Source organism: Lissotriton helveticus, chromosome 11 (assembly GCF_964261635.1).
Source record: "Lissotriton helveticus chromosome 11, aLisHel1.1, whole genome shotgun sequence".
Classification (NCBI taxonomy): domain Eukaryota; kingdom Metazoa; phylum Chordata; class Amphibia; order Caudata; family Salamandridae; genus Lissotriton; species Lissotriton helveticus.
Genome location: NC_136072.1, coordinates 726,390,223 through 726,534,401, shown reverse-complemented (window position 1 = coordinate 726,534,401; position 144,179 = coordinate 726,390,223).

The following is a 144,179-nucleotide window of genomic DNA, read 5'->3' as shown; positions in this document are numbered from 1 at the left end:
TAGGAGACCTCTTTCCTAAAAACTAGGGACCCAAGTCAAATAAGATTCCAAGTAAGACATCGGTTTCTTTAATTCCTCTCGTTCTCAACAGGAGACTTTGGATTCCATAATTAACACCTTTAACTTTGCGACTGTCTGCTTTAACAAGGGAGAATGGAGAGAAAAACAGATCACTCAAGTCCAGGGTTCTGGCTGTGGTTTGCACAAACTTTAACCAAGGTATATTTATTCCCTTTTCACAACTCAAACAATCTAAAACAATCTCCCTGTTAAGAAATGTATGACTATAAATCCACATGCTTGATGCCTTCGGGCATTTGTTTGCACTATATAAGTTGGTCATTCATTCATTCATTCAAACAGACACCATGCTTGCTGATTGCTAGAAATTCTGAGCACACTCTCATTTAGAGAGCTCTGTGGCCCTGTGTAACTACCAACCCCACGGAATTTCACCCGACAGAGTTCAACTTACGCAAGTATCTCACCGTCTGACATGTACCCTGTTTGACAACAGGCAGATATATCAGTGACTATTCCTGCTAGTCAGCAGGCAACCTACTGATCTATGTTATTTTTTGCCACTCACCGTATTGGTCAACCTCACTGGACTCACATAAAACTGTTAGGTTCCAAACAACTATCAGAGAACAACTGGACTATGACAGACACAAAAGCCTTCTTTGCTAAGTGCATAGAATAATGGTGACCTGGCCACAGCTTTTGGATTTGAATAAGACTCCCCTCTACAACATTTTCATTGCATTTATGTAGTGCGTTGCTGACACTCTTGCTTTCCACCTGTAAAATCCTCATATTTTCTTTTTGCTGAAATATTACTCCCTACTGAAAAAGAAGGTGAAAATGTCATCGATAGGATTTAAGAGACAGAGGGATGGTAATTATTTAAATAGGACAGCAGAGATTTTTGGAATCAGTCCTGTATTAGTAGGCAGGCATGTGCAAGGGACCAGTACAGCTGAGGCATGGGGTAACTTCTGCCTATAGATCACCCAGCTGGAGATCATTGATATGTGTATTTCAGGAACATGAGAAGGGCATGTGGTTGAAGGCGCTGACCAAAACTGGCAACTGCCATACGAGGGTCAGAAAATGAAATCTACTTTAAAATAGTGCATATGTCCTCTTCATGTTTCAGCCTGGGCAGTGAACACCACTCCGTTCACAGTTGTTTACAGAGTTTTCCGTACTCTGTGCTCTGCGGAGCATGCAAAGTTCTGAAAAATTCCGCTCTGCATATTGAAGTGGGGTCTTTTCCTTGCTCAAGCTCGTCAACGTCAAGTTGGCGAGCAAGGAAAATCCACCTCTCAGCGAGATTTCTCAACGCGTGCGATCGGATTTCTCAATGCGGGCGGTTGCATATGGTCATGATTGCTTGCGTTGAGAAACCTTCCATTTGCATTGAGAAAGCTGCCGCTCGAGTATAAAATCTACTTGAAAATCTACCCGAGCGGTAGAAAAGAAGCAGCGCCCTCTTGCGTTTGCTCTGATCTTACAGTGTGGGACAAACACCCAGTGCTGAAAATCAACACAAATGGCGTGACCAAACTCACTCACCACTTGTGGAACTCCACGTAGTGCAGCTAGGTTTTTGGTCAGAGTTTCGCGAAGTGGAACTCTGGAAACTCCGCCCCGGCCTACTCATGTTACCATTCTAAATTCTGTTTCAAGCACAGGTGTTGAATTGCAAGTGTTTCCACTTGGCCTCTGCGCACTGTAGCCTACCCTTCCAATGGTGGTATCACATGTTTTAAAATATACATTCAATAAACATTAGAAACAAATTACATTTCTGCTAAATTATATTAATTTCAACCAAAAACAACGTTATCTTTTGATTGTACATGCATCAAAAAAATATATTGTTATGATACATCAATTATATATATTTCATAATTCAAAAATCATTTGTAGACCTGCCCAATACATTTCGGGCCATCTGCCCTTCTTCCGGGGCTTGATCTGTAAACAGAATCAATAAAACATATATTCAATTCGATAGAACCCATGTTGTAGAGAAGCAGTCATTGTTTCTATGTAAATGACATCATTGAATACAATCAACAAAGTTGTTCCACGTAATAATACAAAGTAATCCAGACTAGATCCATATAGAATTAGTACAAAGTGAGAAAACAATATAAAAAAAGAAAAGAAAAAAGAAAGAAGAAAAACCACGTGACAAGGGTGCCACTCTGAAAGCTCGACACTTGAGCAAATCACCTCAAATCACCACTCCATACTCGGTGCTACAACTTGTGACCAATGTTTATGTGAAGAAATGGTGCTCAATAGACCCTCCCAATAATTTACTAATCTGCTGCCAAAGAATTAAACAGCAGCGACTATATCTGCAAACACAAGGTAACACTTAGTTGTCTGTCATACTGTGCAAAAAACGTTACACTCGTGTTTACTGTCAGATACCAACTGACCTGAATGTGTACCGATTTCGCGTATACCCAAAGGTTACGGTGGATCCAAACTGTTCTTTCCCACCTCGCAAGTATGCAAGAAAAACGAATGCGCGTGCCATGTAGTCATTCTACCAAACATTGACTCCCCACTAACCTTCCAAAAATCACAAATAGCCGATGTATTTCCAACTCCTGTTAAACTTCACAGAGTCTCTGATGCCGGTGAACGCCACGCATGTGCACCGGTCCTATATTCCCCAATGAGGTACTATTAATGACGGACTACACACGTGCTGCCCTCAGAGCCTATAATCCACATAGAAAGACAACAGACTGCATGAAAAATCCTTAAAAACGGCGCCATCTTAAAATGCCTAAATACAGAGTTTAGTGCAAAAAACTCCATATGCATGGAACATGTCACTACTGTACTAGAGCTAAACGATCTTTTTAGTTAATAGCATTGCCATTGACCATATCACTGTTGTCTTCACGAGGTGTCTGGACACGTGCAACTTGAACTGCAACGATAATGTATACAATGCTGAGAAGAAAACCAAAATAACCGGAAGTGACTCTAATGTAAAATCAGGAAGATAAAAAAATAAATAAAGACATTTTTTCACACATACAATGATGTTAGTACAAAAAAACAACCAAAGAACAGATAACAAATCATAATGTGTCTTAGTAATCATTATACTGTGAACACTCTACAAATGTGTTGACTACAATTAAAAAACACAGCCTGTCCTGCGTATTTATTCAGTGCAGTTTATAAGAAACACCCTAAATCTATTCTGTCATTGATCCCTTTTGGATCTTGAGTGTTCAATCGCCTAATCCAATACATTTCTTTCTGAAGAAGGGTTTTTGTGAGATCTCTCCCAGGAGCGGGCTTCACTATCTCAAGCACCTGAAATTTTAACTGTGCTATCGTGTGGCGATTCTTTGTCCAATGGACTGCTAAACTGCTATGAATATTGCAATTTCGAATAGTGCTTTTGTGCTCTGATATACGAGTCTTAATTTTGTGTTCAGTCTTGCCTATATACAATAAGCCGCAAGGACACTTGATTGCATAAATCAGATTTGACGAATTGCAGTCAGCATTGTGTTTAGTTGTAATCGTTTCTCCTGTTTGGGGATGTTGAATACTGCTACTGCAGATCACATTGTTGAGGTGGACGCAATTCTGACACCTCCGTGTGCCTCTGCAATTCTCCAAAGGTTCACTTTGTTTTGGTTTTAAGATTACCTTAAGATTCTGAGATCTCTTGTGAGCAAATATGGGTTTGTTTTTAAACAAATCGAGATAATCACTTTCATTTGCTAAAATTTCCCATTGTTGGTTAATACTCTTTTTCACTTGCCTTGAGCTGGTAGAAAATGTACAAACTTGTCGATTGACTTCTTGTTGAATCTTTGTTTCTAGTAAACTGCTTCTTGTACGATTATGCACCTTTTCAATAGTCTGGTCTAAAAGCGTATCAGGATACCCTTTAGTTAAATACCTTCGTTTGATGATGTCCAGATTTCTTTGTAATGATATCTCGTCAGAACATATTCTCTTGGCTCGCAGCATTTGCGAATAAGGGAGGTTGTTGATCAGATTTTGTGAGTGAAAGCTGGAATGCAATAAAACAGTATTTTTGTGTGTGGATTTATGATAAACCTCTGTCTGGATATGACAACTCTCAATCCTGACTAAGACATCCAAAAAAGGTATTGATTTATTGTTGGTTGTCTTTGTTTATTGAATGTTTTCATCATTCAAATTCAACTGATCAATTTTGGTCTCCAATAATTCCAAGCTGTTGTTCCACATCAGAAAGATGTATCTGCAATAAAGCAGTGTGTTATCCGGCCATTCTTTATCGCTGAACAAAAAAGACTCCTCAAATCTAGCCATGTACGTATTAGCATACGCCGGAGCCCCGGCAAAGCCCATTGAGGTGCCTTTTAGTTGTAAATAAAAATTGTTTTCCCACTCAAAATAGCTGTGGTGAAGACAGAAGTGTAAAATCTCTAAAATGAAAACCTTATCTGCTCTTACGGCTTCTTGTTTCAATAAAGCCCATTCTACAGCTTCCATACCTCCCTGATGGGGGATGGAGGTGTATAGCGTTTTTACATCCAAAGTGGACAGGATGGTGTTTGCCTTTAGTTGTATTGAATTCAATTTCTGTAAAAAATGGGTAGTGTCCTTGACGTAAGATGTCCAGGCCTGGACGAAAGGTTGTCAAAAATAATTAATGTAACGTCCGATGGGCTCAAAGATAGTTCCGCATCCTGTCACAATTGGTCGGAAGGGGGGAAGGGGTCAATTAAATCCTTGTGGATTGTTGGTAGCATGTACAGTCCTGGTCTTTTTGGATTATTGACTGTGAGGTATTGTCTCGTGTTGAGTGTAATCCATTCCATATCCATAGCTTTAGTCAAAATGTTATCAAAGGTAAGTGCCAACTCCTTTGTGGGATTTTGATCCAATTTTAAGTAAGTGCCAATGTCTGAAATGTGTTCTGTAACTTTCTGCATGTAGAATTCTTGATCCATGACAACTATGGCACCAACCTTGTCTGCTTTTTGTATGATAATCCAGGTGTCTGATGCTAGTGATTTTAAAATGTGTTTTTCATATTTTGTTAGATTTGATGTCTTATATATTTTTGTATTGATTTTGCTTAAATCATTTTTGACCAAATTCTCAAAAGCATCCAAAATTTTGTGCGATGTAGGAGCTTGGAATGTGGATTTACATTTGAATTCAATAAATTCAGGTTCCGAACGTTCAGTGTTCCAGTATCGATGGTCAAGAAAAAATACCGCAGTCTTAACACTCTCATGAATTTAAACAGAGCGGTCTCGTTTTCCAAGGGGTTGGTGTGGTACGTTGACACAAATCCTAATCCTTTGTTTAATACATGAATTTGTTGTGAGGTTAATTCAACTGATGAAATATTCACTACTGCATTTGTTTCTGACTCCTCAGATTTTGCCTTTATTTTTCTTTGACTTCTCCTGGTTTTCCTGAACTTTTGCCTGGTGGTTGACTGGTGTTTGTGTCCTGGGCTAAAAAAGACTTCGAGGTGGAATCAGGCTCTGTCCTTGTTTCAATGGTAACTTCACTGGTTTTATCACTCCCTTTATCTACCCTGGGTGGAGCTATGTTAACAGTTGTATCACCTTCAATAGCCACACTTTCTTCCGAAGAAGTATTGGTACTTTTTTAAAATAAGCTCTTCTTTGGGAGTATACCTCTGCCCACGTGTAAACTTCATTTAACTTGTAAAAAAGTTTCCCTTCTTGCAGTTCTTTAGAATATACCGCTAATCTCGTATTCACGTCTTCCAACACTTTCGTCCATTTGTCTGTGTGCATACGTGTTTCTAAGTCTGTTTGAATAATGGAAATTTCTTCAGTGATGTCTTTAATGACAACTGCCAATTCTTCAATCAATAATAAAATCAAGACCAACGAACATTTATTCAGTACTACGTACCAACGATCCATAAAGTCTTTTTTTAAATGGAACCTAAAAAGCATAGGCTTAATGGACATTCTTAATCCTCTAGGAATTATTTTGGCATGGTGGTACTGCACTAGTGTTGAGGTGTGCAGGCGTTGGTTGAGTTGTCTCCTAGTGAGAAATTATAATTGTTTTAATTGCTGATGTAGACTGCTTCCTTGAACATTGAAAGTTCTGACATCTTGGATAAGAGAATAGATCTCAGATGCTTGCTCATTAGTGTATGCGAGCATACTCGCTCGATTCTCTTTTAAATTGGTGATAGCATCAAACTACACGTTTGGGTTCTTCCTCTTGTGAGGACAATATGAAAGACTACAAATAATAATATTAGAGGAGCACTCCCTTCAACTTTCTAATATACTTCTATACTTTAACCTGGCTTGTTGCTGAGGCATGCACACTGTCTCTGTGTGCTATGAACTAGACAAATTGAATATTAAGTGTTTCCACTTAGCCTCTGCGCACAGTAGCCTACCCTCCCAATGGTGGTATCACATGTTTTAAAATATACAGTCAATAAACATTAGAAAAAAATTACATTTCAGCTAAATTATATTCATTTCAACCAAAAAAACGTTATCTTTTGATTGTACATGCATCAAAAAAATACATTGTTATGATACATCAATTATATATATTTCATAATTCCAAAATCATTTGTAGAACTGCCCAATGCATTTTGGGCCATCGGCCCTTCTTCCGGGGCTTTATCTGTAAAGAGAATCAATAAAACATATATTCAATTCCATAGAACCCATGTTGTAGAGAAGCAGTCATTGTTTCTATGTAAATGACATCATTGAATACAATCAAAAAAGTTGTTCCACGTAATAATATAAAGTAATCATTGTTATCCTCTGAGGCGATAAGACGGAGGTGTTTTTGCCCGCATTTTTAAAAATTGTACATTTGTGTAAAATTGATTTTAAAACGAGTGGGTACTCACCCTGATTACTTGCTTATACTTCGCCTGTCACTGACCCTGATCCAGCGGATCTTAGCGCTGAGACAGGGTAGGATTGCTCGGCCACCATCGCGGCTCTAACGATAGGACACGCCCACTTTGGAGGCCACACCCACCTCGGCCTATTAAAGCGCTGACTGCGAGCGCGCCATAACTATCATTGTTATCCTCTGAGGCGGAAAGCCGGAGGTGTTTTTGCCCGCATTTTTAAAAATTGTATATTTGTGTAAAATTGATTTTAAAACGAGTGGGTACTCACCCTGATTACTTGCTTATACTTCGCCTGTCATTGACCCTGATCCAGCGGATCTTAGCGCTGAGACAGGGTAGGAGTGCTCGGCCGCCATCGCGGCTCTAACGATAGGACACGCCCACTTTGGAGGCCACGCCCACCTCGGCCTATTAAAGCGCTGACTGCGAGCGCGCCATAACTATCATTGTTATCCTCTGAGGCGGAAAGCCGGAGGTGTTTTTGCCCGCATTTTTAAAAATTTTATATTTGTGTAAAATTGATTTTAAAACGAGTGGGTACTCACCCTGATTACTTGCTTATACTTCGCCTGTCATTGACCCTGATCCAGCGGATCTTAGCGCTGAGACAGGGTAGGAGTGCTCGGCCGCCATCGCGGCTCTAACGATAGGACACGCCCACTTGGAGGCCACGCCCACCTTGGCCTATTAAAGCGCTGACTGCGAGCGCGCCATAACTATCATTGTTATCCTCTGAGGCGGAAAGCCGGAGGTGTTTTTGCCCGCATTTTTAAAAATTGTACATTTGTGTAAAATTGATTTTAAAACGAGTGGGCACTCACCCTGATTACTTGCTTATACTTCGCCTGTCACTGACCCTGATCCAGCGGATCTTAGCGCTGAGACAGGGTAGGATTGCTCGGCCGCCATCGCGGCTCTAACGATAGGACACGCCCACTTTGGAGGCCACGCCCACCTCAGCCTATTAAAGCGCTGACTGCGAGCGCGCCATAACTATCATTGTTATCCTCTGAGGCGGAAAGCCGGAGGTGTTTTTGCCCGCATTTTTAAAAATTGTATATTTGTGTAAAATTGATTTTAAAACGAGTGGGTACTCACCCTGATTACTTGCTTATACTTCGCCTGTCATTGACCCTGATCCAGCGGATCTTAGCGCTGAGACAGGGTAGGAGTGCTTGGCCGCCATCGCGGCTCTAACGATAGGACACGCCCACTTTGGAGGCCACGCCCACTTTCCCCACTTCAAATGTGTCTTTCACGCAAGCGCAGCGGACGAGCGCAGCGGGAGCGCCTAAGGCAAGCCCGTCTGCGCCCGTCCGCACACGGCCGGGCCTAGGGTCAGAACCCCTGCTGGTTAAAGCTGCCTCTAAGGCAAGCTACTCACGTCGGGACCTCCTAAGTCTCAGACCCCCCATAGCCTCCTCCTGTGAGTTTGTTCATGACCTGAATGGACCATTCATCAGCTGTACTTACTGCCATCCAGTCCAGCTCAAACTCCCTACTCGACCCCACAAGCCCTCAGCCCTTAACCTCGCTTCGCTGAATTGTCGCTCTCTCCCCAAACATGCGATGCTGATTAACCACCTCATAGAAGACCATGACATAGACGTCCTCTTCCTGACGGAAACGTGGCTCTCCCCAAACTCGGAGTCAGATATGGTACTAGCAACCCCACCGGGCTTCCTCATTCAGTCCCTACCTCGTCCCTCAGGTAGGGGTGGTGGTGTCGCCATTATCCACCGGGATCATCTCCTCTGCAAATCCAATGATGCGCAGATTCCCGACTCTGAAAGCCTGCAGTTCACAATTAAGGTAGACCCTACTAACTCCCTCACAGGGATCCTAGTGTACCGCCCCCCCGGTCATCCAGGTCCTTTTGCTAGTTCTCTCTTGGACACAGTAGCTACACAAGCCCACTCCATCACTAATTTCATGATACTAGGAGACCTGAATATTCATTTCGATGACCCTTTAGATTCTGGGGCAGTCGACCTTATCACTGATCTGGCGGCTCTCGACATCCGCCTCCTAAACACTGGAGCTACTCACAACAAAGGTCATTTGCTGGACCCTGTGTTCACGAGCACCCCCACTATGCAAGCCAGTGAGTCCCTTCCCCTCCCCTGGACGGACCACTTTTTAGTCTCCTTCCAACTACCAGGAACTTTTAGGAAACCTCAAAAACCGCCCACTTACACCAGGGACAGGGCCTGGTCCAAGCTTCCCACCAAAGAATGGACCAGGACCCTAAAGTCAACTACCCCTGCCTACGCAGAAGACCCGGCTATCACCGATAGTAAATTTAGAGAGTGGATTACTACCTCCCTGGACTCCGTACTCCCATTTAGAACTCGGGAGGACAAAAATGGGAAACCAGGTTCCGCCCCGTGGTACACCCCGGAACTTCGACTATTGCGCAAAAAGTGTAAGAGAGCCGAACGACTTTGGAGGAAAGACTGGCAGCATGCCAGCAAGGAAGCCTACCAAAACTCGGTTAGATTATACAAAACTGCTATTAGGCACTCTAAAGCTTCCCATTACGATACTCGGATAAAAGAATCCACTAACTCAGCCAGGGAATCTTTCCTAATCGTAAAGGAACTTCTGAAAGTACCTACCACTCCTTCTTCCAACATCCCCCCTGTGGACCGAAGCAACGAACTAGCCACCTATTTCAATGACGAAATTGCTCGCATCCTAGCATCCCTTCCCCCTTCTTGTCCCTCTAGCCACATGGACAATGATTTACCCCCCAGTCAGACTGGAAGCAGCATACGCCCCCAACTTGCGACATTTAGGCCAGTAACCTGCAACGAGGTAGAAGTCATCATGACCAAAATGAAAAGCGGATCACCCTTGGACCCTGCACCCTTCAGATTCCTTAAAACCGTAGCCCCCGTCATCACTCCCACGATCACGGAGCTTATTAACAGCTCACTTGTCCAGGGATCTGTCCCCGCTAGCTGGAAGAGTGCAGTGGTGAAGGCACTCCTTAAAAAACCCCAGCTAGACCCAGCAGAAATGGCAAACTACCGGCCAATCTCACTCCTCCCTGGCATTAGCAAGGTAGCCGAGAAATTGGTCAACCGTCAATTGTCTCAGTTTCTCGAGGCAAATAACATCTTGCGCCAATCCCAAACTGGGTTCCGCCCGGGCCATGGCACAGATACTGCCCTTCTTGCCGTCATCGAGGAGGCAAGGCGCATTTTAGATTCAGGAGGGTCAGTGGCAGTGATCGACACAGTTAACCATCGTGTCCTTCTCCATCGGCTGGCGGCAGCAGGGCTCACCGGGACGGCACTCAGATGGATAGAGTCCTTCCTTGCCGGGCGTACGTTCCAGGTTTGGGACGGCAATTATCGCTCGTCCACCCTCCCCCTCACGAGCGGGGTTCCTCAGGGTTCGTCCCTGAGCCCGACGCTTTTTAATGCCTACATGGCCTCCCTTGAAGACGTGGTGACACCATTCGGTATAAAAATAGTGAGCTACGCCGATGACACACAGCTGGTCGTCTCCCTGTCCCAACTAGACGACCACCCAGACAACCTGGCAAACTGCCTTACGGAAATCCACGGTTGGATGTGTGATTCATCTCTAAAACTAAACGGGTCAAAGACCGAAGTGATGCTCATGGGAAAGCAATGGGTGACCATCCCCCCAGCGGTCTGGCCAGACGTGCTCGGGGAAATTCCCACCCCGAAACATGAAATAAAGACCCTAGGAGTATGGCTAGAACCCGAGCTTTCAATGAAAACGCAAGCGGCCAAAACTGCAGGAACCTGTTTTGGGCTTATGCGCACCACCCGCAAGATTCTCCCCCTACTCCCCCCTGCATCCAGGAAACTACTAGTCCAAGGGCTCATACTGTCACGATTGGACTACAGTAACATGGTCTACCTGGGAGCCCCTGAGGCCACACTGACGAAACTTCAACGAACACAGAATGCAGCAGCCCGTCTTCTCATGAACCTTCCGTCCAGAGTGTCAGCGAAACCTGCCATCAGGGCCCTGCACTGGCTCCCTGTGCGCCAAAGGGTGGAATTCAAAGCCATGTGCACGGCATACAAACTGATCAATGGAGTTGGCCCTTCGATCCTCAGCCACCTGGTTACTCCTTATAAAGCACCCAGATCCCTGCGGTCCGAGAATGAGCACCTAGCCAACATTCCCAAATTTAAAAAGACACGTACTGGATGCCGACGCTTCTCCGTGAAAGCCTCCACTGGATGGAACTCCCTCCCACGTACCCTTAGATTGGAATCCAATTATTTGGTTTTCAGAAAAAAATTGAAAACACTTCTATTCCCTAAATTACGTCATCTCCCTCATTTCCTCCCTTTCATCTGGATAACAATCTTCATAGCGCGGGGATGCCCTCGGGTCACCAGGCGCTTTATAAGTCGTTAAAATAAAATAAATAAATAAATCCAGACCAGATCCATATAGAATTATTACAAAGTTAGAAAACAATATTAAAAAAAGAAAAGAAAAAGAAAGGAGAAAAAACACTTGACAAGGGCGCCACTCTGAAAGCTCGACACCTGAGCAAAACACCTCAAATCACCACTCCATACTCGGTGCTACAACTTGTGAAAAGTGTTTATGTGAAGAAATGGTGCTCAATAGACCCTCACAATAACTTACTAATCTGTTGCTCCATGTCAAAGAATTAAACAGCAGCGACTATAACTGCATACACAAGGTAACGAATCTATGACATAATATCGACAGACAGAATATCTACATACAAAAATATCGACACAAAAATATCGAAATCAAAAATATCGGAGTCATATCTTCATAAAGGTAAGTACAAAAATATCGAAAAAATTATATCGTAGTACAAAAATATCGAAATTAAAAATATCGTTTTTTTAAATGTATTAATAATAATGTAAAAATAATTTTAAAATACATATAATTTTACAAATATTAAATAAAACATTAAAACATAATTAAAACATTTAAACTAATACATATACATTTAAAATAAATTAAAAACTCTACATATAAATTAACGCAAAAACTATTAAAACGCATGTATTTACAACGCATGTTTTTACAACGCAGGTACCTTTACAACGCATACCATTACAACGTAAGTATTGGAAAGTATATATTACTTTTTTAATTTAAAAAAATTGAAAATAATATAATTTAATTTAATATAATTTAATGTAATTTAATTTTTTTTAATTTCATTTAATTCATTTAATTTAAATTTAATTTAATTTTATTTTTACCCTGTACCGCTGTACCCCAAAAACCCAAAACTGACCTTGAACCCTAAAAATTCCCCGGTACCCCAAAAACCCAAAAGTGACCCTGAACCCTAAAAATACCCCTTTACCCAAAAACCCAAAACTGACCCTGAACCCTAAAAATACCCCTTTTCCCAAAAACTGAAAACTGACCCTGAACCCTGAAAATACCAAAAACCCAAAACTGACACTAAACCCTAAAAATACCCCTTTACCCAAAAACTGAAAACTGACCCTGAACCCTAAAAATACCCCTTTACCCAAAAAATGAAAACTGACCCTGAACCCTAAAAATACCCCTTTACCCAAAAACTGAAAACTGACCCTGAACCCTAAAAATACCCCTTTACCCAAAAACTGAAAACCGACCCTGAACCCTAAAAATACCCCTTCACCCAAAAACTGAAAACTGACCCTGAACCCTAAAAATACCCCTTTACCCAAAAACTGAAAACTGACCATGAACCCTAAAAATACCCCTTTAAAAAACTAAAACCTATCAAATTTAAAATATAACTACATACTTACCTATACTTACGTTATAATGGTATGCGTTGTAAAGGTACCTGCGTTGTAAAAACATGCGTTGTAAACACATGCGTTGTAATGGTTTTTGCGTTGTAAAAATGTCGTTGTAATGGTAGTGCATTGTAAAAGTTGCATTGTAAAGGTTGTTTCCCCGTTGGATAGCGTAGGGGTAAAAATTACTATTCCCACTCCAGAGGGTGCAACAGTAGGGAAAGCGTTGTATAGCGTAAGGGTTTAAATTACTATTCCCACTCCAGAGGGTGCAACACTAGGGAAAGCGTTGGATAGCATGGGGGTAAAAATTAATTCCCACACTACTCCCCCTTTAACACACAACACACTACACATATAAAAAATACAATTAATATAAATTTCAATTAATCAATTAATAACAATTAATATTACTAAATTGATGTAATTATAAATGAACTAAATAACACATATTATTTACTAATTAATTAACAATAAATACCAAAAAAATACAATCTCTTTAATTAATTACATTTAATTATATCACACCCTATCCCCCTATAAACACACAACCCACTACACATAAATAAATCATATCATTTAATCACTTAATAATTATTAATTACCAATTAATTATTATTTAACAATAACAAAAAATTTAATATATTAGCACATTAACTCTAAATAATTTAATTACATAGTTATTATTATTTAATCACCAATTAATTATTAATTAACAATAACAACACATTAAATATATTAGCACATTAACTCTAAATAATTTAATTACATAATTAATATTATTTAATTGCCAATTAATTATTAATTAACAATAACAACACATTAAATATATTAGCACATTAACTCTAAATAATTTAATTACATAATTAATATTATTTAATTGCCAATTAATTATTAATTAAAAATATGTACACAATTATATTAATGAATTAACTAATTAATATTAATTAATTACCAATTAATTATTAATTAAAAATATTTACAAACATATATTAATTAATTAATTATTATTAAATTACTTCCCACCCTATTCCCCTATAAACCAACAACCCGCTCTGATACTAAAACGCAAAATGTAAACAAATTTACAAATTTTCAAACATACATTACAAAACATGTTTAACAAACATATAAACAACATAATAAAATACATAACACTAAACAAAATTTCGATACCCCTTTTCCCAAAAACTGAAAACTGACCCTGAACCCTGAAAATACCAAAAACCCAAAACTGACCCTAAACCCTAAAAATACCCCTTTACCCAAAAACTGAAAACTGACCCTGAACCCTAAAAATACCCCTTTACCCAAAAACTGAAAACTGACCCTGAACCCTAAAAATACCCCTTTACCCAAAAACTGAAAACTGACCCTGAACCCTAAAAATACCCTTTTACCCAAAAACTGAAAACTGAACCTGAACCCTAAAAATACCCCTTTACCCAAAAACTGAAAACTGACCCTGAACCCTAAAAATACCCCTTTACCCAAAAACTGAAAACTGACCCTGAACCCTAAAAATACCCCTTTACCCAAAAACTGAAAACTGACCCTGAACCCTAAAAATACCCCTTTACCCAAAAACTGAAAACTGACCCTGAACACTAAAAATACCCCTTTACCCAAAAACTGAAAACTGACCCTGACCCTTAAAAATACCCCTTTACCCAAAAACTGAAAACTGACCCTGAACCCTAAAAATACCCCTTTACCCAAAAACTGAAAACTGACCCTGAACACTAAAAATACCCTTTTACCCAAAAACTGAAAACTGACCCTGAACCCTAAAAATACCCCTTTACCCAAAAACTGAAAACTGACCCTGAACACTAAAAATACCCTTTTACCCAAAAACTGAAAACTGACCCTGAACCCTAAAAATACCCCTTTAAAAAACTAAAACATATAAAATTTAAAATATAACTATATACTTACCTATACTTACGTTATAATGGTATGCGTTGTAAAGGTACCTGCGTTGTAAAAACATGCGTTGTAAACACATGCGTTGTAATGGTTTTTGCGTTGTAAAAATGTCGTTGTAATGGTAGTGCATTGTAAAAGTTGCATTGTAAAGGTTGTTTCCCCGTTGGATAGCGTAGGGGTAAAAATTACTATTCCCACTCCAGAGGGTGCAACAGTAGGGAAAGCGTTGGCTAGCGTAAGGGTTTAAATTACTATTCCCACTCCAGAGAGTGCAACAGTAGGGAAAGCGTTGGATAGCGTAAGGGTTTAAATTACTATTCCCACTCCAGAGGGTGCAACAGTAGGGAAAGCGTTGGATAGCATGGGGGTAAAAATTAATTCCCACACTACTCCCCCTTTAACACACAACACACTACACATATAAAAAAGACAATTAATATAAATTTCAATTAATCAATTAATAACAATTAATATTACTAAATTGATGTAATTATAAATGAACTAAATAACACATATTATTTACTAATTAATTAACAATAAATACCAAAAAAATACAATCTCTTTAATTAATTACATTTAATTATATTACACCCTATCCCCCTATAAACACACAACCCACTACACATAAATAAATCATATCATTTAATCACTTAATAATTATTAATTACCAATTAATTATTATTTAACAATAACAAAAAAATAAATATATTAGCACATTAACTCTAAATAATTTAATTACATAATTAATATTATTTAATTACCAATTAATTATTAATTAACAATAACAACACATTAAATATATTAGCACATTAACTCTAAATAATTTAATTACATAATTAATATTATTTAATTGCCAATTAATTATTAATTAACAATAACAACACATTAAATATATTAGCACATTAACTCTAAATAATTTAATTACATAATTAATATTATTTAATTGCCAATTAATTATTAATTAAAAATATGTACAAAATTATATTAATGAATTAACTAATTAATATTAATTAATTACCAATTAATTATTAATTAAAAATATTTACAAACATATATTAATTATTATTAAATTACTTCCCACCCTATTCCCCTATAAACCCACAACCCGCTCTGATACTAAAACGCAAAATGTAAACAAATTTACAAATTTTCAAACATACATTACAAAACATGTTTAACAAACATATAAACAACATAATAAAATACATAACACTAAACAAAATTTCGATATTAGTAACATTCGATATTAGTAACATACATACCTTAAAAAAACGATATTCTGTCTGTCGATATTTTGGACATCGATATTCTATACTATCGAAATTAAAACATCGATATTATTGTATGTCGATATTTTAAGTTCGATATTTTGTCTCACTACCAAGGTAACACTTAGTTGTCATGCACAGGCGTAACATACTCCCTTGAAGCCCCTGTGATGCATGGTCTGTGGGGATGCACACTCAGTTTTCCTGTCCACAGAGGACCAAAAAGTGGCAGAGGCCTAAAACCCCATGCTCATTAAACAGGAGGCGGCAATACTTTACTACCACTAACTCTTGTATTTTTTTGTTGGTCAGCAGTATGCTGATGGTTATACATTTTGTCTATGGAGTCAGGAAGCTATGTGCCCCTCAACACATTTTTGCTTTAGGTTCAACAATTCTTTATTATACCACTGGTTCAAATGGCCATTTTGCTCTTGTCAAGTTTATTTTAAGCATTCTGTTGCCTTTGTAGCTAAGTTCATAAAATATAAACATTTAATACATAAATAGATATGAAATGTACTGTATATAAAAGTTGTAAGCAGCAATGAAACAATGTTCAAAGTCTACAACATACACAGAGCACATCGCTTGCTGTTGCTGTTCCTTGTTCCTCAACCCTGATTGCCATTGGCTTCTATTTGCAATGCTTATATAGCCAGATGTAGCAGTGCAATGGTAGCAAAAAGTGGTCACAATTTATGACTAGTTTGTTTATGACCAGTACTTAATTTTGCAAACTGACCTATGTACTAAAAGGTTGGCCTGAATTGGAGTGGGTAACAGTTTGATTTACCTCGTTCATTTTCATATGGTAGATCGCAAATTGTGACTCACTCCGATTGGTGCCAATCACAGGGATGGTGGACGGAAATTGTCAGCAGACTACTAAATAAAGTCTTAGACCTTCATGGACTGTGAAACTATAACAATATAATATTCTACTGAGGGCTAAATTGGCTATTATATAGCCTCTTCCTGACTTATAGGCCTGAGCCAGATGCAATGCCTACAAAACCTGAGAGGGCAGTATTGGCAGTCAAGGAATATCCAGACTATACTGCCCTCTTGTGACTAACATACCAGACCCCTTGCAGGACGTGTGAGCCACTTGGCAGGAAGACCTAAAGTAACGTGTATTTGTAAAGTGCACGTTCACACAAGGGTATCTTGGTACTGAATAAGAGATGATTATTGTTACCCAACTCAATGGTACTCATTGTATCGACCTCAGAAGGATGAAAGTCTGAGTGGACCCGCCAGGATTTGAACCTGTGGCCATGAGGTCAAACATAGGACCTTACAGTGGAAGGATTAGTCCACTAAGCTCCCAGACCTAAAGTCTTTATATGATTAAGAGTACCAAAAAGCCAAAACAGCCCTATAGGAAGCTGCCTCTGTATATACTATACCAAAGTAAGGTAATATTGTCTCATTGATAGGAGGGCAACCCATTTTCCTCATTCACATTGAACTTTCCAATTCAAATCATTTGTATCGGTAATCACTCTCCTCTTTTTAGTTAATTTACATATCACGTTTTTCAATGAAATGCCAGACGTTGGTATCCTTTTCATGTAAAGTTCTTTTTATTCAGTATGAAATTCTCAGTAACACCTTAACCCCTTGCATGCTGTCGCGATTCTGCGCCTGTGCGGCAGAATCGTGAGTGGGCGGGGTTCTGACGGCCCCCAGCCGTCATCAGCACACGAGCGCCGTAGTGCATGACGGATGGGGCCGTCATCAGCATGCAAGTGGTTAAACAGACCCAGCCAACGCTTTTCATCCATTATAGGAACTTCATCAGGGTCTAAACAACATTTTAAAAAACACATAATAAATACTTTTACTTATTAAAATCATCAATTCTGGTTCATATTTTTTCATTACATTTTCTTTACATTTTTCTAAATGTTATGATTATTTTAATATAACATAAAACCACTTCTATTTCTAGGAGTGTATTTGTCAAAAGGGATGGCAGGCATAAGGGTCAGGGGATCCACAGAGGCTTTACAGAGGCTAAAGTAGATAATACTAATGCTCTCTTTTGTGGTAGTGTGGGCGAGCAGTTAGGCTTATCAGAGGACAGTGCTAAGCATGTGTTGTACGTGAGCAAGCAAGAAATAATTACTCACACTCAATGACTAAATCCAAGACCAATGGTTTGTAAAAATATTACTTTTAGTATATTTATTTTATAGAATCAAAGATACTTTGTTGCGGTGAAATACGTTTTGCAATATCACTGTTTTTCAATGTAAAAAGTGGACAGTGCATTTTTCAATCATTACAGTGTTATCCTATGGGAGCAGTGGCAGCTCCCCCATTGGGGCATGGGGGCGTTGCCTCACTGCTTTCTCGCAGTGCGAGAAGGCAGAATCATAAATGGTAATAACTACCGTTTATGTTTAGCAGAAGTGCCTGGTTGGGGGTGGCCGGTCCTGCTCGAGAACAGGGGGGGGAGTGCCGTGCCCACTGTTGTGCATACTGACTATTTGATCGGCCCCAGGCCGACCAAAGAGCCGACCAAACAGTCAGTATGCACAACAGTGGGCAAGCCACTCCCCCCTGCCCTCGAGCAGGACGGCACACTCTCCCTTTTTCCCTATGTAGGCTGCTGTGCAGCAGCCTACATAAAGAAAATGGCCCAGGTGGGGCGCGCTCCAATGCGCCTCACCAATCACAACGCTGTCATTGCAGCGTTGTGATTGGCAGACGGGAGGGAGGCTGCCTTTCCTGGCTGATGAAGATGCAGGAATTCAATTCGGAAAAAAAAGGAAGGCGGGAGTCGGGAGTTGGACAGTGGACCCACCCAGAAGCTGAGGTGGCAGCGGCGCAGGTCGGTAAGTTAGGTTTTAAATCATTTTATAAAATTTTTTAATTAAACAAACCCCTTCACCCTTAAGACAACCCCATTTCCACCCCTTCTCCCCCCACCTACCTGTCTGTCCGGCTGCGACTGTTAATAAGGCTAAACAATACCTTGAATTATTTCTATTAATAATTTAATTAATAATTCTTTTTCTCTAGACATCTGCTGGTGCGTCTGGACTAGTGGAGGGTGGGAGTGAACCAGTTGGCCTTCTTAGAGTGTTTTTTGCCTGTTTTTTCTTTAGGGGTGCCAGGGTGTTGGTACAGTTAGAGATCCTTCGGTGGAGGTTGCACGCTGTGGTGTGTGTAAGGGTTGGCGGAGTGGTGGTGCTGAGGGCATTAACGAGAAGTTCTTCTGTGGCCTTTTCCAGCTGTGACGGGGAGGGCGCAATGATGGCAGTGGAGTACAGTGGGCGTGGCGAAGGTGCGATGTATACAATGACGGTTGGTCCAGTAGAGTTTTGTGGTGTGGCTGTAGTTGAATGTTCCCGCTGGTGGAAAAGAGGAGGTCGAGTGTATGTCTGGCTATGTGGGTTAGTGAGGTGACTAGCTGCTTGAGTCCGATGTTTGCTAGGTTCCCCAGGAGGGTGGTGGTATTCTGGTCACTGAGGTTGTCCAAGTGGAAGTTGTGGTCTCTGAGTGTGCTTTTGTAGACAACGGCAATGCCTCCTCCTGGGCGGTCGGGGTAGTCCTTGCGGGTCATGTTGTAGCTGTCGGAGATGGTGATGTGCGGTCTGGAGCAGAGTTTGGTCCAGGTTTACGTGAAGAAGGTGATTCCTAGAGAGTTGGCATTGAGTAGGTCCCAGATTTCTGTGGCGTGTTTGTGAAGGGACCACACATTGAGGAGGATGCAGTTGAGACGGTCAGTGCACTGTTGGTCCGCTAGGAGGGGAGACGTGCTGGTGTATTGATGTGGCAGAAGGTGTGTTTTCAGTTTTAGCAGGCAAGGGTATTCTTTGGTGATGCGAGGTGGCAGCCGGAGTGGCATCCAGGGTTGTGGGTGAGAAGGGTGCTGGAGTCATAGTGGTGGAGTGTCCAGGAGGCCGGGTCCCTTGCACTGGATGTAGTGCATCCATGGACAGCGCAGACAGGCTTACCTTTTGCACACATTTGGCGCACAAGAGGCACACTCGCTGCGCATGGCAGCACAGCGGCCGCCATTAAGTAGTGCTGTGGGGGGGCTGGACAGCCGGTAGGTGGGAAACGTGGCAAAGGACACCGGAGGGGGCAGGGCTGCGGGGAATCGCAGCATCAACGAGGGAGAGGACATCGAAAAAGGAACTGTACAAAAGCACAAGAAAGAAAAAACCAAACAGAGAAAAGAAAACAATACAAAGTCAAAGGTAGAAAGCAATGGAGAAGAGCAGAAAGAGGGACAGGAGGGCAGTCAAGCAGCAGAGCAGTGACGCTCTACTGCTGGTCCACCAACGATGAAGCGCAGGCTGGAGCCTGCAGAGGGAGGAGGGCCTCGAACGCCTGACCTCCGGGTCAGAGTAACCAGCAGCAGCAGATGGGGACATCAGCAGCAGCTACCAGATAGGCTGTGCTGTGGGAAGAGCAAGTCCACTAAGGGATAGTCCCTGGTACACCCAAGAGCTCACTACCAGGGGGGGCGAGGAAAGGCAGCACCACCCGTTTGCCTCCTCCGATCTAACAGTGGTGACCAGGTTCTGTATTCCCCAGTTTCCTAGCGGGTAACGGTGGATCAAGCTGCATACCCAAGGGCCTGAGTCCCAACCGGTCCCCGTCTGGCTGCCATCCACTGCCAAAAATGGCCGATCTAAGCAACTTGAGCCAGTTAGTGGAGTCCCCCACCAGTCTTGTGCGGTGTCATCGGCAATGTGCATCCTCTGCAGTGCAGGGATTGCTCAGGGCACAGTGTGTGCCACCCACCAGTGCTAGGCCAGGCCCCGACACTACCACCAGGCCTCCTTGGCTCCCTGTCCCACCATCTCCTCACCAGGACATCCACACTGGTGCTCAAGCTGCCGCGCTCTCTCTGAATCTGTGAATCAGGCAGCAGGAGCCTAAGCCAGGTGGGATTTCACAAGCCTGGGTACAGCAGTCCCCGCCAAGTCTGCTGCGGAACCCCAGATGCAAGTGATGCAACAGAGTCCCCTTAGGCGTGAAGTTGCAGCGCTCCTGCCACACAAGTTTGGCACAGCTCAGGGGCCTCACCCTCCACAGCATCCGGGCAATATCACATACTTCGACCTGTGGTGCAGAGAGGCGTGGCCCACCTTTGGCAATTCTCTCTGTGCACCCCAGTGTAGTGGTGGTGCACGTTATGCAATGCAGACCTCCCTACGTTGGTGCATAGGAGTGCCTCTACCGATCACAGCTCCAATGGGTGCCAGGCAGTCTCCCCACACATGTCAGCAAAGTGTCTCCATGCGACATGCTAGACTTCACCACCAGGTAGGGCAATCTCACTTGGCTCTGGCAGCTCCTTTCTGCATTCCATTGGTTTTATTTTCTATTCATCATTGGTAGTGGACGTATAAGCTATTTTTGCCTCTAGAGGCAGAAAAGTGATGTTGGGCTGACTAACGTGAGTTTTTTGCCTCTAATTGGCCTTTCGTCACTTTTCTCTCACTAGCGGCAACATTTTCATCGCCTTAATGCTAGTGTTAGCACCAACATTCACTTCCGCGAGCAGATCCTATCGCCATGTAGCAAAGTATTGTAAATACGTTGGTACCATGGTGATGGTTTTCGGTGATATATGGCAGTAAGAAAATTGCCGCTAACTAACACTGAAGCTAGTTAGCTGCAATTCTTGTAAATATATCCATTAATGCACTGCTTATTAGACAGAGCTTGCAAGTAAGAAAGTCCCCTACAAGCTGTGTCCCAGACAGCCTAGCATTTTCTTTTTCATTTTGTCCCTCAAGGTTTATCATATGATTTTTGCTTTTGGTGACAGTTCCAGAGTCACCTTGTCGCTGAGGACCCTTGAAACTTAAGTTGGATGTGTTTCTAGTCACACCTTGGATGAGACCATAGAGAGAAGCCCAAATTGTCCTCCCAACCCCCCAATCTAAAATGGTAGCCACTAATGAGTAACGTGTGGGTTATCAGGTAAACTAAGGACAGATGTATAGTGACTTCTGCTGACAAATTTAAGTACTGAGGCTCACAAATGGGAACACTTTTGTAAGTCAATATATTCTTTTATAAATATAATGATAGTATTCACCCTTCACAAACACGGTGTGTTCAAGGTAAGCTAAGTGTTAGAACTGGCTATTTCTGGTAGGCTAAGGATGACGCCAGAGCCAGGCAGAAACCACCATCCTAGTCAGGGCAAGGGAGTCACACGCCAAGATAACCCCTGCTCACCCCCTTGGTAGCTTGGCACGAGCAGACAGGCTTATCCCGGAGGCAATGTGTAAAGCATTTGCGCCAGCACACAACAGCAACAACATCCTAGGAACACCACAAAAGGAACTCCACACAAGCTTATATAAAAATAACGTTTGTATTGTCAGAACACATCAGATAGAAATCACACATGTACATTGTGCCAACTGGCACGGGCAATATTTACAAGGGATTATGTACAAGGCAGGGCCACATGCGCCACTGTCAGAATCAGCACTTTGTAGAACTTAGAATAAGTGTAGCACAAAAGAACAATTATAGGTCACAACCAGTAACTACTGGTAAAGGTAGGTACACACTACACAATACTAATAACCATAGGCCTAGATCACGCATGGACACAAAACCTCTCTAGTATAAACTCTACTAGGCAAAACACAACCACCTAAGAATAAAATACATTTAGGGGTATAAGCAAGAACACATTACACATGATGCATCAAAACACATTCAGAGGTGCAGGGAAGGAAAACACATGTTGCCTAAAACATTCAGAGGTGCAAGAACAAGGAAAAACGTATGATGCATAAAACATTCAGAGGTGTAAGGACAAGGAAGACACATGATGCATAAAAACATTCAGAGGTGCCAGAACACAACTCAATAGCGCAAAACACATGATGCCTAAAAACATTTAGAGGTGCAATAAAACCACACAATTGCGCAAAAACTTACATAAGCCACCACCTGTGGCAGTCCCTAGGCCAACTGGCCTTGTTGGGGCTAGGACACCCTGTGTCCAAAAGTTAGGGGCCTAAACGCGGCAGCTGCCCACAAATTGCTGGGCAGCTGTGAAAGGCCTGGCACCACTGTGCCATCTCTGTCCGACACAGGGTCTCACTCACATTGCGCCTAAACGGTGCAGCTGCCCACTAATTGCTGGGCAGCTGAGAATCAATAACTCTGCAACAGGGCTCTCACTAGCCCCTAGGACAAAACTGCGCCCAATCGTTGGAGCCACACAGGCTCTAGAATCAACTATGCCCATGGGAGCACTCTGGCCCCTAAAAGAATCACAAGATGCCCCAAGTCACGTGGGAGCCTCGATGGGTTTGTAGAAAAGAATGTGGCCCTCAAGAGCCTCTCTGGACCCTGAACAACCATGTGGGCGGGGAGCCTATCTGGGCTCTAAAACAACAACGTGCCCCCTAGAGCCTCCGTGGCTCTAAACACAAAATGGCACGCCGTTGGAGCCTTGCAGGGCTCAAAACAAACAATGCCCCGGAGCCTCTCTGGCTCTTAAACAATAATGCTCCATCATTGGAGCGGCCCACTAAGCACACGGGGCCGCTCTGACTCTGCGCTTGCCCTGGCACAGCCACCACTTGGCTTCACGGAGCCCCCCCAGCCCTTTCTACTCACCGATCTGTTCTTCGGGCGGGGCTCCTCTGCAGAGGCAGCAGGCGGGGCTCCTTTCTCCTCACAGGAGCCTCACGGGTACGTCGCTGCGCTCGCTCTCCCCCCGGGCTCCCTCATGGGACCCGGGGCCTCACTGCACCGGCAGGGCTCTCTCCTCACATGGGAGCCCTGCTACCGCCACCATCTCCGCTGCTCCCTTCCTTCCGCGTCAGGTCCCGGGCCGGCAGCCAATCACAGCGCGGCCCGGGAATGACGTCAGGCGGGTGTCCCGGGCCGGCCGGCGGTGATTTCTTGGGGCAGTACCGAGGGGTGGGCACCCTCGAAATCCAAATAAAAGGCAGAAGCGAGGTAGGCACTCGCTAGGGCGCCATACACAGGGTAGCAACCGAAATATAAAAAAATAGGCAAAAAAGGCACCGGGTGGGCACCGGCACTCGGGGCACACAGAGGGCAGGAGCGCTTCCCTAAGGGGAAAAACGACAGCGCTCTGCCCAGCAACTCACAATAAAGCACCCTCAAGGCGCTGGGGCCACGGGCAGCACCAGGCTAAACGAGAATGGTCCCCCTTCAGAAGCCAGGGACCCAGCAACAAGGCAATTCTAAAATAAAGTGCTTCCCATGCGCTAGGGGGGCAGAGTCCATCATCCATCAAGCCCCCAAGGGAGGACTTTCAGCAATGCAGTCCAGCAGGTATCCAGGGGCTGGGCAGGGTCCAGGGAGGCAAGCCATCCCCTGAGCCCAAAATTATTTACAACAAGGGGTGGTGAGGGACAGAGTCTCTGAATTAAGCAGAATACTCTCACCCAGTCAAGAGATCAGGGCTAGATCCAACACCGTTTTTTAGCTCACTGCACCATCCCAGTTTCAGAACCTGGCTGTATGCAAATTAGTCTGTTCCTGTCCCAGTGCATGATGGGAACAGGGCAAACCAAACTACAAAAGCCAATTCTTACACTGGGAAGGAAACAAGCTTCCGGGGACCGGTTTCTGGCATTACAGCCGTCTTCGGCCCGGCTTGCTTGAATCCTGATGGTGCAATGAGCAAGGGACTCATGTCTGAGTATACCCTTCCACGCTTAGGGTGGACAAAATTATTTACAACAAGGGGTGGTGAGGGACAGAGTCTCTGAATTAAGCAGAATACTCTCACCCAGTCAAGAGATCAGGGCTAGATCCAACACCGTTTTTTAGCTCACTGCACCATCCCAGTTTCAGAACCTGGCTGTATGCAAATTAGTCTGTTCCTGTCCCAGTGCATGATGGGAACAGGGCAAACCAAACTACAAAAGCCAATTCTTACACTGGGAAGGAAACAAGCTTCCGGGGACCGGTTTCTGGCATTACAGCCGTCTTCGGCCCGGCTTGCTTGAATCCCCTGAGCCCAAGCAGCAGCACGCCCCTGGCAGGATTCAAGTCAGAAACAAGAACATTTTAGAAGAGGTCATAGCCTCTTTTTATACATGAAATTCCTTTGTCTAGCAGGGTCCAGGCAGTGTGAGAACCAGCTACAACTGGTTATAGGGAACTCCTTTCAGTGTGAGGGGCAGAGGCGACAGCCGCCCAGCAGGAGGTGGAGCCAGCATTGTGGCAGGCAGGCACAGCACTATTCACTCCCAGGTGCTATCTCCTCCCACCACTCTAGTTGCAGATGCAGTCATTCAACCAAGGGCTGACTCAGACAACCTCCTGGGGGCTCCCCAGCCCCTGTCATCCTCAAACCAGACAGTCAATCCACAAGCAGGCCCAGGCACTCCTGGGGCCAGGCTTCAGCCAATCACGTGCCAGCAGACTCACTACACATGCACACACATGTCTAGAAGTGGTACTTCCGCACTAGACACCTTCATTCCACATACATCATTACGCAGCATTCAATCTCACGAGTTCGCACATACCAAACTCGACCCTGCACTCCCCACACATCAGGAACTACCATGGTCACACAGATTCCCCATGCATTCCTATGGGAGGGCAGGTCACTCACCACACATACACAGAGAGCTCACGCACTTTACACTGTACCACAGTGAAAAAGTACACAGAGACCTAAAATCACCAACACCAGGTTACAGAAACAGGCTAGGCAAAAGCTAAAAGTTTCGGGGTGAACCTGCCAAAAAGGGCCAGGTCCAACATTAAGGAATGACAATCCTCACCTGTGTGCCTAAGGTAAGTGCTGTAGATATTTGTAACAAAAAAGACTGGGGTTTGCAAGGTGGAGAATGACTTGGCAAGAGAAAACAAACCTACCCCTCACACTTATTTTGTAGGTAGTCTAGAGGTTTGACAGGTATCTATATAGCTTCCAACCAGGACAGCCACCCAGAGCGCCCCTGCATAGGAGCTATCCCAAACGACTTTCTACAGCAAATTGGTGGAAGATTTTAAATTGTAAGAGTGCATTTGATGTGTATGGGCCATGTGTTTTTTAACCAACTGCCCACTTTTGCAAATGTAGACAAAGTCAAGGCCGCACAAACTCTGCTCGCCTGCACTGGTGCTGCCGTTTCCAAGTGTGGGAGCTCCTGTGGCATCTACAGAGAGCCTTAAGGGGACACGCGCCCGTTCATGATAAGATGGAGGCTGGGTGACGCGAGCTCCGCCTCATCAGACATTGACGTTCCTGTACTTAGCGCCCTAAAATTACACAAGCAATAGCTATATGATGTCCAAAAGATCAACCATCTTACACCACCTGTTCATTATAGTTGTTATTATTATGGATATAACTTTTCTTAATTTGCACTCTTTTATCTGCCATGTGTAGCAGTATAGTAACCAGTTGGCTCACCGGCTTGCCTGATCCAGCGGTCCTTCAGATCCATTCATAGTACTACGTGCTCCTGCTCCCTTATAGCAGCGTGCCCTTTGACCGCCCTAAGGGGCTGATTACGATGGCGGGCGGACAAAGTCCGCCCGCCATCGCTGCTGGAAAAGGGACTGCTTGCCATAGGTGCGGCGGTCCCGAAAAATGAATTAGGATGTGCCCGCCACACTGGCCCTGTTTTTTAAGAACTACATTGTCGTTCAACCATTCTGTTTGTCCAGAGACTCTCTTGAGACATCGATTCTCACAGTGAAGGCACAGACTCATTGTATCCGTACTTTGCAACAAACATATTGGAGTTAGCATGTTGTTGTGTACAATGTACTTTGTTTTCCATTGACTTACTCCTGTTGATGGTGTAAACATATATCTCATATTTGCATTATTAATAAAAGTATGTGTGCACACAATGCTTGGTTGATATCTATACCTCATTGATACTTTGTTGGTGGTGTTGCATTGAATCACTATACCTCTCTCTTGTGTTTAGTAGGGAACTGCTACGTCTGCCGAGAGTGTCAGGGGAGCATATCTGGTGCATACTTTCTCTTGTGGACTGTGTACCTTGAGTGCGGATTACTAGAAATCCTGAGCTCCCTCTCAATCAATCAATCAATATCTTTATTCGATCACTAAAAAATGATCATAAAAGACAAGACAAATTGCACATAAGTTGAAATCAGGGAATAACATGAAAACACAGTCCATATCAACATTGCATTGTAAAAAATCACAAAACGGATTAAGCCATGAAAGGAATCATACAGAGTGCTTTGTTTCCGGAAGGTGGTTTTAAAAAAACATCCTACAGAAAAGCAAACAATAGGGCTAACCAACATGCGTAAAAAGTACAAGGCAGGTCTGTAGCGGTTCAAACCATAACATTTATAAACAGGTTTTAAACATTTTTTCGTTTTCGCCCAGGTTTGAGCAGAAGACGCATCACAGGGGCACATAAGAATAGTTTCTTTATCATACTGCCCTAGAGGGAAACAAAGTAATGATCTAATGGTTCTTAGCCGAAAATTGCCTAGGAGACCTCTTTCCTAAAAACTAGGGACCCAAGTCAAATAAGATTCCAAGTAAGACATCGGTTTCTTTAATTCCTCTCGTTCTCAACAGGAGACTTTGGATTCCATAATTAACACCTTTAACTTTGCGACTGTCTGCTTTAACAAGGGAGAATGGAGAGAAAAACAGATCACTCAAGTCCAGGGTTCTGGCTGTGGTTTGCACAAACTTTAACCAAGGTATATTTATTCCCTTTTCACAACTCAAACAATCTAAAATAATCTCCCTGTTAAGAAATGTATGACTATAAATCCACACGCCTTGACGCCTTCGGGCATTTGTTTGCACTATATAAGTTGGTCATTCATTCATTCATTCAAACAGACACCATGCTTGCTGATTGCTAGAAATTCTGAGCACACTCTCATTTAGAGAGCTCTGTGGCCCTGTGTAACTACCAACCCCACGGAATTTCACCCGACAGAGTTCAATTTACGCAAGTATCTCACCGTTTGACATGTACCCTGTTTGACAACAGGCAGATATATCAGTGACTATTCCTGCTAGTCAGCAGGCAACCTACTGATCTATGTTATTTTTTGCCACTCACTGTATTGGTCAATCTCACTGGACTCACATAAAACTGTTAGGTTCCAAACAACTATCAGAGAACAACTGGACTATGACAGACACAAAAGCCTCCTTCTGCTAAGTGTATAGAATAATGGTGACCTGGCCACAGCACTTGGATTTGAATAAGACTCCCCTCTACAACATTTTCATTGCATTTATGTAGTGCGTTGCTGACACTCTTGCTTTCCACCTGTAAAATCCTCATATTTTCTATTTGCTGAAATATTACTCCCTACTGAAAATGAAGGTGAAAATGTCATCGATAGGATTGAAGAGACAGAGGGATGGTAATTATTTAAATAGGACAGCAGAGATTTCTGGGATCAGTCCTGTATTAGTAGGCAGGCATGTGCAAGGGACCAGTACAGCTGAGGCATGGGTAACTTCTGCCTATAGATCACCCAGCTGGAGATCATTGATATGTGTATTTCAGGAACATGAAATCTACTTTAAAATAGTGCATTTGTCCTCTTCATGTTTCAGACTGGGCAGTGAACACCACTCCGTTCACAGTTGTTTACAGTTTGTTTACATGCAAAATTCTGAAAAATTCCCCTCTGCGTATTGAAGCGGAGTCTTTTCCTTGCTCGTGCTCGTCAACGTCAAGTTGGCGAGCGAGGAAAATCCACCTCTCAGCGAGATTTCTCAACGCGTGCGATCGGATTTCTCAACGCGGGCGGTTGCAGATGGTCATGATCACTTGCGTTCAGAAACCTTCCATTTGCATTGAGAAAGCTGCCGCTCGAGTAGAAAATCTACTCGAAAATCTACTCGAGCGGTAGAAAAGAAGCAGCGCCCTCTTGCGTTCGCTCTGATCTTACAGTGTGGGACAAACACCCGGTGCTGAAAATCAACACAAATGGCGTAACCGAACGCACTCACCACTTGTGGAACTCCACGTAGTGCAGCTAGGTTTTTGGTCAGAGTTTCGCGTAGTGGAACTCTGGAAACTCTGCCCCGGCCTACTCATGTTACCATCCTAAATTCTGTTTCAAGCACAGGTGTTGAATTTCAGGTGGGCGATGATCAACTCGACAGAGACCACTAGTAAGATCATTAAAAAAAACCTTCCTCTAATCCACCACTGCTTGGAGACGTCATCCTCCCCCCAGTTGATTCTTTCCAGCTTTGCTAAGATACTAGAAGTTATCAGACAAGAGCTTACCCGCCCACATAGGTCCCACGTCAACGATAAGGACTCCAGAGGGTGGTTTGACTTCCGTTGCCGTAAAGCGCAGCGTGCACTGAAAAGTGCTCTTCACAATCAGACTAGGGACCAGCCCCTAATCGCCTCCCTTAGGAAAAACTATAAGATGGCACAGCAATCCCGTAAACGCAATAAAATTTTCCCTATTGACCTCCACTTCGATCTAGTGGAGGTAATCACAGCACTGACTGCCTCAAAGACCGGTAAGGCGCCCGGCCCAGACGGGGTACCCTTAGATATATTTGTGAGCAATATAGATCTTTGGTCTCCAATTGTCACACAGGTCATGTCTGCAGTTACCCAGATTGGCCTTATTGACTCTTGGTCTACCTCTGTGCTCCTGCCCATTTTCAAAAAGGGAGATCGGGATAACCCAGCCTGCTACAGGCCCATCTCCCTTTTGGATTCCCTAGGCAAGGTTGCCGGCAGACTTATCCTGGAGCGATTAAGGGACTGGGCCACAGAGAATAAGATCCTAACTGATTTACAGTTTGGGTTTCAAGAGGGCCTGGGCACAGTGGAGCAGGCCTTAAACCTGACTTTACTTATAGGCAAATACGCTGGGGCCAAAGGCGGTAAACTCCATCTAGTTTACGTGGACCTGAGTTCCGCATTTGATTGCGTAACTCATCTCAAGTTATGGGCGATCCTGAAAAACCTGGGTATAGATCCTGCACTGCTGAATTTTCTCCGAGAGCTATACTCGGACGCAAAAGCTTGTGTGAGATACGGCACCAAAGGGGAGCTTACTGAATCCTTTAACATCGAAAAAGGCGTAAGGCAGGGATGCGTCCTTGCTCCATTCCTATTTAACGTCTATACCAATGGACTGGAGCAAGCGATGCTAGTTGACAGTAAAGATCTCCCCTGCATAAGCACCCGCCCTATCCCTGCATTACTGTATGCAGACGATTCAGTCATCCTAGCTAGGACACCCAATCAACTTCAGATCCAACTAGAAAAATACTGTGACTTCATGTCTTCTCTTGGTCTCAAAGTCAATAAGTCCAAGACTTTTGTTATGAACATTGGGAAGAGAGCCCAAAAATGTAAATCTCTCTTTATTCAGAAGACCAGATTAGAAACTGCTAATACCTACCCCTATTTAGGTATTCTTATTGATAATCATTTGTCCTGGAAACCTGCCATATCCAGCAAAAAACTGCAGTTTCAACGCACAACATCAGCACTGACTTCGTTCTCTAGGAAACTGGGTAAGCCCGCTCCTACTGTGCTTCTGAAGATCTACCAAGCTAAATGCATGAGCGTGGCTACATACGGGGCTGGAGTCTGGGGCTATGTGTCTGCAGACGAGCTACAAACCATAGAAAACTACTTTTTGAAATACATATTAGCCCTCCCCCGTAGTGCTCCTACTTACGGTGCCCATGTGGAACTCGGTTGGGAGTATCTGACTGACATCATCAGATACCAGCCGATTCTACTATGGCACCGCATATGGACCCAGGAGCAATGTCATCTAACTAGGTCATTAATATCTGACTGTCTCACTTTGTCCCACTGGAAAAAGATTCCTTGGTTGTTGTATGTATCAAAATTTTTGACAGATTTGAACCATCCTGCATATTTCACCGACCCTGAATCTCTATTGGGCATATCTAGAAAATCATTGAAAAAGCTATGTGCTGATCACTTAAGCGATCTTCGCCTGTGTTCTGAACTAGTCAAAAAGTCAAATGTTCATCTAACGATGGTCCAAAGTTCTTATGGCATTCAACCTTATTTGTCTTTTTTTCTGTCAAACCATGAGAGATATGTTTTAACCAGATTTCGGTTTGATGTATTCTATCGCCTTGTCTCACTGCCGGTGCCCTTAGACTGGTCACGAGAATTAGCAAACTGCCCCTGTGACGGTCTTACTCGCCAGTCAACACTGCATGTAACCTTTTTCTGCGCTTTTTATAAATCCCCGCGGAAACGTTGGCTGGTTCCATTGCTCCGGCACTTAGGTTTGAGAAGATGTAGACCGGCTCTTTTGGCACTTCAATACTTAGACACCCCGTACGTTGCCAAAACTGTTGCCTGCTTCCTCAAAGCCTGTTTGAAAACTCATTCCCAGCTATTGGCAACTGTCTCCTAGGATTTTACTGACTACTGTGCTACTATTCTTGTATAAAGAGTGTTAGTGATTATTTGTAAAATACCTGCCTTTCTTAGCAGCAAATGAGCAAATTGAAATTTTATTGATTATTGTGCTATTATCCTTGTATATAGAGTGTTAGTGTTTACCTGTAAAATGCCTTCCTTAGAAGCCAATGTGCACAATGAATTTTTATAATGTTGTAAGTTTTTAAAACGTACTTTTTATGATTGTAAATTCAATCGAAATAAAGTTATCTTTTGACTTTGACTTTGAATTTCAGGTGTTTCCACTTGGCCTCTGCGCACTGTAGCCTACCCTCCCAATGGTGGTATCCCGGGAAGCGCCCACAGCATCGGAGTCAAAACCTCGCGGTGCCATCGCAGCGCGATTTTTACATCGCATCTTCGTTCACATCGCATGCAACGACGGCGCGATGTCATTAACATCGCATGCAACTACAACGCATGCGATGTCGGAATACATGGTGGAAAACAAGACACATTGCCAACTGTGTCAGAAAATGATGCGATGCAAATGTGGAAATTCATAAATCACAGGGCGATGCAAAACAGGACACATTGCCGATGCGAATGGTGAAAAACATGACAAATTGGCAAATGTGTCAGAAAATGTTTCACAAATCACAGCGCGATGCAAAACATGACACATTGCCAAAGGTGGCACAAAATGTGTAATCAATGACAGTGCGATGACACATTGTCGATGCGAATGGTGAAAAACATGACAAATTGGCAAATGTGTCAGAAAATGTTTCACAAATCACAGCGCGATGCAAAACATGACACATTGCCAAACTGTGTCACAAAATGTGTAATAAATGACAGTGCGATGCAAATGTTGAAAAACATGACAAATTGGCAAATGTGTCACAAAACGTTTAATAAATCACAGCGCGATGCGAACGGTGAAAAACATGACATGCTAGGGGATGGGTGGATGGGTGGGTTTATGAGTGGCTGGATGCGTGCATGAAGGATGGATGGATGGAAGGATATTGGTGGATGAATGAATGGATGGATGAATGGAAGGATATTGGTGGATGGATGGGTGGCATTAACATGGGCGGAGCTACAAAGAACATTATTAGGGGTGGTTGCTAGGGGATGGGTGGATGTGTTGCATACTGCATGGATGGATGAGTGAATGGATGGGTGATGGTGGATGTTTCAGAATGGATGGGTGATGGTGGCTGAATGTATGGCTGGGTGTGGCTGGATGCGTGCATGAAGGATGGATGGATGGGTGGAAGGATATTGGTGGATGAATGGATGGATGAATGGAAGGATATTGGTGGATGAATGGATGGATGAATGGAAGGATATTGGTGGATGAATGGATGGCTGAATGGAAGGATATTGGTGGATGAATGGGTGGCATTAATATGGGCGGAGCTACAAGGAACATTATTAGGGTGGTTGCTAGGGGATGGGTGGATGTGTTGCATACTGCATGGATGGATGAGTGAATGGATGGGTGATGGTGGGTGTTGCAGAATGGATGGGTGATGGTGGCTGAATGTATGGCTGGGTGGTTGCTAGCCGATGGCTGGATGGGTGGGTTTATGAGTGGCTGGATGCGTGCATGAAGGATGGATGGATGATGGGTGGACGCACGCTATAACATCGCATGGACCATTACGTCAAATAAGTAAGTCGCCTGACCCACTAAAATAAAAGAAACTAAAGAAACTTACAAGTGCTTCTTTTTTATGTTGCTGATTTATGATTTATGTTTGTTTATGCATTTTAATCAGAAACATAAAAAAAGCACTTGTAAATTTCTTGTGGATTAGGCGAGCCTCGAACCTTAGTTCCCAGCACCAAAGTCGGCAGCGCTATCTGTGTGGCCAAATCCTCTCCCTTAGTGCAGAGCCTGCAATTTGCATGTATTACACTTATTCCCCTGCTGTACACCCCACCATGATCCAAACCAGCCTACAGATGTACTTTTATTTATGACACGACATTAGAGCTTTACGTCCTATGTGAAGAACATTAGAGCTACTGCGTTATGTCAGATTAACATTACGTTTTTTTGTTTCTCGTGAGGTACAGCAACAGATAGCCTCTTTTGCAATAGACGGGCTGAGACAACTTAAAAAAATTATGCCATTACAATGTCACGTACATGCCCCACTTTATAAAAATGCAGAACAGAAACGGTCTGAGATGCTGGCTACAATCTTGTTGGGCGACACAATCGCAACAGAAACGTTGTTATTATCAAGCGTATTCACAGCCTACATATGTTATAATGGCGCAGATGCAAATAAAAAAAACCAGTCGCTATCACAACTGGGTGGGTGGATGCATGAATTAAGGATGGGTGGAAGGATGGCTGATGGCATTTTTATACTGGGCATTTGTTTAAGTCCTGTGTGAAGAACATTAGAGCTACTGCGCTATGTCAGGTTAGCATTACGTTTTTATTTCTCGTGAGGTCCAGTAGTCTCGAGAGCACGATGTGCGCAGGGAAACATATAGCCTCTTTTTTTGCATGCTATTCTCTATCGCTCCTCTTCACAGGAGACGTAAAGATACGATGGAGACAGTTCCCTGTAGGTAGCCGTATTGTTTTCAGATACAAGTCCAGTTTGGAGCAAAACCTCAATGGTGGCGGGTGAAAGGTGAACACTCCTCTGGGATTTTTTTTTCATGAGTCACATGTAGAAGAATAACATCTGCCAAACGTAGATGCTAAAAACGAACATCAACTAAATGTGCATGTGTGAGGGAGAAAAGGGAAATAAGAGGAAGAACCATGTCTTGATCTCGGTTTTCCATTCAAAACATTTGACATCCCGCATATTTCAATCAGGTATTTATTTCCTCGTGTGTGTGCTTAATGGTTTGTTAAACTCGGTGTTATTCAAAGGCCCGGGATATAGATTTCCCAGCGGTGCACAGTGTATGTCGTAGAACGGCATTGCTAGAACTAAGATTTCGGATAGAAAAGCACATTCGTGAATTCGGCTCAGGATGAAGGCTGTGGATTGCAAGAGAGGGTCAGGCACTCACTTCTCCCTCAAGTACACATTGACAGTGCAGTCTGTAGAATCATAGCCATTGTCCAGTCTGAAACGTGTGGGCTCAAACATTGCGTTGTCATGTCGGGCGATGTAAAGTCGCCGATGTGACACGCTAACTAATTACATGCCCGCATTTGCGTCGCAACAACGTGCGATGAGAAAATTGCCGATGTGACTGCCGGTGCGATGTTATGACCGCGATGAAAACTGCCGCGCGGTCTTTGTTTCCGATGGATCGTCATACAACCGTGGTATCCCATGTTTTAAAATATACATTCAATGAACATTAGAAACAAATTAAATTTCTGCTAAATTATATGCATTTCAACCAAAAACAACGTTATCTTTTGATTCTACATGCATCAAAAAAATACATTGTTATGATACATCAATTATATATATTTCATAATTCTAAAATCATTTGTAGAACTGCCCAATGCATTTCGGGCCATCGGCCCTTCTTCAGGGGCTTGATCTGTAAACAGAATCAATAAAACACATATTCAATTCCATAGAACCCATGTTGTAAAGAAGCAGTCATTGTTTCTATGTAAATAACATCATTGAATACAATCAACAAAGTTGTTCCACGTAATAATACAAAGTAATCCAGGCCAGATCCATATAGAATTAGTAAAAAGTGAGAAAACAATATTAAAAAAAGAAAAGAAAAAAGAAAGAAGAAAAACCACGTGACAAGGGCGCCACTCTGAAAGCTCGACACTTGAGCAAAACACCTCAAATAACCACTCCATACTCGCTGCTACAACTTGTGACCAATGTTTACGTGAAGAAATGGTGCTCAATAGACCCTCCCAATAACTTACTAATCTGTTGCTCCATGTCAAAGAATTAAACAGCAGCGACTATATCTGCAAACACAAGGTACCACTTAGTTGTCAAGCACAGGTGTAACATACTCCCTTGAAGCCCCTGTGATGCATGGTCTGTGCGGAGGCACACTCAGTTTTCCTGTCCACAGAGGACCAAAAAGTGGCAGAGGCCTAAAACCCCATGCTCATTAAAACTGGAGGCGGCAATACTTTACTACCACTAACTCTTGTTTTTTTTGTTGGTCAGCAGTATGCTGATGGTTATACATTTTCTCTATGGAGTCAGGAAGCTATGTGCCCCTCAACACATTTTTGCTTAGGTTCAACAATTCTTTATTATACCACTGGTTCAAATGGCCATTCTGCTCTTGTCTAGTTTATTTTAAGCATTCTGTGGCATTTGTAGCTAAGTTCATAAAATATAAACATTTAATACATAAATAAATATGAAATGTACTGTATATAAAAGTTGTAAGCAGCAATGAAACAATGTTCAAAGTCTACAACATACACAGAGCACATCGCTTTCTGTTGCTGTTCCTTGTTCCTCAACCCTGACTGCCATTGGCTTCTCTTTGCAATGCGTAACTAGCCAGATGGAGCAGTGCAATGGTAGCAAAAAGTGGTCACAATGTATGACTAGTTTGTTTATGACCAGTACTTAATTTTGCAAACTGACCTATGTACTAAAAGGTTGGCCAAAAAATTCCGAATTGGAGTGGGTAACAGTTTGATTTACCTCGTTTATTTTAATATGGTAGATCGCAAATTGTGACTCACTCCGATTGGTGCCAATCAAAGGGATGGTGGACGGAAATTGTCAGCAGACTACTTAATAAAGTCTTAGAACTCCATGGACTGTGAAACTATAACAATATAATATTCTACTGAGGGCTAAATTGGCTAATATATGGCCTCTTCCTGACTTATAAGCCTGAGCCAAATGCAATGCCTACAAAACTTGAGAGGGCAGTATTGGCAGTCATGGAATATCCAGACTATACTGCCCTCTTGTGACTAACTTGCAGGACGTGTGAGCCACTTGGCAGTAAGACCTAACATAACGTGTATTTGTAAAGTGCACGTTCACACAAGGGTAACTTGGTACTGAATAAGAGATGTTTATTATTACCCAACTCAATGGTACTCATTGTATCGACCTCAGAAGGATGAAAGGCTGAGTGGACCTGCCAGGATTTGAACCTGTGACCATGAGATCAAACATAGGCCCTTACAGGGGAAGGATTAGTCCACTAAGCCACCAGACCTAAAGTCTTTATATGATGAAGAGTACCAAAATGCCAAAACAGCCCTGTAGGAAGCTGCCTCTGTATATACTATACCAAAGTAAGGTATGGCATTTAATATTGTCTCATTGATAGGAGGGCAACCCAATTTCCTCATTTACACTGAACTTTTCAATTCAAATCATTTGTATCGGTAATCACTCTTTTTAGTTAATTTACATATCACGTTTTTCAATGAAATCCCAGACGTTGGTGTCTTTATAATATAAATTTCTGTTTATTCAGTATCCAGTTCTCAAGAACACCTTAAACAGACCCAGCCAAAGCATTTCATCCATTATAGGAACTTCATCAGTGTCTAAAAAACATTTTAAAATACACATAATAAATACTTTACTTATTAAAATCATTAATTCTGGTTCACATTTTTTCATTACATTTTCTTTACATTTTTCTAAATGTTATGATTATTTTAATATAACATAAAACCACTTCTATTTCTAGGAGTGTATTTGTCAAAAGGTATGGCAGGCATAAGGGTCAGGGGATCTACAGAGGCTTAACAGAGGCTAAAGTAGATAATACTAATGCTCTCTTTTGTGGTAGTGTGGGCGAGCAGTTAGGCTTATCAGAGGACAGTGCTAAGCATGTGTTGTATGCGCACAAGAAAGAAATACTTACTCACACTCAATGACTAAATCCAAGACCAATGGTTTGTAAAAATATTACTTTTAGTATATTTATTTTATAGAATCAAAGATACTTTGTTGCGGTAAAATAAGTTTTGCAATATCACTGTTTTTCAATGTAAAAAGTGGACAGCGCATTTTTCAATCATTACAGTGTTATCCTATGGGAGCAGTGACGGCTCCCCCATTGGGGTGTGGGGGCGTTGCCTCACTGCTTTCCCGCAGTGCGAGAAGGCAGAAACATAAATGGTAATAACTACCGTTTATGTTTAGCAGAAGTGCCTAGTTGGGGGTGGACGGTCCTGCTCGAGAACAGGAGGGAGTGGCTTGCCCACTATTGTGCATACTGACTGTTTGGTCGGCCCTTTGGTCGGCCTGGGGCCGACAAAAGGGCCAACCAAACAGTCAGTATGCACAACAGTGGGCAAGCCACTCCCCCTGCCCTCGAGCAGGACAGCTCACTCTCCCTTTTTCCCTATGTAGGCTGCTGTGCAGCAGCCTACATAAAGAAAATGGCCCAGGTGGGGCGCACTCCAATGCGCCTCATCAATCGCAACGCTGCCATTGCAGCGTTGTGATTGGCAGACGGGAGGGAGGGAGGCTGCCTTTCCTGGCTGATGAAGATGCAGGAATTCAATTCGGAAAAGACAGGAAGGCGGGAGTCGGGAGTTGGACAGTGGACCAATCCAGAAGCTGAGGTGGCAGCGGCGCAGGACGGTAAGTTAGGTTTTAAATTATTTTATACATTTTTTTAATTAAACAAACCCCTCCCCCTATCCCCCTTAAGACAACCCCATTTCCACCCCTTCTCCCCCCACCCGCCCGTCTGGCCGGCTGCGACTGTTAATAAGGCTAAACAATACCTTGAAATATTTCTATTAATAGAAAGGGTGCAAGGATTTTCCAACACTAAAGATCAGATAACATTTTATTTTGTCTTTTGAGAACCCTCTGCGCCCCGCATTAACATTTTAGGAACTCTAATTGTAGTTTGGCGCCGCCTATAGTGGTGCCCTAGGGCTTCTCCAGCGTGGGTCACTGCCCAAAATTAGCTGCATTGCTTGTTTTGCAAGGGTCAGCACCCAACGACACCACCACTGTAAGTGAGTGAAGGAGTGAATGGGTGAGATTAGATCGCGAGAAGGAACGACAGTGAATAGGAGGGAATGAGCTATTTAAGTGAGTTATTGTTGCATGTGAATATAGAGTTTTTATAAGGCGCTAAGTACAACATTTAAGCACCTTCGAGGCACCTGCACGGAGAACACTCTTCAAGAAGTAGCGATTGAATGATAGCAACATCTGGAATTAAGTGAGAGTCTTGGCCAATTAAAGCCTACCTACAGAACATTTTAGGCGTTTGCCGAATATAAAATGTCCCTTTTTCATTCTGAAAAGCAAATAGAGTGTATTTAATCCATAGCACAAGACGCAGCATTGAAAAGCTGAGACATAATGTATTGCGTAGTTTTGAAATGAACGATTGGGCTTCAGATTTACTAGAGGCTTGCACGGGCACTCTCATAACACAAAACTACACAAATGCGCACATGCAGCAGCAGCATCAACTTTCACATACAATCCTACTTTGCATCAAAAGTTGACCTTGGCGCAGTGCCAAGCCCGCTTTTCAACAAACAACTGATCTTTTTTGCAAATGAGCTGTGTTTGGGGTAGAACAAACAAAAAGATGTATGGCAGGTAAAAAAACAGATTTACTAAAATAAAGTGGTCTGGTTTTGTGCACATCCTAACACCAAGTGAAACCTGGTGCAAGCAATAAATCGGCCGATCTAATATGCGTAACAACTACGCTTTACAGTAACGAACATATTACACATCTTACCCCTGCAAAGTTGACTACATGTAGAACTGTGCACTGGAGCATGTACCTCTAGTACGCCAGACACTTCTAGCTCGCCATTGTGCCACAGAGTTAAGCTGACCATCTTGTAGAACGGCCATTTTTAGGAGCACTATCGATGTTTTTCATTGGCGGCCTGTGGCACATGGGGAGACGGTGGTTGATGCGATCTAGGATTCTCAGGTGCCTGGTGTGGGTAGCCCGAAGGATGTATAGTTAATTGGAAAATATATGTGGCTGTGGGGGATATGAGTGAGACATTAGAAAATGAGCGAGTTATGTGGCCTAATGATGTATACATGGTGGCTGGAGGGGCACATGGCATTTGGTTGACATACATTGGAGTGTAAAAGACACATAGGGGCCGATTCCAATTCGGTAAAATCCCTTACAAATAGCCGTACCGAGCATATTTCCCGTACGAATCGTACCCTTAACTGTCCCTGTATGTACGATGAAGTACGATTCGGACCCAAAGCAGATCTCCGTACGAATCGTACAAAAGACCATACGACTTAAAAATCCATATGAATCGCATTCAGAACACGCAGTACGCGACGTCCGTACGGATCAGAGCAGCATTTTCTGACCCAGCAAGTACGATTCATCTCGTCAACACTCCGTACAGCTCTTTTTCCACAGGAGCTCAAAACGTCCAGAAAAGCAGATTTTGACTCGTTTGAAATGGATCCCCCCGGGTACGGTGCATACACCCCATGATTGCAGGCGTACGGTGCGCAGGGGTACGGTGCGTACACCCCATGATTGCAGGGGTACGGTGCGTACACCCCATGATTGCAGAGGTACGGTGCATAAGGGTACGGTGCGTACACCCCATTATTGCAGGGGTACGGTGCATACACCCCATGATTGCAGGGGTACGGTACGTAGGGGTACGGTGTGTACACCCCATGATTGCAGGGTTTCAGTGCGTACACCTCATGACTGCAGGGGTACGGTGCGTAGGGTTACGGTGCGTACACCCCATGATTGCAGTGATACGGTGCGTAGGGGTATGGTGCGTACACCCCATGATGGCAGGGGGACGTGAGTAGGGGTACGGTGCGATTACCCCATGATTGCAGGGGTACGGTGCGTATGTGATTGTGTGTCTCTCCGTACGAATCGCTCATACGCGACGTTTTCTGTACGAATCACGTTCTCATTCCCCAGTCCGGATCGTACTTGTCGGGTCGTACAGCATGTTTACGATTCGTACTGTTCACTGTGAGGGTCTGGATCGTACAGATTTTCCTGTGCTTTTCGTATGGTTCGCAACGATTCGGTCGTATATTTTTCAAACGAATCGTACTACGCGGTTCGGATGGAATTGTATGAGTCGTACGGAAAGGGCTACAGATTCGATTCGGTCGTACGATTGGTTTACCGAATCGGAATTAGCCCCATAATGTATGTAAGGTTCATCTCGAGGCAGTGGGTAATATGTGAAGACTTATGAGGTATGTGAGTGGCACACACGTTATACGACGGAGAGCTGAGCGACCTATTGTACTTATTTGGGGGAAATCATCGAAACGTGTGTGGTGTGCTCTTGACATGGGGTGCATTTCAGAGAGACCTGGATTGTGTGAAAGATATAGAATGCGTGGAAGTAGGTAAGGACTGTGTGAAAGGTCCATGGTCCAAGGGTCAGTCTGTATGGGTCCGTGAAACATGGCCTGCCTCTTGCGAAAATGAGACGTGCCATGGTTGGCATATTGGGAAAGTGTGTATGTGTTATATGGGTAATAGCTGGGTGTTTACTATGAGGCTGTGTATACATGCGCTGGATTTGGACACATGTGTGCGCCCACTTGGGGGGCTTTCCACTCAGTGGAAGTTGTTCATGCTCGCTACGCTCGTTCGCCATAGTGCAGTACGGCAATAGTTTTACGCCTTACCCCTATCAAATGTCACCAGCCACCACTGTATGGGAGGAAACACAATCAGCAATATTCAGGTAAGTAAACTACTTACGATATTGAACTTTTGGGTGAAGAATCAGTAGCAGACAATGTTGAGGAAAGTGACCTCACTGCACCACCAGTTTGGGGGTGTCCTTTAGCGTCGGAAGTCAGCTTACCTGTGCAGTTTGTGGTTGGGGGGTGAGGTGCGTCGTGCAGAGGCTTCAAGCATCGATGTGGAGTGTGGCAGGGGTTAACCCAAGGGGGATTCTTGCTCTAAATTGATGAGGAACCTTTGCTGGACTGGTGGGCCACTGGAACTTGGGCAATGGGTGTCAGGTGCAGAGGAAGTCAGTTTTGCGGGTCCGCAGGCAGAGCACTTTATCTTTAAGGATATTTTTCTTATGGAGAGGTCTGCTGTCTACAGGAAATTAGGAGTCTGTTTAGAAGACAAGCAGTACTCACAGGGTTCTGGAGGTTGCTGGACTTCGGGATGAGTCGCTCTTCTATAGCCGGGCCTTTGAGGGCTGAGAGACAGGCCAGTAGAGCTTGTGATAAGTCAGTTGGTGTCTTCAGTCTTCGCTGCTGCATGGCTCTTCTTGGTCCTCTTCTTTGTAGATCATCGGTAATCTTGAGGTTTAAGGTTCAGGAGGGCCCGAAAATACTCAATTTAGGGGTGTTACAGAGGTTACAAGAGAGTAGCCAATGGGCTACTTACCTTTAGGGTGCCTACACCCTTTGTATTTCCACTTCCTCTGGGGAGGGGGCATACCGCTAACCTTATTGGCTAGAATCCGCCAAAACAATATGAAGGATTTTCAAACGAGGGAGTCACTTCAGCTCAGGTCACCTTACAGGTTGTCCTGGCAGAGAGGGGACACACAACTCTTGTTTGTTAATTTTCCCACTAACCATGCTGCCAAAAGTAGGGCTTGGTCAGGGGGGCAGGCATCTCCACTGACTGGGGAGGTCCTGGTCAGCATACCGAAGGACGGAAGCTTTTGAGGCTCACCTCCTTTTAATGCTGTTCCTGCTTGGGGCCAGGTGTGAAGCACCTCCACCAGAGCAGGCTTTGTTTCTGACCCACAAGAGCAAAAGGGTCCCACCTCATGAGGACAGAAATATGTTTAGAGGTGGCAGGCTGGTGCAGACCAGTCAGGCACACACTTGTGGGTTGTTAGGTTTTCAGGTAGCACCTCTGAGCTGTGCTCTGAATACATGTATTAACGAATCCAACTCTAGCTTCAGTGTGGCCTCATTAATCTGAGATGTTTTGTACCAAACATCTTGGAATTCAGTGAAGCCATCATGGAGCTGTGGAACTCATAGTGACAAGCTCCCATCCCATGTACTCAGTATGGCTTCAATGTGCACTTATAATGTCTAAGAATGGACTTAGACACCATAGGGGCATATCGGCTCATGCAGTTATGCCCTCACATGAGGTATAGTGCACCCTGGCTTAGGGCTGTAAGGCCTGCTGTAGGGATGACTTACCTATGCCTCTTTTAGTACTGGTATGCCTGCCACACAGGGATGTGTGTCAGGTCGACTCTTCACTTTTAGCTGCACCAAAACAGGGAGGCCCCAGTGGCAGTGTGCATATGTTTTGTGAGGGTCCTTTTAGCATGGCACAATACATGCTGCAGCCCTTAGATACCCTCTCTGGTCACAATGCACTTGGTACCACTGGTACATTTTACAAGGGACTTATATGTGGGCCAGCGATGCACCAATTGTGGAAACAAAGGTACAGTTTTGGTAATCAGCACTGGAACTGGGAACCTGGTTAGCGGGAACCCAGTTCACATTTAGTCAAAGATGCATCAGACTCAGGCAAAAAGAGGGGTAACCATGCCAAAAGGGTACTTTCCTACAGGCCCCTCGTAAATAGCTTGCCTTCAACTCATCCAATTCAATTATTTATGTAAGTCATATTTTACTCCTGTAAAACTATGGAAAATGAACAAGGCCATTAGCCTACAATGTACACGCTGCTCCACTGAAATAGGTACTTTACTCCCCGTGACATGGTCCTGCTCTGTCCTCACACCATTTGATTGCATGTATACAAATAATGGTAATAGGTAGACCTGTCTCCATTATATTGAAATTCGCCATTCTGGGTCTCCCAGAAGGGTGGGAGGACTAGAACTAACCCCACCCTTTTGGGTGCGGCTCGCATGATTGCAAAGATAGACATTACCTGCTCTAGTTTGTGGTGGAGGGGGTCTTTTTACCCTATCAAATCAAGGGTCTAATCGTCTCTCAAATGGACCTTTGGGCTCTCAACATCCTGTGATGAGGGCTAAAGAGACCCAATAGATACACTCCATTCCCTAACACGAGGTGCCGTTTAATCTATCCTTCTGTGATCTGTTCCCACATTGGTTATGTGTACTAACCGCTGTGATAAGGTCTCAGATAGTCGAGATAGAGCAATGTAACTGTTGATATACAAATATGTTTTGTTTCTTGCTGCTGTCAAAACTAATACAAATTCAATGAAAAGAGAGAGGACATTTTCCAGCCAGTTTTGCCCAAGAGAAAGGAACAATGCTATCAGAAGTTTAAAAGAGAATGTGCGAAATGAAACAGGGAGGAATAGACATTCAAACACTGGAAATTTACAACAAAATGTCTATCAGTTTTTAACTTTGTTTAGCAGCTAGCCAACAAAAGGAAAGAGCATTAACATAAGATTGTTCTATTCAGACACCAAAGCGTAAATATACTTTAATATTTCAGCCTGCTGCCAAGTGAAATAATAGTTTTAAAAAGCTTTTACCCAAAGTTAGCGGCCCGATCATCAGGGCTTATAACGAGGAATAGGGCTTTTAACAAACAAATGATATGGCAGGAGACAGAAGAGATATCATGGCATTAGAACATTCCACCCACTGAAGGCAGCGTTTTCTAAGTTAAGCAGGGAGAAACAGAAAGGCAAACAGTGGAAAACTGGGACAGAAGGTTTATATCAGCAATTATTGGCCCTCTGACACTCTATTGCCTTCAGAGGATTACTTTTAAATATCGAGTCTTTATTAAAACACCACAACATGTATACTCAGATGACGTGTTTAAGTCTAGCATTTGAGGCAGAAACCGGTTTCAGTTTTGGACACTGGGCAGGAGCTGAAATGTCCGTCAAGGAGTGGGGTTGAGTCGTCTCACTCTTAATGTAGTCATCCTTGCCTTGCCAGCTGGAGATCTGCTAGGTTGTGAGATCCACAGGGACTTGCCCACAGCTGATCTCCGTCTGTCCGTCTGCAGCTCGCTGCCGACGTTCTTGGCGCGTGCCCTGGTTCCATATGCGCCACCGGGGTCCCCAGCTTTGGTCTCCCCTATGAAGCAAGTCGTTAGAATGAAAACGCGTCGCTGATAGGTGGACATGCTGGCGCGCTCAGCTGGTATCTTGGCACGAGACACTGGGCTGTGCTGCCAGCAGCTCCTGTGTTTGCCATCATGAATGCAGGATCTGCAAACAAAGCTCGTCGCAGGCGTCAGGAGAGTGGCGAGGCGTCTTGTGCTGCTGGAAGGAGGGGCAGGGGGCAACGTTGCTCAGTTTTTGGCACGGAGAGTTGGCACTATCGCTTACACATCCGTGCCGCTAGCAAGTGATAATGCTCCAGAGGCGCAGCCCTGACTCTCTTCGACGTGCCCAGCTCGTAAACGGGTAGGAATACCAAGTGAGGACACTCCAGCAAGGGCATTCTGGAAGTGGCGGCAGGGCGAGAGACAGAGGGCGGGCAGCAGGCATGGCTCTGATACAACCCCTCGCACAGTGAAGGAAAGGGAGGGAATTCCGACAATCATTTCCAAAGGGCTCTGCCACCTGATAATGAAGAGGAAGGTCATTCAGACAGACATGGCATGGCCTATACAACTCAACGAGTTCAAATTGGGCATTCAGACATAGCTGTGCTACACTACCATGGACAGAGAGTGCATTAGACAGTAAGGGGTCTCTGATACACAACAATGAACAGAAACGCTATTTAGGCAGGGTGCACACATTCTCTTTAAACATACGGGACAGATATTCATACAGAAATGGGCCTTTGAGGAAGCAAATGACAGGCTGGTCATTCATACCGGAATGGGGTTCAGACACGACAGCAGAAAGGGAGGGTTCTTGGCCCACAACAAAACACTGGGTGGACATTCACTTAAGAATGGGCCTCTGATCATATCCACAGATAAGGTGTACATTTATAGAGGGCTGACCTTTGACCGTGACAGCAGGCAAGGCAGGCATTCAGCCCATGACAGCAGTTTGATTTCTTCCAAAGCACAAAGGTTCTTGCACAATTCACCGGCAACCTCAAGACGCTTACTCTTACCAGTGATAACAACCTACCATAATGCAAAGACGCATAAAATGATAACAGCAAGCTGTACTCAGGATGCAGCAAAATGCCTTAGGAGGCTACACCATCTAATGCTCCAACTCATGATATGTACATGAAACTCCATCTGAGGCTACAATATCTTAACTTCCAGACATACAGAAAACTCAATTTGAAGGTGTAATAGTCAGTCCTCATTTTGAGGCTCAGACTTCATGTGGGCCTGCAACACCTGTGGGAAATCCACCTCAGGACTATCCCTCTTCAATGATGACTGCAGTGTTGTTGTTAAACAGGATCCCCTTTGCACTGAGACTATACTAATTAGCACTACATTAAGAATATACCTCGTTATCACGCAGTCTTTTTCTCCCCCGCAGGGAATTTCAACGGGGTCGTTGCAACGACCACTTTGTAATTCCGCATGCAATTGTTGGAATAGTAAAATTTACTATTCCAACTCCAGGCTGTGCGGACATTAGGGAAGGTGTTGGATTAGTATAGGGAAATATTAGTAGTTAATTTGAGTGGTGGACATGTGAGTCTGTTTGGTTTGATTAAATATGATAGATGAGGGATAGAAGAGGGAAGAGTCTAGAAAGGGTTATTAGGAAGATCATAGTCGAAAATGAGGTTTCGGATAGGTCAAAGGAAGGATACATGAGGGAAGAGTCTAGGAGTGTTGTTTTGGAGGCCATAGTAGTAAAATGAGGTATGGAGTGGGCCAACAAGGAATAGAGAAGGGAAGAGTGTAGAAAGGGTTATATGGGAGATCATATTAGAAGACTAAGGTTTGGGGTGAGTAAAGAAGGGCTAGATGAGGGAAGGGTCAAGAAAGGATCTTTGGGAGATCATGGTAGTAGAATGAGATTTGGGATGAGTCAGGGAGTGGAGGTAGAGGATATATTGAGAGAGGTATAGGATGAGACATAGAGTAGTGCATTGAAGGGAGTTAAAGTTTTTCCCCCTTTCTTTCTTTCTTTCTATAGTAGATGTGAAGTAAGTCTCCAGATTTCTTTGATATGGTGTTTATATTTGACTTGACATTTTGAATGCTGCACTCAGCTTGGCTGGAGACTAATTTCAATACATTCTTTACATATTACAAGGACCAGTGCTTCATTGACTCGCTGAGTCTCATTTTGAGAGGAGAAACCATCGATTCTAATTATTATTACTGGCTAATTGATATTATGCGGTATGTTTTGATCTAAACTAAAGAGTCATCATTTTATTCAACAGTGAACATTTCCTTCTCCTGCAACAATCATATACCGATTTTAGAGTCTGTGCTGTCAGAACACTGAAATCCATGTGATACAGCCTGGACATGATATAAAGACATTTTAAAGAGCAAGAGAGGGGGGATATGATATTAATTAGAGCAAAATCAGTCTTCTCCAATCAGAAAGGACTTTTCAATAGTATATGCAGACTCTTGCCTGGCCACAAATCCACCCCATATGGTGATACTTACTACAAATGCCAACCAAGTTAGTTAGCCCAGTTTCCTTCTTGTATAAGTTCCATGTCTGCTGACTACGGCAAACCAAGATCATATGCCCAGTGCAACACTATATAAGCTGTCAACATTGACAACTGTCAATATACTAGATCAGGTCACTGTCACTTCACTCAATGGCGACTGTGCAACGCAAAGTCTGTTGTAGATCATACTTTCAAATTCACAGACTAGCAATGAACTGCCTATAGGTTCATAGGTCCTATCAGGACATAGTTTATGTACTTTCATTGATCTTAGTGTTCACATGCTAAGATTCTTGCATCGGATTGAGGCAATACAACCCTCTGGGTTCCAGCAGGGAAGAAACACAATTGGGATGCCTCACACTTAGATCAGAGGGACAAACCACACTCCACCTCGCTACAGGAGGCACTGTACCTTTGACATTTGGGGAACCTCCTCAAAAGTACTACCTCAGTGTTCCTGCTCTACTTACTGTATATAACATAATAATTAAAAGGCAAGGATCCATTCTCTGTGACATCTCCAATCAAACAAGTAGAACCTTTTTAGGCAAGAGGGATTTTGTGTTGCACACCTTTGCTGTTTCATAAACTAAACTCTCAATAAAACAATGAGCACCGAATGCTGGGCCTGTCAGGCATCAAGCTCCATAATGCACATGCTCTGTACATGATAATCTAACGAGACAGGACAACCAAATACCAGGGGAGTTCAACAGGAATGTGTCCTTTGCCATTCTTTATTCTATTTGTTAATAAGGTGCTTGCTCATCTGCCACAGAATATCAATGATGACCCTGTGGAGAAATGATGACTACCCTAATCTTTCCTATTGGCACAAAACTCGTTTCCAGGATATCAATTGGCTTACAGAGTCTGATACATGGGCTTGTTGAGTTTCAACAGGTAATGGATTGATCATTAATATATCTAAGGCCAAAGAATCCCCATAGCTATGAGGTAATCTACTTCTAGCTGGTTCTTTTTTCAAGATTATGATTATTGAAGCCATGCTCTGTTCTCCTCTAGATGCACTTTTGCAGACCCAGCACAAGCAGTCGCCATGTACGGCACAAAATGCGGGAATATATGCAATGTGGGAACTTGCCCATCGCCAAAGACCATTTTTTAAAGATTCTGATGATTTTTTCATTAATGTCCTTAGCCTTACTTTTTCACTGGAACTGGGTCATAAGAATATTGAGTCTGTGGTTTGCCTTAGTGATTTTATTAATTGGATTTGAGCCTGGATCATTGAAACACTCTTAGAGATGAAAGAGGCAAACAACCTATGTGCTTTCTTGTTTGTCTTCATTACGTCATCACTGTTATAGTCTGGCTCATTATCCAGCCTTGCGTAGTATCATTGCAGCAGTTAAATAAGCTTATGGGTTTGGGTATAGCAGCAATTCAGTTCCTGAGCTAGTTCTCTTACCAAGATAATTTTGCTCATCTCATGTACTATAAACTTGAAGCCTGCCTCAAGTGGATAGGGCCATTGTGTAAATAATGCTATTCAGCCTGTCAAAATAAACCCATTTCACAGGTCAAAACCTCCCTTTTAAATATTAATAAGTTGCTCATATGTAGTCTTTGTGGCCCACAAGACAGGCGGTATGGTATTTAAAAGTAGGTCATGTAGAAATGTAAAGTTAATCTGTGCTTACAGTGACTAGCCCCCAAAAGCTATTTTTCACTGTGTGCAGACATTGCTGTCCTATGTAGAAAACCACCGTATAGGTTGCAATTCTGAAATTGTATCTTGAGGATGGGACTATCCATAAAAATAATTATACAAATTCAATTCAATGGTGAAGATGGATTTTTAATAAATATTAAGGGAAAGAAACTTTTAAAAAGTTACCTTTTCCCTGCCTGAAGTTCCTGTAGGCCAAATTTGCATAGGCCCAGCTGTCCATTGTAGAAAACCACAGTACAAGTTGCAGTTCTAATACTGCATCTCGGCAATGGAACAAGCCAAAAAATAATCAAACATCTAATTGTAATGGTCATTAGAAATCTAATTCAATTGTGAAGAGGGATTTGTATAAATATTAAGGAAAAGTAACTTTTAGAAAGTTACCTTTCTCCTGTCTGAAGTTTCTGTTGGCTAAATTTGCACATGCTATCCAACGTCTCTGTCCAACTTCCCAACCAGGAATTAGCATTTGAATAGGTGAGAAAAATGTGTAAAATACCCCACAGGAGCAAAGAAGCGGGATGTTCTGAATAGGAAGAGATTCCTCCTCCGAATAGCATAATATGACTGAATAGCAAAATCTAACAGAGTATGCAGGGTGGGGCAGTGGGTATCCTCTTTAACACTGCAGTGTCAAATCCTGCTGAAGTGTCAAATCCTGCTTGACAGGTCTGCTGGGTTTATAAAAATTACTGGAGGCTCACTTGAACGGTAGATAACAGAATGCCCAGACAATTCCAGTCTAAGCACTGTCTGGTTGCTGGAAAACAATGCTTTTGTTCTACCAGACTTCTGTCTCATGGTTTATTCAGGGTACAGTTGCTGCTTCAAACAAGAAGTTTGGTGTTAGATATGGGAATACACTAGAATTACCATAGTATGCACCCAATGCACACCCCTAGCCTGCAGAGCCCAAGTTTAGTGTGGCGGTAGATTTCTGTGTCTTTAACATGGCCGAAGTGGGTAGGGTTGGCCCCGGGAACTTTTACCCCATTGACTAGGGCATCTCTAGGAGTCATCCCACCCTCTAGCTCGTGCCAGGCATAAATGTGGCAGATAAGGGCACCCACTTCAGAACCCTATTGGACCTTAGGAAGAACAGAAGAGGACTGAGCCCGCTGTCTGTGACCTGAGAGGAGTCCTGAAGGACTGGGTCTTCTCTCTCTATGACCCAGGACCAAGAAGTAGACTCTAAGGGTCATAAGTATGACCTCCTGTTGGAGCTACAGGAATATTACAAGTTACAAGAGGCCTTTCCTGAAACTGACTAGTGGTTACTGCATGTGAACTGGATCCTGGTGTTGACCTCTGGCTGACACGCGGTACGTTTCTAAGTGCCTCCCTCGTGGTCCTGAGGGCGTTTAAAAATGTACCCTTCTGGTGGTTTGGAATTTAAAAGACTAAGGGCCTCATTTATAGTTCGCCCGATGATGCATGTGCCAACAGCATGATGGAGTACTTTACTACCGCCATGCCAAATCTAGATATGTCCGCCAGCCTAGTGAACATGTAGGAAACACCATCACAGCGGTTCCTGTCAATCCACTGAAAGTTTGACAGAAAGCTTCATCAACATGACAAAGTTGTACCTTAAACCATCAATATTTTTTTATTTTCAAAAATCAAAATTGTAACGCACAATTTAAAATAGAAAAAATACCCCCTTGCAATGGGAGATTTCTACCATGGAATGGGGTCATTTACAGATTTTCCCTCGCCCTTACCACCAGGCTTTACCTGGCATTATCAGACAGTGAAACTTACCATTTGGCTGCCAACTCTAATTTGAGTAGGTGGTCAAATGGCCAAACCTCTGACAGCCATTAATCTGTTAAGCTGTCACAGATGTATGTGAGAATGGAGACAGAGTAGTTTCCCTCACTGACATACTGAAGGTCCGCCTGACTCTTAATGAGGCAGGCAGAACTTCAATTTGGTGCAGAGGGAATGTATTCCTTTTACCCTCTCCTACAAACTCTGAATCAGGCCCTAAATCAGAGGGTAAAGTCGTTCACCAGGACAAACATGGTTGGTATATTTGAATTGTGCTCCATTTTGGTCAGCCTCAAATTACACCTAGCTCCCAGTTTACAGTGACAATTGACTATTGTTGGCACTTTGTGGTGCTATTTCAACTTACATTTTTAAAGATTCATATCTCAGGCCCATTATTAGATTTGTGTGTCATTGTATTTATTACATTTTAATCTATTTTTCAAATTTAGTGTACGATTTTTATTATTTTGCATTTTGACTTCATTACAATCTTGTTACTGCATTAATACTTTACTCATTGCCCTAATTTAAATCTGCTCTGTGCCATAGTTATGAAGGAGTTGAGCTCAGGTTAATTTAGAGACCTTGAGGGTTCACTCTGTTAAGGGTGGGGATTATTCCTTGAGGTGGGTAGTCACCAACACAAATTAATAATCCAATTTCTTACACTGGTGTTCTGCATTGGGATCCAGGACTTGTGTTTTGCAGTACCACAAAGTGATTTAAGTTGAAATTAAAAATTCCTTTTTAATGACTTTGTTTGATTTTTAATTGTCTTTGGATTTGATTGGGTAATTTCAATTTGTTCCTAAATTCATTCTTGCCCTCAATTATTGCACATTAAATTATTGAGAAAGTTGAGGTGGATCTGGCTAATGTGTAGAACCTTGGCATGGCAGAGCTGAGGAACATGTGCAAGCAAAGGAGACTGAAAATGAACAAGCTCTACAAGAAGGAGGATTATCACATTATCCTCAGTGCCTAAGAGGAAGTCTATCAGCTACACTGCACCTCAGTGGAGAATGAGGATAAAGTGGAAGAAGAGGATGACACTGAAGAAGCCTCAGTGTCAGAGGATGGTGTGCCCCAAGGAGCAGTATCACCTGCATTGTCCAGAGCAGGGAACAGTGTGTCAGCCCACAGTTTGTCCCCATCAGAAGTAGAGGACAGTCAAACGGAGAGAACACTGAAGCTACAAATGGCAACCATTGCTCTTGAGGAAAGGAGGCTAACTACAGAAGAAAAGGAGGTCCTTACAGCTTAGGAGAAAGGGGTTTGAATGAGAGGAGCAAGATGATTTTCTAACTGCTTTCACATGGCTGAAATGAAAGGAAACAGTCAGGATTATTGCCAAAGAAATTCATGGCGGCGCGCCCGCGAGCTCTAACAACATTTCACGAGTCTCAAGATCCTGAACCGTTTATAAATCATTATCAAGAGCTTCCACACACCCATAAAATGTAAGCCTCGATTAATACTATGAATTGAAGAACAGATAATGGACATTTGTCTGCAGCACAATTGAGAGCCAAAACAAAACTAAGTCTGAGTCCTAAAGAAAAACCCAGAATTGTTGGGGATTCGGAATGCGTTGGCTGTTGAGTGTGGGGGAAGGTAGAACAAAGTGTGCCACGAGGGGACTGAATAGAAATGATTTCCCCCTTTTTCTAGGTTGTCAACACCCTTAAGTAGGATATGCATCCCCATCCTCCCACAGGCAGGACAGTAGACATGTGTCTTTGAATGAGCAATTGTCCGCCTTGTGTTTTCAGTGCAAATGCAGGACTGTTTAATTTCAGGCTGGCACACATAATTTATTGATGTTTGTCTTGTGATAATTGGTTTGCTGTATATATTTTTGCCACAAATAACGTTTGGTATTATATATGTGTTGTATATATTGTCTCACAGAAGAAATGGTTCTAAATCATGCATACAACTGTGTTGCAATTGTGTGATTTATTAATGTGGTGTTTCCTTTTAAAAGACAGGCCCTATTGATTTATGAATGTCTTTTTGAATTATCAAAACTAAGCAGAATAAATGCTCAAAAATCTCAGAATTAGTAGTCTCAGGTTTAGCGCGAATATTTAAAATATACCTCCCTTGATACCTTTCTGTGATTTCAATATTTGGGTGGCCCAGTCTGGGGAGTACAGGACCCAAGCCTTCCTTGTTTTTATGAGGAGAAAAGGGCAGCAGCAGAGATGACAAGGCAGGTTTTTTAAATTAACCCTGCCCTGGATGAGAGCCAACAGAACTTTTGTGTCCAGTGAAGATGGTGACAGCAATAGTGAAGTGCATAGGAACTGTAAAAGAGACCCCTTTCCTAAAGTCCTGGTACCTAACTGTGTGGTGTGAGGATGACATAGATAAGTGGTTTTCAGCATAAGAGGTCACCCTGAGTATGCATAGAGTTCCAGAGAGGGACTGGTGGGCAGTCTCTGGAAGCACATGCCCACTGTGAAGAGAGATACCTCATTGGCCCTAGAAGTAGCTCATCAGATGACTTTTACCGCTATGAAGGAAGCCCTTATCACTAAGTTTTGTCTGACCCCAGAGAAATATTGTCTGAGGTGACCTTGTGGTACCTGCCACACCGTGCATGGATGTTTGGGAGAGCACCACATGTGCCCATCTGGCCCCGTAGCAGAGACCCACAGGGGACAGGTGCCCTGCTAGGTGCCCCAAGGTCCCTTTCCATCTGCCTTTACATGGCGGTCAGACCGCCATGTAAGGGATAAGGGGCATCGTAATCCCTAAGGCAGTGCCTCCGAAAGCACCGCCCCATTGCCGGGCTTACGGTCTGACCGACGCCCCGAAAGGCTCCTTTAGCCTGTCGTAGATATCGGTCGGTCACTCCAACTCCTGTGCCCTGGGTGACCTCATTATTATGCAGTGATCAGACAGCAGACTTAGAATTAATTTACTTTTACATTTTTAATAATTATGTGGTATGTGCACTAATGATTCATATTTGCATTTATAATATAATTTGTAGCCACATTTATACACACATACTCAAGATTTCATCTGTATACAACAAGTAACATGAATCTAATGTACTGATGTATACTAAATATTCACCATTGATTTAATACGCTAAATTGTCTGGACTAGGCCAGTATTTTCTTTCTACATGAAATGCTGTTTTCCAAATTTTGCTTGCATGCCTTTTCCCTGCAGGTGCAATTCACATGGTTTGCTAGTTTTAGAATAGATACAACACTGTACTAGTAATAGAGAGAGAGCCTGGTAAGACAGCCTTGACAAGGACAATGGATCACCAGAGTGTCAACTGAAAGTGTCCATTCAGCACTGTTGTAAAGAATCACAGGTAACAAAGGAGAATACCATTCCATGTCTGGCCTGGGACAAATCGTTACTGTTTCAGCTCACAAAGTGAGAATGAAAAGGCCAATGGAACCCCTTATGATGTGAACAGAGTGGTGTTACTTTGGAGACTCTTGTGGCACTAGCTAGTGTTCACACGGTCTGGTGTCAGAGCACTTTCCTTTATAATTTGAGAGGTGTAGACATCTATGTGTATCCCCTTTGACTCTGCTGAGTGTGGCTTAGGCTAACACTTGTACCCCTAGCCCAAGAAGACTCTTGACTGAGCTTCTGAGTTGCTGACACCTTCCCACACTTCCCCGCATTTTCCAATTTTTCTGCATTTCCCTGATTTTGTAGATCTTTTTACGGTTTTAAACCATCCTTCTTAGTTTAGGACTTTAATTTAGATGATTTTAGATTACACTCATGTATAGAAGAGAGTATCAGAAACTCTTCTGTGAGCATCAAATGATGTTATTGATCCTTTGTATTGCTGTGACTGGATATCTTGTCTGCCTTTTACTGGTATACCTGAGCTCCTTTAGGAGGTTTGGTTACCCTGTTGTTATTCTGCATATTTACAGCATACTATTGAGATTTGTTTACCTTAACCTGACTGCTAACTTGTAATAAACCTTTTTAACTATAGTCACTGATTCTTGGTCTTTACTGTGCAGCCAAATGGGTTACACTGTTAATTAAATTGATTGATGTAATGCTACCTCCCTTTACCTCTCAGTTAGTGAAAAAAATGTCCACCTGATAATGATAAGAGGATCGGCCCAGTGCTGCATCACAACATTTCATCATGTTTTTGCACTCATACATTAATGCAACTTAGTCAGTTACTTATCTAAGTTTAAACCGGAAGGGTATCTTGTGCTGAAACCTAAAAGGTATTTAGATTTCATGTGTCGCAGCCGTTTCTTGCAATCTCCTTTTCTTGAAAATCTCTTAATCCTGTCAACAGCAAAGAAATGTAGTTGCTCAGTCCTTTCACCATGAATTTCTGTCAAAGTGCCTGGGAACTTTGTAATAAGTGTCCACTCTTTTAATAGATCTCAAATTCTCCAACATTCTCTTCCAAACTGGAAAAATCGTTCTCCCAACATACATGAGGGAGAGATTAATACCAAAGCTCTGCTTGCTCCGAAGCAAGTATAAGTGGAACTGAACACTTGGGTTTACAACATGTGACTTGACCACTAGGCATGCTCACATTGTGTTGAGAGGGGATGAAGGTAGTGCTTAATTTGTAAAAATAAAAGTACGTGCCTGGACCAATATTTTGCTCAGAAACCTGCAGGCAGTGCTATCAAATGTCAGGGGCCGAATACCAAGGCTGCATAATCTTGAGTCCACCTCATGCCTCCTTCAGTCACCACCAGACTGCCCCTTTATCTCACTCCTTCAGGTTCTTTTTCATCCCACCATTCTTTCTTTGTCATAGTTTTTCCATATTTTTCTTCCTCTTTGTTTCCTTGGTTTGTGTTTTTCTCCCTCTTCATCTGGGTCTAACTCTGAGGAGGAAAAATAAGTGTCAGTTCCCAAAAATGTGTGCCGTGGTTCGTTCATGCAACCACCAGCTCAAATTAAGCAACAAAGGAGGGGATCGTCTTGTAACATGGGGAGATTAGTCGCAGGCCCTCTCTACTGCCTGGATTCCATTTCTTGTATTTAAATTCCATGTTCTCCGTTGGCAGATGACATCGACTGGATCCAATTTTGTCATATTTACCGACATCGATTTATATACTGGTTTACAGATGAACAAAAGCATAAAACGCAGGTTAATACAAATTAGGATCTGAAAACAAAAGATTCCTCTACCAACAAATGCAAACATATCAATAAAGCAAAAACGAAGTTTGAAACAGAAGACAGTTGTGTTCTTAATATCACCCAGAAACGCCATATTGCCTGTTACGTGCGTGTAGGCGCCATATTGTAATCTATTTATTACCAGGCTCTGAAAATCCAAGCAGGTAAGTGGAAGGGACCTCACTACAGAGGCGGCCATTTCCTCAACGTTTTTTGGAGCAAAAGGTGCCGTTGCCTACAACGACCTGGGAAAAAGAAACTCACAAGCACACAGGGCTGAGGGAAATAGACAGATTCCCCAGAAGTGCTCCCCCAGACAAAAAAAAAAAAAAACAAGATCCCTCCATAAATTAAGGAGGAAAATGCTGTCACTGCCACATGCAAGCAGAGAAATCTCTCAACTGCTGGAAAGGAGTTGGGAACACGTCCCGGCAGTAAATTACCTCTCCCACCTACCCCCCACACACTCGAGGCTGTAATTTTTGCATCCACCCAGCCCCCTCGCCCTCCATATCCTGCCCTCCTCGTGACATGCACATCATTAACTTATAACACGGTAGCAACGATTGATGTGCCATTCAGCCACCTAAGAACCTTTGCCCTATTTGACTGCAAACTAGGACAGGCCCAGTGGTGCAGCTTCCCTAATCCTGGGAATGGAAAAACCAAGAAAGGCGTAAAAACAAAATACTGCTGCAAAAAACGGTGCATGTGTTATGCACGTGTGAAATAATACACAGACACATATGCTCAAGCTAGAATGATACAATTGTGCCCGCAACGTAGTTTTTCACTGGTAAACCGAATGCTTTCCTTTAGTGAAACATTGCAATTAGAGTAAACAAGTGATCTAGGATATTTATCCTATAATTCTTTAACGACAAAATAGTGGTCTACACCAAACGTGTGCCCTTTCATGTGTAAGTCTCATCCAGTCCTTTTTTCTATTTTGTTTTTTCAGTACTTGTAATTTTGCTCTGTCATTTTAGGGTATAGAAAGGTCAAGACTTTATAGAAAAAATAGCATAGCCAAAGCCTATCATGATGGCAATTGTTTAGTGACAAGGAACAGATTAGCTACTATCCATGCTAGCTTTCTAATTCGAACACAGAACTGGTACAGTACAGCCAACTGATGAACTGTACCATCATATATATTGCTTAGGTAAGAATTATGCTAGATTCCCTTATGCAGCCACCTTTTGAAGCAGAACTGAAAAGTTCCTTCACGTATGCAGTGTAGGCGACAGGAGTGGAAATTTCCAGTTGAACCAGATTGCACCTGTGAGGATTGTGGTGTATTATATGGTATGGTTGGGTGACCCTACCATGTAATACACTCGCAAAACTGTCTTGGGTCCAGTCAGGCTCATTTGTAAAACCTTTAGCTCAAACCTGGGTAGATGTGGCTTCGAGCAGCAAGGCTTAAAGGAACTAGTGTAAAGCATTTAGAAGCGCCAAACAATGAAATAAGAAAGTCACACAACATTAAGGATATCCAACACCAATTTATAATAATATATTATATTTTTAGACACCAAGATCGGCAAAATTTACCAGACAGTTCCAAAGATAAATATTTTTAAATGAAACTTAATTCTCAGCTTTTTAGTCCAAAGCAGAAACAAGCATTTTTAACCATAACGTTTAGAAACTTTTTTAAAGTTTGAAAGATTAATGATTGCCTCATCCAACACAGGTGGGTGTTGAGTAAATACCAACAAATTGAAGGTGAGGAATTAAGTTTATTCCAAGAAATGAAGCACTCCCTGCATACAGCTCCAGCAGCAGACCAAGCATAGCCAGTAACTCACAATACAGTTAGGAGATGCAGTGTAACAGTAAGCAACTGAAGATGGTCTCGAGTGATGCACAATTAAACAATAATATCACTCGAGGCCAAATTGAATGAAAACAATGGCACGAGTCGGCGCGAGTCCATGTGATGAACAACCGAGGAAAACCTCGCATCAACATGCCCTCGCGCCGACTCGCGCACAATACAACACACCTTTCCCCCTTAAAGAGGGAGAAAAAAAAAAAAACAAAAAAAAACATAGAACTACATTTTTCTGGTAATAAAAGCAACAAAATCTGACAACCACTTAGGTTGCTTAGTGATTCTTTTAGGTAAGGAGATATTCTGGCCAGTAACATCTTGGTTGATGACATTTATATCAGAACAGGCAGCTACATTTGAAGCATTATCTTGATTGGAAAGGTTACTATTAGAACAACAAGGTGAAACGTCTGCAGTGTGAGAATCCTCATCCAAAAAAGACAAATCAGGATGATGTTCAGAAATGACCTCCTTGCGGTAAACATCCTTGTCTGCCTTGAGGATGGCAATTCTGCTCAGATTCCAAACTTTATTATTGGATAATCTGACAGAATTTTTTAAAACTTCTGAGACTTCAAAAGGCCCCATAAATGAACTTTCACCTTTCTTAACCTTCCATGGCTTCTTGACCTTTACCATCATGCCCACTTCTACCTTGGGATCTTTTCTTGACCCGCATTTCTCATCAAAATATACTTTGTTCGAACAATGGGTGCGAACGAGGTTTTCTTTGACCACACCGAAATCTACATTCGAAGGAGTGGACTTCACCAACCACGAGGGGTTCACCTTTGTCCTGGGTATTCTTCCTCTCATGATCTCAAAAGGAGAATATCCAGTCATTGAGTTGGTGGTTGTTCTGTACATCCACACCTTCTTAAAAATTTCTACCTCCCATGTTTTATCCTCATTACTAGTGATTTGTATGGCCCCTTTCAGAACCCTATTGAATCTCTCCATAACCCCATTCCCACTGGGATTGTATAAGGAAGTAGTAGAGTGAACAATGCCAAGTCTTGAAAAATAATCATTGGCTTTCTTGGAGATAAATTGTACACCATTGTCTGATATTATTTTTACGGGAAGCCCTTCCTCAATAAAAACTTTATCTAGAAAACACAGGACAGAATCCGTATCTATTTTCTGGACAATTTTGATGATGGGCCATTTAGAAAAAATGTCAATAGCAGCTATGACATACTTGGATTCACAGCCAATGGGACCCATAATGTCTATGGCAATGGTTTCCCATGGATTATTAGGAATACTGTGTGTACTCATATTGGGTTTCAAAGTAACCAAAGACTTATCAGAATTGGCACATATTACACAATTTCTGACCAATCTTTCAATAAACATGTCCATTCCTGGCCACCAGAATAAATGTTTAACTTGTTGCTTGGTTCTAACCATGCCACTATGGCCTTCATGACCCTGTAATGCTATAATTTTCCTTACACCCACTGGTGGTATGATGCGCTCACCCCTTTTTATGATGTCCCCACAACATGAAAGTTCCGACCTTACTTCCCAAAAGCTCCTCAATTCTGGACTCAAACACTTCTTTTCAGGCCATCTATCAACTATATACCTGGCAACATTTTTCAAAATGTCATCACTCTCAAAATTCTCTTTCCACAAGGTCTGATCAATTGAAATAGGGCCCTCATCATGTATCATGGCAATCTGGAAATTGTCCCAATCATTATGCAAATCCTCCTGAATAGGTAAAGGCATCCTGGACAAGAAGTCCGCAGAAACATTCTCTTTTCCTGGTAAATATTGTATGTTATAAATAAAATCCTGCAAACGCATGGACATACGTGCAATACGTGCTGAAGCCCTTAACATACCTTCTGTAGTGAGTAACCTTACTAACGGTTTGTGATCACTCCTAAGAGTACATTCCTTACCCCAGACAAACACCCTAAAATGTTCTAACGCCCAGATGCACGCTAGAGTCTCTCTCTCTATTGTGGAATACTTTTCCTCAGCAGGAGTAAGTGCCCTTGAAGCATGTGCAATAATAACTTCTTTTCCCTCTTTATTCTTTTGCGAAAACACAGCTCCTAGACCCTTCGCGCTAGCATCCGTAGTAATAATGTTATCTAAACAAGGATCAAAACAAGATAACGCACTTGCAGAACATATTGCATTCTTTACATCACTGAACTCTTTCTCACATTCATTGGTCCATTCAAAAACAACCCTATTTTTAATTAACTGTCTGATATTATATGTTCTGCACGAGAAATCAGGTACATACCTAGCGTAGAACTCAACTAACCCTAAGAAAGATCTGACGTCATCTTTAGATAACGGATGAGGAGCCGATTTAATAGCTTCCAAAAGTGATGGTTTAGGTTTGATGCCCTCTGCACACAATTCATGGCCTAGGTAATTCACGGAATGAACACCAAACTTGCATTTCTCATGCTTAATAGTAAGGCCATGTACATTAAGTGCGCTCAAAACTTCTTCTAAAGCTGTAATATGTTTATCTTTATCATCATTGAACACCAAAATGTCATCTTGAAAGCAGATGGCACTTTTGCACTCTTTCAAAATATCTTGCATGACCCTCTGGAAAATTGCTGCAGCGGATGCTAATCCAAAAGGCATCCTATTGAATCTGAAGCACCCAAATGGTGTAATGAATGCTGTCAAATCCTTACTCTTCTCACTCAACTCAATCTGATGATATGCAGCAGATAGGTCAATTGTTGAAAAATTATTAGATCCCCCAACTACAGATAACATTTCAGAAATGCGAGGAAGGGGAAATTGGTCTACAAGAATATTATTATTAAGATGGCGAAGGTCAATGCATAATCTCACTTTGCCATTGGCCTGCCTGGCAACCACTATGGGCGAAACCCACTCAGAGGACTCTATTCTCTCTATTATTCCTCCTTCTACTAGAGCATTCAATTCATTCTTAACTTCCTCTCTGACAGCAAAGGGAATATTACGAGCCTTATGTATTTTAGGACAGGCGTTGTCCTTTAAACGGATCTCATGTTTAAAGTTGGTTAATCTTCCAATGTCTTTAGAAAAAACATTTGGGAATTTACTTAACATCAAAGAAGCAATACCATTTTGTTCATCAATCAGCATCACTGGAGTAGGGCTATTTGGATTCAAAACAATATCAAGTTTTCCAAAATCAAACCAGCTAAGAACTGAAGGACCTCTCTTTGATACATATAATTTTGCAATGCATTTTCTGTTTTTAAATCTGAAAACTAAGGTTCTGAAACCTAAAATGTCTATCCTTCCCCCAGAATATCCTTCAGGATTGATATCACTCTCTTCTAAATGACTACCAAGTCTAGGTACAAATAACTTGTTCCATACAGATTCGCACACTATGGAATATGGTGATCCAGAATCTGCATACATGTTAATCTTTACACCACCAATAACCATGTCGCACAATGGTTTTTTCTTTATGGAACGGTCATTTACATTCAAAACTGCGGTATCTTTTATGTTCAAAACAAACAAACAGTCGTTGGGTTCATCTGTAAAATCATCCTCATCACTATTCTCATTCAACTCAATACACTTGACTTTTTGATTTACGTTTCCTCTTCTGCAAGCAGAAGTGAAATGTCCTTTTAACCCACATTTTGAACATTTTTGTCTCAAACCAGGACAAGTCTTATCATTTGCCAAATGTGATTTGCTGTTACATCTAAAACACTTCAGATTACTTTTTGAAATTTCAGCATTAGATTTGGAAGAGAATGTTTGTTTCTTTCTGTAAATATCCCTATTATTACTGTCATACTTTTGATTGATTTTGGCAACCATATTCTTACTCACGGAAGTTTCCTTCCCTTTAACCTGTAGTGCACTTCTACAGGAAAGTTCAGCTTTTCTGACAATAGACAATACAAAGTCTAAATTCTCATCACCATTAATCCAAAGTCTCTCCTGTATAGTTTCATTTTTAGAGTGCATGACTACTTGGTCCCTAATAAAATCTTCTTGTAGATTACCAAATTTACAATCTAAAGCTAAAGTTTTTAGAGAAGAAACAAAGTTATCCACAGTCTCTTCACTCAATTGTTTTCTCTGAAAAAACTTGAACCTTGAAATTCCTATACACACTTTGGGAGAACAATACTTATCAAAATCATATACTGCCTTGTCAAATACATTCATGTCACCACTTGCTTGTGATATAGGAAGTTGATTGAAGGCTCTTAATCCTTCTGGTCCTAAACTGTGTAAAAAAATACCTTTTTTTTCAGGAGCTTTCATTTTTCCACTTGCATCTAAAGTCTCAATATAGTTTAAGAAATAGGCTTTCCATTCAATCCATGGCATACAAGGAGAACTACCAGCTGACCAATAACTTTGTGGGGGTGCAAGTGTATAACCTTGAGCACACATTGTAACAGAGATAATAATTTGTTAATGGCAAAATAATAATAGAATAGTCCCCTTTTTTTTTTAAATCCAAAAAGAGTTGCAGAGAAGAAAAAAAACAGTCACATAGGATAACAGAAAAATTATTTAAGAAAATTTTCTTGTGTTCATATATCACCATCTAACTGCTTCTCTGCCCTTTAAGTAATTTCACCATTCGTTTGTTGCTGTGTCCTTGACGTTTTTATGCTCAGTTAATCGAATAGATGTCTTCGTTTTAAATAAAGCGGTGAAAACGAAGTCACCTTGTCAGTTGTGCCAAGGATGGTAACCCAATAGCAAGCGGCGTCTTTAATTTCTACAGGAAATGCAGAAATGACCTCCGTTTTAGCCAATCAGCCTCAGCGTAGTTTCCTTTAGTGAGCAGCCAATACGCGTGTAGGAAGGATTATCCAGCGCGATTAAAGAAATGAGGCGTGCACCTTCACACGCAAGCGAAACAAAGTCGGCTTTTACGATGGAAACTCTGTTCCTCAAGTCGCTCGTCAAATCTGCTCTTCGGAAGACTGTGAACTGCATCCAAAGTAAGTTGAAGCATGAAAGAATGCTTTAGAATGCTTTTCTTTATTTTTTTTCCAGAAGTCGGAAAAATGAAAAAATCGTAAATAAGTATAAAAATGTACAGGAAATGCCTCCTTAAAGAACAGGTTCAGTGCTCCTCGCTCGTCGCCAAGTTTGTTGAGTAAATACCAACAAATTGAAGGTGAGGAATTAAGTTTATTCCAAGAAATGAAGCACTCCCTGCATACAGCTCCAGCAGCAGACCAAGCATAGCCAGTAACTCACAATACAGTTAGGAGATGCAGTGTAACAGTAAGCAACTGAAGATGGTCTCGAGTGATGCACAATTAAACAATAATATCACTCGAGGCCAAATTGAATGAAAACAATGGCACGAGTCGGCGCGAGTCCATGTGATGAACAACCGAGGAAAACCTCGCATCAACATGCCCTCGCGCCGACTCGCGCACAATACAACAGTGGGGTGACCAAATCAGGCAGGGTCAAGGTTAGAGGAGTATTTGGACAGTTACCTAGTCACCAAAGCAGTTTCTAGTTCAATTCCACACTTTACATCAAGACCGCGATAAACTTCAATAGAGTGGTCCTGATGCAGGGGATGCAGAATACTATGGTTGCCGAAAGAAGCTCTGGGTGCTGTGTGGTGATGGGGGAGTCCTTGCAGTTATTCCTCGGTCCACAAGTAAAGTGGGGCGACTTTGGCCCCAGGGGTCTGTGTCCTTCGAAGTTCTCTTTTCGCCAGGTGAATGCCATCTGCAGCTGGACTACCCTTCTCTGTACACATCGGGTCCAGTGGTATCCTTTGGAGAAGGCTGGTGTCTGTCTTTGGCAACCAATCTGGACTCCAATGTCACTTATGGGTCTACCAGATGCAGGTACAACCGTTGACTGCAGAGGATTTGTCTCTTAGGTAGCGCCCAAAGGCATTCAGTGGTGAATTAAAGAATGTGGCTACTGACTTGCCAGAATGGGCTGCTTCAGCCTGGATGGCCCAGCTGCTGGTTCAAAGGGGTCAGCCAACTGACTCTCAAAAGTCGCTTCATTGACCTAAGGCTCAACAATGGAATTTCCACGCTTTTCCAAACACAGTCCTCTCTTTGCAAGTCCAAGGTGCAGCAGGTGTGGTCCAGAAGATGGTGCAGGCTCTCTTGCCAGGTCGAGGGGTCAAAAGGGCAGTCCATCTTTGGTCCTTTCTTCAGTTCTTGTCATGATCTGAGGTACAGAGTGCCAGGGGCCCCATATTGTTGCCCAGAAAGTGCCTGGAAGGATGATGCGGTCACTAGCCAATGGCCTGCCCAGCGACAACTTCCGGCTATATGTGGGATCAAACAATCCCAGATTGCACTACTCTGCCCACTCTCATGATGTCTGGATGCTTCCTTGGATGTTAGGAGCTTGGTAGCCCACCCTAGAGGTGGGGCTACCTGTGAGCTACACGCTCATGGGAAAAACAGTTTGGATACTGGTCTCTCCTCTCTGTTCCCACAGCCAGCCTGTCTAACGGAACAAAGGGCGAGTCCTTCAGGAGTGTGATTGCCATTTGCCCACCAAAGATGGCATTGCCTTTGTAGCTCACCTGGTGGGCCAACACCCTGAGTGGCTTCATGCAGGCTACAATTGTTCCTGAGCATGGGGGTCATACACACAACTCCACAGGAGGGCAGAAGGCTGTTTGATGGCCAGCAATCATGTGAGGCCACTGGTCAAACTGGGCTAAAGAGTGGAAACTTTTTAAGCATTGCCTTTCCTTACAAGTGACATTAAATTCAACGTTGGCACCAAGTTGGGTTTAATGCCACAATTCATTTGCTACCTTGTAGGACCCATTTTAGTAGTTCCATTCAGAAGTTAGCCAGACTGAGGGGTTGGTCAGTAACACTGTGTTAGCCAATGGGGTACAAATCTTTCCACAGAAAAATGACAATTTGGAAGCTTTGCTGTTAGCATATGTTAAAAGTACATGTCCTAATTAATAATGGCAGTTCTCGGCCTTATGGCTCCATAGGCCTTCCTTAAGGAGACTTACATTTATTGTTAAGAGAAGTGGGGCTTTGCCATTTGTTTAAAAGGAAAAATCAAACTAGCAGTTTTAAAAGTGCTCTTTCAGGCTGCAGTGATGGTCTGGGAGCTATTATGTACTTTGGCACACACAGGGTGGCACAACCAGTGCTTCAGCTCTGGGGGGACACTCTGTCTTACCTTCCGGGGGTGCCCTTGGGACACATAAGTAAGTGAGCTTAGGCCAAATTGGGGGTAACCAATTTAACATACATTTTATAATGGGTTAGATCACTGGCGCTGAGGTCTGGTTAGCAGGCCTCAGTGCACTCTCAGAGTTGAAAAAGCAGCAGCATCAGCCCAAAACTGTGGGGGTAATCTTGTAAAAAGAGGCATTGCCTTACTAAATCCAATAGAGTAGCATGCTTAGAATAAACGCACTAAGTCAGGATATAAAGAAACTTAGTATAGGTATTGCTATGGCAGATGTATTTACTAACAGATGTAATTACTACTAATTTTGACAGTACTAAATTTATCAATCTCAGAAGAAACAAAGGTTGATCTGGCCATGCCAGGATTAAAACTCATCTTTTACCGGTCACAAAGATACCAATACTTAGCATTTATCTCACTCAGCCATATTATTACCTTACTGGTACCATTAGTTAAACACCAAACATTTGGTACGGCGTACAGAGCCATTTGCAGTCATAAACCCTCCATTTTTAAAAAACAGAGAGGTTGTGAGTGCAAAAGAACTTAATACAATGTTCAAAAACCCTTTTATGAGTTGGAAAAGTCAGTAAAGAGCTCTTGCAAACACTTTTCAAATTGTAAATAGGAGGCGGCTTGAAAGAGACCCCCCCACACTATTGTTTACAAGTTGCTACGGAATATATCATTGGTTTGTGACAAACATTGAGGTAGCAAGAAATTGATCAATTACTACCCAGAGTTTCTGTAGTAACTGATTTGCAAAGAAGATGTCTCTGCAAGAGAGCTCCCCTTTAGAAATCCTGTCGCGAGGCCTCGGGCGGTGGGATTAGGCAGTGGTCCAGATGACTGCTGCATGCCTACCGATGGCTTCCAAAGCGAGAATCATTTTCATAAAAGCAGCACCTATTCAAGTAAGAAGTAACAAATGTATAGGTTAGTTATATACAGTCTGTAAATTCAAAAACCCTAATTGGGTAATCTTGAAAACATAAATACAAAAGTCGATTGATTCTTCTTATATTGAATTATAGAGTCTATTATTTCTTAAACTCTTGGTGATCTTCAAACATCACTGACTTGATATAGGAGTTAGTGAGCTGAAACTAGCCGATGCAAGTTTCTCCGAGTGGCTGTGTATATATTTATTTATCAGAACACCAAAGCTGAACACATTATTATAATCATATTATGATGTGCGGATAAATAAAAACAAAAATTGAAATTGAATAATTTCAGCTAATTTGTCATACCCATATTATTAACCAACTATTAAGCTAAGAAAAATAATGAGAATTTAAGAAAAAATGATTACTAAGCAATTAGTGACATTACAAAAAAGACAGACAGAAAAACAAAGTGAAATTCTCTGTAAATATATTTACAGTAAACATATAGGGGCCGATTCCGATTCGGTAAAATCCCCTACGAATAGCCAAACGGAGCATATTTCCCGTACGAATCGTACACCCTAATTGTCCCCGTACGTACGATGAAGTACTATCCGAATCCAAAGCAGATCACCGTCCGAATCGTGCAAAAGACCATACGACTCAAAAATCCGTACAAATCGCATTCGGAACACGCAGTACGAGTTGTCCGTAAGGATTGAAGCACTTTTTACGACCCAGCAAGTACGAATCGTCACGTCAACACTCCGTACGACTCTTTTTATACGTAAGCCCAAAACATCCGTAAAAGCAGATTTCGAGTCGAACCGTGTACAAAACGGACCCCCCCTGGTATGCGAGTACACCCCATGATTGCAGGGGTACGGTGCGTAGGGGTACAGTGCGTAGGGGTATGGTGCTTAGGGGTACGGTGCGTACCCTCATGACTGCAGGAGTACGGTGCATAGGTGTACGGTGCGTAGGGATACGGTGCTTAGGGGTACGGTGCGTAAAGGTATGGTGCTTAGGGGTATGGTGCTTAGGGGTACAGTGCGTACCCCCATGATTGCAAGGGTTCTCCGTACGAATTGCTCATATAACGTTTTCCGTACGAATAGCGTTCTCGTTCCCCGGTCCGGATCGTACTTGTCGGGTCGTACAGCAAGTTTACGATTCATACGGTTCACCGTGAGGGTCCGTATCATACGGATTTTCACTTGCTTTTCGTACGGTTCGCAAAGATTCAGACTTATTTTTTTCCCACGGATCGTACTACGCGATTCATACGGATTTGTACGATTCGTACGGAAAGGGCTACGAATACGAATCGTCGTACGGATTAGTTTCCCGAATCGGAATCGACCCCATAATGTTTGTCTAATTAATAACTGCCGCAATTATTTTGCATAGTGCAAACATTCAAATTGTATTAAAGCATGTTATAAACGTGGAACACTGCACACAAGTGATCAGTCCATGGAAATTCTACACATGTGGGAGGTAATGCAGTGCTAGTGTAATGGTGTAAATGCATGAAGAGCCAGGGCAAACACGCATGGAGAACCTTATTAAGGTAGACAGAAAGCTATACAGTGCAAGATGCTATTACGTTCAAACGTATAGTTTTTAGAGGCCAATGTTATGTTATGTTATGTTATGTTATGTTATGTTATTTTTATTTATACAGCGCACAGCTGCCCCAGCAAAGGGGCATCCTGGCGCTATGAGAAAGCAAACACAACACAACATCAGAAAGAGAAGGGTACAGATAAAAACCTAGCGTTTAAGCAAACAGAACCGTTTTGATGGCGCGTCTGAACTGGAGAAGGTCGTCCATAGCCCGGATCTCACAGGGAAGAAGATTCCACCACTTTGCGGCTAACACTCGGAAGGAGCGGCCGCCAATTCTGCTCAGCCTGAAGCGGGGAACCACTGCTAGATTCTGGCCTAAAGATCTCAACGCTCGCAAAGGGACATAAGGAGTTAAAAGATTCACCAGAATTTGGGGAGACATGCCTTTAAGAATTTTAAATGCCAGGCAGAGCACCTTAAATCTAATCCTCTGCTTAACAGGGAGCCAATGAAGCGAGTGCAGCGTTTTTGCTACCGAGCACCGCCTAGGCAGACCTACCACTTCTCTGGCTGCAGCGTTTTGCACTCGCTGCAGCCGGGTACGTTCCGACTGATTTAGCCCGTCCAGGAGCGAGCTGGCATTATCCAGCCGGGACAGTACTGATGTCTGAACCACCAGCTGTCTGGTGGGGGCATCGAAAAATTTCAGTATGGGCCTAAGACCTCTAATGATGCCATAACAAGAGGCCGCCACCCTCTTGGTGTGGCAGGTAAAGCTAAGTGTTGGATCCAGCCAAACCCCAAGATTTTTTATCTCCGAAGCCGGAGAGGGGGTCACACCCAGTTCAGAAGGCCACCAGTCATCACCCCACAGTCCCACTTGTTTGCCGACCACCATGACCTCTGTCTTCTTGGTGTTCAGCAGAAGACAGTTAGAGTTCATCCAATAGGCCACTGCCCGCAGACCATCCCTGAACCTAAGGGCCTCCACATCAGAGTCTCCACTCAACGTGACCGCCAGCTGCGTGTCATCAGCATATGAGACCATAGTTAGGCCCCACTGCTTGATGACCGCAGCCAGCGGTCTCACGTACAGATTAAAAAGAGTGGGACTCAACGAAGACCCCTGTGGGACCCCCAGGGACAGCTGGTAGGGTTTGGACTTGCCAGGTGGAATCGCAACCTGGAACGATCTATCTGTAAGAAAAGATCAGAACCAGCATAGGGCCAAGCCCTTGACTCCTACTTCCTCCAGTCGGTGAAGTAAGATCCTGTGCGATACAGTATCGAACGCGGCACTAAGATCTAATAGTAGTAGTGCCGCTGTCCGACCTGCATCAAGCACAGAACGCAGGTGTTCGACCATGGAAAGTAGGGCCGTCTCCGTGCTGTGGCCCGCACGAAACCCATTCTGGGTTGGGTCTAAGATGTTAGCTCTGGTCAGATGGTCAGCCAGGGCACTGTTCACATGGGCCTCAGCAACTTTTGTGGCCCAGGGAAGCAGGGAGATCGGGCGGTAGTTCTCCGGCTTGAGAGGATCGAGGTTAGCCTTCTTCAGTATGGGTGTGACTACGGCCTGCTTCCACCTGATAGGTACTACCCCTAAAGATAGTGACAAATTAATCAGGGACAACACCGGATTACTGCAGAGCAGCAGCATTGTCCTACGCTGAGCTGGTTTAAGCGGATCTGCAGGAGAGCCCGATTTAATTTTATGGCTCAAGTGATCAAAAGCCTCCCTTGTCATAGAAGGCAAGGTGACGAGACACTCACTGTCTCCCACAATACAGCTGTCTCGCTCTAGATTAGACGAGGCCGTCGGGAAGGAGCGATATATAGCTAGCACCTTCTCGAGGAAGAAAGAGGCCAGACCCTCGCAGTGGGAGTCTGAGAGTATTTCGGCCGCAGTAGTCCTCTTAGCCACAAGGTCTTTTAAAACCTTAAAGATGAGTTTCGCGGGGTTAGGGCTATTCCCAAACTCTTGAGCGTAGTAGGCAGCACGAGTTCTGCATACCGCTCTGTGGTAGACCTTCGTTTTAGCAAAGTAGCAGGCCTTAAGCTCAGGATCAAATGATTTCCTCCAGAGCCTTTCAGCCTGCCTGCAAGCTCTTTTAAGGGATGCTAAAGTGTCGTCATACCAAGGGCTGTGCTCCTTAGTGCCCTGTTTAGACCATACCAGAGGCACCAGAGAATCAAGAGCGTGAGAAATCCACACACAAAAGGAATCATAACCATCATCAACGTTAAATACCGGGCCCAGGGGTACTTTCTATAAAAGATCATAGAAGTCCTCCAGTTTTAATTTATTCCAGTGACGTTTAAGAATTGTTCTGTCCTTGGAAACATAAGGGGGATCGGACATAGGAACAACTATTTTCACCAGCATGTGATCGGTCCAGATCATCCGTATGGGACAAAGTACTTTAATGTCTTCTAAGTTGGTGAAAAACGGGTCAAGTAAATGCCCATCACGGTGAGTAGGAGAGGTCACCAACTGGGAAAGCTGCAAGGCCTCTAAGTCGGCCACAAAACTCCGGGTAGCGGAGGAAGATAGACAGTCCAGATGAAGGTTGAGGTCACCAAGGACATTAAAATTCGCACAGCCTAGTGCTTCTGTGCTTATTAGATCCGGGAGAGCAGCTCTAAAGGCAGCATCGCAGCCCGGAGGGCGGTATATTAAAAGACCAGAGAGGGTGAAGTGATGATTGAATGAGATTTTAAACAAAGCGCATTCACATCCTGGAAGTAGAAGGGCCTTCCATTCACAAGGGTAGCACAGCTTGACAGCCATCGCGATACCACCGCCTCTCGAACCCCGGTTAGGCGTAAAAATAGCATAGTCCGGGGGAAAGGCAAGATTCAGTATAGAGGAGTCCGAGTCCTGCAACCAAGTTTCGGTCAAGAACAGAACGTCGGGGGACTCAGATTTAAGAAGGTCATAAATCTCCTGATGATGTTTTAACAGTGACCTGACATTCAGGTTCCAAATGTCAAGTTCCCGCTTCCGCGGCATGCAATTCTGCCGAAGAGGAAGGCTTAATGATCTAATGCGCGACAAGGTGTCCAAAGCCCACTCGCCACAATTGCAGCGATAAGGGCCACATGTGGGGGCCACAGGAGGTAGATCACAGGTGGTGACCAGTCCCCGAATGGCCAGCAACTCCTTTAGTTGATACCTGATCGTGAGTGATGTCATGATGGAAAGGAGGGAATATAGAGTCCTGCCACCACCCGCGCTTCCTTAGCCCTGACGGGCGCAGACGGGCAGGACTCTGGCACGACTCAGGCACAGCGAAGGCACGCCCGCTGCGCGAGTCCGCTGCGCGGGAGAGGGAGCTATAAATAGATATCCCTCTGGACGTCAGGAGCGCTAGACCGCTCACTGCTGGTGTTCCTCAGAGTCCACACCACTCCAAGATGGCGCCCGTAATTACCCCACCACCCGGAACCGGACCCGCGAAAAATGCGGTGAATTCCGATTAGAATGCAGGTAAGGGGGCCCTAAATACTACCCAGCTAAAAGCAAGGGATAAACAACACAAAAGAAATAAAATATGTAAAAAGGAGCTTTAAAAGAACAGCGCGATAGTAAAGCACCAAGCGTTGTGCAGCGTTCAGTGTCTCATCAAGGGCTTACCCCCAAATGCTCGCCTTAAATAGATATCCGTCTGGACGTCAGGAGCGCTAGACCGCTCACTGCTGGTGTTCCTCAGAGTCCACACCACTCCAAGATGGCACCCGTAATTACCCCACCACCCGGAACCGGACCCGCGAAAAATGCGGTGAATTCCGATTAGAATGCAGGTAAGGGGGCCCTAAATACTACCCAGCTAAAAGCAAGGGATAAACAACACAAAAGAAATAAAATATGTAAAAAGGAGCTTTAAAAGATCAGCGCGATGGTAAAGCGCCAAGCGTTGTGCAGCGTTCAGTGTCTCATCAAGGGCTTACCCCCAAATGCTCGCCTTAAATAGATATCCCTCTGGGCGTCAGGAGCACTAGACCGCTCACTGCTGGTGTTCCTCAGAGTCCACACCACTCCAAGATGGCGCCCGTAATTACCCCACCACCCGGAACCGGACCCGCGAAAAATGCGGTGAATTCCGATTAGAATGCAGGTAAGGGGGCCCTAAATACTACCCAGCTAAAAGCAAGGGATAAACAACACAAAAGAAATAAAATATGTAAAAAGGAGCTTTAAAAGAACAGCGCGATAGTAAAGCGCCAAGCGTTGTGCAGCGTTCAGTGTCTCAAGGACCAATGGACCATTAATAGGTGAGTGAGACTTAAGGCTAGAGATGATTGTGTCATCAGTGCACAGAACTAGTCCACATGCCGGAGGCTGCCTATCGAGAACAGACGGTTTTGGTAACATAAATTATATTGTGACAAAAGACTGTTGTTTAGTTGTACGCTGTATTGGAAAGAAAATCACAGTGTGTTCAAAGCAAGAAGGTTGACGACAATAAAAGTTTATGGGAAGATTGGAGAGGTATTAATTTAAATTGAAACAAGGGCGAATGCCAAGGAATTTAATTGGAGCGTACGGAGAAGATCAAGGTGCTTACCATTGAACGTCGAGAGTATGTTGGTCTAAAATCGCTGCAATCTTTTTTGGGCAAAGCGGTACGCCCCATAGTTGTTCATGCTGTTGTCTACTCTAAATGGTGGCCCATGAGAGTCGAGATTTAAAGCTACTAGTTTTGGTAATAATACCAGTGCAAAGGTCATGCACTAGTGGGGTTCTGACAGCAGGCATCCATAAATTAGGGAAAAAAGGGCATCCATCTTGTACTAGGTGGATTCCTATATGGAAAGTATTTAAAGTATAGTTAATTGGTCATATATGAAATACATTGAAATCAAATGAAAAACAGAAAGGAATTTCTAAGAGTGAACGACTGGTCTATTGATCCAAAAACCTTAGGACATGGTTCACGGAGAGAGGTGGTCAACTGGTACTGTCTATTGGAAAGTAGAATAACTTTCATTACTGTCCTAACTAACATTACTCAATTATCTTTTTCTTCTTTCCAGAGGAAGTGATGAAGGATTTTGTACCATAAACGTGCATCTTTATATAATGTTTTAGTGCTATTATATTTAGGAATACAGGACCTGAGTATTGTAGAAATGCAATGAGAAATAGATTGAAACACCATTCAGTCTCTGAAGGAATTAATTATATGATCTTGTGACACATGTCCTAATATTACTTGGTGCAATAAAGAAAAAAGGTTTTTTTGTGGACTTTTTCATCAGAAATATTCCATCAAAGGAGAGCAATATGGATTGCCTTTATTGACCATGTCAACCTATTATTCAATTCTTAACATGTTTTCTGAGTAGTTAATTTCATCAAACATAATTTATTGTTATTGGTCCCTGGAAATGAGCCTCTTCTATAGATGTCAGGATTCAACTGTCTCATGTTTGAACATACTGTAATCAGGGATATTTAATGAGTAAGTGACCAAGTCTGTCCTCTGCTTATCATAGTAAGGGGGTATTGCTTGTAATTTCTATAGGCAATAGGGCTTCTCTGCATCTCAGTTCAGTCGTCCAATTTTAGTGGTACCCAACCAGAGAATGAGTTCACTTTCTCTTCTCCTCATGACACATTTTCTGTTACCACCTTAGACAATGTGTTGATGTGCTCTACACCAAAGAAAGTGAAGGTTTTCAGATTCAGATGGTACTGATTGTAGTATTCAGTGAGTGGTGGACCGGTTTCAGGTTTGTTAATATTCTGGCAGCGTTCCAGTATTCTGATTTGTAAGGGTCCGATGGTATTACCCACATATAGTTGGTTGCATGGAAATTCTATTATATAAATAATGTATTTCTAATTTGATTAATACTATGGGAATGACAAATGCGATAAAATGATGCAATTTCCATATTTTATTTTATTTATCCATACGTCAAAATACTATTATAACAGCATGTTCACCTTTAGTGTTTTGATAAATTAATATCTGATAAATGGAAAATATATACACAGCCTTGAAACTGACCCAGGACTGCATGCTGCCTGGGGCCAAACACGTCAGCTGCTTACAGTTCACTAACTCTAATACTTTATTACTATTGTATTGTGAGTTTTCAGGGGATTAACCCACCTATTGGTTAGGCTTTTGAGATACAACAATTAACCCTGTCTAGGTGAATTAGCCCCCCTAATTAACTACCCCTTTTTCGATCGAAATCCTATCCCAGTAAGGAACATGGGCTACTTTTTTTTAAAAACTTTCCGATTTGGAGAATTCAAAAGCAGGGATGAAGGTCTGTTACCTCTTGTGGGCCACCATCCCTATGTTCATAGTCAATCTTAGGGGACTGTAAATAGCAGCCTGCTAATTAATATTCATTAGACGGGTCATGCTGTGACCCCCTTGTAAATGGGCATTAATATATATGTCCTAATAGTAAATGAGTTGTGTTGCAAAATAACAGGCAGGTCGCAAAGTCTATGCACAAATTGTTATTGTTATTTGAGACCTGCCTCTCTGTACTTCAGGCCCTATATGCCACAAAAGCACAGAACAAGCAATGACTATAGAAATGTATCCCATTATTCAAAATGCCTTTTAAATGACCAGCACTCTGAGTATGTCAAGGGACAGTCAGCGAAAGCATCAAAGTTGAATGTCTTTGAGTACAAGAAATATGAATTCAGAACAAATATGCCAGTTTGTTATAGAGGCGTCCCTTCATAATTCACATTCATCAACACTGTGGTTATTAGACCGAGGGCCTTATTAAACGTTGACCACCATACTCGTATCCAACCACCCCACGCTGCAGGCCCACCCGCAGTATTGCAAGTGTGGTGGTCAGGCACCAACAGGACTGCTGCATTGCGCAGTGGTCAGGAGCAACAATATGCCTTTTGTGCTGCTGTGGTACCGCAGAGCATGTTATTAGTTAGCTTTCCACCACCTCTTTGATGGCGGTGAGCCTGCTATGAAAAGGGTGGTGGAAAGACAACTATGCGGACCCAAACAGGGCCGCCCGCCACTCCTGGGTCTGAGGTGCATGCAAGGAGGCCCATGTTGTGCCCTCCTGGCTTTGCACCACAAGTTCCTGCACAGTGTGGCATGCATACCACACCATGCAGGAACATGCAGTCGGCACTTTCACAGCCGCGGTCTGCATGTAAGGCTCTCCCATGAGCCTAAAAGACCACTGCCATCAGACCACCGCTGCACCGCCTACCCACCCATCATGGATTATAATCGTAATCCGACAGGCAGGTACACCAGGGCTTTGGGGGTACTCCATTGGATCGCACAGTGGTGCTAGAGGACCACCAAAATCGTAATAAGGCCCTTGATTTTTACCAACTAGAAAATTCAAAATAAATCTGGATACTGGGTTCTGCATATTTTTTTATTTTTTTATCCTTTTAGGCTTTTGTAGGTAATTTCTGCCAGTTGGGGACTACTAGTTTTATCAGATTATGTCTTGTGGTAACTGTGAAACTCCATGTGTGCCTTAGCTGCAAAAACTGCACTAGCAACGTTCATCACATGACTTATGAAATTATATTGAAGGTTCATTGAAAAGTGATCTTATGTCACTCTTGTACAAAAAAAACCCTGTGCCATTTTTCTCACAATATGTGTAATTTTCATGGAAATGACGCATATTTTGCATGAAAAAAATCACAATTCTTTCCACTCCTGCCAGTAAAGCATTGATGCAAGTGGCATTTATACACAATTTGTATTTGTATACACAATCACTTTGCCATTTAAGAGGTATGCAATTATCTAATGATTGAGGAGATACACTGCTGGGAACCAAACCTGGTGCCTGCTGGTCATGAGGATATCTTAAGCAAGTTCACAAATCTCTGACCTAAAGGAGGTCAGGACAAGCAAACACTACTAAACCTTCTTCAAAATTAGACCACATTATCACACAATAATATCTAGTTGCAAAAGAGTTTTATAAGGCACCCTTTACAATTCCATGATAACCATCCTTTTTCAGAGACAGCATTGGGGCAGAGACGACGGGTCAGATCAGACAGAGGATTGAGTGAGGGAAGACGGGCCAGACAGGGGCAGAAATTGAAGGGGGCAAAGGGTTCATGGAAAAGGCCAATTAAAAAGAAGGCCAATGTGCAGAACTAAAGGCAACCCTGTCCATGCCATCTGGGGCCAGGATCCCTGTCCAGCTCCAGAATATTCTTTTTTGTTTCTTCGAGGATTTATTGTTGCGGCGAATGAGGGGCTGTATTTCACAAAGTGCTCTGTGGCGCAACAGGTGTGTTCTCCCATTCTGTACAGTCTCAGAGCAATTTGGTATTACAGAAGGGACCGTAGGTCCTATGTGCGGTCCCTTCTGTAATACTGATAGTGCTGACACATATGTGTGCCAGTGCTATTGTGAAAAGGAGTTCCCTTATTTGAATGGTGGTGTGGTCCCATGCAAATGAGGGAATCTCTTTGCCTCTGCACCCGCACCATATTATGGACGCTGACCCAAAGGCAAAGAAGCGCCTGCACGCCTCCTGAGGGCAGGCCTCAGGAAGGGGGAAAATAGGTTGCATGGACCCCTGCCACCCCACAGCGGGCAGGTGCAGTCACTCCTTGTACCCACCTGCAAGAGAATTTCTCCACCTTCTTGTAAATGCAGGTGGGTTGCCACTTGCACAGTGAAATAAGGAGCAGCTTGTAAACAACAACCCCATATTTCACTTGAATGTGCTGCTTCCCTGGCGGCTTGAGTTCGCGGATGCCCTGAGGGCAGTGCATTCACTATAATAGGGTGCGCTTTTCCTGTTTGCTTACTGCGCATCTTTTGAATGTGCACCATGGCACAAAGAGGGAAAATGCGCCCTGTGCGTAATACGGTCCAAGTGTCCACTAGCCTGTTCTCACAATATTAATCCTTTGGGTGGGGAAAATAACTTGTAAGTACTGCAATTTTTCTCTTAACCCTAGCCTCACAACTGAGAACTGACTCGCTTTCTCCCATAAGGACAATAGCTGTTTTTTCAGCATTAATTGCTGCTCGAAAGCTAAACATAAATTAGATATTTAGGCTTTATTGGAGACCATTGACCCGATGCAATGTTCTTAATGGAGCCTGAAGAACCGGGTTATTTAAGACCCAGCGGTGCCAGGGGCATGCCCAAAGTCTTTGGGTTCCACCTGTCTTAGAATACAGAGACACGGAAACTTCTTGGTGGCGTCAAAGATCAAATTTAATGGTTGCAACCAGAAATAGAGGTCCACGAAGTACAACGGCGTATATTCGTAGGAGACTGCTCAACTTTACAAAGCAAGTCATCCCTTTTTATGCCAAACATTATGCTTCAGGCAAACATTCCTTATTTGCAGTTTCAACCAATCACATGTTTCCACAACTAAAGTATTGCATGACAACAAAACCCACTTTTCAGTTGCCCGGCCCACCATTAATTATACCGGAAAGCCCAACATTCTTTCTTACAATAAGTCAAACGACACCCATAATAAAAGGACCACAACCCATGCCATAAAAGAGGCCATAAAGGAAGAACAGAAACAGATATAGAGCAGGATAAGGCAGGTGTGTGTGCATATCAAACTTTACAATGTCCTGTGCTCTGATCCTTAATCTTGATCAGCTCTAAGGCAAGGAACTAGTTCAACCAAGTCAGCTTCAGGCAACAAGGTCAGTTCGCTCGGTTCATCCAAAAGTCAGCGTGACCTCGAGCCAACATGTACGTGTACCAAGGACTCGCTCGGCCATAGTCATCGGCCTATGTGAGGGCAACCACAAAATGGCTGCCACATACAAAATGGAATCCAAGGGTTCAAAACGAAATCTCCACATACATGATGATTCTGTAGGTCTAGCATGACGAGATCACTCGTACTCGCCGAACTCACTAGTTACGGTTCGCTACTATCAAATTCGTAACGGAACCATGCAATTTATAAAACGGGTTCAGAATTTATGGAACCACAGATCCTCCTTTTGCCCTTACATAGGCAATCACTCAATCTGTGTCTGAATCGATGTCAATATTCATCAGATCATCAAGATGTTGCTGGAGCATCATCCTATTACTCAGGACTTCTCTCGAGACCGATCCTCTCACACACGTAGTAGCACAAAGGCCACATATGGCAGGGCCACACTGTACACAAAGACAGCATAAGAAGAAAATCGCTAAAATCATCCCGATGATCATCAAAATCTTCCATCCCCAGGTCGAGAACAGTTCCCAAAACCATCCAATCAACGACCAATCTCCTTTATCCACATGTATAGACTCAGAGATCATATGTAACTTGGAAATGGCCTGGTATACTGTAGGAGCATTATCAGGTATGAAAACGCAGCAACTCGATTGGATCACTTTACATACCCCACGCCGATCTGCAAGTATGATGTCTAAAACCATTTGATTCTGTAACGTCATAAGGCGATCCGCTTGAGCTCTCGGATTCTTGCCTTTGCCTTGCAGTCAAAAATGACCACGATGGGGTACAATCCAAATAGGAGGTGACCGTTTTCGTCTCTGCTTTTCATTCAGACTAATACTATATCCAGTCACGTTCCATCCAATATAAGCTAATGCCTCATCTTTGGGAATGGTCTCATATGTATTGATATCTCTGATCATATCTGTTATTCCCTTCACTAGGGCACTATTACTCGAGTTGTCTCTCATGGAACGCAGGGGATAGACTTCGTTGGCATAAATAAACATAGTCTGATATGCCCATACGGACCCATTGTAACTGAACAGCAAAACCAGGTAAGGAATACCTCTATCCATAGTATGTGGCATAAGACCACACACCCAACAATTAGTGGTGTTCACTACTAACTGGTGTTGATGGAGGAGTTGCACAAACAAATTATTAACGAACGCTGACCTTCTAATCAATTCACGTTCAGGTAAAGGGTGAAACGAATGTAAAGAAATAGTAGTAGGAGAAGACATAGGTTGGGAAGTAGGTGCAAACGCCTGTTGTGTGGCATAGGAAACCAAACCCACACAAGCTAACACAACATTCAAAAGCATTAGAAAACACATTATTAAAAAACATTTGCTACGGTCCAATATACATATTCGAACTTTAGAGTCCATTTTCCTAACATTCTGGGCAGCGTCAAAAAACTCCATCCTCTAACCGTGCTGTTCGCGGCAGTTGGTTCTCTTCCGCTAAGGAATGCACCTGTCAGTCTAGGGAACTCCCTTGGACCAACCAGAACCGTCGACCTTGTGTCTACACGACTTGCAATCCCAAGTCTTTATACCGCGACCCTACAGCTGAACCCGGATGGTGGTTCGAAAAAGAAAAAAAGACAAAAAAGTTTCTTGACCTGCCAAAATGTAAATTCACTATATAAAAAAAAGGAATATTTATTTGTCCATATGTACAGTCTTTCTTGGTCTCAAATCATAGCGTTCTTTGTCAGGCACAGTCTGATCCTTGAATAGAAGATCCGGATTGGTGGTGTCAATCTTCAGATGAGGAGGCACAGCAGCTTGCAGAACATCATCATCCTCGCGTTCAGACCGTGTCCATGTCAAATGAGCATCACTAAATGGAACGAATCTAGGGACTTTCTCACAATCAGAATCGACTATACCATCCCTTACCCACTGATCATATGGCAAAGGCAAAGGAACTTTTTTACAGTGGGTGGCATGCACCCAGTTCTTTTTGCCTGCTACTCTAACAGCGGTTCTAGTAACCAACAAAATCAGATAGGGGCCGGTCCATCTAGGTTGTAAGTTCTTAGTGCGCTGAAAGTTCTTCACAAGAACGTACTGTCCAGGTTCAAGTACGTGGCCTGGATCTGTTGTAGCTGTCGGCAAAGTATCATAGACCTGTTGGTGGAGAACACGTAATTTAGCAGTCAAGTCATGTAAGTAATCCACCAACATAGGGTATTCAATACTGCTGTATTCTTTCGGACGAGGCACTCCCCAAACATTCGCTGGAAGACCTAACACAATCTCATACGGACTAAGTCCCACTCGAGAATGCACAGTCGTCCTAGTTGACAAAAGAGCCAACGGCAAGGCATCTGGCCATCTAAGACCAGTACTCGCTTGTACCTTACCCAATTTCAGCTTAAGCGTACCGTTGTAACATTCAACAAGTCCAGCAGACTGGGGGTGATTCGCTGCATGAAACTTCTGATTAATACCTAATCCCACACACACTTTATTCATAATCTGACCCACAAATTCACTCCCATTGTCTGACCACACAATTCTCAGCAATCCGTACCTAGGGAAATACTCTCTCTACAAAACCTTGGCTGTAGACAAGGCAGCATTATCTTTTAGGGGGTAAGCCTCTATCCATCTAGAGAAGGCGCAAACAACCACAAGAACATATTTTAGGGTGCTGCATCTCTCCATGTGAATGTAATCTAACTGTATCACCTCAAACGGATACGTCGGAGGAGCAAAATAACCAGCAGGAGTTGGAATTCCCTTACCAGGATTATATTGCAGACAAATCATGCAATGTTTCACCACGTTCTCTGCACATTTCGGGATTCCAGCATTCTGCCAAACTGGAGCCAACAACTTGCATATTCCTTTCGAACTTATGTGAGCCAATCCATGAGCCATTGTAATCACTGGGAGCACATACGCATCTGGCAACAACCATCGCCGATGTTCCGACAACTCAATCCAACAACCTGTAGAATCCAACATACCCGTACTCTCTCTCCACACATTCATTTCCTTTTCTGTAGCTTCAGCCTGAATCATCTTCACACTTTCTATCGTGTCTTCACACATACCACCAGCCATAACCCATCTCGCTGGGCCTGCAACATACATACGGCTCATCATGTCCTTCGCTGTTTCCTTCGCAACTTCATCCGCAAACGCATACCCTCGACCAACATCGTCCACAACTTTCTTATGCGCACTACATTTCACAATTGCAATCTGCTTTGGGAGAGTGAGGGATTCCAAAAGTTCATTCACTAACTGCCCATGCTGAATTTTAGTTCCATGGGAAGTAAGGAACCCACGCTCTCTCCACAAACGCCCAAAACTGTAAGCAACACCAAACGCATACTGACTTTCAGTATAAACATTCACTCGCTTTCCTTCTGACAACACACACTCTCTAGTCAGTGCAATCAACTCTACGTGCTGTCTCAACAACTGTATTTAAAGTTGTGATAGCATACGCTGCAGTCGTCTCACCATTCGGAAGCTTAAAACACGAACCATCAACCCACAGCGTACCATCCACATTCTCAAAAGGAGTGTCGTTTTGATCCACTCTAGCTTTTGTTTCTTCCTCCTTAGGAAGAAAACAATCATGCTGTTCTTGAGCATCCCTCTCTGTAGAGATCGGCAATAACGTAGCTGGATTCAACACATTACGGGCCAGATGTAGGTCGCCAATTACCGGTCGGTAACGGCCGATTTCGGCCGTTACCGACCGGTAATTGGTTTTCGAGATGTAGGGGCAAATATTTTACAGATTCGGTAAATTTACCGAAACGGTAAATTTACCGAATCTGTAAAATACCGAATCGGTAATTTTACCGATTCGGTAAAACCCAGATGTAGGTAGCACTGTTGACAGTGCTACAGGCCTTCAGAATTCGGTATTTTACCACCCAATCCAATTGGGTGGTAAAATACCGAATCCAGGTGTGCATGCACATCTGTGCATGCACACCTGTGCCATGTGCCACACAGACACGCCCATAGGGCATGTCTGTGTGCCACATGGCACACATGCCTGTATTTGGGGTGCTAGAGGGTGTCAAAGTGACACCCCCTGCACCCTTGCTGAAATCGGTATTTACCGAATCTGTAAATACCGATTCGGTAATGCCCATTGATTCCTATGGGCTTCAATGCCCATAGGAATCAATGGGCATTACCGAATCGGTATTTACAGAATCGGTAAATACCGAATCTTAACGATTCGGTATTTACCGATTCAGAAATACCTACATCTCCCCCCCTCTATTTTACCACTTCTTAAATACCGATTCGGTATGAATCGGTATTTAAGAGGTGGTAAATTAAAATTACCTACATCTGGCCCTAAATCTTTTAATGTGAACAAGGCTAGCCAACAGTGTCAACTTGTAACCTGAAAGACGTGCACTAGTAAGGGGCTGTGTCTTAGTCCTATTTAATAAGGTATCCACTACATGCTGAACCATCACAATCAGCGTATTATCCAATACCAAACCAGCAGACTGTCGAATAGAAACATCAGCTGCGGCTGTAGCTCTCAAACAACTCGACAATGCTTTAGCAACTGGGTCTAACGTTGCTGAGAAGTACGCACATGGACGCTGCTTGTCCCCAAAAGATTGCGTCAACACTGACAACGCACATCCTTCTCTCTCGTGGACATACAACGTAAAAGGCTTACTATAGTCTGGAGTACCCAACACAGGAGCCGAACACAATGCATCACGTAATTCAGAAAAACTTTTCTGGCATTCATCAGACCAAGGAAGAGGATACGGAGTATCTTTCAGAGTCAATGCTAACAGAGGCTTCGCTAACAATGAGAAATTAGGGATCCATTGTCTACAATACGACGTAATACCCCAAAAAGCACAAACTTCTCTCTGTGTCGATGGCACACTCATTTGCGCAATTGCTTGAATTCTTTCTGGGGTCAGTTTCCTTACCTCCTTCGACAAGAGATGACCTAAGTTGGTTACCTCTTGGCGGCAATATTGCAACTTCGAAGGCGACACTTTATGATGAAGGTCAGACAAATATCGCAACAACGAAAAAGTATGAATGATTACGTATTTGTACCGCGCATGGCTACCCGAAGGCATCCCAGCGCTGAGACAACGCTCACTCAACAGGATCAAACAAACAGGAGGGTTTTCAGTGACTTCCTGAAACTAAGATGGTTACTTTCCATTCTAAGATAGAGTGGAAGATTGTTCCAGAGTCTGGAAGCCTGAAGGGAGAAGCATCTGCCCCCCATACGCACTTTCCTAGTTTTTGGAATAGCGAGGAGATTCTTATTAGAGGATCTTAGTTCCCGCTTCGGGAGATAGGGACAGAATAGTGACTGTATGAGTGAAGGGGCTTTTTTGTGGATTACTTTATGGACCGTAACCAAGGTTTTAAATTCAATTCTCTGCTGCACTGGAAGCCAGTGCAGTTGACGGAGTGCAGGTTTGGCTGATGTCCTTCGCGGTATGTTCAGAAGCGTGCGTGCTGCACAATTCTGAACAGTCTGCAGTATCTTGATTGTACCTTGGGGGGAGCCTAGATACACCACATTGGAGTAATCCAGGCGTGATAAAATCAACGCCTGTACTAATATCCTTCTGGCTTCAAAGGGAAGAAGACTGATAATCTTTCTCAGAAGCCTAATAAGTGCGTAGCATGTAGCAGCTACCTTACGGGCGTGGACTGAGAAATTAAGAGCAGGGTCCATCCATACCCCAAGGCTCTTAATTTGGGTCTTCGGCTTGGGAGGTTGACCCAGCTTGTCTGGCCACCAGCCCTCCACTGTAGTTGGAGCCTTATAACCCAACATCATCACCTCCGTTTTTGACCCGTTTAGTTTCAGGAAGGATTCATCCATCCATTCCCGAACTTTATTGAGACAGCTGAACAGTCTCTCAAAAGGAGCCTCCTGGGTAGATAGTGAGATGATTAGTTGCGTGTCATCTGCGTATGTAACAAGTTGTACTCCCCAGGGAAGCACCACCTCAGCCAAAGGCCTCATATAGATATTAAATAAGGTAGGGCTGAGGGATGAGCCCTGGGGTACACCGCAGTTAAGACACATTTGGGAAGAGGATGCATCGTTTTCAAAGACTACAAAGGTCCTGTTAGACAGAAAGGAGTGCAGCCACTGTAGAGCGTGGCCTGAGACACCAACTTCCTCCAGCCTATGAAGTAGAATGGAGTGGTTCACGGTGTCAAAGGCCGCGCTGAGATCTAATAATAATATGGCCGCATGATTCCCACTGTCAACGATCTTCCTTGCTTCCTCAGTCACTGTGATCAATGCAGTTTCAGTGCCTTGATTTCTCCTAAACCCTGTCTGCGTAGTATGGAAAAGATTATTATCCTCCAAGAAGGTAGCCAATAAAGAATTGACATACTTCTCAGTCAGTTTACTGACAGTGGGCAGAAGAGAGATAGGGCGATAGTTGGCCCAATCCTCAGGGTTAAGATTGCTTTTTTTATCAGGGCCTTGACTTTAGCCTGCTTCCAGGTTAATGGTACCTGGCCTGAAGTCAGAGAGGCGTTGATCACCTCTTGGATGACTGGGGCCACCGCAACAACGAAAAAGTAGCCTCCTTACAAATCTTTTCGTCATCAGCAGTAATCAACAAATCGTCGACATACTGAATAAGAGTCGAACCAACTGGTAACACAAACCCGTCAAGCTGAGTCTTCAATGTTTGACTATAGATTGAAGGACTTTCACAATAGCCTTGGGGAGCTCTCTTAAACCGGAAGCTTCGTCCTCCTAATGAGAAGCCAAAAAATCCCTACTCTCCTCAGCAATAGGAATACTGAAGAAAGCATTCTTCAAGTCGATGACAGAAAACCAAGCTGCCGAAGCTGGAATCAAAGTTAACAATGCAGTGATATCAGGTACCACAGGAAACTGTGGCACGACAATCTTGTTGACCTCTCGAAGGTCGATCACAAACCTGTACACAGGTGGTTGAGAAACATCTGTACGCTTAAGAACAGGCAAAACCGGACTATTACACACGTTACCTCTCGTTTCCTCAACCACACCCTTCTCAACTAGATCATATACAATCGCTAAAAGAGCTCTCTCACCATCGCTCGAGATTTTGTATTGTGGTATACGAGGCAACTTAGCATTCGATTTTAGCGTAACAACATACGGTGGAATCTGCAAAAGACCAACATCATTTGGACCTGTAGCCCAAAGTGCTTCAGGAAGCGAACTCAATTCCGGTGGCAAACAATCTGTAGACAAATACATTGGAGAAATCACTTTCTTACCAAGAGTAAGTTGTACTCCCGAGGGAGAACAATGCAATGTCGCATACAATCTTTTCAGCAAGTCCAAACCCAACAGATTCTCACCACAACCAGTCGTTAGAATAAGTGGAGCTTCCAATTCACAAGGGCCAATAGAAAGGGACAAAGGACTAGACACTGGATTACAAACTGGGGTGCCTGAAAATCCAACGGAAACATTGGTCAAGCCAGACAAACGTGCGCCAGGGAGTTTAGAATGCATAATAGAACTCTTTGTCGCACCAGTATCCAAAAGAAAAGGTTCTACTACACCTGATGTAACCACTTCAACATACGGTCCACTCTGATCTACTGGAACTGACACTACTCGATAACTTTGTCCATGGCTGTCCTAGTTATCATTATAACCAACACTCTCACCTTCAACATAGTAATCCTCAACGTAGTACTGAGGAGACTGACCACTCGGAACATTCTGTCTGTCAAAATAATTCACAGAATTCTGTAGGGAAGAGGAACGCTCATTCTGGGGGATCACACCACGTCCCCTTCCTCTAGGCGTTTGCTGAAAACCACCACGACCTCTCTGACCAGATACACCATTCGCACGCTGTAACAGAGTCGAACAATTATTCTTGAAATGACCTTCCTCTCTACAATAAGCACACTGATTAGGGCCTGGAAAGAATCGCTGAACATAAGGCTCAGGCTTCTGTAACAATCTCTGAAATTGCGGAGGTTGCTGAAACTGAGGCTGATTCTGACGAGGCGGATAAGCTTGCTGCAAAAGAACTTTTGTCTTTAAATCCTTCATGTTCTTCTCTACTTTATCCTTCTCATCTTTATCCCTATTCTCGTAATATTGGGCAGTAGCCAATATCTGAACCGACGAAGAAACAGCCCATGAACTTTCAGAATCCTTCAACTTATTAGAAAGTTCGGGAAGCAAATTAAAGACACATTTATCCACAAACAACTTTTGACCACCTTCCGTACTCATGTCCTGACCACTGTGATCGATAAACATCTCTTCAAACCTAGTGAAGAAGTCAGACACACTCTCGTATTTCTTCTGCTTGCATGCTGATAACTTATCCCAATTTACTCGTAAAGCAGGCATCATCGTCTTCATCAGAGTGATAATTCTACCAGGTAATTCTGAAACTAAAGGTTCAGGTTTAGCACCACCTACTTGTCGACCATCTGCAGCAACAATATTCGCCCAAGTATCTCCTAACTCTGCTGCATGATTCTCATGACGAATCTTCGCCCACAAAGGTTGCGGAACTACATTACCCATCAACATGTCAATGTCGGCTAAATTCATTATACACGCATCTACTGTCTGAGACAACTCTTTGTAGTAACCAGCAGGATTCTTACAAGGATCAGGTAAGGTCTGCTTAAGAGCCAAGACCTCTGCTCTCTTCCAAGGAACATGTACCCATATTCGCTGAAAATGTGGCAAAACAGGCGGATTAGCATTTGCGTTTCCTTCTTTCCAAAGGGGAGGAACCTCTCTCATTGGATACTGTCTCACTTTCCTCCTAACAGAGGAATCAGGTTCGTACAACGTCCGAGACGGAAGTCTAGATTTAAAAGCCAGTATCGTCTCTACGGCATCCGTAACATCAGTGTCCACTATCATCCCTTTAGCAAAATCTGACTGAACATCAAGCACATCCTGCGGAATCGGACCCAACTCATTATCTTCCCATTCCTGACGCAGGAAAGCACACATCACATCAAAAACATACCTTTGTTTAGGCGGTTCCCACTGAAAGAAAACATCCATAACTACTGGCAAATTATACCTAGAAGCATTCGAAATCCATCTACGAGCCAACAAATCCAACGCAGTCCGCTCCTCGGAACTAGGAAGCTGACTACGACTCTGTTTACGTTCTGAAACAGGGGTCATATTCAGTGACCCAAACAATGGAGACAACAGATTAACAACAGTCTCGGTCATTCGTTTTCGAACAGAAGGAGAAGAAGTAGACATAAGAACAGGAGAACAAGTATTCTGAGACAAAGAAGGTGTAGGCATAAGAACAGTCGAAGTCAGAGAAACAGAAGTAGAAGGCAAAGAAGTTTGAGGCAAAGCTGGTAGCAAAGATGGCGACCCTAGAGCGGGTTGCGCAGGAGGAGGCAAAACCATCTGTGGAGCACCGGGTGGCTGAACAACAGCAGGAGGTTGAACAACAAAGGGTGGAACAACCGGTGGTAATGGAGGCGCAGTAGCACCCTGTACATAAGGAGGTGGCAATCTCAATAAATGAGAGATCAAAGAATCTTTTTCAAGATCCTCAGTCACTTTCGGAGGAGAAGACGGCAAGGCCGGATAACATTTATCTATGGCCATGCAACGCTGTCTATCCAAAACTTCATTAGCTCGCTCCTCTCCATCTTCCTTATACTGTCTAGCAGCTTGTAATACAGACATATTCTTCTCTTTTCTATCTCTTTTCGCTTGTTTAATTTCTCTCTGTTTGGCTTCCTTTCGCCAAAGGCGGAAAGAGTCAAACATTGCCGGCCGGGCTTTCTTCTTAAATAGCGCTACTTCCAAATTATCTAGAATATTAGATTCGAAACTACCATATTGGGGCCATCGTAAGACACCGTGTTTCCTAGTGTAGCGGATCCAAACTTCGTTATAAGTAATAGGACCAACACCATGTTTTGCATAGAGCTCATAAGTCGGAGTTCCAACCGGAGGTATCGGACACGAGTCCTCCAATCGGGAATCCTTGCTGCAACTACAACTAAACCATTTCCTAATTTTGCTAAGACCAGGCATCTTATAGCTCACTAATCTAGCTTCCAACTTCAAGGGGTTATCGACTAAAGATATACTCGCAAATATACGAGCCCCTCGGCTTCGATTGCTGCAGCAGCCGAATTAAACAAAGACCAAGGACCAATCAAAGAACCAAACCCAGTACCAAAACCAAGAACCAAAACCAAGGACCAAACAAATTCGTGTGAGCGACCCACTTATACTTAACCAAATATCTGTCACGTCACCAGAAGACCGTCTATCGTCTCGCTCTACAAATCATCTATCGAGGGTCCAAGACAGGGCGACAGTCAGGGCAGCAGTCCTTCGTAGCCGTTGGGAAGCGGGAAGCCTCGCAGAAAACACCTTTGGTCCATGTCGACATACAGGGGTCGATGAAGAGGCGGCCTTCCTCCAGAATTTCCTCACGTGGCTCCTCACGAACCTCAGGCTTGGACCGGTACCACTGAAGTCGCCCCACGTTGGGCGCCAACTGAAGAACCGGGTTATTTAAGACCCAGCTGCGCCAGGGGCACGCCCAAAGTCTTCGGGTTCCACCTGTCTTAGAATACAGAGACACGGAAACTTCTTGGTGGCGTCAAAGATCGAATTTAATGGTTGCAACCAGAAATAGAGGTCCACGAAGAACAATGGTGTATATTCGTAGGAGACTGCTCAACTTTGCAAAGCAAGTCATCCCTTTTTATGCCAAACATTATGCTTCAGGCAAACATTCCTTATTTGCAGTTTCAACCAATCACATGTTTCCACAACTAAAGTATTGCATGACGACAAAACCCACTTTTCAGTTGCCCGGCCCACCATTAATTATACAGGAAAGCCCAACATTCTTTCTTACAATAAGTCAAATGACACCCATAATAAAAGGACCACAACCCATGCCATAAAAGAGGCCATAAAGGAAGAGCAGAAACAGATATAGAGCAGGATAAGGCAGGTGTGTGTGCATATCAAACTTTACAATGTCCTGTGCTCTGATCCTTAATCTTGATCAGCTCTAAGGCAAGGAACTAGGTCAACCAGGTCAGCTTCAGGCAACGAGGGCAGTTCGCTCGGTTCATCCAAAAGTCAGCGTGACCTCGAGCCAACTTGTACGTGTACCAAGGACTCGCTCGGCCATAGTCATCGGCCTATGTGAGGGCAACCACAAAATGGCTGCCACATACAAACTGGAACCCAAGGGTTCAGAACGAAATCTCCACATACATGATGATTCTGTAGGTCTAGCATGACGAGATCACTCGTACTCGCCGAACTCACTAGTTATGGTTCGCTACTATCAAATTCGTAACGGAACCATGCAATTTATAAAACGGGTTAAGAATTTACGGAACCACAAGCCCTAGCTTAATGACAGCTCTATGCCTGATGTTTTTCAGGTCATGCTAGAGAACAATTGTATCATCAAGAGTGAATTCAATGACTAAAGAGGTGGCGGCATTGCCATTGTCTTTAAATCAGTTTTAAAGCTACATATCTTATCTTGTGGTTCCTAAATGTGAAGGCATCACCTTCTCTCTTAAAATCTCTCACAATTTCTCTTTCTCAGGAGCCCTCAAATTTTCCAATTTTGCTATTGTAGGGGATTTAAATCTCCATTTCAACACTAAGGGGTTCACTTGGAAGGTCGCTTGGAAGGTCGCTTGCAAGGTCTCCGAACGCGATCCGGCCGTAAAAAGTACAAGCCGTATGGGTGTTCTCCGCCTGACTCGTACAGCTGTACGAGCGAGCAAGTACGATGCGAGAAATGCAAAATCGCCGACCGAATCGTTTCCGGGTCCGAACTGCTCCGTACGTTTCGTCCATTAGCAAACCGCGCCGTGCAATGGAGGTGAATTCCGGCCGAGTCAGTACGATGCACGCGTCGGACAGACAGATCGAGCCGAATTTTCTGGCTGGCAAAATGTCCGGGAAGCTACCTTTAGGTGTCCGCGTCGGACGGACCTCTGTCACCCGCAGCCTTACGACTCGGACACAGGGATGTACGATGCGGATGTCACCGACGCATACCCACAGTAGGGGCCACCCTTGTGTGAGACATACCCATTAAGTCAATGGGAGCCCATGTACATGTTGTACTACCGGCTCCTATTGACTTCTATGGAAGTCCGACTGAACCGAGTCCGGCAGCATGTGGCTGCATCGTACTCACTCGGTCGGGCTGCAGGAGTCCAGCTCGGTCGGAAAACACTCCAGATCCGGCTCGGTCGGAGAGCTTTCTGATCCAGATTGGAATTGGCCCCTAAATGTTGTACCTCTATGTCCAATATGATCAAGAATTTGGAAGCCGTTTAGCTGATACAACAGGTTAAGGTTTCCACCCATCTTGCTCGTCATATTTTAGATCCAGTATTCACTAATTGTGCTTCTTATGGAGTTTAACGTCCCTTCACATTTGTCTAAACTGATCATTAGGCGAGCTCTATGTTCATTTAATCGACCATGCAGTCCCCCCTACCCTGCTGATCTCAAAGAAACCCTGGTCAAAACCCACGTCCTCCAGTTTCTGTGATCTTCTAAATAGATCCAAATTGAATCTCATTGTTAATGTAGAGGAAGTGTATAATGCTGAGAAATCATGGATCATGTTTACTTTAGGCAAGCTATTCCACAGATTGCTCTGTCTAACACCAATAATAAATGCAAAGCTTTCTGCTTCAACAATCAACTTTGGCTCTTATAAAAGACTGTAAAGTATTAGAACTGTCTTGGCAAAAAATAAATATGATCCTATCTGCCAAGGGAAATATACAGAGGTATTCAAATTATATAACAGAGTTATCAGGAAAACCAATTCTACAGTCTTTGCATCGAAAATTGAGGGAACTGCTAACACATCCAAAGACATTTTCTTTTTTGTTAAATCTATGCTTGATCAGACCTCTAAGACTCCCGCCGTGTTCCTTTTCACTTACAGATGCAATGAATTTGAAGGATTATTCTTGCAAAAAATGTCTGATATCTACACCACCTTTCCTGCTGAGACAAAGAATATGGGAGCTCCTGCAACCTTTCAGCCTCCTAATTGCACTGGATCTTGTTTGTCTACCATCAATCCCATTCAGCTAAACGATTTTCACTGCCTCTATTTTCACCGCCTTGTTAACACTATAAAATCAGGTTCTTGACTTGACCCCACTCCACCTCATACCTTCAATGAGAGTGCACCAATTATCTACCTGACTCGTGATGAATCACTCAATCTTGCAATCTCCCCTGCACAGGTCTCTCAATCGCGGAAATTTGAAGTGATGATTCCACTACTGAAAAAACCCTCCCATAATTCTGCTGAACTTGAAAAGGGATCACTGACATGATATCAATGCATACAATATCGAAACACAAAAATATCGGAAGTTAAATATGGATCACAAAAAAATCGACTTCTAATACTTAATTAGTAAAGGCACAAATAGCGATAATAAGCATATTGTTGTTAAAAATATCGCTTTTTAACTATATTGAAAACACAAATATTGGATACAAAATATCGTTAAGTTTAAGTAAAAATATATGTCAAAATATTGAAACACGCAATATTGATAACAAGAATATCGTTAAAATAACAGAATGACGAGTAATAAATATATTTTAAAAGTTTTAACATAAAAGAACTTAAAATAAAACAAACATGTTTTCTACACATACTTTAGAATAAACAAAATATATTACATTTACTTTTCATCACTAAAACATATATTACAAAAATTATATTACAACCTCCCAAAAATATAAGCATAAACTAGAAGCATTTAAACTACAACCCAAATATATATGTTCATATAAAAAATATATATATGTGTGTATATATATGTGTGTGTGTATAAATATACCTATGAGGTGCGAAGTCCGTATTGACAGCCCCTACCCCTGCCTGTTGTACTGTGAGGCTGGTTGTTGCGGTATTAAGGGGACCAAGGAAGCCGGCCGTGGCTCTTCATCTGGATGAAGTATCACACAACCTACCTGTACCAGCGCGGATCTACCGTTTGCCTCACTCCTCCATACCACCTACTCAGTCTGGACGTTACAGTGCCTTCTGGGAACTGCAGTTTATCCATGGACACTTAACTGCGACTGGTTTGACGACTTCATTAGGGGGAGGAGCAGCGAGTGCTGGGAAGTATTTTACTCAGGTGGAAGCTAATGGGTGTGTTCAGTGTTGGGCGCTGAAGAAGGCTGACTATGCCGAAATGCATTCGCCGCCACTGCCTAAAGATGAATTAAAACGAGCTGGCTTTTCAGAAAACCCCTTTGGCCTCTGAGTCCTTCTTGCCGAGAGAGACTGTGTTCACGATTAATTACTGCGCCTGCCAGGGACGCAGAACAGAGGGCCCTGCAACACAAAAGGCCGAGGAAAGAAATACTGGCATCAGTCTGTTCGCAGCTGTGAGGCGTCGAGGTATCGACATTTCCTTTGGCCGCCAGCTATCACGGAGCAATATGGGGAAATTGAGGTATTTTACCTATGAGGTGCGAAGTCCATATTGACAGCCCCTACCCCTGCCTGTTGTACTGTGAGGCTGGTTGTTGCGGTATTAAGGGGACCAAGGAAGCCGGCCGTGGCTCTTCATCTGGATGAAGTATCACACAACCTACCTGTACCAGCGCGGATCTACCGTTTGCCTCACTCCTCCATACCACCTACTCAGTCTGGACGTTACAATGCCTTCTGGGAACTGCAGTTTATCCATGGACACTGAACTGCGACTGGTGTGACAACTTCATTAGGGGGAGGAGCAGCGAGTGCTGGGAAGTATTTTACTCAGGTGGAAGCTAATGGGTGTGTTCAGTGTTGGGCGCTGAAGAAGGCTGACTATGCCGAAATGCATTCGCCGCCACTGCCTAAAGATGAATTAAAACGAGCTGGCTTTTCAGAAAACCCCTTTGGCCTCTGAGTCCTTCTTGCCGAGAGAGACTGTGTTCACGATATATATATATATATATATATTACCTACTGGCGGTCGCCAGTAGGTAGTTATAGTTAGGATCTACTTTCCATAGGAAATCCGTAACATTCTATTGGGAATAACTTTGGCGCCGGTGGACGAATCTTCGCAAATTTCTCAAAGAAGATGGCCCGCTCCGCTCTGCTCCTTTCCTGAAAGTTTGGGGGGGATTCGTCAAGCAGGGGTTGAGATAAAAGGGGGGTCCCAAAAAAATAGGGAAAGACAAGAGACCTCCCGGCTTCCGCCTCAGGAGGGGGAAAGGTGCATGTAATGACAGAATTACCGGCTACCTCTTCCTGGCGCCTTTTATAGCGCTGTCAATGGCCTCAGATTACCTAGCCCGACCCAAGATGGCCGCCAAAACCGGCGCCCAGCGCTCTCGGCGTCAATACTCGGCCGAGAGCGGGACCGGAGCTGTAGGGAGGGGGCAGAGACAATTTCTAGGCGCTGCTGAGCGCTGAGGGGTCCCAAACACCTATTAGGATCAGGTGTGCTAAATTTGCAGATTGCGAGCCACAAAGGTTAAAATACACAATAAAAATAGGGAAAGACAAGAGACCTCCCGGCTTCCGCCTCAGGAGGGGGAAAGGTGCATGTAATGACAGAATTACCGGCTACCTCTTCCTGGCGCCTTTTATAGCGCTGTCAATGGCCTCAGATTACCTAGCCCGACCCAAGATGGCCGCCAAAACCGGCGCCCAGCGCTCTCGGCGTCAATACTCGGCCGAGAGCGGGACCGGAGCTGTAGGGAGGGGGCAGAGACAATTTCTAGGCGCTGCTGAGCGCTGAGGGGTCCCAAACACCTATTAGGATCAGGTGTGCTAAATTTGCAGATTGCGAGCCACAAAGGTTAAAATACACAATAAAAATAGGGAAAGACAAGAGACCTCCCGGCTTCCGCCTCAGGAGGGGGAAAGGTGCATGTAATGACAGAATTACCGGCTACCTCTTCCTGGCGCCTTTTATAGCGCTGTCAATGGCCTCAGATTACCTAGCCCGACCCAAGATGGCCGCCAAAACCGGCGCCCAGCGCTCTCGGCGTCAATACTCGGCCGAGAGTGGGACCGGAGCTGTAGGGAGGGGGCAGAGACAATTTCTAGGCGCTGCTGAGCGCTGAGGGGTCCCAAACACCTATTAGGATCAGGTGTGCTAAATTTGCAGATTGCGAGCCACAAAGGTTAAAATACACAATAAAAATAGGGAAAGACAAGAGACCTCCCGGCTTCCGCCTCAGGAGGGGGAAAGGTGCATGTAATGACAGAATTCCTGACAGACTGGCACTGACAGATGCTCCTGGACAGACTGGCTAGATGTGGGATAGGAGAGCAAGCCCTTAAATGGCTAACAGCTTTTCTGACAGGAAGGACGCAGAGGATTCAGTTGGCAGACCAGGTCTCAGATGTGGGCATGCTGGCCTGTGGAGTCCCGCAGGGATCGGCACTCTCTCCGCTTTTATCTAACATGTACCTACAACCATTGATTGAGTCCCTGGCAAACATGAATTGCAAAGTCTTCAATTACGCTGACGACACTCAGCTGTTGCTGAGTATCGACAATACTCCATCGGCTCAGTCCCTGGCCCAAGACATTCTACGATTTACAGTGAATTGGATGTCGTCCAATTTGCCGAAAATCAATCCAGACAAGACGGAAGTGCTTGTAGTTTCCACCTCTACTTCCCCCTGGAATGATTTGTTTTGGCCACCAGAGTTAGGACCTACCCCAAAGCCCTGCTCCAGTGTTAAGAGCCTTGGCATGAAAATTGACCAGGAACTCTCGATGGTCAACCAAGTATCCACCGTAGTTGGCTCCTGTACCAACCTGATCAGACAACTACGTAAACTCGCCCCCTTGCTCTCGAGAAATATGCTGCGAACCATTGTATCAGCCACCATAGTGTCTAGAATAGACTATGGCAATGCTTTGTACCTCGGCCTCCCAAAGAGCTCCATCAACCGTCTTCAGGTTATCCTGAATGATGCAGCACGCTTGATCTTCGGATTGCCGAGGAGGTCTCACGCCTCCCCTCTGCTCTATAGGCTACACTGGCTGCCTATAGCGCAGAGAGTTGAATTTAAGAGTATGTGTATCTGTCACAAAGCTGTCCACGGACACGCGCCAGCCTATGTAAAAGAAAGGCTCAAGTTATACGAACCAAAGCGCGCCCTGCGATCGTCCGGATCTTTTCTGTTATCTTGTCCACGCTTCAAGTTAACAACTAAAGGAGGCAGATCCTTTTCAGTTCAGGCACCAACCATCTGGAATAAGTTACCGGAGGCGCTTCGCAGAGAACCCAACCTCCTTCACTTTAGGAAATCCCTGAAAACTTTACTCTTCAGGGATGTTTCTCCATCCCAATAATCGGCTATCAGATCAGACACCCCCTTACTTTTATTCCATCTTGTTGCTGTACTTGGTCAGTAGCGCTTTGAGACCTGTCGGTGAGTTGGCGCGATACAAAACACAGTTACAATTACAATTACAATTACGTGTTTTCCCCATGTTAATTTCCATAGGGCGGTTGGACTCACTTTTAGCCCGAACCGCTGAATGGATTTCCACCAAACTTGGCAAAATTGTAGGGACTGGTAGCCCGATGTGCCTTTGCTATGTCTCAAGGTATGCGCTCCAGTGGATTTTGAGTAATTTAGGTTAAAAAAAATATATATATCTATAAGCGCGCCCCGGTACGCGCACCGGGGCGCTTACCAGCCCGCTACGCGAGTTCATGCGCGGAAAGCTGATTGGCTCTCGGGTGTCTGTAAACATTCCAAACAGTCCGGAGCGGCCGCCATCTTGTGTCTCGGTAGGATCGAGACACAAGGGTGGCAAAAACAAAGGGGGAAATGACCATAAGGGGGCAGAGTAGACTCCCCCTGACCCGCTAGGTTTGATGTGGGGGCCATAAAAGGGCCCCGCGGGACAAAAATTTGTAAAAAACTTTTTCAATTTTCACGGGGGGAGCGCCCTGTACGCGCACCGGGGAGCGTACCGGGGAGCGTAGCCTGGAGAAAAAAGATAGACAGAGATTCTTTAAAAATATAGGTTTATTTTTATAAATTAAAGGTAGTTCTAAAAAGAACTGTTTTTTTATTCTTTTTGTTGTTTTATATTTTTTTTATTGTTTTTTTGAACATTTTTTACATTTTTTGGCTTTTCTGAACAGTTTTATATTTTTTTGTATTTTTTATGGGGAGAAACAAAAAACAGGGAATTGTAAATGGCTCAACTGGAGCAAAAAAAAATCAGGAAAAAATTAGGGTTTTTTCGGGCACTTGTGGTTATCACCAGCACAGAGGATAAGTTTTATACTTTGCTCACCATAGCAAAGTGTCTTTCCACAAAATTTGCAAACGATTTTAAAATCAGCAAACTTGGGTTGAATGGTAGACATTGTCTCTCTTGCCTCTGGACCCGATGGAGTGGGTTGGTTTCTTTGGGAGGTGCTCGGTGAAGATTGAGAAGGGTTCCTGGCCATTTCTCGGACCTCTGCCCTAGCATAGTTGTTGGGATGCTTGCGCTCCATATGCCGAATCATGGTGTAATTACCAAATGAATATTTCCTATTAGGGTTCTCCCTTGAAAGTTCCATGCCACAGATTAGGCAAGTCACCTTTGGTGCATTCACTTTCTTCTTGCACTCTGGGATAGAAAAAAACTCCCATACAATGTGCTCCTTTGGCCTATATGGGGTATTGTCTTCTGGGAGGAATGTCCTTCTCCCCTCCTCGTCCTCGTCCTCCTCTTCTTCTTCTTGACCACCAACGTGATGTTGTGGTGGTCCTCTTGGTGGTGGTGGTGGTGGTGATGGTGCAGATGCTCCAGCTGCTGCTGCTACTGTAGCCATTTTAAAGTAGAAAAGATTAGAGACAGATCTCCAAACAGGTCTTCCTCAGTCAAAGGACAAAGTCAGAATAAGGAGAAAAGGTGGGGGCTTTCATCATTTGGAAAACAAAAGTGTTCTGGACCAATGAAAAGTGTTATTTTCAAGTCACATGATCCGGGCTTTCATCATTTGGAAACCAAAACTGATCTGCACCAATGAAAAGTGTTATTTTCAGATCACATGACCCGACACGCTTACGCTATGCGCCCTGGGGCGCGTAGCGTAAGCGCGTCAGGACGTTGCGCGATCGTATGCGCTCGTGTGCTTCCGGGTGCGCTTACGCAGTGTGTCATATGACGCATCACGCGGCTACGCGATATGTCACGATGTTGTTTTCATTCGCGGCAATAGCGCTAACGGAACGCTCACCGGTACGTGCCCCGGGGCGCGCCGTAACACTGCGCTTACCGGTGAGCGCATCGGTACGCGCTCCGGGAGCGCTCCGGGGGAAAAAAAAAAAAAACGTTACATAATTATACAATATAAAATTCGTTATAAAAAATATTACTTTTCATACCTATAGAGATTTGCTATTAAAAGACCATTGAAATTCACTGAAAAAACCATAGGTTTCACACCAGTTATAGTTAGGAATTAGCATTTAAAAAACCTATTAAATTCACTGAAAAAACCATAGGTTTCACACCAGTTATAGTTAGCTGGCAATTTTACTCGCATAAAACCATTGAAATTCCCACGTTATAGTTAGTTGGACTCACTATAACTTGCGCGTGCAATGCACTGCCGATGAGGTCACATATTACATCACTCATTGCATGGTCAGTGACATCACTCATACAAATACTTACTCTCTTAAACAATCACTTATAGAAACACATACTAATTTAAACAGGAACTCTTACAATCCCTCACTCTCATATATACTCACTTATATACATCAATATTCACATATACTAGATTAAAACATATGTAGTTACTGATAAAGACACTAGTGAGACAGTCATTCACTCACTAACACACACATAAACACACTCATCCACCCATACAGTCCTGCACATATGCTGTCTTCAAAACACATACAAAGAGAGATACAGTCATTCATGCATCTATGTGCTAAGTAATACCCCCACCAAACCATACAAACACTCATACTGATACTAAGAAAAACATCTAATAACCCATATACATACACATGTAGCTACTCACCAACCCATGCAGCCACTTATACACAAAGTGAAACACTAATACATATATTTAAATATTTAAACATTACTCTCTAATATATGTATTCACTAAGATACACTTAATAAACCAGTTAACCAATCAATTTTTTTTTTTAAAACATCCATGTAAACACTTATTTAAACATTTATTCTTCCATCAACTTTTACATATACATATATAACACATATTTATTTTTTAAAAAGACACACATTCACTGGATGGTGTCATCAGTGATGTCATGAGTGATGTCACTGACCATGTCATGAGTGATGTAATATGTGACGTCATCAGCAGTGCATTGCACGCACAAGTTATAGTGAGTCCAACTAACTATAACGTGGGAATTTCAATGGTTTTATGCGAGTATAATTTCCAGCTAACTATAACTGGTGTGAAACCTATGGTTTTTTCAGTGAATTTAATAGGTTTTTTAAATGCTAATTCCTAACTATAACTGGTGTGAAACCTATGGTTTTTTCAGTGAATATATATATATATATATATATCTATATATATATATATTCACTGAAAAAACCATAGGTTATAGACCATATATAGTTAGGAATTAGCATTTAAAAAACCTTATTTTACTCACACAAAACCATTGAAATTCCATATATAGTTAGTTGCACTAACTATATATCGCGCACCCGCAATCCACTGCTGATCATGTCACATATTACATCATTCATGACATGGTCAGTGACATCACTGATGACATCACTGATGACATCTCAAATGACATCACTGATGACATCACTGATGACAACATCCAGTGACTGTATGTTTCTGTAAAGTTAAAATATGTCTTACATATTGAAGAATGAGTGGATGTATAAGTGTCTGGATGAAGGATTTAGTAGGTGCGTGACTGACTGTATGAGTGAGTGATTAAATGTGTCTCACTGAATGCATGGGTTAGTGACTAAACTGTCTTAATTTGTGCATCATTATGTCTGTTGTTCTGTAAACTGCTGCATGTGTTGATCATTAGCTATACGAGAGGCTATATGTGTTATTAATTGGTTGCCCAAGTATTTCTATGGGAGATTGAGTTTGTGTGGGGGTGGCTGGAAGGTGTGTGACTCTATGCATAGATGTGTGAGCAGTTTATTCACTAGGTGTATGAGTTCAAGAGTGCATGTGGAAACAGCTACATGGGCAGTTGACTGTGTGCATGAGTGTATTGATGAGTGAATGGATATCTCAATGCTACATGTCATAGTAAGTACATATGTAAAACACAGTACATGTGAGAGTTGGCATATATAAATAACTGTGCATGAGAGCCACTGAATGAGTGAGTGGTTGTATCGATCATTGTGAACTTGTATCAGGGATTGTATAAGAGAGTAAATATGTGTTAGTATATGTTTCAATAAGTAAGGTGTGTTTAACTGTATAGTTGAAGAAATGGAGGTGAGATTGTTTCTTTGCATGACTGACTGGGTGTGTGAGTAACTCCATGGATGAGTGGCAGTGTGTGAGTGTCTGTATACACTGAGTGTATCTAAGGTTATATTAGAGTCTGAAGAGGTTTATCGTATTAGCACAAGAATGATGTCAAATGAGATGTCATCAGTGATGTCATCAGTGATGTCATTTGAGATGTCATCAGTGATGTCATCAGTGATGTCACTGACCATGTCATGAATGATGTAATATGTGACATGATCAGCAGTGGATTGCGGGTGCGCGATATATAGTTAGTGCAACTAACTATATATGGAATTTCAATGGTTTTGTGTGAGTAAAATAAGGTTTTTTAAATGCTAATTCCTAACTATATATGGTCTATAACCTATGTTTTTTTCAGTGAATTTTCAAGGTTTTGTAAATGCTAATTCCTAACTATATATGGTCTATAACCTATGGTTTTTTCAGTGAATTTCAATGGTTTTTTAATAGCAAATATCATAAGCTGTCGAATGTCAAGTACGTGGTAAGTGAAAACATTTTCGTGTTTATGCACACTGATCTGCTTTGAATGGTGCCCCCCCCCCTCATTTCTATTAGGAGTACTCTCTCTTTGCAGATAGTGAAAGGTAGTTAACGCAGGCCTTTGCCCCCGTTGTAATCCGTCGTGCCTGCTTCTCTCTCCATTTGATTGATTGTTATCCAAGTATTTAAAGAGAAGTGTGGCTCACTGGTTAGAGCAGGCAGACCCTGAAGCAGAGGTCAGACCCGGGACCAGGGTTCAATTCCCGACGCGGCAGGGTCTCGAGCTCAAATGTCCACGGACCCGATAATTCTCCCTTCGGTGCCTGACCTAATCATGGGTTCACACTCTGCAACTCTGGGCATTAAGCTTGCTTAATCTCCACAACGGCCCCCCGCGGCGGGATGCCTGGCTTTCACCTTGGGGGTGCCCTGTAGGGGCTATCTCACAGGGAAAAACCAGGACGGGTTCCCAAGGCAAAGCGCTTAGAGACCCCTGGGTTATAAGCGCTATATAAATCCAAACATACATACATACATACATATTTACTGTTTTAGAATTAGTTCTCTTTGGTTCATTCTCTATTTACAAACAAACACAGAGTCGCAATACTCTGTTTAGTCTTTGCAGATAACGAAAAATCGTGTAAAAAAAAAGAAAAGGAATCGAGCAAAATCAGTAGGCCACTAATGGGATCTCTTTTTGACCTCGCTAAAATAGAAACATTAGGAACAACCCCTCATGACAAATACAAAACTAGTGAGATGAACTGAACTCCACACAATGATGGCTGCAAAACAGCTCGGCTCCGCAACCCACCCCGCCCAAAATAACGATAAAGAACGGCTGCCATGATTGGTTGCGGAATGACCACGACGGAGCTACGAAATGGTGCTGCTCTCATGCTAACCCCAGCTTCAGTCTGAAACATCCAGAAACACTGTAGACTACCAATTCGATCAGTTCCGGAAGCGCCCCAATGTAACCCGGTAGAGAAGAACTAGCCCTCCCCTCTTTGACTGATGGTTCTTGTTGCCTGTCCCTTCTGTTGTCATTTAACAGAACTATTTAGCCTGCTGAAAGGGGTTGTGTTCCGACCGCTGGTTGGTGGAGACATTTTGACTATATTCTGTACCTGCGTTGTCGCGTAATGCGTCATATGACGCGCCGCGTTAGCGCATACGGAAGTCATCCGGGGCGCGCAGCGCGTAACGTAAGCATAACAAGTCATGTGACTTGTTAATAAAACTTTTCATTGGTTCATTTTACTTTTCTTATTGTAATGATGAAAGGCTTGGTCATATGACCTAAAAATTACGCTTTTCATTACTTCCGAACATTATTTTTTCTTAAATATATGTTATAATGTTCCAGGCTAATGTACTTTCCCGGAAATTTTACAACTGTCCTGCAAGTAAAATATATTCTTTTTTCGAGAAAAAGAGCGTTTCTTCGTCCCATGACGGAGCCGTTGAGCAAAAGAGGGTCGACCTGCTGTCTTAGTCGCCGATACGCCTGAATATGAGATTCTTATCGATCACTTTATGTTGCAGGAATAGAAAACACAACAGCCCTTGACCATTTATCTTTACTGCGTTCCTTCGTATTATACCTTTTACCCTTCATGTAATTGGTCTGCTTTATTTCACTTGCCTTTTAATGATTCTAAAACAGTCACTATTATTAAAAACTTTACCAATGTATATACTACTACCATGTTTTCTTTTAAAAACCTTTATTGTGAAAATTTCATTATACAAATACGAGCCTATAACCACGTGGGCCTGCCACAGAGCAAACTGTAATCGTATATGATGAATAGACATTTACACTGTAGAGGAACGTAACGGGCGGGCCATTAGGTTGCAAGAACTAAGGTGTCTAACAGTTACGGAATCGGTGGACGTACATTTTATAATTAAAATACGACAGGGCCAGTTACAATAAAATTATCTAGATATACATTTGCGGGCAAGTACCATGGGTGACGTTAATTCGAACTTTCAACAGTACAGTAATCAATAACACATCAGAACTTAATATCAATAGGGATGTCGAAATATTCAATCAATTCTCGTCCCCGCCCGCCATGTGCTTCAAAACTGCATACGTATCTCGTGATTTCAAGGTTCTGCAACCAGTACACAACAAGGAGTTACGAGTCCCATTTATTCCGGCGCCATTTTGGGCGAGGACGGGCAGGTCCAGGATATAGTCAAAATGTCTCTACCAACCATCGACTATGATGATGTTCATATGCTGTATTTATTAGAGTAACACTCATCTGTCCACATGAAATTAATTTGCCACAATCTAAACATGTCATTTTAATCTTTCCAAAGTTCTTCTAAAATATTTGGGACCGTTTCCCTTGCCTCTGAAGCTCTCAGTGCCACTTCTTTGATGAATGTACTAGCAGGTCAGGGGTTCTCCTCCAAATCTCTCTTTTATGCAGCACTATAATTAATTGGTGCCACCTCTCCATATGACGATGCATGGTATAGTTACCACAACTATATTTTTTTTCGGTTCCTCTGGAGAGTTCATCGTGGCAGATGAAGCGTGTAACGTACCGGGCATTTACCTTTTTTTGCATGTACAGGAAAGGAAAAAAAAATCGAGCGTCCGAGTTCTAAGGTGTCCCAGGGCCATTTTAGTGGACCAGGCCCAAATCCAAAGAACAGGCCGCCATTTTGAGAGTCCTCTTGCAGCCGCCTGTCGCTGTAGCATTAAGAGCAGCCGAAACTCAGCTGAATGGCAACTGAAACGGTAAAGGGGCGCCCCACTACAGCAGACGAGCCTCCACCTAGGAAGGCCCATTCACGCCGGCTCCCCCCCCCTTCGGGCACCCCACGCCGTTATTCGGAGCAGTATTGTAGGATGGCCACACCAGTGCGGCAACTTGCTAGACATCACCTCGGTGGTAACCGAATCTCCCATGCCTTGTGGTGTCTTCTATTCAAAAAACATTGTTATGCTGCCTTCGACCTATTCGCCGCAAGTGCGCACACAACTCAACTGCATAGCTTGCTAGACACCACCTCGGTGCCATCCGGATCTTGGAATGTCAGCACCTTTTGGTGTCTTCTCTTCAGAAAATATTGTTGCGCTGCCTTTGGCCCCATTCGCACATCAGTCCGCTACTGACGCCATCTCACAGGCTAATGGGGCGCCCCACGCCGACTTTCAGCATTGTAGAATGACCACACCAGTACAGCAACTTGCTAGACATCACCTCGGTGCCATCCGGATCTCGGCGCCCCACTGCAGATGAAGTGCCTCTCAACTATGAAACCACCACGGTGACATCCGGATCTTGGCGCGTTGTGCTGCCTTCGGCCTATTCGCACATCGGTCCGCTACTGACGCCATCTCACAGGCTAATGGGGCGACACACGCCGAGTTTCAGCATTGTAGGATGACCACACCAGTACAGCAACTTGCTAGACATCACCTCGGTGCATCCGAATCTTGGCATCTCAATGCCTAGTGGTATCTTCCATACAAAAAATATTGTTACGCTGCCTTTGGCCCCATTCGCACATCAGTCCGCAACTTAGACATCACCTCGGTGCCATCCGGATCTTGGCATCTCAGCGCCTTGTGGTGTCAGTCAGAAAATATTGTTGCGCTGCCTTTGGCCCCATTCGCACATCGGTCCGCTACTGACGCCATCTCACAGGCCAACGGGGCGCCCCACGCCGACTTTCAACATTGTAGGATGGCCACAGAAGTGCGACAACTTACTAGACACCACCTCGGTGCCATCCGGATCTTGGCGCGTTGTGCTGCCTTCGGCCTATTCGCACATCGGTCCGCTACTGACGCAAACTCACAGGCCAACGGGGCGCCCCACGCCGACTTTCAGCATTGTAGGATGGCCACACCAGTGCTGCAACTTGCTGGACACCACCTCGGTGCCATCCGGATCTTGGCGCGTTGTATTGCCTTCGGCCTATTCGCACATCGGTCCGCTACTGACGCGGCCTCACGTGCCAACGTATTTTCTCCGCATTTTATACCCTATGCCGCATAACAGGGCATGTGACTTGTTTATAAAACTTTTCATTGGTTCATTTTACTTTTGGTTTCCTAATGATGGAAGGCTTGATCATATGACCTAAAAACAACACTTTTCATTGGATGAAAACTTTTTTTTTTCCCAAACGATGAAAGCCCCACCTTGTTTCTGGATGTTTCAGACTAAACTGGCGTCAGCATGAGAGCACCACCATCTCGTAGCTCCGTCGTGGTCATTCCGCGAGCAATCATGGCAGCCGCTCCCCACCAGAAGCCTGCAGGAGTCGGGGCCCCCAAAACTTTTGATGAATTCTCAAGGCGGAGGGGACGCTTTCGAGAATGGGGTCCAAGACCTAGCAGACAAGCGTCCGATTTCCAAGGTGTCCCAGGGCCATTTCAGTGGACCAGGCCCAAAAAGGAAAGAGCCTGCCGCCATTTTGAGAGTCCTGTGACAGCCGCCTATCGCTGCACCGCAAGAGTGGGCGCAACTCAGCTGAATTGCGGCTTTTGACACAGTGGACCAAAAACGGACGGAATGGCAACTGAAACGGTAAAGGGGCGCCCCACTACAACAGATGACACTCCACCTGGAGAGGCCCGTTCACGCCGCCTCCCCCGGGGCGCCCCACGCCGTTATTCGGAGCAGCATTGTAGGATACCAAAACCAGTGCGGCAACTTACTGGACATCACCTTGGTGCCATCGTTCTGCTGCCTTGGAACTATTCGCACAACAGTTTGCTACTGATGACCCACCCCCCGCGACGCCCCACGCCGTTATTTGCTGGGTGGCAACTTACTAGACATCACTTTCGTGTCATCTAGATTTCGGCGCGTTCTGCTGCCTTGGAACTATTCGCACAACAGTTTGCTACTGATGACCCACCCCCCGCGACGCCCCACGCCGGAAATCTGGACGTTGTGCTGCGTTGGGACTATTCGCACAGCCGACCGCTACTTCGTTGTTTTTCCCTAAAAATGTTTATATGTTATTACTATTTTTGTTTTCTTGTATATATTTATAAATTATTAAAGTTTTATAATCTTACTACTTTGTCGGAGTGCTATATATTTTTAATGTGACACATAATTGTAAAAACTTTGATGTACAAAGAGTCATCCCTGGAATCTTCCGCTTCACGCTCGGTCCCCTCCCCAATCACAATACAGGATGGTTTTCAGATAATAGCAACGCTTCTGCTGTGACGGATCTCATCGAGTGTGGGCCTTGATCTACTATAACTCCTTTGAAGAGGGGTGATTCTTTACAGCTGTGGCCATAAACTACATCTGCAGGGCTAGCTGATAGCCTTGGACCGGCCTGGACAATCGGACACAGAGGAAAAGGAGTGTCAGAGGGTGCGGTAGTGAATAGGGCGAAAGGGAGGTGTCGGGCGGGCACAGGGTGTGATTCTCAGGGAAGAGCAGCGCAGATGGGGGGAGGTTTATTACCCATGCATAAGACAGAGAGCGGGGGTGACCACTGCCTGGGTGAGATGCTTGCGAGGGTGGGGAGCCATGCTAAGGATCGACAGCGTGCACAGAGTGGGTCTGGTCAAGGCATCTAAAATGGCTGCCGTGCACGACAAAAGTGTGGCATTTGAAAAAAGACAAGATGGCGCAGACAATGTTTTTCAACACTTCCTGATTTCCTTCGAATCGAACGTTAACAGACGTTGGGGCATATTACCAAAGTTAAGCGATATTTATCCCTAACGATTGCAAAGATTTTTTTACCGTCAGAAATTATCGCAGATAAACCTTGCTATTATCAAGGTTTATCGCAAATACGATAAAAAACGACCGCAATGCATTAATATCGCTGAAAACTCAGCGATATTCATGCATTACCGAGCTAATGCTCTTAGCCATGTTATCCACCTCCCATTGGATAACATGGCTAAGAACTGCTCAGGGCAGCTGTTACTTTTTGGAGATATTCGCGCTTATCTCGAATATTTCCAAAAGTTGATAATAGGAGATAGCGATGTTAGCGACTGTTTCCAGTCGCTAACATCTTGGCATGCCCACTTTGCATGTCATTAGTGATAAATATCACTCACATGCAAAGTGGGGCCCAAGATGGTCGCTATCTCCTACTAGCCATCGCTAACTGGTGTTAGCAACAGCTAGGTAATACAGATATAATTTTATCTCCGCGAAGCGGAGCGCTGTTACAGATATATATCTTGTTTTTGAACGTTAATTTCTCAAAATGCACTGAAGCACATATATTGAGACCTAGCAAAGGCACATCGGGCTACCAGTCCCTAATATTTTACCAAGTTTTGTGCAAATCCATTCAGCCGTTCGATTATTATTATTATTTTTTTTTTTTTGCCCCGCGGGGCCCTTTTAAAACCTCCACATCAAACCTAGGGGGTCAGCGAGGATCTACTATGCCCCCTTATGGTCATTTGCCCCTTCGCTTTGGCCTCCTCTTGTCTCTCGATCCTACCGAGAGACAAGATGGCGGCCGTTACGTACTGTTTGGAATGTTTACAGACACCGGAGAGCCAATCAGCTTCGCTTCGCAAAGCTCCATAACGCGAAAAGTACGCGAAGCGGTGCGCTGTTACAGATATATATCTTTTTTTGAACGTTAATTTCTCAAAATCCACTGAAGCACATATATTGAGACCTAGCAAAGGCACATCGGGCTACCAGTCCCTAAAATTTTGCCAAGTTTCGTGCAAATCCATTCAGCCGTTCGATTATTATTATTTTTTTTTTTTTTTGCCCCGCGGGGCCCTTTTAAAACCTCCACATCAAACCTAGGGGGTCAGCGAGGATCTACTATTCCCCCTTATGGTCATTTGCCCCTTCGCTTTGGCCTCCTCTTGTCTCTCGATCCTACCGAGAGACAAGATGGCGGCCGCTACGGACTGTTTGGAATGTTGACAGACGCCGGAGAACCAATCAGCTTCGCTTCACAAAGCTCCGTTGCGCGAAAAGTACGCGTCCTGGAGCGCTGCCCGGTCCGCTGTTACAGATATATATCTTTTTTTAAACATTAATTTCTCAAAATCCACTGTAGCACATATATTGAGACCTACAAAAGGCACATCGGGCTACCAGTCCCTACAATTTTGCCAAGTTTCGTGCAAATCCATTCAGCCGTTCGGGCTAAAAGTGAGGCCAACCGCCCTATGGAAAACTCAATGTTAAAAACACGTTTTGGGACCCCCCTTTTTTCTCGACCCCCCCCCTGGACGAACCCCCCCCCAATTTTCAGGGGCTGCTCAGAAACAAAATGTGCCATTTTCCTGAAAATTTCAGCCAATTCTGTCCACAAACGCCAAAGTTATTAGACATAGAATTTTCAAAAAACCCATAGAGAAAAAATCCTAACTATATATACCTACTGGCGACCGCCAGTAGGTAATATAGATACATATATATATAGATATATATATATATATATATATATATATATATATATATATATATATATATATATATATATATATATATATATATATATATATATATATATATATATAAAAAACCAAGTTGCCCCAGATAAGGATGTCACACTTGAGGGGGTAACGCACATAGCCACCGGCAACAGAACCTTTCAGCCAGCTCTCCACTCCTCATAACGTGACTGCCATATGCGTTTCAAGCAAGTAATGCTCTTGATCACTGGCTCATTTCACTAAAATATATATATATATTTTATTTTTATTTTTATTTTTTTGCAGAAAAAATTCTGAAATAAAATACTTGGCGAACCCACGCTGTACTGGCTCTGAGTGCTCTTAATTGTTGGAAATCCCGAGGATTGGGGGATTCCTGTGTTGTTTATATATATATATATATGCAAAAAAGAAGGAGAGAACTCTGGGTAGTTCTCAAGTTTAGGTGGAAAGCAGCCCCTGTAAGAGCTCTCTCAACACCAGCGACACTCTAGATCTGCTCACCTCAAATGTCTGTTTTTCTATCAAAGTTTTTAAGCATAGGATTATCACAGTGCTATCCACGCCGAGATAGAAAATGACAAAGTCTTTTGCAATTCATACAGCTAAGTCTTTGAGCATAGGACTAGTACAGTGCTGTCCTTGCCGAGCTGTAATATTACAAAAGCCATCTATCACTCAAGGCACAATACTACAGCTTTGAATTAGTGAAATACCAACTCAAGCCAACCTGAAATGAGTAAAAGCAACCCCTGACACAGTGTTTCGCTCTAATTAGAGCTCTTCAGAGAGGTATAGCTTTGTCCAGACACAAGGGAGCACCCAGTATTAAGTCAAAACAAAATCCTTTCAGGTATATATATATATATATATATATATATATATATATATATATATATATATATATATATATATATATATATATATATATATATATATATATATATATATTTCTCTCCTCCAGTGCCGGTTTGTGCACGTTGGGCTGTCGTGGCGCGGTCCTGGATAGGCCACCGACTGGCCTTGAATATATACCACCAATTACCTCGTTAGTTCCGAAGTAGACCAGGACACACGGACTTCGTTTGCAAAATGTATTTAGCAGAATGAAAAAGTGCGACGCGTTTGGCCGATAAGGCTTGCTCACGCTCGTCAAACAAACAATGACGGCCATTTTTAAAGTGCTCAAAACACACCCCCAGTGTACACTGATCTTCACCTAGGTAATGTGGGCTGCCATATTGTACACATACTAATAGCACTGTTTCGTATCAGACACAGTATGATCATGTCATAATAAACCATAGTATCGTAATGAAACTAATACTAAAGAAACTTTTACATGTTGAACAACATTATCCTAATGCGGTGATAACGTCTCTTATTTTCCACTGTATAATATATTCCAGTTAGACAATATTCCAGGTTCAAAAATATTTGAATAAATACATATTGAGTCAAAAAATATATCCCAATACGCTACAAGGGCTTTCTTTGTTTATAAATGAGAGGCTTGATCACGTTATGTTTCTACACGTAACCATGGTGTGCATTGGATGCTGAATAGCTTGTCCGTGCTACGCTCAATGTGATTGGATCCCGCTGCTAAGTGACGGGATGTCAACAACATGCCGGTTGCACCTATGAAACAAATTTGCTTGAGCCCAAGTGGGCAAGTAATAATGAATCACACTTTAAATAAGTATCAACCCAGCATGTAAGTCCAGTCACTGCCCCAGTGGGCTATTATTGCAGAAGCCAGTTCGCCCCTACTAATTTTGGAATTCAAAAGTTGTTTTCCTATTAGTCCACATCAAGAAAGTCTCAGCCCCAGTTGGCATGCACAGCCTCCTACCACATCAGGCTTGACACAATGAAAGTAAATTGTCCAACACAGTAAATGTTCTTGTTCCACAATTTCGGCAGTACCACACAAAACCTGTGAAAAAACATATGTGAAATTGTACTTGTAAAATTAGAAAAATTTAAAACACAGACAGCAGATATTCTAATTAATGTTACAGATATATACATACACTTATTCTTCATACAAATGAACTGACAGTTCCTCACTGGTATTCAACCCCATAGGAGTCAGACATTGAAAATCAATTATATACTTGGATTCAAATTTTCTCATAGAGAGTTCATAATTGCCACCTCGTATTCCCAGATCAACACAATCAATGACCACCATACGTAGTTTAGTCTCATCTTGCATATGATATTCAAAGAAGTGTCTTGCGACTGGATATTGTCTGTTAAGATTTCGTATCGCTCTTAGATGTTCCAACACCCTCTTTTTTGCCTCATGTTTCGTACTGCCCACATACCACTTGTTACATGGGCAGATTAATACATACACACTGTATGGGGTATTGCAGGATAGTCTTTTTTTTATGGTAAATTCTCTGGATGTGCCTGGTATCAATAAAGTTTAACAATCTCTGCTGTGTTTGCACGCCTTGCACTTCCTACAGCATGCAAATCCAGCATTAGTGGCATGGTTAGATAAACTTTTGTCAGTTACGTAGTTGTTACTTAGCTCATCCCGTAAGGTTCTGCCCTTCCTAAACGTAATCTGCGGATTTTCACCTAGATACTTTGTAAGATGTTCATCGGTGTTTAAAACATGCCAATGTTTCTTAAATACCTTTCTTACATCCTGAGATTGTCCAGAAAAGGTTGTGATAAATCTAATTGTTTCAGATTGTGACTGGGGTAATTTAGGAGCTAGCAATTCATCCCTGGTTTTAGTGTTGCTACGTTCCACTGCCTTGGCAATTACTTTATTACCATATCCTCTTTGCCTAAACCTCTGGCACATCACAACTTCTTCTTTCTTGTATCCTTCTTGTGTACTGCAATTGTGCCTGGCGCGCAATAATTCCCCATAGGGGATGCTGTACACAAGATTCTTGGGATGGCAACTCGAAGCCCGCAAAAGACTGTTTCCCGAGGTGCTCTTTCTGAACAGTTTCGTGGTCAAGGTGTTGTCAACCACTTCAACTTCCACATCCAGGAATTCCATCTTTGTCCTACTGATATGTTCAGTAAGAGTCAGATTCAAATTATTGATGTTCAATTTTTCAATGAACTGTTTGGCCGAGTTCTCATCGCCACTCCAAATGAAAAAAATATCGTCAATGTATCGCAGCCACAGGGACACATTGTTGAATTCCGCCATTTCCTGGACAACCTGCTCCTCCCACCAGCCCATGAATAAATTCGCGTAGCTGGGGGCGAAGCAGGTTCCCATGGCTGTGCCCTGTGACTGACGATACATGACGTCATTGAAATAAAAAAAATTGTTGGTTAGACAGAGGTCTATCATGGACAGAAGCATTTGGGAATGTAGCAACAATGAGATGGACCTGGTGTTTAAATAATGTCTGACTGCCTTTAGACCATGTTCGTGTTGAATGCTGGTATAGAGGCTGCTGACATCTAAAGTGACCAGTGTAAAATCTTCCTCCCAATGGATACCGTTGATGATGCTCAAAAATTGGGTGTTATCTTTCACATACGATGGTAATGCCACCACAAAGGTTCTTAGATAATGATCAATATATTTAGATGTGTGCTCCAGAAGGGAACCAATAGAGGACACAATCGGATGACCCGGCGGGTTGTCAGGGTCTTTGTGAAGTTTGGGGAGGAGGTACAGTATTGGAACTTTCGGGTGGGCACAATAGAGATATTGATACTCCTCTATTTCTATAAGTCCTTTGTCTTTCCACTCCAAAAGAAGGTCTCTGAAGCTGCCAGTAGATCTTAAAACATCACCCCTGTCACATCTACAATAACATATCATATCATGTAGTTGTCTTAGACCTTCTTGGAGGTACTTCTGTTTATCCAGTACCACGACATTACCTCCCTTATCGGATTGTCGTATTACAATCTCTTTGTCTGCTCTGAGGGATTCAATGGACATTAGTTGCGTATTAGACAAATTGTTATTGCTCTGGGGTATTTTCTTATATCTTAATTTCCCAAGATCTTTTAGTACACCCCTCTCAAACACATCAATTGCGTCACATTGAACTGCTGGTAAGAACACACTCTTAGGTTTAAATTTGGACCCTGGGTTGTTATCTAAGTCCAAACCCCAACTTTCCCAATCTGGTTCCTCTCTCATATTTACATCCTCTCCATGAATTTCCTCTAATAGAAAAATGTCCTCTACATCAAGATTACTCAAAGTATTACTGGCCAATACAGCAGGTCTGTCCTTGATTTTAGTGCAGAACCATTTTTTTAATTTTAACTTTCTAGCAAACAAAAATAAGTCTATACGAGTCTGGGCAAAGTTCATATTTTGTGATGGACAGAAGGAAAGGCCAAGTGCCAAGATCTCTTTCTCACCTTCTGTTAGCACATGGCGTGAGAGATTCACCACAGTCATATTCATTTCATGTTTCTGCTCCTTGTTTCCATTCCCATTGGAGCTTGTGTGGCGTTTGATCCTCCTGTTTTTTGCTTTCTTGTTCCTCCTGTTCCTCCTCTGCTTCCACGTCCTCGACCTCGTTGATTCCCCTTCTCCCCCTGAAAGGTATCTGTCCGGTTCTGACTCATCATCTTGAACTGGGCTAAAAAATTCACCCTTTTATTCGCAGTGGCAGCGGGCTCTTGGGTGGTGCCCGAATTAGAGGCATCTGATACATTGCCATCGGAGACATCACTCTCCACTGTCTCAGTATTCGGTCCTGGCTTCTGTTGATTAATAACCGCCATCCCTGTACTTTTGTCAAACAAATGGTCGTACTTCTTTTGAAATGTTTAAGTGCGTCCAGATTGGTAATCCTTGAAATCCCTTATAAATTTCCGTTGTTTCTTTGCCGTAATCTCTTCCTCCAGCTTTTCCATTCTCCCATTGAGTTTCTTTAGGTGTTCTTCCAATGCTTCCTTCGTCATCAGAGATTCAATTTCCGCTAAAAAGTTCTCTATGTTTTTTAAAAGCTTGGCACGGTCTTTAAGGGCATATTTAACAAGGATTTTCATCATTATTACCGAACAGGATGAGGTGTTGTCAGACCATTCATTTATCATGTCCGGATCAGGGTCCTCGAACGTTGGGATGGTGAAAATCCGGAGACCCCTTGGGACACGTTTAACTTCAATGTATCTGGATAGAGACTCCGCCTCCCACCACTTAGAGAGTTCTTTTTTGTATAGTTTTTCTAACAGGCTCAATTTCGTTTGCAGGGTTATTTCTTGGCCAATGCTAGCTGAAATCTGAGTTGGCTCTGCATTAGTACCTACAATGTTGAAGAATAGTTTGTCCGCTGTCTGTTTGCGACGAGAGTCTAATTCACCTGCCATGGTGATGTGGATTGAGCAAACGGTCTCCGTGCGTGTCAAGAAGCTTATAATCGCCTGTCAGCTTCCACACCCTCGCCTACTTTTGTGTAATTACGTTGGTAGGCAGAGAACCCGTATCTTGCGCGCCTACGTGAAAGTTTCAAGATGTTCCCACCCTGTTGCTTTCTGCCAGCACGCCTCTCAAGGTCCTCCGCTTTTCCTTCGTTACGGTATTTGACAAATCACCGTCTGGGCATCCAAGTTGCGCTCGTAATGCAGTGTCAGGAAAATCCCCCACGCTGACGTTCTTTCAGCTGGGTCCAAACGGCGTTGTACACAAAAGGTCAGCCCATGCACCTCGTATGCAGTTTCTCTCCTCCAGTGCCGGTTTGTGCACGTTGGGCTGTCGTGGCGCAGTCCCGGATAGGCCACCGACTGGCCTTGAATATATACCACCAATTACCTCGTTAGTTCCGAAGTAGACTAGGACACACGGACTTCGGTTGCAAAATTTATTTAGCAGAATGAAAAAGTGCGACGCGTTTCGCCGATAAGGCTTGCTCACGCTCGTCAAACAAACAATGACGGCCATTTTTAAAGTGCTCAAAACACACCCCCAGTGTACACTGATCTTCACCTAGGTAATGTGGGCTGCCATATTGTACACATACTAATAGCACTGTTTCGTATCAGACACAGTATGATCATGTCATAATAAACCATAGTATCGTAATGAAACTAATACTAAAGAAACTTTTACATGTTGAACAACATTATCCTAATGCGGTGATAACGCCTCGTATTTTCCACTGTATAATATATTCCAGTTAGACAATATTCCAGGTTCAAAAATATTTGAATAAATACATATTGAGTCAAAAAATATATCCCAATACGCTACAAGGGCTTTCTTTGTTTATAAATGAGAGGCTTGATCACGTTATGTTTCTACACGTAACCATGGTGTGCATTGGATGCTGAATAGCTTGTCCGTGCTACGCTCAATGTGATTGGATCCCGCTGCTAAGTGACGGGATGTCAACAACATGCCGGTTGCACCTATGAAACAAATTTGCTCGAGCCCAAGTGGGCAAGTAATAATGAATCACACTTTAAATAAGTATCAACCTTACATGCTGGGTTGATACTTATTTAAAGTGTGATTCATTATTACTTGCCCACTTGGGCTCGAGCAAATTTGTTTCATAGGTGCAACCGGCATGTTGTTGACATCCCGTCACTTAGCAGCGGGATCCAATCACATTGAGCGTAGCACGGACAAGCTATTCAGCATCCAATGCACACCATGGTTACGTGTAGAAACATAACGTGATCAAGCCTCTCATTTATAAACAAAGAAAGCCCTTGTAGCGTATTGGGAAATATTTTTTGACTCAATATGTATTTATTCAAATATTTTTGAACCTGGAATATTGTCTAACTGGAATATATTATACAGTGGAAAATACGAGGCGTTATCACCGCATTAGGATAATGTTGTTCAACATGTAAAAGTTTCTTTAGTATTAGTTTCATTACGATACTATGGTTTATTATGACATGATCATACTGTGTCTGATACGAAACAGTGCTATTAGTATGTGTACAATATGGCAGCCCACATTACCTAGGTGAAGATCAGTGTACACTGGGGGTGTGTTTTTAGCACTTTAAAAATGGCCGTCATTGTTTGTTTGACGAGCGTGAGCAAGCCTTATCGGCGAAACGCGTCGCACTTTTTCATTCTGCTAAATAAATTTTGCAAACGAAGTCCGTGTGTCCTGGTCTACTTCGGAACTAACGAGGTAATTGGTGGTATATATTCAAGGCCAGTCGGTGGCCTATCCGGGACCGCGCCACGACAGCCCAACGTGCACAAACCGGCACTGGAGGAGAGAAACTGCATACGAGGTGCATGGGCTGACCTTTTGTGTACAACGCCGTTTGGACCCAGCTGAAAGAACGTCAGCGTGGGGGATTTTCCTGACACTGCATTACGAGCGCAACTTGAATCGCCCAGACGGTGATTTGTTAAATACCGTAACGAAGGAAAAGCGGAGGACCTTGAGAGGCGTGCTGGCGAAAAGCAACAGGGTGGGAACATCTTGAAACTTTCACGTAGGCGCGCAAGATACGGGTTCTCTGCCTACCAACGTAATTACACAAAAGTAGGCGAGCATGTGGAAGCTGACAGGCGATTATAAGCTTCTTGACACGCACGGAGACCGTTTGCTCAATCCACATCACCATGGCAGGTGAATTAGACTCTCGTCGCATACAGACAGCGGACAAACTATTCTTCAACATTGTAGGTACTAATGCAGAGCCAACTCAGATTTCAGCTAGCATTGGCCAAGAAATAACCCTGCAAACGAAATTGAGCCTGTTAGAAAAACTATACAAAAAAGAACTCTCTAAGTGGTGGGAGGCGGAGTCTCTATCCAGATACATTGAAGTTAAACGTGTCCCAAGGGGTCTTCGGATTTTCACCATCCCAACGTTCGAGGACCCTGATCCGGACATGATAAATGAATGGTCTGACAACACCTCATCCTGTTCGGTAATAATGATGAAAATCCTTGTTAAATATGCCCTTAAAGACCGTGCCAAGCTTTTAAAAAACATAGAGAACCTTTTAGCGGAAATTGAATCTCTGATGACGAAGGAAGCATTGGAAGAACACCTAAAGAAACTCAATGGGAGAATGGAAAAGCTGGAGGAAGAGATTACGGCAAAGAAACAACGGAAATTTATAAGGGATTTCAAGAATTACCAATCTGGACGCACTTTAACATTTCAAAAGAAGTACGACCATTTGTTTGACAAAAGTACAGGGATGGCGGTTATTAATCAACAGAAGCCAGGACCGAATACTGAGACAGTGGAGAGTGATGTCTCCGATGGCAATGTATCAGATGCCTCTAATTCGGGCACCACCCAAGAGCCCGCTGCCACTGCGAATAAAAGGGTGAATTTTTTAGCCCAGTTCCAGATGATGAGTCAGAACCGGACAGATACCTTTCAGGGGGAGAAGGGGAATCAACGAGGTCGAGGACGTGGAAGCAGAGGAGGAACAGGAGGAACAAGAAAGCAAAAAACAGGAGGATCAAACGCCACACAAGCTCCAATGGGAATGGAAACAAGGAGCAGAAACATGAAATGAATATGACTGTGGTGAATCTCTCACGCCATGTGCTAACAGAAGGTGAGAAAGAGATCTTGGCACTTGGCATTTCCTTCTGTCCATCACAAAATATGAACTTTGCCCAGACTCGTATAGACTTATTTTTGTTTGCTAGAAAGTTAAAATTAAAAAAAATGGTTCTGCACTAAAATCAAGGACAGACCTGCTGTATTGGCCAGTAATACTTTGAGTAATCTTGATGTAGAGGACATTTTTCTATTAGAGGAAATTCATGGAGAGGATGTAAATATGAGAGAGGAACCAGATTGGGAAAGTTGGGGTTTGGACTTAGATAACAACCCAGGGTCCAAATTTAAACCTAAGAGTGTGTTCTTACCAGCAGTTCAATGTGACGCAATTGATGTGTTTGAGAGGGATGTACTAAAAGATCTTGGGAAATTAAGATATAAGAAAATACCCCAGAGCAATAAGAATTTGTCTAATACGCAACTAATGTCCATTGAATCCCTCAGAGCAGACAAAGAGATTGTAATACGACAATCCGATAAGGGAGGTAATGTTGTGGTACTGGATAAACAGAAGTACCTCCAAGAAGGTCTAAGACAACTACATGATATGATATGTTATTGTAGATGTGACAGGGGTGATGTTTTAAGATCTACTGGCAGCTTCAGAGACCTTCTTTTGGAGTGGAAAGACAAAGGACTTATAGAAATAGAGGAGTATCAATATCTCTATTGTGCCCACCCGAAAGTTCCAATACTGTACCTCCTCCCCAAACTTCACAAAGACCCTGACAACCCGCCGGGTCGTCCGATTGTGTCCTCTATTGGTTCCCTTCTGGAGCACACATCTAAATATATTGATCATTATCTAAGAACCTTTGTGGTGGCATTACCATCGTATGTGAAAGATACCACCCAATTTTTGAGCATCATCAACGGTATCCATTGGGAGGAAGATTTTACACTGGTCACTTTAGATGTCAGCAGCCTCTATACCAGCATTCAACACGAACATGGTCTAAAGGCAGTCAGACATTATTTAAACACCAGGTCCATCTCATTGTTGCTACATTCCCAAATGCTTCTGTCCATGATAGACTTCTGTCTAACCAACAATTTTTTATATTTCAATGACGTCATGTATCGTCAGTCACAGGGCACAGCCATGGGAACCTGCTTCGCCCCCAGCTACGCGAATTTATTCATGGGCTGGTGGGAGGAGCAGGTTGTCCAGGAAATGGCGGAATTCAACAATGTGTCCCTGTGGCTGCGATACATTGACGATATTTTTTCATTTGGAGTGGCGATGAGAACTCGGCCAAACAGTTCATTGAAAAATTGAACATCAATAATTTGAATCTGACTCTTACTGAACATATCAGTAGGACAAAGATGGAATTCCTGGATGTGGAAGTTGAAGTGGTTGACAACACCTTGACCACGAAACTGTTCAGAAAGAGCACCTCAGGAAACAGTCTTTTGCGGGCTTCGAGTTGCCATCCCAAGAATCTTGTGTACAGCATCCCCTATGGGGAATTATTGCGCGCCAGGCGCAATTGCAGTACACAAGAAGGATACAAGAAAGAAGAAGTTGTGATGTGCCAGAGGTTTAGGCAAAGAGGATATGGTAATAAAGTAATTGCCAAGGCAGTGGAACGTAGCAACACTAAAACCAGGGATGAATTGCTAGCTCCTAAATTACCCCAGTCACAATCTGAAACAATTAGATTTATCACAACCTTTTCTGGACAATCTCAGGATGTAAGAAAGGTATTTAAGAAACATTGGCATGTTTTAAACACCGATGAACATCTTACAAAGTATCTAGGTGAAAATCCGCAGATTACGTTTAGGAAGGGCAGAACCTTACGGGATGAGCTAAGTAACAACTACGTAACTGACAAAAGTTTATCTAACCATGCCACTAATGCTGGATTTGCATGCTGTAGGAAGTGCAAGGCGTGCAAACACAGCAGAGATTGTAAAACTTTATTGATACCAGGCACATCCAGAGAATTTACCATCAATAAAAGACTATCCTGCAATACCCCATACAGTGTGTATGTATTAATCTGCCCATGTAACAAGTGGTATGTGGGCAGTACGAAACATGAGGCAAAAAAGAGGGTGTTGGAACATCTAAGAGCGATACGAAATCTTAACAGACAATATCCAGTCGCAAGACACTTCTTTGAATATCATATGCAAGATGAGACTAAACTACGTATGGTGGTCATTGATTGTGTTGATCTGGGAATACGAGGTGGCAATTATGAACTCTCTATGAGAAAACTTGAATCCAAGTATATAATTGATTTTCAATGTCTGACTCCTATGGGGTTGAATACCAGTGAGGAACTGTCAGTTCATTTGTATGAAGAATAAGTGTGTGTATGTATCTGTAACATTAATTAGAATATCTGCTGTCTGTGTTTTAAATGTTTCTAATTTTACAAGTACAATTTCACATATGTTTTTTCACAGGTTTTGTGTGGTACTGCCGAAATTGTGGAACAAGAACATTTACTGTGTTGGACAATTTACTTTCATCGTGTCAAGCCTGATGTGGTAGGAGGCTGTGCATGCCAACTGGGGCTGAGACTTTCTTGATGTGGACTAATAGTAAAACAACTTTTGAATTCGAAAATTAGTAGGGGCGAACTGGCTTCTGCAATAATAGCCCACTGGGGCAGTGACTGGACTTACATGCTGGGTTGATACTTATTTAAAGTGTGATTCATTATTACTTGCCCACTTGGGCTCGAGCAAATTTGTTTCATAGGTGCAACCGGCATGTTGTTGACATCCCGTCACTTAGCAGCGGGATCCAATCATATTGAGCGTAGCACGGACAAGCTATTCAGCATCCAATGCACACCATGGTTACGTGTAGAAACATAACGTGATCAAGCCTCTCATTTATAAACAAGAAAGCCCTTGTAGCGTATTGGGATATATTTTTTGACTCAATATGTATTTATTCAAATATTTTTGAACCTGGAATATTGTCTAACTGGAATATATTATACAGTGGAAAATACGAGGCGTTATCACCGCATTAGGATAATGTTGTTCAACATGTAAAAGTTTCTTTAGTATTAGTTTCATTACGATGCTATGGTTTATTATGACATGATCATACTGTGTCTGATACGAAACAGTGCTATTAGTATGTGTACAATATGGCAGCCCACATTACCTAGGTGAAGATCAGTGTACACTGGGGGTGTGTTTTGAGCACTTTAAAAATGGCCGTCATTGTTTGTTTGACGAGCGTGAGCAAGCCTTATCGGCGAAACGCGTCGCACTTTTTCATTCTGCTAAATAAATTTTGCAAACGAAGTCCGTGTGTCCTGGTCTACTTCGGAACTAACGAGGTAATTGGTGGTATATATATATATATATATATATATATATATATATATATATATATATATATATATATGTATATATATATGTATATGTGTATATATGTATATTTAAGTATATAATAATATTTATGATAATGTATGTTCAAAAGTAGCAAACTATATATTATACATCAAAAATTATACCTAAATTAGTATTTACTATAGATGGACCAAACAACAAAAAAGAATTCAAACTAAACCAACTAATGAAATAAAACTATATCAAACTTTAACCAATACAATCAAACAAACAATTAAATGAATAATATAAAAGGCACACCAATTTACACAACTAACTACTTCAAAAATGACAAATGCTGCAAGACAAGGAAACTCTGCCAGATTTTCTCACCAAACCATTACAGAAAAAAATATATACATCTCAACAACTACTTAACCAAGTAAAAGCAACTTATACTTACAGTTAAATGTAATAGTTATTAAACTTAAAAATATTAAATAAATAATTAATCAAATACTATCTAACTTCTATATTTTGGAATAGACTTCCTGAAAGAAAAACCCATGCCCTAAAATAACAAACAACTGCATGAAACTATCAGAATTGATCAAAAAACAAGAGTAACCCATACATCCCTTGAAACTGGGTATAGCTAGTCAGCTTCAGCTCAATTGTTCACAAGGAACTTATTTAGATCAAAATTTGTTATTTTAAGCAAGTTCCTAATATCTTGCAGCAATTTCAGCAAAGTTAGCAATTGATACAGTCAATGTGTTCAAACACTTATAAGTTTCTTTTAAGTTCTATTTAGTTTATGATTTCCGAGAGAAAAATATGACTGTAGAGAAAACAGCCTAACAGAAATTGTTATTCAGTAGTCGCTTCAGCCGAAGCTGGTGATAAAGATATCCCTTTTATATATGCTCTACTACCAAACAAACAAAGCAGTACTCACTATGAGCTCCTAAATCATGTCAAACACAAAACAAATAATTATTACCTCCAAAAAATAACCATATACTTTGAGCTGATGTGTCAGGAATCCCCCATCTCCTTCTCAGGGGTCTTACCAATAAGTAGTCCACTCAAAAGCAGCAAAGAAATCAACAGAGAATCTGAAATATGAAAAGACATCTTTATTACAATTAATTGTGAGGCTACGTCGCCCAGTCACACCTAAAGCAACTGAATGAGATAGCCTGCTGAATGGTCTGAGCACAGATCCTTTATACCATGTATCATGCCCTAGGCACACATTTTTGCTTTGAAGTACGTTATTGTTGGTCATTCCCAGGACGTGCACACAGATGCAAACCCACTTTCAAGATAAGTCCAGGCCATAAACAATGTCCACATAATGAACACATTCTTTAGCTGACAAGGCTAAGCCCCAAAACAGTAAGATCACAGCCCATGTCATAAATAGCTCGTGGAGGCAGGAGCAGGAACAGATGGAAGTAAGATAAGGCAGGGTGTGTGTGTGATGAAAAGGTTTATGGCATCTTGGGCCTTGATGCTATCTTGCTCGGCCACTGGGAGAGGAACTGACCAAACAGGTTCAGCCTGGGGCAATGGTTCCAACATGCCCAGGTCAGGAAAAAGTCAATCAAGGTGTACGTGGCCTTTGGAATCGAATTTAGCTGTATTATAGCCTATGTAAAGGGCAACACACAAAATGGCTGCTGTACACAAAATGGAAGCCAAGGGTTCAGAAACGAAAATGACGATTTCGAGGTGAAATTGTTACTGGAATATAACGAAAATGCTTGTACATAGTGTACTAGCCATTCTCGGTCTTTTGATATAAAAATCGTCATGCTACGACAAAGTTTTATTACATGAGTCCAGAATTTTCAGTACCACAGACGCACCTTTTGCCCTTACATAGGCAATAACCTATACTCACGCTAGTCTGAGTCCAGATCTATATTTTATAAAAATCCTCAAGATGTTGCTGAAGCATAATCCTATTACCTAGCGACTCTCTCGGGACAGGTCTCCCTACACACGCCGTAGCACAAAGGCCATATATGGCAGGACAAAAATAGGGAATGCCTCTATCTGTAGTATGTGGTACAAGACCACACGCCCAACAATCAGTGATGTTCAACTACTAACTGGTGTTGATGCAGAAACTGTACAAAAGGAATTATCAGTAAACTCTGATCTCCTAACTATCCGTGTTCGGGTAAAATCTGGACAGGATGCAAAGAAGTGGAAGTAGGAAGAGACATAGGTTTGGGAGGTGGGTATGTGAATTGGGCAGAAAAAAACAATCCCACCCATAAAAGACAATGCCATGTTTAAAAAAAACACTAGAAAACACGTCATTAAGAACATATAGACAAAGTAGTGACCGCTATTACAAATGAATCATACTTTTCCACAACCCTAAGCAAAAGTAAATCCTAAAATTATCTTGTACATTTTAGGTCTTCCTATGCATTTCTGTAATTCATTATATGCTCAAGTGAAACAGTGGTGACCCTCATTAATGCTCTGAGGTGAAAAGGGGATACTTTTTCACAGAAAATTGACGTTTATTCTGCTTTTTCTAAACAGAATACTACTTTAAAATAATGCCAGCAGAACAATGAAATCATTCTCCTAATACGTAGTCTATACAATCACACGGAAACCTCTTGTGCAACCAACTATGCCCAGAGTCTGTTCAAAAAGGTTCTCTGGCAGACTTCTATTGTCCATCAAATCCGCTTCCAGTGTCTTCTTCGCGTTGGTCTTCTTCATTCAGGCCTTTTCATGAGAAAAAGTACTGCTTAGTTGGAGTGCCCTCCTGGCAAACACTCATAGCTCATTCACAAAGTCTCAATGTCTCAAGGCAGTGCACCAGTGTCTCTTCTTTGGGGCAGACACTACAAATGATGTGCGCTTCATTGATCATGGGCACAAAACATCTCGTGCAGATCCAAGCACTACTGAGAAACAACCTCTCAAGATCAGCAGCACTTCCAGACTCCAACACTCATCATTCAGTTTCAGAGGATGCTCAAGCTGCTCTCTCATGGGCACCATAATGTAGTGCCTTTTTCCAAACATGGATCCTTGGGTGCACTGCCTTTCCACTGGAGCAAAGGGAAAAGAGGTGTGTGTGTGGCCAAAACTCGGGCCAAGGGCTCAAGGGACTGTACACTGTCAGAGGTTACCAGTACATAACAGGTACAAAGCTCAGACAAACAGGGGCCCCATTCTGTGGCAAACAAGGAACCAGCTCCTCTTTGCCTCTGCAATGCCTTCCGATGAAGCAAATGCCTTGCTTGGGAGGTACCATTGGCGGCACGCTGATGATCGCTGTTCAGCCTCGCGACTTTCTGGTTGCAGAAATTGTAGAGTCAAGAAACCTGCATTCATCTGTAGGGGAGTGGGCTTAGTCTTGATCACAGGTCTGCAGGGTATCACTCTTCCTTTGACTCTGGAAGATCCCGCAGAACCTAGTGATATAGGAAATGTAACAAAATTGTTAGTTTCCTTCAAATCAAGCACAAGAACAGTTCATGGGTTTTAACAAGGGGACTGCAAGCAGGTGGCCTGCAATCTGCAAGGGAGTGGCCACACGCCATGGGACAATGTTGGTCTAGAATGCACTGTCATTTTCAAAAAATCAATTCAAACATAAAGGCAATAGGCAAAACAGTGTCTCTAAGTTTTTCAATTAGGTTTCCGTGTGAGAGCATATCCTTCATCATCTAAGGGTAAATAACTACACAAAAATTCTATCTAAATGGATGTCTTCACATATGGTGGCATTGTCTAATGGTGCAAATACATATTTTCCTCAATGATTAAGCCTAGGTGTTCCTAAATTCCTTATCTAGAACATCTCAAAATAGAGAAATGACATAATACAGATTATCAAGAACATGAAGAAAAGTCCCTTTAAAAATGTGCATTAAGTGCACTATGCAATACAAAGGCTAATGATCAAATGTGCAGACAAAGGACAAACACTAGAAAGTCCTGGTATTTGCATGATTAGAACACATCTGATCCCACCAAAAATTAAAGCAGCAGGAACACAAGAGAACTGAAAAATTAAAAATAGACATTGAAAATTAGTCGTGTTCAAAAGGTAAACTTAAGATATCTCCTATTGAGATGGAAAACGTGTCTTACTATAATATTGGGTCAGTTAACCAGCCTGTCACTACCCCGACAGACAGTCTGAAAAAAACATTTTACATAACATGGGGGGTCCCTGATACATCACTTCAGTCTAAAAGTGTGCACATAAACAATACACCCATAATAATAAATGGGCTGACTGGTGAAAGGAATATGGAAAAGGGAAATGGAAATAAGACACAACTAAAATCCCCAATAACTAAGCATGATGCGACATCGGTCAGGGGAGAAGCAACAAAAGAAAAATCTATAGGAAGAACAAAAATTACTTGGGTGATAGTCAAGTTTGTGACATAATACCAAAAGCATGGACACAAAAGTCACAAATAGTGCAGAAATTTGGACTCTACCACTGGCCCTTACACCATATACAGTAATGTCAGTTAATGGTCCAGTTCCTTCTGCAGGGAAAAAATGAAAAGTTTAGGTCACCTTTAACAAGAGCCACAAATCTATAATTTCATCCTTAGGTCCAATCAAGGATACATATATCTAGAATTACCTGGTCCATGAGGGAGAGGGCAGTATCATGACTCCTGTATATCTCTTTTATTTTACTTCAATACTATTATGGCCAAATTTTGACATACACTGGTGAGGTGTTGTCTATTCGTGTCCACAGCATGCAAACATCATGTCTGTGAAATTTAGTATCAACACAAATTTTACCTAACTATTGTAAAGTGACACATATCGTCATACATGCCTCCTTACAACACAGGCAAACTTGTAATAATTTCTTAAGCAGCAACATAAAACACAACCAATATATACCAAGCCATCAAATATACATGCAGTATAGCAAGCACAAAAAGGCATGGACAAATTACAATAGCACATGTAAAGAAGCAGTGGCGCATGTATTCATGCAGCCCAAAACCCAGAAATGCAGGCCTGCTTAATTTGTCAGGTTTAGAATCAAAATCAAAATTGCACCAAAATTATACTTTCATTTAGTCTCAAAATTACACTTTCACTTACTCCCACCCTTTGACAGGAGATCACCAGCACTGGAGATTGAACTGTCAAATAAAACTTACAGTGTCGCTTCTGACACACTGGACCAGCAGGAACGATTCATAAAGGGGAAAATGCAAAATCATGAAAAAACCACACGAACATTTCCTTGCAAAGAAGTCATAATAAAAACCCATCTTTTTTCAACATACTGCTGACTGCACATAACATACAAAAATACCAACTGTAATTAACCATCTTCCGAAAACATACTAATTCCAACTTCCCTAAAGCAGAACTCATTCACAGACACTCTACATCCCCTGCGCCAGCAGGCCCTGAGGCCATAGAGGCCCTCAGCAGAACATCTGTTTTCACTTACTCCTAAACCCCCACCTCACTGACCTTCAGGTCAAACTCTGCCTGGCGCACTCCGCGCACTCCTTGTAAATGACTTCTTTCAGTGGCTAAAATTCATTTATGCTTAGATTATTAAAACATTCACTGTGAAGAATTTGCTGAGCACAACAACACAACATACCATCTTAAAAACAATTGCCTGTTACCACCCTCTGCAATGATACTCATTTTAGCAATCCTAAAGATGACCGACCAAATGGGCCCTGCCAAAGTTAGAACCTTCAATCCTGATATTTAAAACAAACTTTTGTACTGGCCCATTAACCCACTGAATCATAAGAAGGCACAACCTGCAAATATATATATCAAAAACCTAAATGTATGCATTTACTTAAGCCTGAGACACTGTAAAAAGTACTGTGAATGAAAGCAAAATGCAGTTTAAACAGTGTTTTACTCAAAATCGACTTTCATAGTTTGGGCATTAAAAAATGAATATCCTACAATTTTCTTGCATAATATGCATTACTAGAATGTCTATTACATAACCCATGAGTCAGGCATTTGAAAATAATAACTTATACTTTATAAAAATGAGCTTGCTTGCGCCTATGCCAAGGGGAAATGGTACACGCGAATGCTTGTCATTTTAGTGATGCAACATAACTTAAATCAAATTGTAATGCTAGGAGGTCATAGTATGAGTGTTAAGCTTTATAAATATTAAAAAACGATTTTTGTAGCACTTATTTTTAATAATTATTTTTCATAATTAATAATTTTTCTCTTCAAATAAAACCCATTATTTTTTTGGTGATTGTTCTACATATAAGAGCCCACTGCATCCCTTGCCTATCATTTTGGATGCATTAACTCACGAACCTGAGCGCATATGCCTAACTTAAAATGCGTCACATTCCTGCGTCACATTTCTGCGCCACATTTATTTAAAAGGACGGTTATGCAAAATTCCTCTCTGTTTAACTGGAAAAAGTGCTGGCTGAACGAACATTCCTATCAAATATACTGCAGCTGAAAGGTTTACTTGTGAACATCTAATACAGTGCATCTAAGGAAAATGCTGTACATTTATTTATTTTTGCAAAAAATAGACAATTTCGTTTTTTCCTTTTTGGGGCCTTATTTATATCCATTGAATGTTTTTCCTAATTTTATCCTTTTTAAGCGTGTAACGGCAGTTTTGTATGCGTGCATATACTAATGCATGTAGGTACAAAAAATTTTATAAATTCGTTTTTCTATAAAACACACAATTTATTTTTGAGGCCTTTCATATTCCTAGTGAATGCAAATTTTAACTTTATCTAATTTAAGCCTTTAACATTTTGCACATATGCGTTTTGTTTAATGTATAAATTAAATAGCAACATATAGCGATTTTAGCATGTCGCATGGTAAACTGCTGCATGTTCATGTAATTTCCACCTAATATTAATTAATCCAACATTTCACTCAACAAACTGAAAAACATCAAGAAACTCACAATACACATATTGAGCTTATTTCAAACAGAAACAGAAAGTGTTCAAAACATTCAGGAAGCAAGACAGCGCTGTAGGCATTTCGTTTCACAAATTTGCGCCAACGCTATTCACAACAGAACTTACAGTAACGGCAAAAACCACATTTAAACACACATGGAACCCACAGGTCAATACATAGGACTGAAACAGAGGACAGCTACAAAGATTGTACCCAAACCAAATCCTTTTGTAGATACTAAATGTAAGTCATATTTACAAGAACCGCTTCTCAATACTGGCAGAACACCAAAATTCGTTCTGCATCTCCATTCATAAAATTACACAGAACAAAGGATCCTTACATGTATTATGTCATATTTTAATTCCCTGGGGATACAAAGTCACCAAGGAAGAAATATGTTTTTAAATCTAAACCTATTTAGATATTTTAGCCGGCTAATCCAAACGTATACAAAGTTGGCCAACACAAAGCTCCAAATTTGCTAAGATCAGGCATCTTATAGCTCACTAATCTAACTTCCAACTTCAAAGGGGCTATCTCTATCGATACACTCGTAAATTTACAAGACCCTTGGTTTTTGAAAATTGCAATGTTCAAATAAACTAAGGACAAAATACCAAAGAACTAAGGACTGGGAGCGACCCACTTCACTAAAGCAGATGGAGAAAAGTTTCTTCATTATCTGCCTACACAAATTGCAATTCGCATATACAAACCTATACAAACCTATCAAAGCTATACCAAACAAATAGTTGTCAAAATTCTAACTGCCAAGTTCAAACTGCAAAAAAAAACTTAAGCCAAAATGGGTTCCTCAGTTGTGAGTGACATCTTTTGGAGAGTTTAAGTCAGAAAAATCAAAAATATACTGGGCCGCAAAGACAGAGAATCCCCCAGAAACTCTGTGCACAGTACCTCTTTTAGTAGATTTCTGTCTTGCCTTCCCCAGTAGATTTCTGTCCTCTGACAAAGTTACTCCTCCAGATAATCACTGCTTGACGAGGCCCCACGTGGGCGCCATTTGATGTGTCAGGAATCCCCCATCTCCTTCTCACGGGTCTTACCAATAAGTAGTCTACTCAAAAGAAGCAAAGAAATCAACAGAGAATCTGAAATATGAAAAGACATCTTTATTACAATTAATTGTGAGGCTATGTCGCCCAGTCACACCTAAAGCAACTGAATGAGATAGCCTGCTGAATGGTCTGAGCACAGATCCTTTATACCATGTATCATGCCCTAAGCACACATTTTTGCTTTGAAGTACATTATTGTTGGTCATTCCCAGGACGTGCACACAGATACAAACCCACTTTCAAGATAAGTCCAGGCCATAAACAATGTCCACATAATGAATACATTCTTTAGCTGACAAGGCCGGCTAAGCCCCAAAACAGTAAGATCACAGCCCATGTCATAAATAGCTCGTGGAGGCAGGAGCAGGAACAGATGGAAGTAAGATAAGGCAGGGTGTGTGTGCGATGAAAAGGTTTATGGCATCTTGGGCCTTGATGCTATCTTGCTCGGCCACTGGGAGAGGAACTGACCAAACAGGTTCAGCCTGGGGCAATGGTTCCAACATGCCCAGGTCAGGAAAAAGTCAATCAAGGTGTACGTGGCCTTTGGAATCGAATTTAGCTGTATTATAGCCTATGTAAAGGGCAACACACAAAATGGCTTCTGTACACAAAATGGAAGCCAAGGGTTCAGAAACGAAAATGACGATTTTGAGGTGAAATTGTTACTGGAATATAACGAAAATGCTTGTACATAGTGTACTAGCCATTCTCGGTCTTTTGATATAAAAATTGTCATGCTACGACAAAGTTTTATTACATGAGTCCAGAATTTTCAGTACCACAGAGCAAGCCATGATTCAAGGCATTCAAAGAAATTACCCCACAGAGCCATACATGGCTGTTACTATCCTTTCAATGAAAGTATATGAAGACACCATAAAAAATATGCAGGTAGTGTAAAATATTCTACAACCAGCCAATTTGCCTTTTAAAATAAAATACATGATAGCACTAGCATATGTCACTGTCACAAAGGTAGCCAACTACTACAATCTATTATTAGAAATCCCTTTCTACCAACAAAAGGAAGACAAACCTAGCCCCCTAATGGACAATTATGAAGACACTTGAGTTGGCAGACTTCATCGCTCAGGACACAGATGCCAACCTATATTACAAATACCATGATGGAATGTCTATGACAGCACCGTGGCACAGGAAGCCAAAACAAACAACGCAGTAGAAGGATGGAACAATTCATTAGGCAGAATCCAACCTACAATTTACAAATTTATAGAAACATTACAAAAAGTCCAGAGCGGCCAACAACTAAGAATGGAACAATCCATTACCCAAATTGGCCCTAAATGTAACAAACAACCAAATAAATGTACAATAGGCTACAATTTAAAGTCAAAATCTTCATAAATAACAAAGGAGTAGCTTCTTTAAAATTATTGCTGAAAGTATATTATAAAATAAATAATAACATACCAAAACTCTCTATGATGAATTCTAATCCAACAAATCAAACTTTCTTATTTTAAATAATAAATATATTTTATTACATCAGTCAAAAAAGCAATTAAAATACCAATATTAACAAAGACATGTTATCTGGTATTAAATTATAAATCCATTATTGAAAACAAAATGCAACAATCCGCAAATAAAAATAAAAAAAATAAAAAAATTCAATACATCACATAAAATATTTCCAACACATAAACCAAACAATTCCACATAACAATCAGATAGTACTAACACAAACATTGTGGGCGCTGATTACAATGTGAGTGGGAAAGGCTCCGAATGGCATTTGGTTCATCTGATTCCGACTAGGAACCCGTCTTTCCGACGGATTTGGAAAGCCTTCTGACCGACCGAGTATGAAACCATTCGGACTTTTCAACTCGGTTCCGAACGGCATTCGGAGTAATCAAGTCGTTCAGAGCCAACTCGTTCGGGTCTATGGAGCACGTTTCCGACCAACATATTACAATGTCTGATTCAGACAGCCTTTCTGAATCGGTTGTTCCGACACAGATCGGCTATTGCAATCCGGCTTTGGGGGCCCGTAGCTGGCCCCCTTTCACCCGGGGCCCTCCAAATGGGGCCCATGGAAGTACCTCTGGGACCCCTCTTCGATACCATGCACAGTGTGGCAGGCACCATGGGGTGCCTGCCACAGGGTGCACGATTTTCCCCACCCAGCCCTTTTTTTCAATGGGAGCCTGTGTAGTCGGTCAGAACACAGGCTCCCATTGAGGTCAAAGGGAGGCCGACCGAACGCTGTTTAGAACCATTGCAATCTGTTGGTCAGACTCCCCAAATCCAATTTGGTCGGAAACCATTCCGAGACCGAGTCGGTCGGAATGCTTTCCGACCAACATCATAATGAGGCCCTTAATATTACATTTCCCACCCAAAAGGAAGTAAAAGAAATAATACTTCCTCATCTATAGCTGCAGATCTTAAGATATCCAAGTCTAAGAAAAATAGTAATCCACTAAAAATAACAAACATATTGTCCAAAAAAAGAGAAAAATTAAACGAATCCAACAAAATTCCATCAAAGCAATTCAAAGTATGTAGGAACCATAAAAGAAATTTAAAAGGTGTATTAAGAAAATAAACGCTGCAGGAAAACTGAAAAAAGGAAATCAAATTTAAAAATATTGGTTTACTATAAACCAAAAATGATTTCCTTAAAAAAAGGTAAACTCACAATGGCTGCAGCATGCGATAGTAGACAAAACCTGTAAAGTAAAATAAATAACCCATCCGCAAACACACGACATTCTCAAAAATACATATACATAACAGTTAATCATCAAAACATAATTAACATAACTTAATTTAAGAAAACAATACCAAAATAGTATAAATGCAAACCTACAAACTACTGATAAACAATAAAAGTAATACATATAAATATACAGCAAACCCACAAATAACACTATAACTACCTTTTCGACCAACCTCAAAATCCCCCTACCCTTAAAACCTTTAGAAAATCCTTAAAACAGGACGTACCTGTTCTGACAAACAGCAGCACCCTACTGTGACGTGGTTCCAGGAAAATGGACCAAAAACAACAAAATTAGATTACAAAATAGAAGCTAGCGGTAAAAAAAATGCCCGCTAGATGAAGCAAAAAATAAATAAACATAGCTCCCCATAGAAATGAATAGAAAATATTGTAAACATTTTCAATAAATGTTTACAAAATTGTTAAAAACATGTAACAGATGTCAAAATATGTTATTATAAAATGTATAAATTACATAACAGTATAAAGTATATACAATTATGTAACATATACTTAACAACATAAGCTGTTCATTAAAAAAGTTAGGATATGTTAATAAACTGTTAAACCATTTTAAAAAAGCAGAAAAGGTACAAGATACAATGCTAGGTATATTTAATTTACATACTTTTTTATGAATAAAATAATCAAAAGAAATGTTTTATTTACTTGAAAAAAGAAAAGACAAAAATGTGTGACATGTCTTTATTACATTAAACATTGAACCAGTAGCTCACAGACCCCTACAGAGTAGCACACAGCCTTGAGGTAACTAATTGGATGGACACAAGGTGACCCTTAAAATGTAAAAGTTGAGGAAAGTCTGTGTTCATGTGATATCATGATCATCAAGTTGCAGATATCAAGGCCTGTCATTGAGCAGTGCTCATTTCGAATTATGGGCCAGGTTAGGGGTGAGTCGCAGGGTCATACAACTGAAGCAGTAAGGTACAGCTGTTAAGAACATTTATCCTTTGCAGCTTAAAATGTAAGGTGTCCTTGAAATGTGCCCCTGAATGCTTTTAAATGGACAATAGTTAACCGCATCGCTGCTAGAGCGATTCCCCTGCTGTGCTGGACAGCAATAAAAACGGGTGTGGTCATGACGAGCTCAGCTCGTCATGAGTACAGGAGCACTGTACTGCATGACGAGCTGAGCAGTTTTTATTGTGTCAGATGTGATGCTCCTTCACTGATGTGGCTGATGTAAAGATAGCCCTATTACAGATGATATAACATACTGCTTGGGATTCTACACAACACAGTGAGCATGTGATCTAAAATGAATAGTGACTACAGAATTGATGTCTACATATTGGTATCAAGACGTACCAAATTGTGTTGAACATCAGAAATATTGTTTCATACATATTAAACAGTAACACATTTGCATGATGTCCTATTGCTTCAAAAATGTGTGTGTTAGGCAGTCTGCTTTTGGATAAATAATTGAGATTGCCATACAATTTTTTATGGCAGGAATGTGTACACAATGGTGACAGAGTGACAAAGACCCAAAATCATTCATCAATGTCCTTTGTCATGTCCAGATGAACAATCAATGATGAGTAAATTTGGAAACTTGAAGGTATTTAGGAAGATGGTTAAAGCACATATATGTATGAATATCCTTTCAAGTTGCCCATGTAACGGGGTCTCCTGACAATCTACTAAGCACTTTATGCTATTTTGCATATTGTACTTGTAACCTACACTACAGTTTCTCTACCCTATCCTTAGTGGGAAACTTTTTAGTAGACACCAAGAGGTCTTGACTTTTTTTAGAGCACGTTAAGTTCCCTATGATCTGTATTGCAGTTTTACATTTCATAATCCACGTGCAGAATGTAAGGTAAAAATATGCATCATAAAGTCACTTATTGGCTACTGGGTTATAGATGTGTATATGAATACTTGATTTGTTGTTTTTAGTATGCTGTGATTTTTCTGGTCTCTTTTTAAAATGTGCTTGTATGGTCTTGTACTTGACCGAATAAAGACATTGATTCATTGAGTATCCCATCAGGAAAACCCAAATTCAGACCAAACTCATGCCTCATTTGGTGTTAGACCTGGCATCACTGGTGTGAGTCTCCCTTCCATTTTGATGTATTGCCTCCTCTGTTTTGATATGTTTTTGCTGGTTTTATGCTTTGGGCACTGTGCCACTGCTAATCAGTGCCACAGTGCAAGTCCTCCCTATGTTAAATTGATGTATTAATTGGTTATTCCATGATTGGGGAATTTGATTTATTTGGCAGCCCCTAGTACAGTGCACCATGTGTGCCCAGGGCTTGTAAATCAAATGCTGCTGGTGGGCTTGCAGAACTGGTTGTGCCACCCACAGAAGCAGCTTGTAAAGTGTGTCTCAGGCCTGCCATTGCAAGGCCTATGTGCAGTCTAGCACTTCCATGTCGATTTGACCAAGTGCACCCACTTGCCAGTCCCTAAACCTTCCCTTTGCTTCTTATTAGACACCCCTATGGTAGGCCCAAGGGCAGGGTGCATTGTAAGTATAAGGTAGGACATGCTCTGATGTGTGTAGCATGTTCTAATAGTAAATTACAGCCATTTTTGTTTTTCACTATTGAAGACTACCTGTTCTCCATAGGCCAGGATGGGCAGTTAGATTATTACATTCTTATAATCCTAACGGACTCAGGGAACATGGTAGAAATTCGAATTTAGTATGCCTGAACTCAGAATGATAAAATACATATTTTAGTAAAGTTGGTTTTAATATTCTGTGTTTGAAAATACCACTTTTAGAAAGTAGGTATTTTCTTGCCTAACTGTCCAGGCCTGCCTCTGCTAGGTTGTGTATTCCTTGTCTGGGTTTGTGAGTGACAGGGCTGGGGGATTCCAGGAGACAGGCTGGGGCAGCCCAGTGGTAACTAGAGAGATCTGCGTCTAGATGGGAGGGAGGAGTTGCACCTGCGACCTGAATAGGGCTGGGCCTTCCCTCTACAATGCTGGCTCCACCTCCTGTGGCTTGTCTGATATCTCTGTCCTGCACTGTGAAAGGTGAGGAAGAATCATGTCAAAAGAGTGTTCCAGAGCTGTATCTTCCCTCCCTTGTGCTGGCTCCACCTCCTGTGGGGCGGCTGATGTCTCTGCCCTGCACAGTGAAAGGAAGAAGAGAGTCATGTAAACAAAGTGCTCAGGAACTGGTTTGGATTAGGCAAAGATTTTTGGGAATAAATATTGGGACCCTGATCCTGAGAAATTAGAGCACTTCTGGAACAAGAAACCTTTTGCTAAGGAGAAAAACCAAGGAAGCTGCAGGAGTTTTACTGCCCCTCTGCCAGTGTGCTGTTTGCTGGGTTGGTCTGCAGTGGTTGCTTCATTGCCAAGGAAAGGAGAAGGAACTTTTTAAGGACTTTCGTCATTTACAGAATATTCTCCAAGGGCTTGAACTGTGCTTGCCTCCTGCTGAAGTCTCAGGGACAAAAGACTTCACCTCCAGCTCCCCTCTGAATTTCCTTGCTGGGTATTGTCAACTCCAGACATTTGCGTGTTGCTGGGAGCTGAAAGCGCGACGCATCGAGAGGAAAGCGTATCACCGCCGCAGCTGAAATCTTCGCATCGAAGGAGAAGCAAGCCTTTGCCGCATCTCCCTGGAAGCGTGTGTTCATCGAAGCTGCCTGCTGTCGCATCACCGGAGAAGCGCGACGCCAACAAGAGAGTTGCCCTCGCATCATCGGAGAAGCGTGTTGCAGGGCTTGTCGCGGCTCCAAAGTACAGAGTCGTCGCAAGGCTGCCAGGGCATCTACGCATCGTCATCGCCGCATCAAGGGCTCCATCTTCTTGCATCGCAACCGGATCATCTCATCTCATCAAGGCACCATCTGGCGCAACGGGCCCGCAGGCCGAGAGTCTATGCATCACCTCCGCACCGGTAAAGATCACGACGCATCCCCTACTCTTTAGAACTGATTGTACCTCGGCACTCCAATATTTGTTATCATATAAGCATGCGCTGTTAAGGGAGTTTATGCCCAGTCCTGACCTGTTTAGAGTATCCTGACTATCGATCTCTGATATGGACAGTACCAATGTCTATATATAGAAAGAGCTTACAAAATAAGAGAGTATCCCAGAAAGCAGAAAGGACCGGGTATCAACAGTATGAAAAAAGAAATTTCCTTTCTGTGTTGTTTTACTTCTTGTTGGTGACCAAAGGGCCTACACACAAATCATTTTTTACTTTGTATTCAACTGTGACACTAATAATTATTGCTACACAACACTAAATTTACTTTGGTCTCTCAGGTTTTATTTTCTTAATTTTTTTTTATATTTGTTAAAAACATTCTTGTCATACATTCATTATGTAATGTGATGATAATCATGTGCTCTGGTACACAACTCAATAATCTATCTAACAATTCCACTTTACGGTTACTAACACAGAGTCACTGATACTTATACTTTAATCAATAAGACACATAAATCACAAATCAATTAAAACACATTGCATAAATATACAAACAATAAAAAGTCCTTAGTCGACGCGTTTCGGTGCTTTGTAGTGTTGTGGCACCTTCCTCAGGACAGACGAATTAAAAACAAATGTTTTCTTCTTTCTAAAAAAATTCATGCATACAGTTAGTTTTATTATTTAAGTAGAGAGTATGGTTAATCGAGTTGTGTGCTTATTTGATACCTTGTCACTAGGTAGTATATTGTTAATTTTAATAACTAACAGGCTTACTTTAGTTAGTAAGATGTAGGTCCTTCTCTTCAGTATTAGGACCAATGCAATGTCGCTTTTATAGTCGTTGTGGAACCAATGAAATTTAGGCCACAAAATCTGCAATTAAGGAGTAGAGGGCATAAATAATTACAACTCTCCCAGCCCTGCCGGCATGGAGTGGATAAGAATGCCACTTACTTAAAAACGGGGAGACTCGTATCAATGGAGTCCTACTTTCGTTACTGCGTCTTTCAATCTGCGCAGAGTATCTTGTAGACCCTGGTGCACATGATGCCTACATAAATTAACAGAACATGATGTTCAAAGTCTGTTCAGTATGGCTACACTTGACGGACACTCCTGTGTGTGAATTTAAATACAAATACATACCAATAAACTTAGGGCACATCACTTGGTCAAGCTGACTATATTCGTGCCGTCCTCGTGATATTTGAGGGATCATCCGGGTGTAATAAATTTTAACCCTTCTTCTCGTATGATGGCACACTCCTTCTGTGGTACCTAGATAATGGGGGCATACTTAGTACGTGTATACCGATTTATAATGCAACAAGCACGTGTTTCTTAATTGTCGTACGGACGCTCGAGACTAAATATACTCGTTACACATATGAAACCCATTACTGTCTTCCGTCCTATGTGCAGTGTTGTTAATGCGGTTAAAAACTAGGGGTGGTACAACTAATTTCACCAGTAACCTTAAATGCTACTATTTAGCGGGCGCGGCAATTAAATTCGCCCGTCTCTTCATGTGCTAATTCTGCAGTACAAAGAAACGCGTGTTTCACTTTGGATTTACGTAATTAATGTGATGCAATGTCATATAATTATAAGTGGAAAAACATTAATCAAAGTCTCTTGTAGAGTAATAGATATATGGTTTGATTTGAAGTATATAAATGGTCATCATGGTCTTTATTGTAAAAAGCTGTCAGACACACAATGTTCAACCTATATCATATTGTAATGATTAGAATGGGGTTTTTATGAGTTTTGGAATATAAAGGAAAGTTAGAAATTCTGTAACCATGATATGAATCAAAAAAATTGTATTTGATTTTTCTGTTATTACTAGTCGCTATCTGCTCCAGATACAGGACGATTTGCTGAACTTATATAGAAAAATCATGCATTATGATAAATAGACTTACACTCGTACATATATAAACAACAGGCTGCACACGAGAGAAATAGGAAATGTGCACAGGGTATTATGGATTAGAAAATAGTGTTACATAGACATAGAGATATGCAGACTAGGGAATGACAGTATCTCGTGTAATAGGCATCATTGCTATAAAGGATGATGAGACACGGAGATTTAAAAACTACCAAAATGGAGGATGGGTGGACTCGGCTGGACGAAACAGCTGTGAGCGTACTGTAATAAGTCTCGAACAACCCTTATTGCATTACGCACACGAAATTGATATAAGTTGTCATTAAATTGTATGTATCAATAGCTCAATGCGGAACCTTATTACGAGTTACCGGGTGACATATGCCGCCACAATCATCCTTACATATACTGCGATCGCGGTGATTTTAAAATCTGTGATATTATGGAACAGATTCGACTTAAGCGATATGATCATTCAACTTGACCATAATGTCAATTGCAATCGACATTATTGATATCTGAGCAGGAAAATCGGTCCAGTAATTTTCTCGAGAACTACGAAGATGGCGCGACCATATGCGCAGTCATATGACACCTTAGTGTCCTGTAGTTCTTGGATTTACTTAAAAAACTGCAATAATGGCGGTCATAAAAAGATCACAAATGAAATCAATTAAGGGTTGTCTTGATTGCCAATTTAGTAAACAAGCGGAGATGAGGCCCCCATATAAAGCATCAGCTCGCTACCCATTTATTTCAAGCAGGGGAGCTAGACGGTGCCAGACGATACCTGAACGAACCGACACGGTAAGGAGAACTGAGAGGCCAGGGGGAGATGCTAAGCGTTGGGGGTATGTTCTTTTAGGTTTTAGACATCACGTTTAGGTGTCGGCTTTCATTCTGCGTTGCCGTGCAAGAGTAGCGTCTTTGGTAAAATTCGAAGGGAGGTTGCACCCTTGCTCTTGCACTGGCTATAATGAGCTAGGCGAATAACAGCGCATCATGTGAAGCATGCGAAGATATATAATCTTGAATTGGGACAGGAGGCGAAGGGCAAATTTAATGGCCGCGTGCATTTAATATTAGTGTTTAAGGTTACGGGAGACTGAGGCTGTATCACCCGTAATGTTATTAGTGCGTATAGTGAAGCACGTGTTCCCTTGGATTACATGCAGAGAACAATGCGCAAAGTGAAACACGCGTTTCTTTGTACTGCAGAATTAGCACATGAAGAGACGGGCAAATGTAATTGCCACGCCCGCTAAATAGTAGCATTTAAGGTTACTGGTGAAATTGGTTGTACCACCCCTAGTTTTTAACCGCATTAACAACACTGCACATAGGACGGAAGACAGTAATGGGTTTCATATGTGTAACGAGTATATTTAGTCTCGAGCGTCCGCACGACAATTAAGAAACACGTGCTTGATGCATTATAAATCGGTATACACGTACTAAGTATGCCCCCATTATCTAGGTACCACAGAAGGAGTGTGCCATCATACGAAGAAGGGTTAAAATGTATTACACCCGGATGATCGCTCAAATATCACGAGGACGGCGCGAATATAGTCAGCTTGACCAAGTGATGTGCCCTAAGTTTATTGGTATGTATTTGTATTTAAATTCACACAGAGGAGTGTCCGTCAAGTGTAGCCATACTGAACAGACTTTGAACATCATGTTCTGTTAATTTATGTAGGCATCGTGTGTACCAGGATCTACAAGATACTCTGCGCAGATTGAAAGATGCAGTAACGAAAGTAGGACACCATTGATACGAGTCTCCCCGTTTTTAAGTAAGTGGCATTCTTATCCACTCCATGCCGGCAGGGTTGGGAGAGTTGTAATTATTTATACCCTCTCCTCCTTAATTGCAGAATTTGTGGCCTACATTTCATTGGTTCCACAACGACTATAAAAGCGACATTGCATTGGTCCTAATACTAAAGAGAAGGACCTACATCTTACTAACTAAAGTAAGCCTGTTAGTTATTAAAATTAACAATATACTACCTAGTGACACGGTATCAAATAAGCACACAACTCGATTAACCATACTCTCTACTTAGATAATAAAACTAACTGTATGCATTCATTTTTTTAGAAAGAAGAAAACATTTGTTTTTAATTCGTCTGTCCTGAGGAAGGTGCCACAACAATACAAAGCACCGAAATGCGTCGACTAAGGACTTTTTATTGTTTGTATATTTATGCAATATGTTTTTTAATTGATTTGTGAATTATGCGTCTTATTGATTAAAGTATAAGTATCAGTGACTCTGTATTAGTAACCGTAAAGTGTAATTGTTAGATAGATTATTGAGTTATGTACCAGAGCACATGATTATCATCACGTTACATAATGAATGTATGACAAGAATGTTTTTAACAAATAAAAAAGAAATTTAAGAAAATAAAACCTGAGAGACAAAAGTAAATTTAGTGTTCTGTAGCAATAATTATTAGTATCACAGTTGAATACAAAGTAAAAAATGATTTGTGTGTAGGCACTTTGGTCACCAGCCAGAAGTAAAACAACACAGAAAGGAAATTTCTTTTTTCATACTATATATAGAAAGAGAACATCAAACATGTAGCATTCATTTAGCGATTTAATGTCTTATTAGATACAGTTCCTCTCAATACACTCATTGTTAACAACACATGATACAGTATTATTGTTGCAAGTTCTTCTTTGCTTTGATCCCGAAGAACTAATGCAGGCAGCCGACTCTTTTTTCAAGAACACAAAAGTTCTTAGGCCTTGTTAGAAGGATACATTGCCTCCTGATCCAATGAAAGTGACTTGTCGAACCCCCAAAAGCCAGATAAATGTTATTCATCCCCTACTCTGCGCAAGCATTGAGGCACGACGCATCATCTCCCCTGGATTACGGAACCAACGCATTTCCCTTATTGTAGCCTTTTGTTTACTTTGCGTTACGCATCCAGGTACTTTGTTGAGAACTTTGTTGCATTTATCATCAACTTGACCTAAGCAACGTTTTATCATCTTTAAGCAATCTTAAGTGTAGTATTGTGGATTTTTGTCATTTGTGGTCTTGTGTTAAGTCTATATAAAGAATACTTATTTTTATAAAACCTGAGGTGTGTTCATCTGTAGTGTTTTCTTTTTTTTTTTTTTCTTTTTTTTTAAAGTTTTATTGTTTTATTGCAGGGAGATACAGCAAAACATAATAAGCAAAGTAACACAATAAATTCAGAAGTCAGTAAATATATGTAACAATTTTTTTTCTTTTCAAAATACATAATGGAAGAAAATTAAAACAGAAAACAAAGGAAATTAAATCCACTCGGCAATTGGTGCCCACATTTTTTCCCCCATAATTCTTTTTGTAACCCCCTTTAACTTACATAAAGCAGATTGCATGTTATACATGAATAATAATTTTTCCCGCCACATGAGAAACGTGGGGGGATCCTGACTAATCCATTCTTTGGTAATACAGGATCTAACTGCAGCCATGCACAAAAAAAGAAAGTAAGAGATTGATTTGGGCCTGGTAACAGTGTGGTCTATACCAAGTAATACTAATTCGGAAGTTAACTGAATGTCACATTTCAAAATAATAGATATGAAAGTTTCAATTTGTTGGTACAATAATGACAATTTAGAGCAAGTAAAAAACATGTGCAATTCATCGGCTGCGTATGCTCCACACCGACTGCAAGTCGTGCCTACCGTCGTACTCCATTTAACAACTTTACTTGGAGTGTAATACAAATTATGGATGCACATGAAATGTTGGGATTTCATCATCCCAGTTATAAGACACTCTGCAGCCATTTTAACCGACAGTAAAATATCAACATCCGGTATGCCTAGACTGTTAGCCCATTTCAGCTGGCATTGACCCAAATCATCCCCATATTCCTGCATTAAACTTAAATAAATAGCTCCTATACGGGGTTTTTTTTGTAGAAGCTCTAGCAATGGAGTTTTAACTGGAGGAATTACAGAATGATTCTGTAAAAAGCTACGAAGTTGTAGATATTTAAAGAAATCATTTCTTCCCACCGAAAAATTAGTCGTTAAATCCAGAAATGAAACCATTTGACCATTATAAAATAAATCACCCAGATACCTTATTCCTTTCTGCTGCCATCTATACATGGTTAAATCATGAAAAGTTTCAGGAAGTAAATCCTTTGATATAAGGGGAGTATAGAAGTTTAATTTTAATAATTTTATATGTTTTCAAATTTTTTGCCAGACTCCAAACGCTGATTTCAGGGTTTTATATTTAGTTTTTTTGTAATAGCTAGGTTCTACGACTCTCAAAAAACTGCCCTTCATTTTCTCACCCAAGATCATTTGATAGATTGATGGAGTCTGACAATCTAGAAGTTCTATTCTATCTCCCATAATTAGGGGACCAGTGTATTGTAAAACAGCAGAGAAATAATAGAAAAGAAAGTAAGGAACATTCCATCCACCACACTCGTTGCTAAGAATCATTTTCTTAGCAGCTTTTCTATGGCGTTTGTAGCCCCAAAGAAATCGAAATATAGTTCTCTCTAAATTTCTAAAAGAAAGTAATTGAAAATCCAAAGGTATTGTGCGAAACAAATATAGAACCTTTGGTAGAACCAGCATTTTTAAAATGTTGAGTCTACCAAATAGAGATAGATGTAAATGATCAAGGCGCTGTAATGAGGTATTGATTTGGGCTACTATAGGATTTAGGTTGCGTTCTGGTATTTTTTCTATAGGTAAGGAAATTTTAATTCCTAGATATATGACTTCTGAGGTGATAGAAATATTTGAAGGTGGGTTTTCTCCTAAACAGAGGATTTGAGTCTTTTCCAAATTTAGTTTATAGCCCGAAAAAAAACCAAACTGTTTAGCAATCTCATTGATAATAGGTAGGGCGGTTTGGACGTCCGTAGTAGTAATCACAATATCGTCGGCATAGGCAAGAATTCGATAATTAATATTAGCTAAATGTATGGGTTTAATATTAGCTTCTGAAACAAAACGGTTAATTAAAGGGTCAATATAAAAAGCAAAAAGTAGGGGAGAACAGGGGCATCCCTGACGGGTACCCCTAGTGATTGATAAAGGTGACGATGATTGCCCATTGATGCGAATGTACGCTCTAGGGGAAATATACAAAGTTTTTAAGGCTTTTATGATACCCTGTCCTAGTCCCTTCCTAAGCAAATTTCCCAAAGGTAGCCCCAAGCAACCCGGTCAAAAGCTTTCTCAGCGTCTAAAAATACAAGTCCAATATTAGACCGAGTTGCTTGGGACCAGTCCAAAAAGGAAATCACACGTCGAATGTGATCGGCAGTGTCTCTAGCTGGGATAAAACCATGTTGATACTTTGAAACTAAAGGGGAGATGATGTTGGATAGTCTTACCGCCAAAATTTTGGAAAAGATTTTACTATCAGTATTTATAAGTGAAATGGGGCGAAAGGATGAGGGTAATAACGGAGGCTTGCCTTTTTTTAGAAACAGCGTAATAATAGAGTCATGCCATGATTGAGGCGCGTTACCTTGCTGTGCCTTCAGACATAAATCCATTAGTTCTACTTTTAAAGCATTCCTAAAGAACTTATAAAATTCTAGAGGAATAGCGTCAGGTCCTGCAGCTTTTCCTGAAGCTAGCGACATTAGAGAGAGTTCAATCTCCTCCCATGTAAATGGTAAGTCTAGTTTCTCCTTCTCTTCATTAGATAGGGTAGGATTCGGAACTGAGTCAACAAAGAGATTAATCTGATCTGAGCAGTCGGGGCGATCATCGTCAGCATATAGCTTAGAGTAAAAATCACTAAATACCTTAAGAATATCATCCATTTTACTAACAGTCGTCCCTATTTGATTTTTTATATTATTAATACTAGCAAAAGCTGCCTTTTGTCTCGCCCTCTTTGCCAATAATTTGCCGGAGTTTTCTCCAACTTCATATAGCTCTGTCCTGAAGGCAGAGACTTGTTGCGCAAGGTTTGTAGCAAATCGTTGGTAAATCTTAACTTTCAAAGTTGTTAATTTCTTTATAACAGTTTCAGTAGATAATCCTTGATTGCATGCTTGCATAAGTTGATCCTCTAGAGATCTAAGATTTTTAATTTCAAAGTTTTCTTGGAACCTAGCTTCCTTTTGTTTACTTATTGAGTAGCTCAGTGTTTCACCCCGAACCCCACACTTGAAGGCATCCCAGACTATTTCAGGAGATGCAGTACCTTTATTATTAGAGAAAAATTCCGGGATCCAAATGTTCATGTGGTCAATATAAGATGGATCGTACAGTAATTTGCGGTCAAAAGACCATGGGCGAATGGGATTAGCAGTATTCAGTTCAAATTTAAGCATTAGGGGGTTATGATCTGAGATAATTTTTGGAAGAACCTCATATTCCACTTGCGCTAAGTCATTGTATAGTCCCATAAATACAAAAAAGTAATCTAATCTAAAAAATCTTTGGTGCGGTGCCGAAAAAAAAGTATACCCAGACATCCCTGCTCTTTTCTCATACCCTACATCGGTTAGTCTATACTCTTGGATAATCCCTTTAAGTGCTGCAAATACCTTCTTCTTCCTACCCTTATATGGAGTACTACTATGAATATTAAATGTTTCTTCCAAATGTAGATTAAAGTCTCCACAGAATATAATATTGGAGGGCCATTGTGCCAGTTCTACACTTAGAAGATCAAGCGCAGCAGAGTCATCCAGTATAGATGCATAGATTGAACATATAGTAATAATCAGTCCTCCATATTTAAGTTCGGCAATCACCCGACGTCCAGATAAATCTTCTTTAACTCTTTTTACTTCCCCCGTTCCATGTCTCTTAAGAATTGCGACCCCTCTTGTTGTAGAGTTCTGACGAGAGCACCCTACCAATTCCAAACCAAGATCTCTTAAGTTCCCTCTGCTAGACCAGGCGATATGAGTTTCCTGAATACATACTACATCCACCCGCATAGTTTTAAGCATCTGAGCCATTATGCCCCTTTTTTTTTATCGTTCAACCCACATACATTGATAGAGTATATTGAAAATTTAGCCATTGTAAAGTGTTTTTAGATAAGCTTTCCTAGACAAAAATACATGAGCAACAATTGCCAAAATTCGGTATCTACCATGAATGGATCTTAAACAGAAAACATATACATCTCCCAGCTGTATGTCCTTGCACCCCAAAAAAAAAAACCTTCTTCCCACCCACAACCCCCGCTCTTCCCTCCCACCCCTCCCTTCCCCCAACACCCCCCCACCAGAAGCGTAAGGGCTGTTGCCCTCATTGATGGTATGTGAGTAAGCACAGTGAGTTCCGCCCGGGTCTGACCTGCCTGACAAATAAAGAATATAATGCATCTAGAAATATAAAGGCAAAAGAAAGGTAGCATAAGACACTGCTAGGGGGTCAGCCCATTCAAACTAAATACAATATTATCCATAACCTCCACCATATAAGGATTATTGCATAGTTTCTAAGTATTGTTGTGCTTTTATCTCTGAAACAAAAAATAAGGTTCTTCCCTTATGCACCACTTTAAGCTTAGCTGGATTCAATAAGAAGGTTTGAGCCCCCTTGGCTTGCATTGGTGCCATAAGCTGTTTGAGTCTCCAGCGTTGTTGAATCGTTGCAGCACAGAAATCTGGTCTAACGAAGAATTCATGCCCCAAGCCTTTTCTAGGTTTAGATGGCCTTGCCAAATCATATAAGATCTCTCGGAGAAGATAGTTCTGCACACAGATGAGGATAGCTCTTGGATATTTCTTCCTCCCCTCCTGATCCGGTTTTTGAACAAATGGGAACCGATGGACTCGTATAATTTCTTTATCCCAGTCCCATCCAGTAAGTTCTTGAAAGGCATCTGAAAGCATCTCTACTACAAATCGGCGAGCATCCTTCCCTTCTGATTTTTCCCCAATTCCCAAAATACGTAAATTGTTACGTCGTGCACGATTCTCTAAATCAGTTAATTTCCAGTCTACATCTTGCCTAGTACTGTCCAGGTCCTTAATTGAGTTCTTTTGTAGCGTTAACTCATCCTCTACCGCAGATATACGTGTTTCAGTCTCTTGCACTCTCAAATTAGTATCTGTACCAGACTTGGCCAATCGTCGAACGACATTCTGGAGTTTACATACGGCTCCCTGAGTCCGAAGTCCCTCAGCCTTTGTTTCCTCTCTGTGAGTCATAATCATACGATACATTGAAGCCTGTAGCTTATATATAGATTTTAGTGTAACCTCTTCAGTTTCCTCTAATAGCTCTGGAGTTTCAGGATCAGTTTCATTATTTGCAGCGACCCCATCCCATTGAGGTTGATTCATGGCACTTATATTCTCATTAGATTTCTCCTCTATGACCTTGCGGACAGTATTTGATATTCCTTCATTTATTAAAAAATCCGAGCCGAGCATATCATCCTCTGAGATTTGATTACAATCATCCGCCCAGTCTTTTTCATGGGAATGCCCCTCAGTTAGCATCACCTCTTCAAGATCTCCTTCCGATGTAACTGATAAATCAGACATTGAAAAAAATTGGCCCCCTGATTCTATAGATTCTGCATCTTGTTGTTCTTGTTGCTCAGTCAGCCTAGGTGAGACTCTAGCTCCCTCCACAGCGAGGCAAAGTTCAGATAATACGTCGTCATCATTCACTCCCCCTCTCATTCCAACTCCTTCTTCATCTGAGACTAGAGCAGCAGTGGGTTCAGCTGGTTCAGCTGGTTGGCTTATGTCATTTTTTTTAGAGCTAGGACGTGCCAAAGCCTTAGAGGGGGTTGGTTCATTTGTAGCATTTTTGTTAGGGTTAGTTATAGCCTTTTTTTTAATAAATCCGGTATAATGGGCTCTTTAGTAACACCATTATTTTGTAGGTTGCGATTATCTGGCTCTACTACTGTGGCTGTCATTGATTTCTCAACCAACCCCGGGGTGGTATTTGCAGAATTTACAGAATTTACAGAATTTGCCAAGTTAGTAGTGTTTTTTTTTGTTACTCTGCCTTTAGGAGCCATGTTTAACCTCTCAAATAGTATGTCTCGAGCTTATATATCAGAGAATAAGAAAAGAAAAAATAAAAGTTTCTTGATTCAATTAAAGCACTTATATCCTGTCAATTATTGCCGGCTGCTGGAAGAAGAAAAAAAAAAAAATGTTCCAGCTTCACGTAGTAGCAAGTTCAGTAAAATGTTTCCACTCACCGGCTGAATCTTTTGTAAATCCAAGCGTAGAAAAAAGGCTCAGAAAACTGCTACAGTGTTAGTTAATAACTACAAGGGTTTAGGAATTCAGTCGCCTGGTCAGCATCAGCAGAAAACGCCTTTAATCGCGTCCTCAAGCTCCACACAACATCCGAAACGCCAACATTACCTTCCTGAATGAAAGCGCTTTTAAATCCAGTCCAGGGTCAGGGTTCAATCACTGTACCACAGATCAAATTGCAACAATGTAGCAGCCGAGGTAGCACGTCGCTGAAACCTCGTTAGCAGAAACGCCCAGGACGGCGTCCTTGCACGCCTATAGCAGCCGGCTTCCCAATTGTGGTGAGACGCGGTGAGGCGCGGTGAGACTGGATCGCTGTGAGCACAAAAGCACCTGGGTCCCGCCGTCCGTCGGGAAAAAAACCCGACACCGTTCAATGGCTCAATGGTCCGACGGCTCTAGTGAGAGCAAGGCGGTCTTTCATTTCGGAGCCTCGGCCTCGGTAAACCCCTGACGGCCTCAGACTATAGCAAGCAGGCT